Below are 144,179 nucleotides of genomic sequence, written 5' to 3'. Positions count from 1 at the left end.
GCACTCTGCCAGCCGTCATTCTATGTCATCACTTCCTGTGTACGCCCTGCTCTCATTAGAGCTCAGTCCTGCCATTGTCTTCTGCTGCTGATCCACCACTTGCCCATCAGCTGCACACAGCAAAATCAATACCCTTCCTGGAAAAGCTTGAAGGGTCCATTCTATATCTAACCCTTATTAGTGCAGCTACTGCCCATGACATTTACCATATAAGACCTGTGTCCATTTCAATGACCCTCAACCTTGTCCAAACCCCCTGAAAACAACCCACTTCTCACAGTATCGCTCCAAAACTGTCACTGTTGCTATGGCAATGCCTGTTTCAAGATAATTGTTGTGTTGTGGAAACCAAAAGCACCCAAATAGCCTACATGGGAAAAGATACAAGCACCTTTTGCAGCAGTAAATTATTGTGGGGGGATTCAGGAGCTTTGTAGGCAAGGCAAGGCGAGGATCTAACAAAAATTCTAGTTTGATCAAACTATTGCTTGGAGAAAAAAACTTAATAAAATTAAATAAATAAATGATTTAAATTACTGTATTTTATGACCTTCCCACGAGTGGTTTGAACCTCAGTTGGCATTGTTGAGAGCTTACTCTTTTGAAGACTGTTTTTTGAATTTTTTCTTGCATCTTCCAATTTCCAATGAAATACTTTTACATTTTTAAACTCAAATAAAAAGATCTCAAAACATAGATCAGCCCAAATACAAATGTGAAAAGAAAAATTGATCAAGGAAGCACAAAAAATACAAACAAGAGAGATGTGCCTTAATAGTTGCTCAGCTCAAATGGAGTTCTGTTCTTACAGTATATGATCACAATCACACTGTAGTTCCATACATTGGAAACAAAATCTTATTTTTAGAGCCAATAACTGGTGTTTGATTATCTGAAAGGTATAGAATATAACACCCTCATGGTTTTGACCTTTCCAGCCTTTGATTGCTGTGATTCCTTTGACTTTGAGTCTTTATGCTATATTCTGATAGCATATAGTCATCACTGTTCAATGAGCTCTGTGAGTAGATAGCCTAATGATTTCCAAAAACCAGAGTGACAAGAACATTGATAATTTGATACTTTGTTCTTGAATTAGGAGCTGACCTGTTTGGATGTCTGAGATTCTGCCTGCATGCTTTGTCTGATAGGGATCTTAAAAGGGCAAAACACTGCTGATTGGATCACCAGTCCCTACGGTGAGTTTTAATAGATGTTCTGCTATTTTTTTAACTCATGGTGATTATTTTCAAACCCAATGGTGAGCTATTTGGATGCCCCTGTATGGTTTTGAAAATGGTTGCAACAAACCCTTAAAGGGATAGTTCACCCAAAAATGAAAACTCACTTCCTATCAACTATCAATCGCCGTCATGTCGTTCCAAAACCATAAGACTTTTGTTCATCATTCATCATAATAAAGCATTCATATCCCTTTACAAGACTTGGTTTAAACCACTTTATTCATTTGGATTTCTTTAGTGATCTCTTTATGAACATTTTGAAGCATCAGAGTTTCCTTTCAAAGGTTTTTTTTAACCTATTCATTATAGGTTTGTTTTAAATAGGTTTGTCCCTTAATGATGTCTTTAAACATTTGTTATCAGTTTCATCAGTTTCAGATTATGTTTCAGTTAAAGAATTTCTGCAGCCTAGAATTTCTCTAACACTCAGGGCAAGGAGGATTGCAGTCATATTGGATTGAATACTATCTCAACATAACGTTGACTAAGTTGGACATATTCAGTCTGCAGTTTGAGAAATTTATCATGAGAAATTTGTGGTTGCTGTGTTACGTGCAATCCAGTCACACACAAATGCATTTCTATTAGACATTGTTAAACAATAATTATCATGTTTTATCATGTTGCACTAATCATAAGTGTACCATCAACAATTAAATGTAATGATTTGCATGAGTGATATTAAGCCATTTTGTGTAGTGTGTCTGCAAAAAAAAGAAAAGTTGTATTGCCTCGGATAATGTATTGATGGAGACTAAATTAGTTTCATTGTGTGACAACACATGCTGGCACATTTTCCCCATAAGATTCATAATCTCACTGTGTGCTCTCTCTGGACAGAGTTATTTTGGGCTCTGTGAAAGTGAAAACTGAAGTGGCAAAGAGAGATGTAAACGGCTAGCTGTTCACTGCTGTCAGTTTCGTGGCTTTCTCATCCTGTGCACTGTTTGTGAGTAATTCCCATTGAGCAGAATTCATAAAACAACAGTTTTATGTTGACTGTTTTTTTTTTTTTCAAGGTTCCCCTGTAGGTGATCGATCTGTTCAAGCACATTGCAGTTATTATGCCTAAATTGCATTTTATTTGAGTCGGCTCTGAACAAGTCCCCTCTTGGTAAACAAATAGTGGCTTTTCTTTCAAACAAAAACAAAACAAAAACATTTAGCTTAACAGGTATGGATGTTAAGATGTCTGTGGCTCAGTGAATTTACATCAAACCACATTTAAGCAACATAAAAGGTCTTTGTTCAATAAATGCAGACAGTTTTAAGATAAGTCCTTATGAGACATCTTTTCTGAACCTCTTAATTTTTTTTTTTAATAATAGTGTATAGTAGTGCACATAAGCTAGAACAAAATACCCATGTTTAAGCCCACTGTCAGACCAATGGACAGTTTTGTTTGTAACCTCTGACCTACATATTTGCCCTTCTTTGAAAACTTTAAAGTGTCCCTCAGAAAGCTGTCCTTTGAAGGCTGTTTAGAGGAAGAACATTGATTGACTGGGTTTCAGAGTCTGTGAAGTAGAGCGTGCAATGAGGCCTCAGATAATGTTTAGTTCATGTTTTAAAGGCAGTTTTGCAATCCTCGTACAGCTCTTGTTGAGGGGCTATCAGCTCACTGCAGGCGGATGGATGCAAGAATTCTCACATAATATATCGAAATCAATCAATGCGAACATAGATAGGACTATAAATGTTCCAAAAAAAACTGGGTAACCGTTATAAAAAGATAAATGTAATGTTGTACACAATTTTAGCTTTTTTTTTGCCTTTCTGTGCGAATGTTCGAATATTACATCGCAGCACTTCTGTCTCAATTAGGATTGGTGTTGTAGCATTTCTTATTTGTCAGTCTTAATAAAAGCATCTGTTAAGTTATTAAATGTAAATGTTATGCTACTTTTATAGCACTTCTAACATCTTGTTCTTCTTTTTCCAAGAATCTGTGTTCTTATCATTTTGAATCATTGATTCAAGTGTGGGTATTTCAGTATATGTTCACCTTAGCATAATTGCTCAATTTTTAATGTAATATCTTATATTTAACTATCACATTATTAACAAAGTTTTTGATCTCTTGAGCTGACTGGCTAATTCATATCAGCTGTTTTCTTGCTGTTTTGTGTTTCTTGTTTTGTATTTCTCAGGTACAGTTCCACCTCTAAAGAGCTGCACTTCAAAATGATTATAAACAAGACTATAATTTAATACAAAACTTTAATATCAGCCAGTTTTACGGATCCATTATCATGTGTCCTTATCATAAATTGAATGCAAATGTAGTACTTGACGGGCACCACATCACTAGTCATTCTAACCGGACAATACGTTTTGCTGTGCTCCTCTGCCCTTTTCTGTTCCCATGGTACCCATGTTCACAAGAAACCTAGCATATGTCAATCTACTTCTGTAGGCATGCCAGAAACGCTAATCGATTCTAACTTACACTAGAGATAGACATTCTCTCTGGAACTTGAAATATAAGAGGTTCGAATAGAGGACTAGGCACACCTCTAAGAGATGTATATACTTAGAAGAAAAATGAAAAGGGCCAACTATATATATCCTGTAGGCAATTTTCATCGGCTTTAAAGAGGCATCTGCTGTAATCAGTCATATAGGAATCTTCAGTCACGTAGGGCTCTTTTTTCTGTACAATATGTCTGATCTAGTGTGGCATGCACTCAGTATTTATTTATTTTATTTTATTTTATTTTTTTACCTGACAAAGTCTGCATTTGCACTATTATTTTCATGATTATTATTACAATATTGTATTAGTGTTGTTATTATTATTTTTCGGGACTTGTAATGGAAACACTTAATACAAATAATAATTTGCATTATGTTATTGTAATTTTTTTATGATTAATTTGGTTATTGTTGATGTATAAGTGTTCCGTTTCATGGTTTTGGAAATGGAGAATGCCTTTGTAAAGATTTTTTTATCATATGAATTGCTTAAAAAAATAATAAAAATAAAATAAAAATAAATAATGACTTGAAATGCAAGAAAACGCCCATTATTCTGTTCATTACAAATATCTACTTATTGTCAAATAGCTACAATTTATGAGCTGAATTGTGAAGAAAGCTGTAAACACACACACACACACACCCTCGAGCCTGTTTGCTTGGGAAAAATGAAATATGAGGCACCTCTGTGAGTCATGGTAGTTTGAAGCTGTGAGGTATTTACAGGGGGGTCCACTGCAGTGATACAGAAAGCTATGACCTTTCCTTTAAGAACAACCACTAAATCATTGTCTCTGTTGCAGAGTTTCTTAGCTGGCTAAGACAGAGTGGATGGCTATATCAAGGGATCTGCCTCGGTGCCTTTTGAAATCTTTTCCATTAATTGCAGGGGTGGTGGATGAAAGGCCAGTCACCTCTGTCTAAATAATCCTGGATAATGAAAATTCCCTGACAAAAGCTGTAGTAAGGGATGATGATCCAGTGCCCTAGAGTACAGGTAAAAATACATTCAAAGCACATACTTTTATATTTATATTTTATGTCATTTTTTCTCACCCAATGTTAAAATTATTTTTTCTATCCCTGATGACTTTAACTCACCGAATGACATGCATTTGAGCTAGGACTCTTGGTTTATCCAAACAGTGTAAGAGGTGCTTGAGAAACCCATTTGGAAAAAATACATTATTTTTGTGATTTTTTAGTTGATGATGCTAATGCTAAATTTACAAGCCTTAAAAAGAATGGCAACAGATGAACTGACAGCTTCAGTGTGTATATATATATATATAATAAAAAAAACATGTTAAATTTACTATAAAAAATGGCCCCTGTGGTTGAAATCCACTGTAAAAACAGAGTTGTTCATAAGTTAATCATCATAATTGGCGGCCTGTAAAATATGGCCAATGCTTCTGTATGATGCACAGGATTCAAAGACCATCAGGGTAACACACGGAACTAAAGTAATCCAATAAACATTAAATAACATCAAATGTAACACAAATCCCCTAATGGCAAATAACCCAAAAACACAAAAAGTAGGATAAACTAAATTATTTCATAAACTATAATATGTGATGTGCCATGCAGGGACACTGTTTTTACTGTTTTTCACTGTAAATTATATGGTAATAATCATTTTTATTCCCAAAAACATGTTTGACAGAATCTTACAGGAAAATTACATATAATTCATAGCATATTTTATGTGAATCAATAAACAGGTACTTTTAAAGTGTTCTTCTGTAAAAATGACAAACACGTTTTACTGTGTGGGTAGATAACATGTCAATAATTTTCCTGTAAATTATTTCAAAGGCCCGTGCGCACCAATAACAATAACTATAACTATAGTTATTGTTATTGGTGCGCACAGGCCTTTGAACCAGTAACTACATGAGTGGTCACACACAATAATGTTCAATTTCCTCCTTAAATAACAAACTAAGAAAATGCAGCATTAATTCTCTTCACACCAAGGACGATAACTATAACGATACCGACAGAGTCCACACCACAACTATAACTATAATGGCAGAAAGAAACAATATCGTTGGAATCACTTTCAGAGCGATTTTTTTCCCCTACCTGATAAAAGATAAAACCATTGACAGCCAATCAGAATCCATCCAGCTAAGCTCGAGCATTTAAAGCGGCAGGAGGTAAAACTGCAGCATGCGCTTATAATAAAATGAAATTTTCTCTGTAATCAGTGACCCTTAATAAATACATGCTGCTTTATCATTAGCTGCATTTGTTTGAAAGCAGGTGAAGTCAACTGGCGAGCACTTCTCCTCGTCTCACAGCGCTATGGGGAGGTCTCTGACACACACCTTCCCCAGTCATGCCCTGTTAGTTCTGCCGTGAGGCAAAATAGAGGGAGACACATTGCATCGTCCAGGGGCCCCGTATCCTCTCTGGCAGCAGCTTTTTTTTTTTTTTTTGGAACTGTCAGGTCGGTTGAGCTGGGCAGCAGCAGTACCTGTCTCCCCCCTCAGTTTCGTCCCTCTCCGCCCTCATTGAGGATTCTGGTGCTCACCTGACAGGGCCTCTGCAGGGGCCTCCTGCCATCTGGCCTCATCTGCATGCTGGTGGACAGACAGCCAATGAGACTCTCTGGAAGAGCTGGGCTTTAATGTTGGTGTCTCCAGCGACTGACTCCAGTTATATCTCAGACAGCGGGGCTATAAGAGCTAAAGCGCTAAATTGCTCTCTGGAGATCCTCGACAGTTTTAAAAGGGAAAACCACTAAGAAGCTCTGCAGAGACCTGCCATCTTGGTAAAAATTAATTCCTGTCTAATCAAGCCAGCCAATAAAGCATATAAGCAGCTTAGTCAAGCCCTTTTCATTTTTTAGCTCTTAATGTGGCGTATAGATATTATGTAAATAAATATTTCTAGTTTTTGTTCTGGGAACGGGGACAAGTATGTCACTGCGTTGTTCTTTTCAGCTGTTTCAAAAAGTTTCCAGAAGTTTGAAAAGTGCAAGATCTGTATACGCAGCAAGTTGTTCTTGTGTATGCTGTATTTTTAAAACATTTCGATGTTTTGTCAGTGTTCCGACAGCCGTCACCGTTTGGCAGAGACCCTAGTAATGAGTTGGTAGTGTTGTAAATGAATCCCGATACAAAATCCCATGACGTCTCTTAAAAGAAAAAAAAGATAGATGTGTTTTGTGTGTTTTTTTTTTTTTTAAGTTACAGTAAGTTTTCGTAATACAATGACCTCTTTTGTCTCAAAAGATCAGATCATTTTTATTCATCGATGCTATTTAATGTCATTTAATTAAATCTTCTGAAATCTGTTTTATTTTGTAAGATAATTCCACATAAGTAAGCAGTGTCTCTTGACTATGGAAACAACATGGGAAACAACACAGCTCTTCTATTTTTAGCAAGGCTGCATTAAAGTAACTGTAAAGAATTTACATTTAGAATGTTACAAAAGTTTTCAATTTTTTTAAATGCTGTTCTTTCAAACTTTCTATTAATCTAATAGAAGACTCCTATATATATATATATATATATCTATATATACTCCTCTTTAATATATCTCGGTTTCCACAAAGATATTAAGCAGTTTTAGAAACTGTTTTCAACATTGATAATAATAAGAAATGTTGAGCACCAAATCAGCATATTAGAAAAAATGTGGAAGACTGGAGTAATGATGCTGACAATTCAGCTTTGCCATCACAGGAATAAATTACATTTTCATATAAATTAAAATAGGAATGAGTTATTTTGTAAATTGTAGTAGTGTTGCCCAATAGTACTGTTTTTTACTGTATTAGGTGAGCATAGAATTAAAAAATAATCTTTAGTGTAATTAGCATCTGTTGTTAATTGACAAAAAGGTTGTTTTCAGTGTCGTTTTTACAGTGTTTTTACTCTCTCATGCACAGCAAAAGATTTTCTCCATCTTCCATTTTCCTCTCTGTTTTCTTCTTCTTCTTTTATGCCCTCAGTAGACATCGATTGATGCCATTATCGTCGCTCACTTGTGGAACGCGAAGACCGCAGAAGTCTCCGCTCCGCTGCTTGACTGAGCGTTAACCTGTGAGTTTGACCCAGTTTTCTGGCCTGTGCGCGTAAGGTTGGTGTGAGTTGTGTTCAGTCCTCATTAATCACTTCTGTTTCTCGCAGGGCTTTGTGTCATCATTACATACTCACCTGCTCCATCTACGAGTGCTCTGGCACATTTGAATATTCCATTACCTATATGCAAATGCTCTGACTCTGCCCTAGGTTATGATTTATATGGGCTTGCAACAGACCTTCATACACATATTTCTACTTGTGAACAAATCCTCCAGGCTGAGAGAGATCACCTGCCACATTAAGGTCTCCTGAAGTTATAGATTATTCATCTTACAGCTTGTGTTATGAGCATATTGTGTGGCAGCGCAGATCAAAAGCATGGATGTACTATAAGTGTGCACCTGATAAGCGCAGAAGCAAATTAATGTTCTCACTGACAACCAATTGCCCACAACCAACCTGACTGATTTTCTTTGAGTATGATAGTAAAATACTTTTACTTATAAATTCACTTTCAAAATTGATTAAGAGATCAAAAAGACTTATTCAATCTTCAAGGAGCATTTTTTTCCACATAAAACTTGAGGAGCATACAGCTCACAAGTCTGTTGTTGAAATTACAATGGTGATGCTGACTGTTCAAATCATTTTAAACCTTTGTGACCAGATTAGACCTTTAGAAAATTTTACATGACCCTATTATGCTATTTTAAAGGCCCCTAATATTGTTTTCGAGGTCTCCTACAAAAGGTTTACATGCATCCAAGGTCAAAAACATACATTGCAGCATCACCTCTTTTCTCACAGTGTCTAAAACGGTTCGATAAGGGATTCGGCCTCTTTAAAACCCTCCCTTCCATGAATCTACTTTGCTCTGATTGGTCAGATGCCAAAGTGTTTTGTGAGTGGTTTAGCACTTACAGTGCATGTTGGAAACCAAATGCTATTACCGTATCTGAATTTCAACTCCGGAGGTTTCCTCAGCACTTGTATACATAGTAGGGGTTGCACGACTACCGATTTCTGCTAGTCGATTTCTTATCAAAACAATACTCGAGTTACTCGACTACTCGTGGTTCATTATAGGCTACTGTAAATGAAAAGACATGAAACAGTTCTTATCAATAAATATTTAGTTTTTCCAGGCGCGCCGATCTCAACATTTCAACTTTTCAGAATGTCGCAAGGGCACTGCAGGTTATCACCTCCGGCCTTTCCGTAACAACATCGAAAGTTTGGCCGAACAGCTGATCATAGCTGTACAGGGCGGCTTTTTTATTTTCATAGGCGGGCATTATGTACATTTTTTCAAACCTGTTTGGGTTTGTGCAGACAGCAAGGGGCCATTTACACAACACTGTTTTCAACTAAAACAGAATTTTTTTATGAGTTTTGGCCGTTTATTTACAATGGTGTTTTGGGGACCTCAAAACACAAACTTTAAAAGCGAGTTTCAAAGTGCAAGTTTTTGAAAACGATAGCATCATTGTCTCTGTGTAAATTATAAAAAGAATGCAAATTTCTAAAAATGTTGATGCCATGCGCATGCGTATAACGTGATCAGTCTATAGGCAACTACTGGCATGACATGCATAATACAGCGTTTTTAATCGTTCCCATGGATTCGTATGAACAGGGATCTTTTGACAACATAGTCGCCTTAACGCAAAAAAAAAAATTTAAAGAAAAAAATCGGCTCAAAATCAGCTCTTTCTTTTTGGAGACAATGGGCCCTATATCACACACCCGGCACAATGCAGCGCCAGGCAAGACACGAGTGTTTTTTGCTAGTTTCAGCCCGAAGCAGTTATCATTTTCGCGCTCTGCGTCACATTGTTTAAATTGCAAATGCTGTTGCGCCCGTCTGTGCGCCCATGGGTATGCTGGTCTCAAAACGAGGCAAATTAAATATATATTTTTTGCAATATTTTTTTTGTTATTTAACGCAAAAAATGTACCGCGTTAGTAATGTGCGCCTATAGGCGGGTCCACAATGCGTGCGCACTCTGCCTATTAAACACAGAGGGACGCACATCAGCAAGCAAACATGCCAAATATAAAAAATAAAAGGATTATAATGGAAAAGGTTATTATTGTGTACATAAAGATATGGTGGAATCTGGCTTGTCCTGTATATGGTCTGCTCGCGCGCTTAAACCTCGTGCATGAGCAGAGCTTAAACCTCGTCCCTTTGCTCTCTGGAGATGTGTTCAGTCTTTCCACTATCAAATTCCGCCATGTAAATAGCGAATCCGCCATGGCACGAGCGCAACTGGCATTTAAAGGGAATGGGAGATGAGACTATGATTGGTTTATTGCATGTAAAGCCCAAAACACACCCATTACTCATTAAGAGAATAGGGACAACCCTTTTAGACCATGCGCCTGGCGACCATTTTTCCTGTCGTTAAACTAGCAGTGGATTCGGACACGTCCTAACTGCACTTGCGCCCTGCGCTTTAGACCAAGCGCTTAGATCGTTAAAATAGGGCCCAATAACTCTTTAAATCTTTGAAACTTAATGGGGGCACTTTAAATTGTGCATAACTTGGTTGGGATGACACATTTGCTATGTGACACCATTTAGGCCACAGTGTTTAATCCAATTAAGCGATTTGAAGTAAAGGAAGTTACTGAGAGCCGAACAGAACTCGCTTTTGAACACAGTGAATCACTTCTCTCATTATGTATTCTGGCCTTTTATCTCTTTAGCAGAGAAAGCAGAGAAATCAATATGGAATTAGAAGAGAGCAGAGTCCTGAATTATTGAGGATTTTAAGCTCTGGATGCTTTGAATAATATTGTTCATTATTGCAAATTAACAGTCACTTGTCTCTTCCTTTCACTCATGTTTTGCAGCCTTTTAATAATTTTAGTGAACAATTTCTCATAGAATTGCAATACTCTACTTTTACAGAGGTACACAGGGGACAGCAAAGCTTTACATGCACCCACATAAAAATACTCTCAGACATGACCTTGCTAATTAATACAGTTCTGCTCAACTTCAACAGGTTGTGTTCTCTCTGTGTTCATGATGTGAAGTCATTAATTGGCATCTTAACTTGTTCGGCTTCATACTATCAGAAACTAATATTTTGATGCACTCAACACACTGTGGTCTCTCTTCTTTACCTATCATTGTACTGAGGAATCTGTGGGCGAGATACTGCCTTGTCATATTTTCTTGTCTTATTAACGTGTCTACACCGGACCACAACAGCTTGGCTGTCGACTGGACGCGACAAAATTAATGTTGCAAATCCATTAGTCCTTTGTGTCAAAAGTTGTGTGAGCACCAACAGGGCATCAGTCTTCTGTCAGGGATTTGTTGTGTCGTGCCGCATCCAGTGTAGACAGCATCATTGATTTTATAATGGGTTGAGTTTGCTTTTGTCATGTCGCTCACATGGTGTAGACACGTTGTTTGTTGTGACGTTTGAAGTATTCATTGCCTGCTTTACGTTTACTTGGCACTGGCAGTCCTTTCACAAACTTGTCCATTCTTAGTGAAGAACCATGCCAAATTAATTTTACTCTCTTCAATACTCAATTCTGATTCTGCAATTGCACCATCTAGCGGTATTGCATGACAACAACCGTTACAACTGATAACAGACAACTCCAATAATAACTAACTGCAGAACGCAGAGGCATACATCACAGCAGTCTGAGAGCAGCAGCGCCAGGCCAGCAGTCTCAGACCGGTGTTGGGGTGGAGCTTGTAGCATAATTAAGGGTATAGGTTTAGTGGTTGGGTGGGGTTGGGTAGTCGTTAAGGTCAAGATTATAGTTATAGTGAAGTGTAGGGTTAGAGGTTGGGGTGGGATACGCGATCGTCAGCACCACCCTAACTTCCAGTCTGACACTGCTGGCTTGGCGCTGCTGTCCTCAGACTGCTGTGACATGCCCTGGAGAGTTTAGCTACAACCATGACCTGCCAGTAGCTTTCTAGTAATCCTGAAGACCTTCATTTGCTTGTTTGCTTGTTAAGACCTTCATTTGAGCTGATTAGGGTTGGAGCTAAACTCTGCAAGACAGTGACCCTCCAGGACCGTCCCTGCTGTACACTATCCCTTAGCCTTGGCAACTACTGAATGTAGGAACCAATGCTTCTACAATATGATTCATAGTAAATGCCTAATGTGAGAAATTAGACAGTGAGAGGTAGACAGAAGACCATGTGTTATTTCAAGGTCCATATGCTGTTATGGTTAAATGGTTTTTAACCATGCATTTACCGTGCAGGTGATGCCCTTGTTTGTCTTGTCATTGTAAACTGAAAACAGATCCTGCAAATTAAATCAGAACAATTAGAACAATAACATTTTATTTTGAGAATAAACGGCTACTAAAAATGAAAATAGAAAGATACTAATGACAAATGCAAATTACTGGTCTAATATATCTGATTAAAATTTTGCATACTGTTGTCTTAGAGATAATGACAGGCCATTAAATTGAGAGTAATACAAAAAATCTAAATAATTAATGTAAACAAAAGCGGCAAACAGAGAGATCTTGCTTGCAGTTGATGTTTTAGCTTAGAAATAAATTGTACAAAAAATCTAATCTGCAGTTTTTATTTGACCCCTTTGACTGTTAATTAGGTTTAATCTAATGCATACATTTGCAATTTTAAAACAGATTTCTGTTAACATCTGATTCGAAGGTTACAGACAAACAGGGGCTTATGAAACTTTGTTTCGGTGTAAATCATTGATAAATCCATTCATAAATAAATTGCATTAAATTTAAATAAGACACGAACCATTTACAAAAAATCATTGTGCTTGTGTTTGGTGAATAACACCCTTTGACTTTGATATTTATGCGACTGAATTCATCATTGACTTTTTTCAAACATAGATCTGTTTTCTGTCTGCTCAGACTGAACCAACAATTATGATGCCATTTTTCCTCAATGTTTTGTGTTTTTTAGATGTGATGTTCTTTAGTCCTTACAATTTATGTCTTCAGTTGGCTGTTTATGCTTTCATACTGAGTTTTCAGCAACACAAAAGGGCAAGAAACCAAGCATCAATTCTTGAGATGTCAGGCTAACCTAAAAGACTTTTGAAGAGAACACAATGTATGGTATTAAGTGTAGCATTTGATTTGTTTTGAGTCATCGCTTTTGGCAGTAAAAGTGCTTTAGAATGCACAGCTCAAAAGGCCAAATTTCCATTGCTAAAGTAAAGGTAGCAGGTCGGGTGATAAAAGAAGGTTCTGTTCTGTTTCATGTATATTTCATGAGATGTTATTGTCTTTTCTGTCCATAATCATTTATATATACATTAGTTCCAACTAAACCCAGATAATTTAATATGAAGGTAATGGTTAACAGTTTTTGTTTATATATTGGCCAAGATTTTAATGACGATAAATGCCATTTTGGTGCGAAAATGTTAATGGACGAAATTTCAGTGCATTTTTTGTTACCTCATATGCTTATGGTTATTTCACTCTCTGTTACTGTTGATAATATAAAATAGTGAATTTCTTTTTTTTCCCCTCAAGGAAATCCATTACGGCTGCAAATAAAGAGATGCTTTCAGCTATCAGTAAGGCATATAGTCTCAAAGAGACAGAAAGAGAGAGATGCTTTTAATGCATTCACTTTTGCAGGCGAGTACAAAAGAAGCTTCAATGGTTGACAACAAAGTAGAGAGATTAATGTCGACGATTTAGTGACCCACCAGAGCGGTGTGTCAGTCTGGTGGAATCCATCTGACCTTTTGCATTACCATGGGGATTCAGATAATGATTCTCAGCGGGGAGTCTGAAGTGTGCATTATGTGCGCCTCTCACTTTGTTAAAGAATATAATCAGTCCTTAGCACTAGGACACAAGATGAAAAACAGATGGATGAGGGAACGAACTGTGAAGGGCAGAGGTAAATGTCTTTGACACACATTAACTGACAGAAGGTGCTCTCATCCATGCACTCAGACATAACCACACGGTAGGGCTGGCCAGCGTGACCGTATATAACATGCGGTCAACGTGTCAAGAAATGTGTAAAGATTCTCTGCTGTAGTATGCCTTCAAAAGCAGCTCATAATCATATTTATAATATGTTAATGTTAGGGACTTTTTTTAAGGCTTGTTTTTAGCCTTCGGAGTAAATGTCAAGTATTTTTTGTAGTTTTGCTTGACTTATTGATTTGTTTTCATTTTGGTTTTGAACTTCTTGCAAAAACAGTAATATTATGAAAATCAAGCGTAGCGTCAGTTCTGGCAGGTCACTCTCAGCTGACCCACGTCTAGGAATACGACGCCTATCACAGCATCCATATATAAGCTCCTTCGGTATTATCCACAGCAATCGCGTTTCTCAAGAGCTAATAACCCCCATCTCATCAGTCAGGATTTGGCATTCTGATTCCCCTTTGAATCAGACTAAATTCTCGAATTATGTTGTACATTAAAATATTGAATTAATGATATCTGCAATACATTCATGTTGGTTCTGTTCTGTTTACCCTAAGGGGGGTTATTGCTGCTCTCAAACTGTATGCTAGTTGTCAATCGTATTTGACGTTAGTTGTCCTGACAAAAAAAAAATATATATATTTCTAATATTTAAAAATTGAATTTATTCCTATAATGGAAAGGCTTTTGGGTGTCACATGATCCTTCAGAAATCATTAGAATATGCTAATTTGGGGCTAAATTATCAATTATTATTGGTGCTGAATTATTAGGAATGGTGAGCATAATAGACGCAAAATCATAAAAAAACCCATCTATTTTTCTAAACTTTTGACTGATAGTGTATGAGATTTTAGTCATAACCACACATCAACTGCATCATGATATGCAGTTAAAAGTCTCTTACTGCTGTTTTAGGAAGGGCACTCCCACTAATTGTGAAGTATTAGTTTCATGGCTGGGTGCCTGTGCCCCTTGGTGAGGCTGATCACACCCACTCATAATGATGAGATGTTGAACACCCGGCAGTTGACCTGGAGCAATGCGTAATCTGGCGTGCTGTTGTTGTTCTCTTTGCTCTGAGCTTGAGGCAGTGGCACTGCGTCAGAAAACCAGCTTTCTCAGAATTTCAACACATCAACTTTCATTGACATTGCTTTTGGCAACATAAAACACCCAGAACAAAAGCAATTTTTCCATTTGCTACCTTGCCACTCTTATTAGAATCTCATTTGCATTTTTCTTTTCTTTTTTGTGGAGTTGCGCATGCACTTTACTTAGTCACCTCTGAAGTAGGCTATGCATGAGTGTAACATTCTGCAACAGATTTTGATGGACAAGTTTCCACAGTTCAGTTAGAAATGTCCACACACTATCCATTCTTAAGTATATCAATGACTCTGGTCTGTTCATTTAGCTGTAATTTCTAGACCTAATAATCTTAGACTACATAGCTTTATTTACACCTTTTGATTTTCAAAATAAACTTTTATTTGTCTGTTCAGTAGTCCCTATGTAAAAGACAAAATATTGTGCTTCATCTAAGTGATTAAACTTTGAAAAGGTTTGACAGAATGCAAATTCATCTCTGCACAAATAAAATGAGCAACACTTTATGTTTTACTACCAACTTGGAATTTATCATTAATTACTTAGTGTAAAGTTTTTCTCAATCTCGCGATTTTGGGGCACGTGAGTTAATGAACATGATGTATGATGGGATACACTTATCCTCAAATATGCTCAGATGTGGTATTAGATAGTGTGGAAAAAGCTCTTACCAATGTGGATATAGGGACAGGCCCCATATTATGGTCCTATAAAAGAGATATTCTAAATCAGAAAAATTTATAAAATTTGTTATTTGCTGATAATATTCCCATTATATCTTAATTGCTGACACTGGATCATTGAGTCAGTAGCTATGTTTGCATTCAAAGTTACAAATGTATGCACACAATTGGATACATTTGCACAATAGCATAAAACAGTTGAGAATAAAGCGCCGTTTCCATCCCATGCGTTCACTTCCATGGGAAATTGCCGCAAAGTATCTTTAATAAAATTGGAAGTTGCTGCAATCGGGGAAGGCACTGTGCCACTATTTCCCTACATCATAAATGACTTGCGCCTCAGAGCGCGCAGATGAAAAGCAATTAACGCTGTGCGATTGGTCCGTTGGTTAGTTTAGTTATCCAATCACATCCTTGTTAATGATTTTTAACATAATTTTGTTGTGCATCGAGAGTTTTATATTTGGTAAATGTGTTTTCAAAATTGATCTACCTCAATTTAGAGCTTGTTTTTTTTATGCATATTTTTTAATTTATGCGCATCTTGGTGTTTCCATAAAAAAAAAAAAAAAAAAATGTAATTTCCCCTAGTGAGTTGGACTTGACAACAAGAACAGTCTGATTCACGAATGAATCATTTGAGCTAGTTTTGTGTACCAAATAAACAGATTCATTGAAAAGATAAAACAAAAAATCTGGAGTCAAATAATTCAGACATGACATGTCATTAATGCACCAAGGAGAACTAGTGTTGTTTTCAAAGAAAAACATCTTAAATGTCATTGTGTTTCTCACTCAGCTATCTGTGGCTTCAGAACATATAGCACAAGAGTTGGGTGGACCACTTTGATGATACTTTCATGGTGCTTTTACTGTATGTCCTCTTGCAAGCCTGAAAGCTTCAGGCCCTGTTCATTGTGTTTGTAAAAAAAATTACAAAAGTATTTTTTTACAGTCAATGTGTTTTCTTTTGCATTCTAGTGGAAAAAAAGACATACAGGTTTAAAAGTGCTACACACTTGAAAATTGTGATTCATAACATCAAAAATATCTGACTCAAGTCAGATATTATTAAATATGACCAAACTAATCAACCTAACTTCATTAGATGACACCCAACAAAAGGCATTTGTATTTGCCACATCACGTGGAAAGAGCCCTCTGGGTAACAAGCATGTTTTCACTTCATACAGAGCATGGTAATTATTTGGGATTAATAGATGCCTTACTTTGATCACAGTTTTATATATAAAAAAAACTGGTTTGGAATTAAGTCATGACTGGTAAGGTAAGTATTATCTTGGTAAGGTAAGTATTATCTTGAAGTACGGTTTTATCATTTAATTATAGCCGCAATACAAGAATCAGTACGTTCTGGCTGCTTACATTGTTCAGCTAATGTTAGCTCATTTACCCCTATTAAAGACACCAACAGGCATAAACTGGTAATGCAGGTTGCATTAGTAGCTACCCTTTGACTGCAAATAATATTTTATTGAGACATGTCAAATTACATTTGCACTAATTACAACTGTTCATTAATATGTGCAGGGAAACAGAAAGGCCACAACCTGACAGACTGCCAAGGTTTCTTTTAGCGAATGTTCATCCGATCTATCTATCATCTCATAATGTAATGCCAGCCAATAGTGCACAGTATTGAGTAGAGAATCATGTAGTGATTTGCATTCAACCATTTAACTACACACCAACATTCATCCTCTTTTAAATTGCTTTTCCTCATTATCATAGGAAGGAGAGAGATAATGTAAACACCTTGGCTCCTTTAATTAAATGCCAGTTTAATTAAGATGCTGATTCGCAGATAATACTTTTTGAGTCCAAATCAGAGTACAGGGCAAAGCAAATGAACCATCAGGAGGTCTAGACCTCGACACACTTCAAGTTGGGAAACATGGGCAGCATAACAATGATGAAACCTGCTCAGTCTTATGTTTAACATGAGTAAAAGTAAGAATGCTTAGCGGTAGTAATTATACCAAAAGTCTAATAGAGAACCATCACCTGTACAAAGTTTTGTTATAGGGGTCTCTGAAATAATTAATTCTGATATTTTTGTATGAGTAATGGATAAATTGTTAATTTAACCACTGTCCTCGGCAACCAATATCTTGAGTCTAATCTTATTTGTGTTTGTGTGTGTCACAATACATTCAAAAACAGTAATATTGTGAAATATTATTACAATTTGATATAACTGTTTTCTATTTTAATTTGTTTTATGTAATGTAATTTATTCCTACATTTTCAGCAACCATTACTCCAGTCTTCAGTGTCACATTACAATCCCTCTTTTTGTATTAAGTCTAATGAATTGGAAATCATGTTCTGTTCCAGTGAAGTCCTGACAAAATATTGCCTGTATTAATTAATTGTGCTTGCATGGGTTGTTTATTATTTTTTAAAGGTGTGACCATGCCAAATGAATAGTCTCCAGAAAAATCAAACAGTAGCCCAGACGATAAGAGCCCTTCTGGAAGTTATAACTCAACTTTGACCCTTACCAAAGTTGATTTTGTATAGGACATAAAATGTCAAAGATAATGTCTTGGTTTAACCTCATTCCCCTACACATGTAGCCTGGCTAACGTCAGACCTCGTCTCATTGAGACGTGGTCTGGGAACCACATGTTCATTTTCTCGTATTTGAGGCGTGTTTTACGAATGCCCAGAGCCGTTTATTGGGCTCTACGAACGTCTATCAAATGCGCCTGTACGTAGCTCATAGCCAATCGTTTCAATTATACCAGATGACATGTACTGTAGAGCGACAGAAATTCGACGAGGAAGAAGACGATGGGTCATAGATTTATGTGTACACGATGGTGTTCAGCGACTATTGCTGTTTGTGCAAGACAAACATGAGGGTAGAAGGTAAATCTGCAGTGCACATGTTGATATAAACAAACTGCTTCGGTGTGTCGCATAGACGTCGTCATCGTCTTGCTGCTCCCTCCGCGTTCTGTGATTGGTTCCCTCGCTGAGGCGAAAATCTGATCCATGGTATCCAGGCTGCCTAGCAGCGTGAATAAAATCGCTCTGAGCAAGCGAGTGGGACAGGATCAGGAAAGGTCCACGAGCCTGGATTGAAACTCGGGTCACCCGAACGAAGCGCAACAGAGCAATATGTTGGCGCGCTGCCCACGAGGCTATCGGCGCTGACTTTTTTTCAGGATTCTTTGAGGAACAAAAAGTACATTTATTTGAAATAGAATTCATTTGTAAAGTATGTCTTTAAAGGGTTAGTCTTCATTTATTCACCCTCCTGTCGTTCCATACCCGTAAGACTTTCGTTCATCTTTGAAACGCAAATGAAGATATTTTAAATTAAATCTGAGAGATTTCTGTCCCTCCATTGACAGTCCATGCAACTACCGCTGTCGCTTTAAAAACCTTTTTTATGGTCATGTTTAGGTATAATTTAGTTTTATGCTCATATTCCCATGATATACTACTTCAACCACTTAAAAGGGGGGATTATTTTACTCGTTTTTGCACTGCACGGTGTCACTAATCACTGGTGTTTATAAAGCTGTTAGCAAGAGTTTCATTGCCTCTTTATGCGATATGTAGGGCCTTGGGTCCAACACTTTTTGCACAGTAGTTAAACAAAGAACATTTTCCCTCTCTCTACAATGATTGCTGGTAATCGTAGTAATTGTAGCTTCGATATGGAGTCAGATTATTAGTTAAAACTTAGTGAACTGCTTTTCATTCTTAAGTAATAGTTCGAAAGTGCAAGAAGTCATTAAAAGCCTGCCATTACAATTAGACAAGGTATGGTCTGATTCAAGAGAGCCATTACATTACTGGGCTTCCATGACAACTTATCTCCTTTTCTCTGTTATTGGCACACATATGGCATTCACCTTCTTTGATTAGGCCTGGTGGTAGGGTGCAGTGCTGCTGATTCAGAGAAAAATCCACTAAATGATAGATGATGGGTGCAATGGTGCCAGTGCCGGAAGTCAGCACGTACAGAGACATGATTGGCCGTGTCAGGGTTGGAACAGCTCCCTGCTGAGAGACGTGTTAACTGATGTGTCAGGTATTTGCGTCCTGTCTACGAGCTCGCATTAGTTCAGCCCCGTCACCCCCAAGAGCCATCCTAAGTCCAAAAAGACAACCCCCTCTGCAGTGCTTTTATGACATTAGCGATAGTGCCAGCATGCTGTTGGGTCTTTGTGGGCTGCTGCTAGCATTTTGTGAGGAGACTTTAATAAAAATAAAAATGAAAACTGTGACAGAATGCCGCCAGGAGCAAACAAATAATGAGAGAGAAAAAATTTTTTTTCTGGGGTGGTGGTGAAGTGTATGTTTACTGGAAGATTAGACTGTCCGCTGTGATCTTATATCTCCGTATCTCGCATCAGTGCTGGAATGCACTCTGAATTCAAGCAGTTGTAGCATGCTAAAAAAAACACTGAGCTTTAAATACTATTAGTATTATTATTCCCAGAACAGAAGTTACTTAAAGGGATAGTTCACCCTAAAATCAAAATTCTGTCATCAATTGTTCATTAAAAAGTCTAATCACCCAAAACTCTGATGTTTCAAAATGTTCATAAAGAGATCAAATCAAGTCTTCTAAAGAGATGTGATCACCTTATATGATTAGCTGATTTAATTAAGGCTAAATATTCACATAAACATTGATCGGCGAATATATAGCACTCAAATAAATGGAAGTTCAACCCTACTTGCTTAATGCTCAAGAACAAACACATGCGAGAATGAACGTCATTGGTTCCTGCGCATAAGCCACCCATTTACCAAAAATGTTGTTTGCTGATCAATGTTAATATATGATTAAAAGCATTTAATCTATTCATAAAGCAATCATGTCTCTTCAGAGGACTTGAAGAGCTTGGTTTTATTTTATGATCTCTTTATGAACATTTTGAACTGTCAGAGTTTTGGGTGAATCGACTTTCAATGGAAGGACAGAAATCCTTCAGACTTCATTAAAAAGATCTTCATTTGAGTTATAAAGATGAACGAAAGTCTTATAGGTTTGGAACGACATTAGGGTGAGTAATTGATGACAGAATAAAATAAAAATTGTGAACTAGCCCTTTCATTTTTGCATAAAATTTCATTGAGAGAATATGTTAAGATGTTTCTTGGTATTGCCCATTGAATTTATTGGAAATGCCTTTGTTCTTGCAGTCAATTTACTTCTCAAGTGCAGTTTTCCATTAATGGAGACATACTGTTAAATGAATCTGGAGGAAATTGCCCTAAACCTTATCGCAATGAGGAGAGAGAAGGAATTACTGAGTGAAGCAAGAATAAAATTGGTATCTTAAACCAAACTCTACCACAAACTCACATTTGTATTCACAGTTTCTTGTCAATGTTCATACTGCAGAAATACTTACTTCCCGGGATTTTATGACGACAACACTAAATGCTGCCATATGAGCAATTCTCCAGCTCTAGGCCCCCACTGGCTAGACTGTCTAGACTTAGGTCTGGGTATTAATATTAATTTTTCATTTAATTGCTATCTTCATTTGAACGATCCCCATACCGTTTCATAAAGTACAAGGCTGATCTTTTACGCTATGCTTTTTTAGTGGCTTTGTGAAAACCGATTTACTGCATGTCACTGCGTTCTGTTGAATTAACTAAAGCAAATGCATAGTTTAGGTTCATTTTTTTCATAATGTACCATGTTGAAAGGTTCCCTATATTTCCTGCCCTAATTCAGAGCCATGATGAAAGAAATCATTTTTGTGAACGCAAGTTTGCATTGAGTGTGATGTAATAAAACCCACTCAAAACTATTTTACACCAAAAGCCAATAAACATGGCACTGAAAGTCAGCTTAAAACTTCAATTCAAAAGGTCACAGGATTTGATTAAACACTCTACGTCTATGTTTGTTGACATTTAGGCAAGCCTCCTTTAGAAAAGCCTATAATCTGATGTGAGTTGATGCACTAGGTGACTGAAGATCTAACTAATTCATGCATTGCTTTTAGAAAGTTTTTTGAGGGTTGGAAGTTGAGCTGAAAACAGATATCTGTTAAATAAGTGCAAATAAGTGTAGTTGTTTATGGTGTTTTTTTCATCATATCACACAAGGTCAGTTTATCTGAGAGACTTGAACAGCAATGACATTAAAAGGAACTCCAATGGCAAAGTAATATGCAAATCAGGCCTCAAAGATCAGGGGAAATTACAGTAGCCAATGACACAAATAGAACATAAGCATACCAATGCCATAGTTTTGAACTGAAATCTATGCAAGTAGTGAACTAAGTAAATGTTTTTTTTTTATATATTCTTCAGGCAAAACCCCAAGGCAAGAATTATTTAAAGCAGAACTCATTAGAAAGCCAGCAAAGATGACAAGACAGCTGCAAGGACATCTACTAACACTGAATATTACTAACACTATTGCTGCTAACGCTGATTTTTCAACTACAGATGTCTTACTCCTCTCAGACAAACTCGAATCTGTTCACAGCACCTCCCTGTTCAGATAATGTGTCTGCAGTAAACAAGCTAACTTGAGGTTTGGAGAAGATAAGTCTTCCACCCTCAAGTAAAACGGCTCCCTTTACTTTGTAACCTCATCACAGCAGCGAGCGACAGAAAAAATTGCACACTGGGTGGGTAAGTGATCATCACGATTGCTCCTATAGAGTGTTTCACATGGCTGCCTACCATAGCTAATGCTTACTTGACCACCACAGGCGTAGCACAGTGCAATACCGCATTCATCATGTTGACATTTCATGCCAAGTTATGATATAAAATGCTAGACATGCTTAACCAACATTGTTAAATTAAACAAATGGATTAATGTTGGAGCAGTGGTTCATTGGGTAGTGCATGTGCTCCTGGGAACGCAGGTTTGAAAAGATTTGTAAAGGGTTATTTATTTGTTTGTTTGTTTGTTTGCTTGTTTATTATGTTGTTGCTGGTGTTTTTATTATTTAATTGAATAGTGTTATAACTCGTGGAGTTTTTTCTCCACTGTACTAAAGCATAAAAATACCATAATAAGTTTGCAGATATTTAGGAAGCATGGTAAGTTTACATACTTACAAAAATGTAATCATTCATTCTGAATTGCTTTTAAGGCAATGCTTTTGTGTTTCCTTGACTTGGATTCTGTCATTGGAATCAAATTAATTCAAACTAAAAAATACCAAATGCATGAATTTATATGAATGTTTGATTTAGTATTCTATATGACAAAAAAAAATAATGTGTCATGTATTTCTTTATACAGCTTTCCTTAACTCTTTTTTTATTAACTTTTAAATAATATATTGGATAGCCCTAAATCATTTTAAAATATGCAGTTTAGCAGTAAATGCGCACTATAAAATGGGACCAATTTTATAGTCAATTGCAGTAATAATGACAAATTATACCGCCTAATTTCTGTGAAAGAGAGAATATTTTGTCAGTTTTCATGAAAAATATTTTTTTTTTACACAAATATTCTATCAGGTTTTGAGCATTACCCAGTCTTTGTGTGTGTCATGTCTCACAAAGCTCTCAAAGCTGTTCATAGCTGATAGAGGGATTTTAATTGCTTTCCGTGTGTTTAATTAGGTCTGTTTGTTTGGATTCAGCTTTGAGAAGACGAAACAAAAGATAGTGGAATTCAGCAAAGAAATGCCATTTTTTCATGTTGGGTGGGGGGGAATGGGTGGTGGATTTGGAATAACATGAAGGAAATTTCTATTAGACTTTCTGTCTATCGCTATCAACCTTTCAAGGGCAAATTTCCCATCGTCAGAGAGCATGGGGGCCGCCAGAGCTGTGTTGTCTTGCTTCCTAACTCTGCATGCAAGAAAACAATAGAGTTCAAAGTCAGCTATCATCCTGGGTGAGTCCCATCCATCATGCAAGAGCACACGTGACGTCCACTTTTCTCCATTTCCTCTTGACTGAGCCCTGTCTGTCTACTGTTTATATTAGATCAAGATCATGCTAGAGATGTAGTTCTCAACTGGTTTTGCTTTAGGTCCTAGATTTTACATCAAGTGGCGATCCAACATAGTACCAACATTTATTTAGCATATAATAAGTCTTATTTAAATCAAACACTTAATTTTATTTCCATGAACACATAGGCCCAATAATATGCTAAATAACTCCGCCTCTATTAATGCATGAACAACAGCAGTAGTGTGATTTTTATCAGCCTAGCACATAGAACAAACTCTATTAGCCATATTATCAAGTGACACAATTTATTTGACGTCAACAATAAAAGTACCAAGAAGTTGATAAGCCTAAAAATTTTGACATTTTCACTATGGACATTTATATGGTTACTTGCATTTTATTGCTTGCATTTAGCATTGTTTTCCCAACCACTACCAGTTGAGAAACACGCACGCACGCACGCACGCACGCACACACACACACACAAAGGAGGTGGTTTAAAATATCATATAACAACATAATCTTGAAAGAGACCTGAAAAATCAGCTTAATAATTTCCCATTCTGTTGGATACGACAGAAGGACATAAATGTGAATAACAGGAAAATATACCCAGTTTCCCATGTCTGTTTGTCTCCTCACTCTCCCTTTAGCAGGCCACATACACAGCAGGCAGAGGCAACACTGTCTCTTCTTTTTAACTTCAAAACACCTTACTTCAAAAAGAGAAAGCGAAAAAAAAAGAAGGCATTTCAGGTTATTTCTTTAAAGAGGCTGATACGCATCTGAGTCTCAGTGAGTCTGTCATGTGAAAAATAGAGAGAAGCAGGGGAAGTTTTGCTTTGATATCTGTAATATTCTTTGAAATTTGAGGAAGATAGCAAAAGAGCTTGAGATGTTGATGTTATGTAAATAATGGCCAATCCTCAGAACAACTACTGAGTACATTGTGCTAAAAATGATTAAGGAATCAAAACAGCATGATTGTGACATGGCTTATAGCAGACATTAGTGTTGATTATACATTTTTGATACAATATTGAAGTCTGTTTTTGCTTCACCAAAGCTAAAAGTTCTTAACAAAAAAGCAACAGATCCTCCATGCTTCATTGAGCAACACAGCGTATATTGTTTCATTCCTGACAGAATCAATGTTTCTGATTCAATGATTCGCACACTTGATTCGTTCCTGAAAGAAATCAGTGTTTTTAAATGAATCAGTTGAATGTGCGAGGCAATGACTCATTTACTAATTTTATGCTGTTTTTGACTGAAACAGTTGAACAACTCATTCAGTCACTCATTTTGTTCCTGAATTAAGGAATCAGCATTTGTGGATGAATCGAGTGTTTCATTGAGTCACTTGTTTTATTCCTGGAAAAATCAATTCTTTTTAAATGAATCTGCCAAAACAAATGACTTCCTCATAAAGCCATTTATGTAACTTGCAGAAAGAGTAAAACTGTAGAAGTTCTCACCAAACACCGAATTATATAATATATTATATGATATACTGACATCCTGTGTAAATTTAGAATGAGAAAAAACGAACTCTACAAAATAGTGACGTGTGAGGAAAATTCAGAAAGCTGAATTCAGCACACCAAACAATTAGGCAGATAAAATTGCAAAGGGTTTATCCAAGAGAGTAGAAACTTAATGACAACCGAGATTTCTGGCAATTAAGACAATTAGTTCATTTGATTTACATTGCTGCAGAGTGTGGATTACTGCAGAGCACAGATGGGCATGCTGAATTGGCTTGGGCAACATGGAGTTGAGTCAAGGAACTCTGACAAACAAATATCTGGCACGAAATCGTCCCTGTTGGCAGGAGAGATAAAGTGAGACAAAATAATTTTGATAGTTAGCTTGTTGTTCTAAGTGAGAATGTTATGTGAGTTCACTTCAAAATGAAAAAAAGCAGCAGTCTATCCCATTAGAGACAAATGTGCAAGCAGCGAGATAAGAGTTTGGCTTATTTTGTTAGGCACTGTTGTCATTAAACCCTATTTACAGATGTTTCACCTTCATCGTTCTATAATCTCTAAAGCCTGAACTTCTCATTGCATACACATCTGCAGTTTCCCCCACATTGCATCCCTGTTTAATTAATGCTAGAGAATAAAACTCTAAGCACGCATACTTGGCACTTAGCACGCGTTTGAACTCGGGGTTGGGACTGATCCATATAATGACAAGCAAATGATGGTTCCAGGTCTCTCCACCACGATTCAATGCAAATGCATTCAGAGAGCATATCAACCTCAAAGGACAAGCGTAAACACTTTAAGAGCGTATCGATCTCCCTGTATCACTGGATTTAATAGGCTTTGTGTTTCTGACCAAATCCTGAAAATTTCTACCTTCATCTTCAAGCCCGCCGAGAACAGGGTTAGATAAACCCGAATCGATGTGACCTAGTACACTCAGATTTTTTTTTTAGACCTAAGGATGATGATTCTGCAGAGTCTGTGGTGTACTACAGCAGAAGTGATCAGCAGTAAAAACTATAACCTCTTTAAAGCAGTTAAGTGCCTATAAATGTACTGCGGTTGTTCACAAGCTAAAACATCCAATAATGCTGTGTTACAACTCCCCCCAATAAAATCCAGCAAGCGTTTTGTGACATTTTTAGAGAACACACACTGACAGACAACAACATCAGTGAGGTGTCTTGATTGCTTCATAACCGTGATTAGAAAACAAGATTTTCCTTGTAAAGTTAGTGAAAACACTATCTCTTACTCCCTAAAAAGTGTGTTTTCACTGCATGACTAATTTAAAGCCTCGCAGCTCCCCTCGACTGGGTGAAAATGAAGATCTGCATCACTTATAATAAACAACCTCACTTGTCAGAAAATGATGTGTAATTTTGCTTCTCTGTGTGTCACGATTTTCATGTTTTTAAAGTAATTAAAGTGCACATTGTAACATGATACTTCCTCTATCCAGCTGTACCTCTGTTCAAAGCGATGGCTGTGAAGAATCAATACGAGCTGCATATCTCAAATAAAATTGCCCTCTAGTGGGATACGCTCACCACTGTAGGTTTTACGTTCTTGGAGATTTATAATGTATTCATTAGCTTTCTAAATATGCTGGGAAATCCTGCCCAGACAGGCGTATATACAAACACTTACCCTTGGGAGCATGAGCTCATTGGGTTTGTTGTCATGGAATGTTGTGGACTACAGAGCATCAATGACAATCTCCAAGATGAACTACATAGAGTGCTAAAACCTCTTGGATTGTACTATTATAGCACATATTCACACTCCTTTCAATGGTTTCCCTCTGGGATCAATTCTTTCTGGTTCCTTTACTCTGTCAAGGTTGTGGGTGATGTGTTGAAAGAGCTTTTCAACCTCTGCGTCTTGTTAATTTTAGAAACAGTTTGTGTTTTCCTTTTGAGCTGCAGACATATCTGTACCTGAACTTTATAGCTGCACTGTGTCGTAGAACATTCTAGAGAATAAACTGAATCTTGTTCCATTTAACAACACATAAACTGTTAGCTGATCAGCAGTGTCATCCTTCAGAGAGTGTACGTGTTTTTAAGCTGTATTAGAGGACAAAGGGACTAAATTGAATTAATTTCACAATGACATTGTACTAGAGTGATTTGCCATAGAGAGATGTGCCTTTGGAGCTATGTAAACATTGTCATAATTATGTTTAATAATTATGTATAATTTTGTTTATAGTTAATCTGTGACCAAGTGAACAATTAGGAGACACAAACACACTTATGTATGTATATAAATTACTGAAACTGCACGATATTAATCCTTCTATTCAGCAAGGATGCATTAAATTGATCAAAGGTGACAGTCAGGACTGTTGTTTTGCAGATTATTTTTATTTTTATTTAAAAAAGGTCAGTTTCCATAATAATATTAATCAGTACAACAGTGTATTGAGCATGGATCATGTGACACTGAAGATGACTGCTGAAAATTAGCTTTGCCATTTTGAAATATATTTTAAAATGAAAGTTATTTTAAATTGTAATATTTCACAATATTATTATTTTTTACTGTATTTTTGATCAAATAAATGCCGCCTTGATAAAACAGACTTACCAACCCCAACCGCTTGAATGGTAGATTTCAATAGTTCCAGTCTTTAGTGTTTCTGTCGGTACGTGTATTTCAATCCAAAGACGAGATGTGTGATGCAGAATGAACGTTAGATACTTAAAAGAATTACAAAACACACTATACAGTAACATTGAATGACATTGCACCATGAACAGAAAGAACTGAGGGCTTATATACACAGACGGAATGATCAACGGAACAAGAAACAGGAGCGTAACTCAATTAGAAACCAAAAGCAACTACTGTATGTGAACAAGAACTGGGAAAATGAATCAAACTAAACTGAACATGATAATGAAACTATTAACAAAACAAGATATGATTGTGACAGTTCACACACTATCTAGTATATAAATACCGCTAGCTTTTTTTCATTAGTATAAATTTCTCTGTTTTCTGTATTGCAAGTTGGTCTTAAGGAACATTTGTAAAGCAGTTATGCACGAGTCTGGTTGTTTGTTTTGACAGCAGCATGGTTATCAAAAGCCAAAGGGTTTGTCCTTTGCCTTCCCCTCACTCTGTAATTTGTAGGCATTGCACAAATAGGCCAATTATCTTCATACCCATGATTTCAGCACAACCTTTGACCCCAACCTTCCCAACACCCATTCCCCGCTGTGGGTGACACGCACAAGGGTACGAGGTGGCAAGGGAGCAGTTCGACCTGCTAGCACTGCGGTTACAGTCATTAAAAATGTTGTCTTCATCAACATTAACATTTGGATCAACATTTGGAGTGCATTGGGTTATTGAAGGATAAGATCTGCAGAGCAGAGGATGGATGTGCTTTTCCAAATTAAACTTTAGTTCTTTCAAAAGTTTGAGTCCTTGGTTTACATAATTGGTAAGCAAATTGCAAATTCACGAGAATGGCAATGGAAAAGACAATATAGTGGTACAGATCATTAAATACTTAGATTAAAATCGCAAAACTGAAGAAAAAAACCCCCACATATCTGTGTAAAAACAAAAGAGGCTCTGATCAAAACATCCCTATAATAATAGCACATTGTTCTCAAAGTAGATAATGAAAATGTTCCAAAAATAACACAAACTTCGTTTCTATTTAAAACTCCATTGGGATTAATATGGATTGGGTTTAAATACTCATGGGACAAAGATACTTTGAACATGGTCTCGTGGGAGAATGAATACATGCCATTTTTACTTCCCTGACTGTTCGTAAGCAAGTAGAGGTTCAAACATATTATTTCCATCGCTTTCTGGCCGAATATAAACCAAATCAAGACAACATCAAACAAACAAACAGCAAAGTTTTGCTGAAAAACTCTTGGAATGGGAACGGGGTATTGGAAAGTGGCTTTGAAGCTGATAAAAGATTGTCATAAAAAGAATGTTTATTTTTATCAACTGATAATTTGTTCAAATTATTTCCAGCAAAGCATACTTGCATTCTTAAAATGACCAAAGTTGCCCTACGTTCAGGTTGTACCTGAATTTGAACTTTCACTGTTACATTCTTTAGGTGTAGTATTTAGTCTGGTGTTGGTAAATAAGCAACAATTTAGCAATACCTAAGGTTACCTAAAGTGCTTAGACTTGAAAAGAGATGCTCGGCTCACAGTTTTTGTTTTTTTTTTCATTTAAAAATCTGACAGCTTATCTGCACATCAGGCCTTATGGGATAGCAAACTGTCCAGTGGTTGCACACTTTAGAATCTCAACAGATGCTGTATGTCTTGTCAAGGTATTGTTCGTCTGTTTCATGAATACTGCATATTCTGACATCCCACTTGTTTGGCGTACTGTACTATAATCTTTTGAACAAAATCGACCTATGACCTCTGTATGTTTAACAGGGCAAGCTATTTTGGGTCGATGGCACTTTAAACTCATTAGTTCTATGGAGGCTGAATCATGCACACATGCAGTACATTCTTCATGTAGTCGACTGTGTCCTTGACGTGCCCAGACTTCTTCAGTTGAACTATTGTGTCTTAGGTTTGAGGGAGCATGATTAAAGTTCCTCATTTAAAGAGGTCTTTGATTCACGCTGATGACAATGTGATAGTCTGTGGGAATGAATAGTTCTGGCCAAGAATAAAACTGATCTGTTGATTAGATATTTTGGTGGACGCATTCCAAATGAGGCTGGTGGGGGGTTGGGGGTGGGGGACGGGACTTTGCCAGGGTGGCCAGCACATTTCGTGATTCACCTGTTGTGACACAAGGTTCTGAGGCTGAGACAGAGATCAAACCTCAACATATGCAAACAATTTTGAGTTTTAGTCTTTTCATATTATGTCTATGATTTCAGAGCATGACAATGTTATTATCCTGAAGATTATCAATCACTGAGAACGTACTATAATACATTATCACAATGAGGTCATTATGCAAATACATTGTCAATGTACTGTAATATTTTAAAATGAGCTATCAGGTGACAAAAACCCAATCTAAGGCTTATTCTTGCCAAAAACTGAACACTCTGACAGGGAACACAGTTTGAATTGTTCGTATATGTTAGCCTATTATCATCTAAAAACAGCAAGAGATAGGTGCTTTGCATTTAAACAAGACTGAGAAAAATTCACGCAATCATAACCAGCAGGGTGGACAACTGCAACTGACTCCTTACCGGCTTTCCCAAAAAGACAATTAGACATCTGCAGTTCACAACATGCTCTGGTGACATTTGAAATCAACCACAAGTAGTGCAGTTCATCAATAAAACGCGAGGCCATGCGGCCTTTGTTTGAGTGTCGTCACTTTTGATCGCTAATTATTCAAGTGTTACTTAGTCACTATACAGGAACTAGGCTACTAGTGATCTGGACCATTATTTTAAAGTGAAAAAGATGTTAGGACCATTATTTTAAAGTGAAAAACATATTTTTCACTTTACAATAATGGTCCAGATCACTAGTAGTTCTTGAAGATTGTCTTTTTTTACTCAGAACATGGTCATAAAATGCATCACTAATTACTCAGCTATCTAGTCACTCTTCAAGGACTACTAGTGATCTGGACCATTATTTTAAAGTGAAAAAGGTGTTTTAAAAATGTACATTATTTTATGTATTTAAAATAATGGTCCAGATCAGAGATCACTAGTAGTTCCTGCATAGTGACTAAGTAACACTTGAGTAATTAGTGATGCATTTTATGACTACTCAGAGTAAAAATGATGACTGATTACATCTCAGATACTAAAGAGACGCAATAATGTTCTTTATACCTAATTTGTCAGTTAGTTAATAGTTATTAATGAGGCCAATCTCATTAATTGATTATTGAATATTGCTGGAAACTATCTCCTAAATTTGATATTACTTACTGATTAGTTACGCTTGTTTTTATTAGTTAATAGTAGTAGCTGAAGTGTTAATGTAGTACTACTCATTGGTCCTGCATTACTTCCTGCATAGTACTTATTAATGACAGACCATTATTCTAAAGCCAGCTTGCCAGCGGCCATATCACCCTGTAGCCCAAGACCGGTTGCCCACTGAAGCTTGTACCTGGATGGGACACCTCCTGAAAAAACCAGGTCACTGCTGGAAGAGGTGTTAGTGAGGCCAGCAGGGGGTGCTCACCTTGTGGTCTGTGTGGGTCCTAACGCCCCAGTATAGTGACGGGGACACTATACTGTCAAAGAGCAGCGTCCTTCGGATGAGACGTAAAAACCGAGGTCCTGACTCTCTGTGGTCATTAAAAATCCCATGGCACTTCTTGTAAAGAGGGGTGTAACCCCGGTGTCCTGGCCACATTCCACCCATTGGCCCTTACCAATCATGGCCTCCTAATAATCCCCATCCATTGAATTGGCTCTATCACTCTCTCTCCTCTCTCCACCTATAGCTGGTGTGTGGTGAGCGCACTGCTGCTGTTGTGCTGTTGTACTGTGGCTGCCGTCGCATCATCCAAATGGATGCTGCACACATGGTGGTTGAGGAGAGACTCTGACAATGCTCTGACATGATTGTAAAGCGCTTTGGGTGTACAATAGTACATAAAGTGCTATATGAATGCCTCATTCTATTCTATTCTATTCTATTCTATTCTATTCTATTCTATTCTATTCTTTTCTTTTCTATTCTATTCTAAAGTGTTACCAAAAAATTTGTCAGACAAACATTTCAACACTTTCCAAACATTCATCCGTTTTGTTTGCGCACTTGAAAATGTTTCAAGTGCGCAACCAAAATGTCCGCTTCATTTTACTATAAATAATAATAAAGGTCTACAGTTTTACAATAAAATTTTAAATTATTATAATACAACTTTGTGATGGTATTCATACATTTTTGTCAGGAAATTTTGTGCATTCACTGAGAGAAAAAAAACTTTCTGTACTTCTCTACACTGAAGAGAGAAGTATGATTTTTCAAATTTTTTACCCAAAATAGAGTGTTGTCAGCATTATTGTGTACACAACACACGCATTATAATGTCTGTTTCATTTATAGGCTACTCGAAGCCAGAGGGCGCCCTCACGCAGAAAGTCCACAAGTGAGACGCAAAGAATTCATAAAACTTATGACGTTTCAGGAAATCCATATAAGAATAAAGTATATTTAATGCAACGCTAACATAGCCTTTATCACTGTATAGAATAACAAATACAAGTTATGCCTCATTCTGTGATATAAAGCCACGTCACAAAATAAACGTATTATTTTAAACACTCGACTGACGTTGGAGTGAAAATATGTCATTAAATGTTCTCTTTTGATTCTCATTACAAGTTTGGAAAGATGTTTGGTGCGTGTTGCTTTTTTTAAATGCACCACGATCTAAGTGACTCAAACTCTCCAGATAGCACACGTACATCACGGCGACGTCTATTTGATGTGCACGTTTACATCTGGAAGACGAATTTTTTAGAGTGTTTGCTCATCTGCAATATGTCTATAGGACGTTTCCTGTAAGATGTCAAATAGACGTTTGTCTTTAAGATGCAATGATTTAGAATGTATGTTAAACTGACATCTTAAAGATGTATATCAGATGTTAGTACACAGCAGATGCTTTCAAGATGAAGTGATCTTTAACAGACATCTTGCAGACGTATGTGCTATCTAAACAGCATTTACTGCGAACTGATCTATCTGTTATGATTACAGTTCCGCGCTTCATCATGAATCACCCAGCGCATTATTTCATTAAAACGTTGATTTTTTTTGATAATCGAACTATCGAACAATTTCTGTTAATCGTGCAGCCTTAACCTCACATGCTACTAATGTAGGCTAAATGTAGGCCTATTCATCGCACAGACCAATCTTTTTCGCAGCCTATCAGCGAAATGACCTGTGTCGCACAATACCTGCATATATTATTATATGCATATATTTATTTATGTATATATATATATATATAGCCTAATGCTAGTTTTTCCTGTATTATTTTAAATGATTTAAAACAATTTTTTAATATATTTTAGGTATACTCCTTATGTGTAAATCACTTTGAATAACGCTGTAAATGTGCTCGCTTTTGCGTCACCTTTGAGTAAGTAGGCTATGCTGTCATGTCACTGGGTGAAACGACCTAACAGCCTGTTGTTTTCAGTATTTCGCTCACTTTATAGTAAGCTCATCACATTGAGTGACTGCTCTAGGCTGCCTCGGGTCGCACCACGATCGAGCATCTCGGCGGCTGGGCTCACATCCTCAGTCGGCATGAGAGGAAGGACAGGGCGGCTGCGGAGAACCGACTGCGCCGCGACAATTACATTTCGTACCAGATTTCTACCGACGTAGTCAACAGCACCGTTTTTTTTGTTTCAGTTAACACGAGGCAGACAACGTCGATGGAAAGGAAGTCTACAAGACGTCAGACTAGTGAGCTGCCTACCTAGACAGATTTTTTTGGTCATCATACCGCTTTCGTGCGCGCTCCGGGCAGCATTCATTCACTGTCGCTGTCCACACACACATGTACAGTATGTGTGAACGTGCGGAGAAGTTGAAGATGCCACTCTGAATCATCTGTGCACTTGGATCGACGGTAAGAACTCGTATTTATTATGGGAGAATTCAAATATTGTTACCAACTTGATTTCGTTAAGGATCATATAGGGACTCGCACCTGTGCATGTAACCTCTTCATATCAAAACAATATATACCACATTCTCCGTCGTTTTCACCAGTCCATTGTTGTGTTTCATGCCCAAAGCCTCAAAGTTGTCAGACGTCTTTTCCTCCACATGCTGTTGACTTCTGGGGTATTTTAAGAGAAATAAAAGGTGACTCAACTGGCATAAAGTAAGGACAGATATAACCTACATGTGTCACATTGCTCTTAAGACATTGGAAGCTTGGCATGGCTATAATGGGTGACATTTATTCAGAGAATGGGAACTTAATGGAACGTCGTGGCTCTGTGTACTGTTTATTTGTATCTAATTGTACGTTTTAAATGCTGTAAAGTGTCTTTTCTCTTTGTGAAAACTGAATGTAGTGTCAGAGAAGTGCTTGCTTCAGTAATGGATGTTTTAGAATATTTCAGACAAACATCTGACTGGGAATGATGTGAATGTGGTTTAACAGGGGTTTAGCTTCCATGTGGTTAGTTTAATATTTTACTGAATAGATCAGAAGTTAAAATGACTGTAGTTTGGGTAGTTTGTTTGTCACACTGCAGGACCATTTAAAATGAACTCTAGTGAAAGCAAAATATTGATGTTGAATAAAAATAAATTCATAGAAATGTTTTACTTGAGCTACTACCCAATTACAGTCTTAAACTTTGTGTATAGTATGCCCGGCTTTCACGGTAGCCAGGTAATGCCCTAACCTCAGATCAGTGTCTGTAATACTTTGAGCCTTTTGGACCAGTAGTTCCTCCCTTAGTGGGGTAAATCATTCATTGCAACAGATACAATCATACTGTGAAGGCTTATATATTTGAGCAAATTCAAGAGTGTCAGGTATTCTTTTTATTAAAAGTTCAGTCTTTTTCAATAGTCTACATTCAATTATGCTTCAAGATGTAAAGTAAGCATTTTGCATTTTGACCTTTATATCTTATCGTAAAAGCGGAAATGATTATTAAGATATGATTTGTTAGTAAACATCAGCACTGATAAATTATATCATTAAAGGAAAGGATGGGATTCGCAAGACATGTCTTCTGTGGCAAACTCTCTATTCTGTCCTCAGTGCTTTTGACCTGTGGGCAGTATTACCAATTCAGACATAAAGAAGCACTCCGTGCACTTTAGATTGGGAACCAGTGCCCATGTTTAATGCATATCTACCCTAGACTGTTGAATGTGGAGAAGTGGCTCAGAGAGAACATTTCTAATGAGAATAGTATTTTAGATGCAGTAAAGCCCTTTTGTGAGAGGAAAAGTCTCAGAGAGACTGAGATTAAATAAAAGAAGGGTTTATAGGGAGTAAATCCCTCCCTATTTTTTTTATTTTAGACAGACATATACCTCACTTTTGTCAAAAAGGTCTATCAAAGCTTCAAAGCCTTTATTAATATTATACAGTGATGTTGTGTACCACATTTCATCTTTGTTTTATGTATTTTTATTAGATGATTTTGAATGTGTAACTATAAGTTATAATGTTCAATACGTGGCATAGAAGTGTGTGGCTGGAACTTGTAGGTTATTAATGCACTGTTACATCCAAAGCCTTTTGAGGAAAAATACTCCATGTATATTTCAGATGCACTTCTGTGTTAAACTCGGGGCCTGTGCTGTACTTTTTGGATTTACACCTTTAGCGAATCAGCACATACAACGATGCTCTAGCTCTCATATTATGACGGATTTTCTTTTGCTAAGAGGAAAAGTTGTTTTCAGGAAAGTCTAAAAAACATACGTATATGATTACCTTATAGCAAAGTTCAACATTAATTGTACCGGTGGGACTCCTGAGGGAGTTTAATAAACTACTTTTCACGCAGTAAGTGGGACCCGCACCAGCACTTGGCATTAGTGTTTCTCGAAAGGCTTAAGCTGCAGCATCCCGCTTATCAACTCATGAGTGTCTTTTCATGAGTGAGTGAGCCAAGTCAGATATAAGAAGCGTGGGTCGGCATTATTCAACAGACAATTACACGCATTAAGAAAGCTAGAATCCCAACATCCAGCCACGATCCTACTGAGGTAAATGGTAATTAGCTGTCCTATTTTAATCCACTATAGATGTGCTCTGACATGAGGATGCCAGGCTTTGACTGTGGCAGAGGATTAAGGTGCCCGTGAATAAGTGTAGCGGGTGGAAAAGGTGTGTCAACGTTATCTCGCCCTGCTCTCGAGAGTATCCACGCTTTTCATCGCTGTTCTAGCACTGACCTCTGATTGGCCACTTCAGTGCTAAGAACGCTCACCTCGAGCAGCTGTTGTCCTGCGACTAAAGGTGCCGTCACACTGGGCCTTTTTGAGAATGCAAATTTGGACTTGGATATCGCCAACATGAGATGATGTCACACTATAGGGCTTCTGTTTAAAAATAAAAAAAATATATCACAAATAATTTTATAATTATTCATGCTACTACTACTAATTATTATTCATAATTTGAATGAATTATAATTGTCAGCAACAGACTATGATGTCATGATCTAGGGCTTCTTTACATAAATAATAAATCAAATTATTATTGTTGTTCTAATATTATTACCAATTTATGACTACCACTGCTAACAATAATTCATATTATAAATGAATGATAATTAAAAATGGAAAAATATAGCATCTGCTCCACTTTCCTGCAATAATTATCAGCAGGAGGTCATGCTGTAGGACTTCTGTTTTAAATAAATAATAAATCACAAATTATTATATACCTATCTCTCATAATTGTTATTATTATTAATAATTCAATATATATATATTTTTCTATATTGTTTAATATAGTTATTATTTAAATGACTACTACTACTACTAACAGTAATTCATTATTAAAAATGGGAAAATACAGAATCTGTGGTACTTTGTCGCAACATTGCAAGCCATTTTTTTAAAGTTATTTTTGGCCTTTTATTTCTTTATTAGATAGTATAGTGTATATGAGACAGGAAGCAATAGGGAGGAGAGAAAGGAGAACATGACAGGCAAAGGAACTCAAGCCGGGACTCAAACTCGGGTCAGCGCTGCCCACAAGGCTATTGCTCCGACACAAGTTATGAAGAAAATATCTAAAAAAGATCTTTGCATTGACCCAGGAGGTCAGTTTGTGATGTTTGCATCCTGTCATGTTCAAATCTGTCATGTTTTTTTTTTCATATACCGGTATTAGAATTCACCAAACACAGACGAGTCTTCCTCGCATGAGCTTGCGATTCCGTTCTCCAGCATTTGTGTGTAAATGAGAGTGAATGTGTCCAGTTTACTTTTACAGATCACAAATGCTGGTTATTTCTCAAAAAGGCCTTTATTAAACCTTGAACTGTTTTTCTGTTTAAGAGTGTGATTTAACAAGGTTAAGGTGTTTATAGCTCCCTCCAGTCAACAGACACGAACACAAGGCGTTCTTCTTTACGGGCATTTATTAGTCAAAACATCCTCGATGCCATCAAACATGCCGTGAGAACTAAATAAAAACAAACTCACATAAGTTACAGAAATAAGAATATTCTCACAGAGAATAGCACATTAATAAATAAACACAACGTTAGATTGACTGTTAATAAACTGTCACACAGTTATGCTTTACATTGATAATCACACATGAAAAGAACTATGCATACCTCATTGGCCGCGTTAACTCCAGGGAGTGTAAAACAGGTAACAAAGGCAACTTCTCTTCCGTGTGTCTCTCAGTGAACTTACAAATGTAATGATATTACCAATATCAAACTTTACGAGCCGCAGTTAGCTCGGCAGGCTACATTCTCCGATGCTGGTGTAACATCAATAAACGTCTGAACCAACCAAACCTCAGAACAATAGTTCCGCTATATAAGCCTACATAAACAAGTCAGCGTGTACACATATTTCAAAGTAAAAGAAATGCAGATAAATATAAATATATTATGATGTATTTAAACGTGGTTACTTATTAAATTAAAACTATTCTTTTATGGAACTTAAATTATGCAACTGTCTCTGCTGGCAGCTACACTCCCACCAAATCACTGGTGATTTCTTATTAACTTAATAAACATAAGATTTCAACTTAAAATTATGAGACTTGTTTTAAGTGAGGTAGCAACAACCAAGACTGCATTAATCAGCTTCAAGCAGGGTTACCGTCTTGTGGATAGGCCGTTCTAGGCAAGTCTGCTTTGTGAGCCGCTTTCCTTGGTCATCTAGTGCTGATTCACTGATCAGCAATCGCAGCTTTCTCACATGTCCATCTTCACCAGGATACACTTCAGTGACTTTGGCGAGTTTCCACTCATTTCGTGGTGCATTGTCATCTTGCACAATCACTATATCGTTGACCTGTGCATTTCTGCGGGTTTTGTGCCATTTTTGTCTCTCTTGAAGATTTAACATGTACTCCTTTTTCCACCTAGACCAAAACTCATTGGCTAAGTGCTGAACTTTACGCCATCTTTTGCGAAGATAAAGGTCTTCTTTCACGAAGTCTCCAGGTGGTGGCAAGACTATGGAAGACTTCATCGTCAAAATGTGATTAGGCGTAAGAGGCTGTGGCCCAGCTGGATCACTCAGCAAATGTGCTGTTAAAGGTCGGCTGTTTATAATTGTCATTACTTCGTAAAGGTAAGTTCTCAAAGATGAACTGTCAAGTCTTTGGGATGCCTGATCTAGAATGGACGTCAACACACTTCGTATTGTCCTGATCTGCCTTTCCCAGGCTCCGCCCATGTGGCTCGCAGATGGAGGATTCATGACAAACTCACAGCCCAATTTCTTAAGGCATTCCTGATCCATCTCTTTAACCGCTTCCAGGAACTCACGTCTTGCGCCAACAAAGTTGGTGCCCTGGTCAGAACGAAGTTGTCGAACATTACCACGCAGAGCAATGAGAGCACGAAGAGCATTGATAAAAGCATCGGTCGTCATATCATCAAGCACTTCTAGGTGCACAGCACGAGAACACAGACAAGTGAATAGCAGGCCATAACGCTTCACTTCCCTCCTTCCATCTTTAACGTAGAATGGCCCGAAACAATCCATCCCACAATATGTAAAGGGGGGCGTTGTCTCCATACGTTCACGAGGTAAGTCTGCCATTCTTTGTTCCTCTGTACACCTTCTGAACTTTCGACACTTGACACACTTGTAGATGTAGGACGACACCGCATGACTGCATCCAATTATCCAGATCCCGTTAGCCCTTAGCTCATTCATTGTAATGCCACGTCCTTGGTGTTGCACTCGCTGATGGTAGTGTGCAACCAGTAACTTTGTTATGTGACTGGTCTTTGGTAAGACTGCCGGGTGCCTGATGTGAGGGTGCAGTGCAGCATGCTCTAATCGACCTCCCACCCTGAGGATGCCTTGTCCATCCACAAAAGGATTTAGCCTTTGCAGGTTGCCTTTGGTTATTTCCTCCTTGCACTGAAGACTTTGAATCTCCACAGAGAAGTTATTCCTCTGGACGATGCTTATGATGGTAAGTTCTGCATCTTCTCTCTCTTCCAAGCTGCTGGCTTCGTTGGTTCTTGATGTCAACCCTTTGAACTCTTTGACACATCGCTTAAGTCTAGCAATGGCTTTGACCAACCTCGTCCAGCTGGAGAACTTGAGAAAGCGTTTGAGCAGTGAATCTTCTGTTGTCGATGTCTTATGCACAAAGACCTTACGAACTTCTGGGTCTTCAACTGCAATGTCTCCCACCTTACTATCTCCACTGGGAAGCTCTTCACACCAAAGAAAATCTGGACCGTTAAACCAGTTAGAAACTATGAGCTCTTTTGCCTTAAGGCCTCTTGACGCATGGTCAGCTGGATTTTCTTCCGATGACACGTATCTCCATTGACTTGGTTTGGTACTGTCCTTGATGCGCTGAATGCGGTTTGCCACAAAAACATGGAATCGTCTTGCATCATTGTTGACGTATCCAAGGACGACCTTGGAGTCAGTCCAGAAGAATTCCTGGACCTCTGCTATATCCAACTCCTTTCTGAGCAGATCACTTGTACGCACAGCAACAACAGCTGCTGAAAGCTCAAGTCTTGGAACAGTTGTGACTTTCGTAGGAGCCACTCTGGCTTTGCCCATCACCAAAGCACAGTGAGTTTGTCCTGATGTCCCGATCACTCTCAGGTAGCTGCACTCTCCATATCCTGTGATGCTAGCATCAGAGAAGTGATGGAGCTCATATTTCCGGTCTTCTGGAAAACTTGCTGGAAGGTAACATCTGTCTATCTTGAGATCACCTAGATTCTGTAGGTCCAAGAGCCAGGATTCCCATTGTGGTCGAAGATCATCTGACAGTGGTTCATCCCATCCGACTTTGTCCCGGCACATTTGTTGAAGCATCTGCTTTCCGACTAGAACGAACGGTGCTACAAAGCCAAGAGGGTCATAGACAGAGGCAACGGTCGATAACACTCCTCTTCTAGAGAACGGTTGTTCACTCACCACTATTCTGAATCTGAACTGATCTGAGGTAATGCACCAGTTAACCCCTAGGGCTCTCTCCATTTGGTACTCTCCCAAGGCTAGGTCTTGATGTATGGCTGTTTGAGCACACTCTTCTTTGGGAATTGATTCTAGCACCTCCTGGCTGTTAGAAACAAATTTATGGATGCGTAGCTTGCCATTGCTACAAAGCTGTCTTGCTTCACTGACTAGCTGCTTCGCTGCTTCTTCTGTTGACACACTGGTCAGTCCATCATCCACATAAAAGTTTCGTTCAATGAAGCGGATGGATGCTTCACTGAAACGACCTTGCCCTTGTGCAGCAATGTGTTTGAGGCCGTAGTTTGCACAGCCAGGTGACGAGGCTGCACCAAACAAGTGCACTTTCATCCGAAAGACGGATGGTTCGAAGTGGTAGTCCCCATTCTCCCACCAGAGAAACCTTAGATAGTCTTGGTCTTCTGCTCTTACGTGAAATTGATGAAACATGCGCTCTATGTCGCACATTATTGCTACTGGACCCTTACGGAAACGACAGAGAACACCTACCAACGTATTGGTCAGCTCTGGCCCAGTAAGCAGATGATCGTTCAATGACACGCCTTGAAACTTTGCTGAGCAGTCAAACACAACGCGTATCTTGCCTGGTTTTTGTGGGTGATACACCCCGTGATGAGGGATGTACCAAGCAGGGCTCTTGTTGATTTCTTCTTCAGGAACTTTCTCAGCATCTCCACGCGTCATTGTTTCGTTCATGAAGATTAAGTAGTCCTTGTGGTACTGTTTGTCTTTCTCAAATCTCTTTCTCAAACACGTAAGGCGATGAACAGCACATTTCCTGTTGTCTGGCAGACTCGGCCTGTCTTCTTTAAATGGCAAAGGCATTTCACAGTGACCGTCAGACTTGATCTTGATTCCTTCCTCCATTATTGAAATGAAGCGAAGATCTTCTTGTGAGAAGTGAGCATCCTCCACGCTTCTTTCATTAAAGTCTGACTCCAATATCTTCATAACATTTTGCGGAGTGACTAACTCCTTGACTTGTGTTCGACATATGTATCGGACTTCATTTGTCAAATTGGCAGACGACTGAAGGCATGGCATTACTTGTCTGACAATAGTCCTGTGGCTGCTTCCAATTGCATCTCCGTAGTCGACACAGGAACTACCAGGGCCAACAATACTCCAGCCGAGGTCTGTTTTTTGAGCAAAAGGCTCCTCGTCTCTGCCTGACACAACTTCTCTGGGTAACAAGGCTTGAGAACAATTGTAACCTATGAGCAGACCAACGTCACAGTCAATTAAAGGAGCAATCTCTTCTGCAAGATGCTCTAGATGAGGCCATGCTCTTGCTGTCTTGGGTGTGGGAATGTGACTTACATTGACAGGAATGAAGTCTCTTGAATAGGTTACCGGAAGAGTGATTTTCTTCGCTGAATAAAACCCTCTGATCTGCAACCCAGTTACCTTCTGACTTGGAATGACTGTACTTCTCGATGACAATGTTGAAAGTTTTAGTTGCACTGGTTCCTTCTGTGTGTCCAGAGCATCTGCCTTTTCTTTTAGGATAAAGGTGGTGTCACTTTGGTTATCCAGTAAAGCATATACGAGAACTTCATGCTCTGGGCTACATGTTGTTGACAACCACACTGGAATAACGGTGGACGTGTATGTTCCATTCATGTTTTGCACCACACGGTTAGAGGTGGCTTCCTTATAAGCTTCCTTTGACTGCTTAGAATCTGTCCTTTCCTTTGACCTCTCCTTCTCTTTGGCTTGGTTCCAACTCTCCTTTCTCTCGTCATCTCTGTGATCCTTCTTTCCGTCATCCCTGACCCGGTCTTCATGCAGACAGGTTGGGTGCTTCCTTTTACATGTGTCGCAGACACTCCTCCATTCACAGTTCTTAGAACGGTGCCCTGACTTCAAGCATCCAAAACACAGTCCTTTAGTTTGCACAAACTTGACTTTTTCTGAAATTGACTTTTCTTTGAACTTTCGACATGTTTGAATGCCATGGTACAACTTCTCACAAAAGACACATGTTTTTGGGTCTGGGTTTTCTTCTGAGCTGCTTGCCAGCACCTTTGCACCAACATTTCGAGGCTTTGGTGTCTTAACCTTTTCACTATCACCAGACTTCAAAGCATGAAGAGATGTCACAGGGTTGCATGCTATCTTGGCTTCTCTTGCAACAAACTGAACAAATTCGCTAAAGCTTGGAAAATCATGTGTTGATTCTTCAACCGTCAGGACCTTTCTGTTCCATCTGGCTATTAGCCAATCAGGAAGCTTGTTGAGCATTCTTTGGTTTTCACCGCAGTCATTTAGGACAGCAAGACTCTTGATCTGCAACATTGCTGCTTCACAGCTTCGTAGAAAATCTGAGAATTCTCTTAGTTCAATGCTGTCTTTGGGTCCTATTTTTGGCCATGAAGTTATCTTATCCCTGAAGGCCTTGGCAATCACAAAGGGGCTTCCATACCTTTCTTCCATGATGTCCAATGCTGAATAGTAGGCTGCATCTGTGCCTAGCAGGAAGTAACCTTCAATAGCTTTCTTTGCAGGTCCTCCAACATACTTGCGGAGGTAGTAGACCTTCTCATTCACTGGAATATTCTTTCTACCGATCAATGTCTCAAAGGACGTTTTCCAGTCTTTGTACCTTAGTGGATCTCCATTGAAAACAGAAGGCTCTGGTATTGGGAGATGGCTTGCGCTGATCGACTCTGTTATTGCTTTGGCAAGTGCTGTGGTGCTATCTTCTTGATGAGCAATGGCAGCAGGTTGCGCACTTTCCACAGTCTGTCTCACCATAGCAGGTTGTACATGTGTGGCGTTTTGTGGTGTTGTCACATGATGCACAGAAAGACTTCTTTGGGTAGTTTTAGCTTCGGTTTTCACATGCGTACTGCTATGGAGCAACTCTGATATCTCTTCGTCCGAACCCACTTCCTGTTCGTAGACCTGTAGACGTGCTTTTGCAGCATTCATTTTTTTAACTGTCTCTAAGCGCTCTAACTGCCTGCGCTTCTCCTCTAATACATTTTTTCTTGCAGCATTTTCTTCTTCTTGTAGTGCAAGCCTCTTTCTGTTCTCAACTTCGAGGTTCCCAAGCTCTTGTTCCTTAAGTTCCATGTCCTCTAATACCTTTAATGTGGCTTGAGTGGCAGCTAGCTCTGCTGCAGCTTCCAGTTTCTTTGAAGAGGTCTGGCTTGATCGCTTTGAACTGGTCTGGCTTGATCGCTTTGAACTGGTGCTTGCAAACTTTGAACTTCGCGCACATATACTAGACCTTTTGGAGGTTGCACGTGTAAGCACTGAGCCAGTCTCAGTCCAGTATGCTCGTTCTTTGTGAGTGTCTGGTATCTTTTCTCTTAATTCAAGAGAATCCTCTGCATGTTCCAATAGCTTTCCTGAGACAGCATCACACGTGTCTACTCGGCGGCGCGTCTTGCCATCCGGAGTAGTGTGTTGGCGTAAATCTTGATAAGCTTGTTTTACACTTGTTGAAGCGTTACTGATCTTGGTTATGTAGGTTTGCAGGATTTCAGTGGAGGATGTTCCATCGATTGCTTTCCTAGTCTCTTTAGCAAGAACTTTCCATTTGTCATAAGAGGTAGTAAAGCGATGTTGAAGCTTTTTAGTTTGGCTGTCATACAGTTCTTGACCCTTTTCAGTAAGCTCTCGGGTTCTTTGGCTTCTTCTTAGACTTTCTTCTACAGCAGCTTGGGTCTCTACAGCTACCTCAGTCTCTTTTGATAGGTTTGCATCTATATCAAGGTCTTTAAACTGCTGCTGTAAACCTGTGGCTTCATTGTTAGCATCTAAGCCCTTTTCATTTGTCTCATACTCGTGCTCAGACATTTTTATCTTTTTTTTTAATTGGCACCTTAACACCTTTTGTTTAGTAGCTAAAACTTAGTAGCTAAATAAAGTAGCTAAATAAAGTAAGTGACAAACCTAGCTTAATGTTACAGTAAGCTTTTGTTTAGATTGTAATTATGTACCTTAACTTTACCTTTAGATTTAACCAAGTATGTTTTTACAGTGCTAGAAACACTTTCCACAATGCAAATTAACTTATTTTCACTTAAAACAGAATAAACACTTCTCTTAACACCAAAATAATAAAATAAAATAAATTAAATATTATGATGGGCCCTTTAAATAATTATTTACCTTTCAAATAGCTTAGCAGGCCCTTTAAATAATTATTTACCCTTCAAATAGCTTAGCAGTAAATAACTTGGTGAGTTGAGCAATCACTTCCACATGTAAACATGCACATCACAAATTAACATTTAACTTTTAGCACTTATAGAGCCCCTTTAGCAGTTGAAGGTTATTCCACTTCTTAATATTTAACTTGTTTTAAATATTCGACTTCTTGTAGGTTTAACCATGCAATGCTCCCGGGTTCTGATTGCCTCTTAATATGTTAACGTTGTATGCACAGTCTTATCTTTTGACGCTCACATTCAATGTAAACGTGGGTTCAGCTCCGTCGACGGACGGCAGGCGCGGATCATCATCTCCCCCACGTCTCCACCTCGTGTCGAGCAGGCTGAGTTCTCACTATAGCTCCCTCCAGTCAACAGACACGAACACAAGGCGTTCTTCTTTACGGGCATTTATTAGTCAAAACATCCTCGATGCCATCAAACATGCCGTGAGAACTAAATAAAAACAAACTCACATAAGTTACAGAAATAAGAATATTCTCACAGAGAATAGCACATTAATAAATAAACACAACGTTAGATTGACTGTTAATAAACTGTCACACAGTTATGCTTTACATTGATAATCACACATGAAAAGAACTATGCATACCTCATTGGCCGCGTTAACTCCAGGGAGTGTAAAACAGGTAACAAAGGCAACTTCTCTTCCGTGTGTCTCTCAGTGAACTTACAAATGTAATGATATTACCAATATCAAACTTTACGAGCCGCAGTTAGCTCGGCAGGCTACATTCTCCGATGCTGGTGTAACATCAATAAACGTCTGAACCAACCAAACCTCAGAACAATAGTTCCGCTATATAAGCCTACATAAACAAGTCAGCGTGTACACATATTTCAAAGTAAAAGAAATGCAGATAAATATAAATATATTATGATGTATTTAAACGTGGTTACTTATTAAATTAAAACTATTCTTTTATGGAACTTAAATTATGCAACTGTCTCTGCTGGCAGCTACAGTGTTGCTTGGGTGCACCATGTTCAGTTGAACTGAAAGACTACTGATGTGATGCATGTGCAGGCGCTAATTGTGTCTGTCTTCCACTCTGTGAAAGGTGAAATTACTCTCAGGACAGGTGAATTTAATTTCCCTCGCATGGGGAGGAAGAAGCAGGGTTTTGGCTCAGTGGTTTTGATGAATGCAGGCTGAGAGAGGGTGAGGAAGAGGCAGAGTCACTGTATAGTCATAAGAGGAGGAAAGTGGGAGGAATCTGGGCCATCTGTTAGACTTAGCAAGTGATATTTTGTGGGCAATGATGACGTCGTTGAACCACACAAAACAGGCTTTGTTGTGAAACTTGAAGCCAAAGCCTGATTTGTTAGTGATAGAGGTGCTTTGGCTTCACAATCTGTCTCTGCTTTTTAAGACAAAGTCATATTTAATCCAAGTAACCTGCTTTCTCTGTTTGATTTGCAAATTGAAATTCTGGCTAATAAGATTCATTAACTGGCAGTTACAGCTTAGCCTTGTTGTGGTTGTGGTTACACCATTAAACTTTATTAAACTGATTAATCATATTTGATCATAGTTATTCTGTCCAATCACAGTTATTTGAGTTAATCCCAATTTAAAATTTAAGTTCTTAAAGAAATGGGATATATTAGCGAGAAAATCACAATCGACCAGGGAGTTAAGAATAAAGAATATAAATAAATAAAAAACACTGTTATAAACTACTAAAATAAGTCTTTCTTAAGGAATTAAGAATTATGTGTTTAGTCAGACTGTATATTATTATATGATATGATATGATATATTATATTATATTAAATCATATTATATTATATGTTATTAATTTTCACAGCATTGAAGTTTCTCATATGGGCCTATTTTATTATTATTATATATTATATATATATATATATATATTATAGGCCTATATAATTCCAAGTAAAAACGTTATGTATTACACTATGTGACATGAATAAAACAATCACAATTATTTGTATGACAATTAATCGTTAGCACAAAATTCATGATCATGACAGGCCTACATATAATCAGTTTACTATGGTTTACATTTAATGAGATACAACTATGAATGAAGAACTGACTTCTGTGGTGATGATACCAATCTATCTAAACAGTGCACCTTTTCATCTGAATTAAAAATTAAAAATATGTCAGTTTTTCCAGTTTGTTTAGTATTTATTTACTGCCCCTGATTCATTTTAGATACAGCTCGTGAATATTTATTATTTACACATTTAACTGCATCAATATTTAAACAGACTTTGCAACAGTACTTTTGTTTGCAGATTTGAAGGCTGCTTATTGGATAACTAAATGTAAACATCATCTGCGACTATGTTACTATTCTTAGAGCGTATGACCTACAAACTAGGTCTTGTTGTAGGAACAAATGTTCCTGGCAAATTAGGCATAAGGTTAACTGCAAATTAGCTAGCTGCTACTGAGCCACTAATGTGAACTTTGTCGCAATATAAGCAAGACTTTGAACAGTTCAACTCTTCCCTGGTTAGTTGCTGTCCTTGAAAACAGGTAACTCTGGTTAGAGAGTTAACACCAGTGGATTTTAATGATAAGTTGGGTATTAAAAGAACATTTGTATCTTTGAGATAAGCACAGAAAATAAGTTTAACGCATGTTAGCTGAAAGGCAAGAGAGAGGATAGGTTAAATCATCCACAAATATCTGATTTCAGGCTATGACTTATGCAGCTCTGTAGTAGTTATGTTGTATTAACCAGTGCAGTTCGTGAGTTGGTTTGGTATAGCCGGAAAAAAAGCTGTGCTTTGTGATGTTTTACAATGTTATTGTTTCTTGAGCATGGGTAATAATTAAGACCTTGATTATTTTGTTAATCATGATTATCTTGTTTTCCGAGTTGAATGCCAACACGAGGGGCAATTATTAAGTGATGATAATGTTTATTTTATTAGTGTAAGGAAATTAATCGTTTTGCACATTAAGGGATCTTGATTAGATCAAATTAGATCTGAGTTAGATTAGAAGTAAGATACTATCGGCTGTCCTGAAGTTAGACAATGGAGAATTGAGGTGGGTGGTATCATTTTAACCTGGTTTCACTGACACAAATCACGGTGATAAATTATTATATTTTATGCAAGGCTCAGTGCTACAGAAATGTGTTTTATTAAAAGTACACTATGTGACTTTTGGCTCTCTAGCAGTTAATAAATCAAACTGCATGTGTCTTAAGAACATTGTAGCCGGAGCTTCTTCTCTCTGTTTATGTAATTATGTTATTATATGTACGAGTCATGCAGGTGCATGGGCTACTCCACAGCGGTTGTCATCCCGCCCGGTCCAAAATAGTCTGAATATAAACACTTATTATAGGCGTACCATAGTGATTGAGGGTAAGACAAAAACACTGTTTGGAAGATGGATTCATGATGTACTCGCTAATTATATCAATTTTGAACATAAAGTCACATAGTGTACCTTTAAACAATGGAACCAGTTTATTTTACAGTCCTGTTATCCATATATTGCAATAACTAGCAATAACTATTGGGTAATAACTAGGTACTAACTCTGAACCAACCCCTAAACCTAACCTTAACACATGTAGTTGCCTTATATTACCCAGTACTTTAAGTACACATACGTAAAATAATGTAAAATAAAGTAAAATAAAGTGCAACTGAGTTTGGTATTCAGTGGCTCTTTCATGTGGTTTGTAGTAAGTGCTGCGGAAGGAAAAGGGCAGTTGTTTTGGTCAAATGCTGTAGTGTCCTGCTTTAGGTGACTCATTGTATCTGACTCATGACTTATTTTCTGCTGCTCATTTGAGTGACAAGACATGATGTCCCTCTGTTATTGGCTTGTTCGCTACAGAAGCATTATGTCAAATCAACAATCTGGATGGCTGGGTTTATACCTATGCATGCAACTATTTGGTGGCATGGATATACTGTTTGCTGCCAATTTTGTTTTGCTAGCGTATGGGTCAGGGGAGGGGATAAATAAGCAATTTTGGCAACACTTTACAGTTACATTTGTTAACATTAGATAACTAAATTGATTAACTAACAATGTTTTCATCTCAAACATGTACAAAACTTACAATAATCCTCTGATTTTGTGTTACTCATTTACACTGCATGCTAATGTTTATGTAGTTCCAGTTTCAAAATGATTTTGCTTTCAATACAGCCTGCATCATGCGACAATCTTTTATTTGCATGATCAGGAAAAATGTATTCAGACTACAAAAGGTAGCCCATTACAGAGCACATTAATTCCATGCATTACTCTTTCCAGCCTTCAGGGGTTTTGGGTATTGGCACTTGCATGAAAGGAAAAGGTGAGCATGCCCAGAGAGCTCTCTCATTTCCAACCCTCCTGCATCCCAGCATGTGTGCCTGTGGGTAACAGTCAGCAGAAGAGACACAACATTTCCCCAAGACGTGCTTGCTTTTCCCCTAAAAACTCCTCATCTTGTCAGTACTAAATCAGTAGCCAAATTATTTAAGCTAATGTAATGAAAAACGCTAGTATCTCGTTTGTCGCACAGAGACATTTCATTACTATTTTATTGCTATTTCATTACCTTCACAAAAACAAGTTAATGCATGTGGATCTGGAGCAGAGAGATGTTCCGAGCGATGGGGACAGTGGAGATTGTAATGTTTGGTAATAGGCAGCCTGTCAGCTTGGAGCCGTCTTCTCAACTCAAAGGAAGCACGCGGAAGTTCTCCATGAAATATGCATCAATCGAAGTGAAAGAAAGAACAAGGGCAAAACTGTGTGTTTGTTGTGGGGGGTGGGGTATTGGAAACGGTGTTTTAATGAAGAGCCAACTCTCTTGCAACAGCTGTTTAGATTGAAGCACCTTAGACAAGGCTTCGGAAATACACGCATCCTCATGGACAGATGAGAGGCAGGATGTAAGTTACTTGAAATGGCGGAGATCCATGTGTCTCCTTCAAGACAGATTTGTACAGACAGAGTTTATACACACTAGTGACACTACCATTCAAAAGTGTAATAATAATAATAATAATTCATTACATCTATATAGCGCTTTTCTTGACACTCAAAGTGCTTTACATAGAAGGGGGAATCTCCTCACTCACCACCAATGTGCAGCATCCACCTGGATGATGCGACGGCAGCCATATTGCGCTAGAACGCCCACCACACACCAGCTTACTGGTGAAGAGGAGACAGAGTGATGAAGCCAATCAGTATATATATATGGGGATGATTAGGAGGACATGATGGACAGAAGCCATTGGGCAGTATGGGGTCAGTAAGATTTTTTTTATTTTTTTAAGAAATAAATTGAATCAAATGTATCAAAAATATTAAGCCTATTTTTGCACTTTATTTTGCAGTCCGGTTCCCCATGTACTTATTGTAGTAATTGCCATAACTAGGTAATAACTAGGTACTAACCCTAAATCTACCCAACCGTAACCTATGTAGCTACCTTATATTTTAGATATCTTAATATATACTGTAGCCTATATCAACTAAATTTTAAGATGCTACTTCTATATTAACCCAATGTTACTATTTTAACCATTTATTTTGTTTTTAGCACAGTGGCAATATGAAAAGACTGTTCTATAATTTTGGAAAAAAACATGTTTTTATATCATCACTTAATATTTTTCTCACATGGCTCTTTTTATACATTGATGTGTTTATATCATCACTTAATATTTTTCTCACATGGCTCTTTTTATACATTGATGTGTTTATATCATCACTTAATATTTTTCTCACATGGCTCTTTTTATACTTTGATGTGTTTATCTCTTACACATCATGCGTCTTGTGGTGCCATCTCAAAGAGGCACAACATCTCTTTCTCGGACCTTTACCATGTCTGTTTCCTGCTGGTGGAATGATCTGCCTAACTCAACCAGAGCTGCTGAGTCCGTAGCCATTTTTAAGAAATTGCTGAAGACGTATATTTTCCGGCAGCACTTGATCAAGTAATACTAACACTTTCTCCTCTATTCTATCTAAAAAAAATGTTTAAAAAAAAACTACGTTAGATTGAACTGCGAAGGGTCATAGCACTTACATACTGTTGTCCTACTGCTAGTTTATTTGCTTCTATTGTTCTCATTTGTAAGTCGCTTTGCATAAGAGCGTCTGCTAAATGAAAAAAATGTAAATGTGTTTATATCATCACTTAATATTTTTCTTACATGGCTCTTTTATACATTGATGTGTTTATATCATCACTTCATATTTTTCTCACATGGCTCTTTTATACATTGAAATATGAAGCTGCCTTCCTAAAATCAACCGCAATGCAACTTTTTTAGTATGTGTCCCACCAAAAGAGATTTATTGATTGATTGTAGTTTGCATACCTATCAGTCTTCCTCTTCTTTTAGTTATGATTTGCATGGAAACGAAACAGTCAGTGGATAAGTTAACTTTGCACAAACCGGTTATAGTTAAATGGTTTAAAGCTGTAATATTTCTTGTTCAAATTGGCCCTTCATCTCAAAAAGATTGCTGACCCCTATTCTAGACGCTCATTTGTCAGTGCTTAAATGAATCCTGTGAATTATTGATACCAATTAAGCACATAGTGTTCAGAGTCTCATCGGGGTTAATTCTAAAATCCGCAGGGGCCAGATGAGCACTGTTTCTTTAAGACCACATGAAGTGCTATAGGAGGAAAGCCAATGAAGAGCAGGGCTTACACACATGTCAGAGAGACAGAAAGAGTGCATATTAGAGAGAAAGACGGGGGAGAGAGACCGAGAGAAGAGTGTCTGCTCGCTTCAGCAGGCCATTGCCATTATGATGAATGTTTGCTGCACATTTTTGTGAGCCAATTATCTGCTCCTGTGTGAGTCATGGAGATCATTTAGGCAGGTGGGGAGCTACACACACACACACACACACACACACATACAGGAGAGGATATAAAAGCATTCATGTTCCTGTATTCTGACCATTTCACATATTACCCCCACTCGTTTACTCCATCACTCTGTTTGATACACAAACCACAGTTCTTGGAAACACTTCTCTCTCTCTTGTTCTCTGTGATGGAATAAATGTTATGTGTTTCCTGTGTGTTCACAGTTCAGGCTGTGATGCTGTTAAGCTCTGAATGGGAAATCGTCCCCTCTCACTTTCACCCCTTTCACAGCCTCTCGTCTGCGTTCTTTTTCTGTACCATTTTGCTTAAAGGAACAGTTCAAACAAATTTTTTTTTCAATTGTTATAAAATTGTTTAAATTTACTCTCCCTGGTGTCATTTCAGATTCCCCTCTCCCCTGTTGGACACAAAAGGAGAAATTTGAAGAATCAACATGTAGTTCTTTTCCATATTACAACATTGTGACCATGACGCTCCAATAAAGGTACCACAAAAATAGTCTATATGACTTTTGCACTATAATCTATAGAAGATTTTCAGTGATTAACAGAACATTTGGCCCCTTTTTCACAAAAGTAAATGCATGAGTATTCATGTACATTTTAACTACATTTAGATGCATGCGGTGTAACAGCCAGTTGTTGCAAAGTTTGAGCTTTACTCACTGTTAGGTAGCCTATACTCTTTAGCTTTAGGTTAGCTGTTTTTAGGCGTGTGGTGGTCCGATGTTGGATCAGGGTGTAGCTGATGGCTGTTATCGGAAATCTGGAGAGATTGATGACACCCGGGGCAAAGCGCTGTCTGCGGGGCAGGCCACCACCATAAATCAGTGAGAAGTGGGTTACGCCAGGTCAGCTTTTCTCCACCTGACACAATTTTCCACACATCTCTATTTTACACATAATCCGTTAACATACTGTATGAAGTGAACGCTTAAGAGTGGAGCTGTGCGATAAAGCTAAAACACACACTCTCAGAAAAAAAGGTACAAAGCTGTCACAGGGCAGTACCCTAAGGTGCACAAGCTAAAAGTTACTAATATGTGCACTTAAGGTACTATTATGTACCATTTATGGATAAATAAAGATACTTTTTTGCTTTTGTACCTACAGTATATGTGTATTTACACATACAGTCAGTATATGTGTATTTTATTTCACTGACTTTTGATAATGGTCAGTATATATATGTCATTATTTGTATATTTCCTCTGAGGTGGCATAGAAATATGATCCCTCCCTTAACATAATTTCAACCAATATGATTTAAAATGTTTATTGCAAAATGTAAAATTCTTTTAAAATAAATTGCTTTAAAAAATAACCAAGGCATGTTTTCGTAATGAGACTATTTTTCACTAAAGGAACACAGAGAAGAATATTTATATAACAATAAAGCAATTTATTTGTCTAAAATAGAATAAAAAAAATTAATATATTAAACTATTCGTTTAATAGGCCATTTGAATAATTCATGAATATATATTTGGTTTAAGCCAAACCGAAAATACAATAAAATGATCTCAATATTAGAAATGTTTAATATCACTTGTAAAACTATCATTGTGAAAATATTGTGAGTATTTTAAATATTGCCACCCTTATCATTTTTTAAATTTTCACTTTTGAAATGGGTTTTATACTTAATTATTTTGCCCATAGGTATTTAAGACTGAAATATTCTTGAACAACTCTATACATTAACTGCCGTTTTTCCACATACAAAGACACATTTTGCAGAAGGGAGTGCAAGGGAGTCTTGTTTTCTCTTAATTGGACAGCTGGCAGAATGTCTTTGTCTATGTGAGGAATAGTGCTGATCCCTAGGGTTTGTGAGGTCTAGTGCAGCCTATAGTTTGCTATCTCTAGTACTGCTAGTTAAGCAATACTAGACTTCACATTCATTATATATTAAGGCACAGGAAGCCTCTTTTGGTCTGTTTTGCTAACATGTTCTTAAGTAGTTGTCATTATGGTTGTCCTGGGAATCCTAAATTTGTTACAAAATCTCATCTCTTAAAATATGCAGTAGGCTACGATGTACTCTGCCACAGTGCCACTCTATGCTAATGTGGATTATAATTACAGTAACTTATTTGTTATTGAACTTTATAGAGTCTTTGTTCTAACTGTATCGTCAGCTTTCAGGGAAATGACAACTATAATTTCATGCACCATTGACCATCCATCACGCCTTTCTATACGCTCCTGTGCAAATGGCTTTTCTGAGTTGAGTGCTAACTAATGTGTATTTTTCAGGCGGTATACATCGGATGTAAAATGCAGCTGTTGTGTGGGTGGGTGCGGGGTATAGAGGTCTAAGACATCTCATAGACAGGTTGATATTTGTCTTTCTGTATAACGGAAAACAGCACAGTGAGTGAAAAGAGCAATGACCTTTCAGAGTGAAATGCTAATTTATCTGCGGTATAAAAAGCTTGTACGGTTGCTGAATGCTGAACATGTAAATGTTAGTGGTTCCCACTGACTGGGGCTGTTTACATGTGGATTAGGTACAGTTCAGTGGCCACTAAGCGCATATTTGCTTCAGCCTCTGGTGTTATTTTTCATTTATTGGTGGGTACAGAATATAAATTGCATATAAACTCCTTGGGTCAGGATATATACTTTCTGGAAATCTTTTTATCCACCAATTTTCCATATAACCTTTAAATGCACTTTCTATGGTGGTCTGTTTTTGCTTGCATCTTGCTTTATATCCGTTTCACGCTGTAATTCATTGTGTTTCTATCCATCCATCCATCCATCCGTCCGTCCGTCCGTCCGTCCGTCTGTCTGTAATGACAAATGCTGCTTTTCTAGATATAAGATAGTTATACATTAATGTTAGAACTGAATTTAAGAGGCTTTCACAACCCTTGAGGTTGAGTAGATGATGACAGCATTTTAATTTTTGTGAATTGTTTCTTTGCAACCATATTTTGGCTTCTATTTACTTTTAATGAAACAATGTGCGATAATAATTTATATTTGCTGCATGAATAGTCTAGATCGGCATGGTGCGCTGATTAAAATCAAAACGGAACATTAATATATTGAAACTCATCATTGCATGAATTTAATCATTGTATCATCAGCCATTCTACAGCTTTATTTTAATGCACGAATAAGGCTCAGTTTCTCTGAAACTTGTTTTTGTCAGGTGGTTCTTTTGGGGCAAGTCCATAGTATTACAGGTAGCAGTGTAACTCCCTGCTGGATAACCTCAGTCAATTGGTTCACCCTGACACAAGTTATCACAGTGGTATTGTATGTGTATGCGTGTGTAAATGCTTTGTAAGTGTATATTGAATTGCACTTGTGAGTGAAAAGTGGGAGGAAATGAAAAATTGTGTGTTTTAAGCTTTTACATTCACAGAACTTGCAGATCAATAGACCTGGCTTTTTTTTTATCAGGTTGTACAATGCATTTGCTGATGTGTAATATATCAGCTGAAACAACCAGCCAATTCCATTCTCAGCAAACACAGACTTTATGAGAGGAATGTTACAACGGTGAGATATTGATCCCTCTTTTTTTTTTGCCATTTGCAAAATAAACTTTTTATCTATAGATCTGTTTGGTGGCTGGTAAAAGTTCAAGATTCACACCTAGTGTCCACTCTGGGAATCTAGTGTTGTAAAAAATCTTTGCTTAAAAGATTTTTACAACATGATTTTTTCCTTCAGATATTTTTATTGTGTATTCTTAAAGGGATAGTCCACCCAAAAATGAAAATTCTGTCATTATTTACTCACCCTCGTGTCGTTCCAAACCTGTATGATTTTTTTCCGAGGTACACAAAAGCACATATTTTGAAGAATGTTGGGAACCAAAGAGTTTCAGTTCCCATTGACTTACATTATATGGACAAAAAATACAATGAATGTCGATGGTACAATGAAAAACGGTGTGGTTACCAACATTCTTCAAAATATCTGCTTTTGTGTTCCACGGAAAAAAGTCATAACAGTTTTGGAACAACATAAGGGTGAGGAAATGATGACAGAATTTTCATTTTAGGGTGGACTATTCCTTTAATTTGACCTGTTGGAGTGTTTTTGTGAGGTTGCAGTGTCACAAACCACACAATTCCTCTAAACTTTGGCTACAAACTTGTCTAGAGAAAGTGTAGCAGTTTCTCTACCTCTGTTCCATCTACTTTCGGGTGTACAAGGCTACAGAATTAATGGGCGGGGAATGGGAGGGCCTAGGTGGACCAGAGAGATTAGCTGTAAAATTGACACTGACAAATCTCATACATTATAGCTTCATGGGAGGCAGCCATCGCCACAGGAAGTGTTGGAGGAATAGAGGGGAAAAGCGAATCACAATATTAAAGGCCTAAAGTGTCCCATCCAGTTTTGTGGTGGAGTTTACCGAGCCTCAACACTCCAATTATACTGTACCACAATCTCATAAGGTCACTTTTTTCTCTTTTATCAGTTACTTTTAACTCACTTTTAACTTACTGATCCACATTCTTGGCATATAATGTTACAGGTAACATGCATACACATCTTTATGTAAACAAGGCAGAATAATTCATATGAGTCACGGCTGCTAAATCAAATGGGCAGAAGTGTTTTGTTTCTCCACGGATTTGGCTTCTGTTTTCCCCCTGTTTGTGCTTATTATTTTAAACCAGCCTTTTAGGGATTTCAAATCTTCTTATTGCGTTCTCTAAATTGGTCTTTGGTGTTTGATGTTTACAGAGTGTGATTTATAACCCAAATTATTTAATTATTGAAATTAATGGAGAAAATAGGCTGGATTACTAAACTGTAAAGCAATAGCCTTATGTGATTGCACTCATTTCAGCATTCGGGATTTTGTTTAAACTTGATTGCTTTCAAGCCCATGAAATTCATAAAAGCTACGTGCATTTGAATAATCAAGTGAAAGAAAAAACACATAGATTCACAGTGGAATCCTGGAATGGTTATGAAAGTGACCGTGACGTGACTTGTGAGAGGGTTATTCACCTGTAGCATATTATACAAGTCACCTTTTTTATAAACAAACATTTATATTGTTTTTTTTGTGTGTCCTGAGAGTGTAATAGGGATTGGTGATATTGCTAAGAAAATACATTTAAATATTTGTATTGATATTCAGTATAGAGTACAATACATTTTATATATACACACTTTTAATCTTAATGGTTAAAAGCCCCATCCCCCCCCCAGTACAGTAATGATATTTTTAATGTACATGTATCAATATAGTGTTATATACATTTTGTTTAATTATATATTTTTTTAATATGTTTTGAATAATTTAATTTCACAGACTATTTGAAATGATTCACAAAGATGAATCACTTTTTTCCACTGAAGTTTGACCCTATAAAACAATTTCATACTTGTGATGCAAAGAAGGGTCGTGAAACCTTGTCCTCTGACATGCTCTTTAGAATACTGGCTGAGGTAAACAAGATATTGACCATGTTTTTCTATCGCAAGAAAATCATTGCGAATATATCATGAATATTCAATATATCACCCAGCCTAGTCAGCCCTATATTGACCTGCATAGTATTATTTTGCTGTCTTATTCTGGTATTACAGTTAGAATCTGTCCGTAATGAATGGAGATATATTGCATTTATTTCATTTCTGAAGTCCTAGCTACAGGGTATTACCTCGCAGGCTTAAAAAAAATGCTTATAATCATCCGCTTATTGATCCGAAGCCTGTTGCTGAAGCTTTGATAGATACAGCATAGATATACTATATGAAACTTAATTGATGCGGCACATAATTATTGCCATTTCATGAGCAGGAGATGGATTAGATATAGAAGGATCTTGAATTTACCCAATGAAATAAACTCGGTTAATGGTTGCCGCTCTCATCTCCGTGTGTGTTTTTCGTGCCTAGGGCTCCTTATGCTCAGCTGATGAGAAAAAGATGTATGATTGTCCCATCTGATGAGAATTTTACATAATTGCAGTTCAAATGTGTTCCTGCCCAGCCCCCATATTCATCTACATTGCTAATTTGATTGAAAGCTTGTGTTTTCTTATGATGCACCCAATTACGGAGTGTGGGTTCACCATTACTCGTGAGCTTGTGTATCTTCCTGTTTTGTGTGGTCTAGTAAATGATGGTACATTCCTGTTCTGAAGTCTTTGTGAAAATGATGGATAACGCTCTTTTCCATGGACCATTAATAGGATAAAGCTCTTGATGGTTCATCAACAACATGTGCTGTTGAATATACTTGACAAATGTAATGCTCTTAAAATATAACTCATTATCACTCTTGGCATCTCCAGAGTTTCTCAGCGCCATTTCGCACCCTTCAGAGGTTCGTGAAGTCAGATCTTTGCCATGTTAACTATTTAGTGTCACATTGCACTTTGGTAGAGATGGGAATTTATTCAGAAGTACATGGCCTTTTTAATAGGGGAATTTATGCTGTTTTAGTGTATAGATTGTAGTGTATAGAAATTTCTTTAATATGTCAAATGTAAAATTAACATGGTTTATATTTTCTTAAAAAGAAAAACATCATTGCCACAAATTTGTTCAGAGTGGGTGCCAGTGTGCAGTTTGAAGGTAGTTGTAAACTGGCCCAAATCCAAATATCTTATCTTACGTAAGATTTTTTTTATTCCATTTTTGTCTTCTGTATTTATGTCTGTAGAGTTATACACCTACGCTCCACTATAATAATTTATATCATGATTTTACCCTCACATCAGATTCAACTACATCTGCAGGTATTATATATATCTGCGTATGACATCTGAAATACACTGCTGTTCAAAAGTTTGAGGTCAGTAAGATAAAAAAAAATATATCTTTTTTTTTACATTAGAAAATCTTACCGATCTTAAACTTTTGAATGGTTTAAATAAGATTTTAGGGATGACGTTCTACAAGACAATGAGTTCCTTTATTTCGAACCTATACGCTTAAACTGTCACAGTTGGTTGCAGCAGAATTGAGGTGCAGCCGTTTGTCCATATTTGACCCAAATTTGGGTTGAAACAACCCTGCATTTTTTAGAGTGTAGTGACAAACAGGGAGAGAACGGAGGAGAACTGAACCAATTAACAGACTGACAAGACACTAGAACAGAAATGAATGAGTCAAACACTGAACACGTGACAAACAGACTCAAATGGTGACATAAACAATGAATGACTGCAAATGCTGTAAGTAATTATAAAACTCCTCTATCTGAAGAAGCGGACAGAGCGAAGCTGTCATTAAGTATTGATGACACAGAGGATGTAAAATGAAAGATATATTGAAGTAATTGTTATAATAATAATAATAATTTGTTACATTTATATAGCGCTTTATCTGAGACCTCAAAGCGCTTTACATAGAAGGGGGAATCTCCTCAACCACCACCAATGTGCAGCATCCACTTGGATGATGCGACGGCAGCCATATTGCGCCAGAACGCCCACCACACACCAGCTTACTGGTGGAGAGGAGACAGTTATAAAGCCAATCAGTATATTATGTTTAGTTATGGGATTAGGGTCAACAAATCCCTGGAATTCCCACATGCTTTTGGCACTGCGGTGTGTGTGTGTGTGTGTGGTCCTGGCTAACCCTATGTTGTGGGGACCAAATCTCCCCACAAAGATAGTAATACCAGTCGTTTGACATTGTGGGGACATTGTGTTGGTCCCCATGAGGAAAACAGTTTATAAATCAATCATAAAGAATGATGCTTTTTGAAAATGTAAAAATGCTGAAAATGTTGTGTAATGGGTAGGGTTAGGGTTACGGCATAGGTATACCTTAGTTTAAAAAATGAACTATTTATGGAAAGTTCCAATAAAAAATGAAAACCAACGTGTGTGTGCGAGAGAGAGGGAGAGGGAGAGGGAGAGAGAGAGAGGGAGAGAGAGAGAGAGAGAGAGGGAGAGAGAGAGAGGGAGAGGGAGAGGGAGAGGGAGAGGGAGAGGGAGAGGGAGAGGGAGAGAGAGAGAGGGAGAGAGAGAGAGAGAGAGAGAGGGAGAGAGAGAGAGGGAGAGAGAGAGGGAGAGGGAGAGGGAGAGGGAGAGGGAGAGGGAGAGGGAGAGGGAGAGGGAGAGGGAGAGGGAGAGAGAGAGAGGGAGAGAGAGGGAGAGGGAGAGGGAGAGGGAGATTGGAGAGGGAGAAAGAGAGAGCAGGCAGTGGCTCTGTGAGAGGCCGGTGTGAATGTGAAGCCTGGCTGTATGAGGCTGAATGAGTTCTGATATGAGGAGACCGCAGCCTGGAATCTTGCTAATAGTCTGGCACCAGATGAAATAACCACTGAGAAAGCGAGTTCATTTGGAAGTTTCCTTTGCTGTAACATCAAGTGTAAAAACTGTACTGTTTATTACTTCCTCTTTTACAGTACAAGTGGGTCCAAAAATCTGTGGCCATAAGTGAAGTGCTTAAATTGATCAGTTTTCTAATTCAATGGGATTTTTAATAATATGATAAGCATAGTCATTTGAATGAACAGTTGAACTGAAAATGTCATGGATTTCAGAATGACAGGAGCACTTAAGCTGAGCTCCACAAGTTAAACCTAATGATCCATGTTATCCACCATTATTTGAGAGTGTTATGGTGCGTTCACACCGGACGCGAATAGCGCGTCAGGCGCGAGTGATTCCAATGTTAAGTCAATGCAAAGACGCGTTACGCGCGTAAAACGCGTGTAACGCGTCTTTGCATTGACTTAACATTGAAATCACTCGCGCCTGACGCGCTATTCGCGTCCGGTGTGAACGCACCATTACAAAGAACATCTTTTGCCTCAGTGGAATAAGGAAATTACATTTGGACTCCTTTTGTGACCCAGAGAGTCCAGAATCCTATTTTTTTTTTATTCACTTTATCTCAAACATGTCTTTGTTTAAAACATTTTCACATTCCTTTAAAATTTTCAGCGTATACAGGTTTAAATATGGATTTTAATCCCAGCATTTCAATATGATCTCCACTGCATGTGCGCGTGTTTTTTTTTTTTTTTAAGAGAGCAATTCATACTTTTATTCAGAAAGGGCACATTAAATAGTTCAAAAGTGACATTAAAGACATTTACGAACCTGAAGACAGGAGAATTTCAGCTTTGTCATCACAGGAATAAATGACATTTAAAAAAATATTAAAATAGACAGTTATTTTAAATTGTACAAAATATTAAAAATGTATTGCTTTTTAAGGGGTGGTAATGCCCTTTTCACAAGATGAAAAATAAGTCTTTGATGTCCCCAGAGTGTGTATGTGAAGTTTTAGCTCTAAATACACCGCAGATATTTTTATATAGCATGTTAATGTTGTCACTTTTTGAGGGTGAGCAAAAACTTTAAAAACGTTTTTCTGTCTGTCCCTTTAAATGCAAATGAGCTGCTGCTCCCGTCAGAGAGGGCGGAGCTACAACGCTCATGTTCTTTTACCTCACACGCACATGCACTGAAAATGTCAAAAACCTTTAGCCTTTTATGTTCAAACTGGAGTCAGACAACGATGGATAGACTCAAGAAGAAGTGACAACATGTAGAAGCAACAGGACATTTCTGAATGGTTAGTTGATACATTTATGTACCTTGTGTAGTTATCTTCTAGTCATTGATTAGCATATTCTGTTCATGATAATCTATAAATCACGTTTATGTAAATTATTGGGTTCTCTATGTCACTAACCCAGGAATGCCGTGTAGTCCCTACCACCTGTTTGTTGTAGTCTTTAAAAACTATTTCTTTAAAAAAGCAAATATCTCCCTTTGCTTTGAACTTTAAGCGTAAACTATAATCAACCACCCCTTTAATGTATTTTCGATCAAGTAAATGCAGCCTTGGTGTGCACAAGAGACTTATTTCAAAACATTAAAAAAATCAGTTTGAGGTCAAAAGATTTAAAAAAAAAAAATTATTATTTTTTTTTTTACATCTATTGTGCTTTTAGTCATTACAAGAATGTCCTCTGTGTCTGTCTGTTTGTCTCCAGCCTGTTATAAATTGTATTTGCACTTCTCAGATTGACATGCAGAGTATTAGGAGCTTTTAAATGAATGACTTTTAGAGAAAAATTAGGTGGGATTAATGTAGGGAAAAGTAGCGAGTCCCTAGAGGAATGGCTGTTAAATGATGGCCTCTTTTTAGACAAACGGCTGCTCAGTCATCCAGGACAGTGGGCCCTCAGGGGAATAAAGAAATGTGATGCATATTACAGCCGCATGGGAATGCCGCGTCCACACTGGCACTGCCTGGTTTAACACTTCGTCCAGCACAAGAGACCTCTGCTGATGGATATACCCTCAGCCCGGAGAATATGCACACGCTCTGAAGCACCAGGAGGGCTTCCGTGGCTCTCGGTCTCTGCGTGCACGAGACAGTCTGCTCAATCGCAGTGGCACCAGCAGTTCCTGGCTGGTGACATGAAAACATTGTTCCCAGGCAATGCCTGAGACAGAATACATTAACAGGGTCTGTTATTTCCACGGTAATATGGCAGATATCACAAACCTTCTGTAGCTTGCGCTGCATAAATTATTGTCGCGATACTTTGTGTTGTCAGTCAGTTTTCTTGACACAGCAACCTCTTTTTCTTTTGTCTTCCTGACAGTGTGGCGCTTCTCCGTGCAGTCGCTATAATTTATCAACCCACCAGGGCTTCCTGTAAATCATTTGTGGTTTTTATCAGCTCACTTTCTAAAGGGGTTTATTGAGTACTCAACTCAACAGTGTGATTGTTAATTACACACGGGGGTGCGTTGCAATTCACAAGAAGGTCAGGTGTTGTTGGGCAATGTAAATTATTTCTTAACATCAATAGCAATTAATTGGTATTGTTTTTTGTTATTTATTTTAATATGAAAATATGTAATACATTTTTTATCTTTGCACATTAAATCAGTAGTGTGATGGGAAGCTTTTTTGTGTGTGTCGGAAATGTTTATTGAATGCCAATTCAATACATTAAAGGAACACTATGTAACTTTTTTTGTTCAAAATTGAAATATTTGGTCTCATTCACTAAGCATGGGTATGCACGAATTTGTGTGTGAAATCTGAATACGGACGTCTTCACGAACAAATCATGATTCATCAATAACTTTTTCACAAATTTATTCAAAATTTTCGAAAAAATGTAGGAACAACTGAAACCACTTTTGGTGGCCTTATAAATGTTAAGATGAAATTTTAAATGGATATAGATCTTAAATATATTTTCACACACACACACACACACACACACACACACACACACACACACACACACACACACACACACACACACACACACGGGCTCTGATGATAGTATAAAGAAAAGGTTTGCGGAATGCCCTTATATGGACTTGGTTTGGGTGTGTTTTATGTAAATTACTTACCTTGGGCACGCGGTCGCTGGTTTAGAATACTCTGAACTCATCAACATGAGAACGAGGTTAAGAAGAAATTCATGCACGTGCATACGTGTTGTGAATTAGGCGGAAAGTTTTTGTGAGAAGTTTAAATGTGCGTATAAATACGAATATGCATGAGAGCCAATGAGTCAATACATCATCACCATATCTAAAACGTGTTTTTGTCTTACACTGATTTACAATGGTAAGCTTATTATGTTTTTATATTTTAAACCTTGTGGATGGTTTTTGCAGGAAATTGCATAAATACTGTACGTCACTCAACTTGAGATCCTCTCTATCTAAACTGGTTATACTGTATCTCTTAAGCCTAGTGAATGTTTTATGAGCTAATAACTTAAGGAAGTATTAAAATAAAAATAATTGAAATTCCAAATAATTCTTATAACTGTAATTCTTTTTAACTAAAACAAAAGTTTGTTGAGAAAAAAAAGAATGTTGACTCGACAAAGTCTTGAATGTTTGGAGAAGTTTATAGTCTTGAAGTTTGAAAGTTGTAGGCCTTATTGACAGAGGAAAATGATAAATGACCCCCTGGTTTTTCATTTCACATGCAAAGTGGGTGTTTACACTGAAGATTTAAAGGCACAATAGGGAAAAAAAAGTCAGAGAGGGGGTGGATATTAATCATATAAAACTTATAATAAATGATTAAAGTATGATTGTGGATGTTTTTTGGCACAGAATTACTTTTCTAACATTATAACTGGTCCTCAACAAAAAGGTGATAACTGAAACATTTTTCTTAAGAGAAAACTTGGCTAAACTTACATATTCTTGCTATCTGCAGCCACAGTAAACTTATGGCACAGGTTATTATCAGGGCATGACCCCACAGCAAAAGCTGTCTCACTTCTTTCTGTCTCACCTCCCCCTCCACCCCCTAGAAACCAGCGGTATCCAAACAGTGGGCAGTCAGTCAATCAGTGCTGTAAAACCTCATCCACAAACTGTTATTGGCACATAACTGAGTTTCCATACAGCTCTCCCACACAAAACCAGAGTCATTTTTCAGTTTAGTCATCACATTGCTCCCTCTCAGCACTTCACACATAAGTTATTTAAGATGTTTATGTGTATATGTTAACACTATATGATGTACTTTAGAAATTGCTCATTCTAAATTGCGTGCTTGCTTTTCCATCAGCCAGTTACTGTTATGGTAATGCCGTTTTCCTGCAGCGCCAGAGGGATTACATGGCATTTGTGGCTCAGGTTAGGATTGGGCAAAAAATGATATCAAATCGAGATCACGATAAAATTGGCATCGATAATGTTGATGAGCTTTGGATATTTTGACACGATATGGATTAATCTAAGAAACTATCACACAGCAGAAATAATCGTGACACCAGCCAGTCAGTGCATGTCGCTGTTGTGCAGCATCTTATCTGACAAAAAAAATGCAATGTTTTGTTGTAAATTAATTGTTATATTTTCACTTAATTACATTTTAAAAGCTTGATTAAATTTTTTAAGTTTATATAAATTTGTATTAAATAATAAAACACAGAATTAAAATGAAAAACATAATTTAGGAAAAAATAAAAGGTATAGTTTTGTGAAGTTTAATTGTGAACAAATAAGTTAACATGTTTACATTCATTCATTCTCAAGGTCTAAACAAAATTTGGAAATGAATATCGTGATAAATATAGATATTGTGTGATATAAAAAAAATATTGTTATCATTTTTTTGGCCATATCGCCCAGCCCAGATTTATTTGTTTATTTAGTTTGTTTACATTTTATTGTAAATATGATTATTCAGTCGTTTATTCAATTATTTATTAATAATAATAATGGTTATTTTAACTTATACATAAACACACACACACACACACACGTATATATATATTTGTCTTAGTCATTTGTTTGCTTACATTTAATATGTTCTATTGTAAATAATAATGATTATTATTTTTTTGTCATTCATTTAATTATTTATTATTAATAATAATATTATTTATTATTTATTTATTTGAAAATATAAATCAATCAATCAATCAATTTGTATTTGTTTAAATTGTTATTTTATTGTAAGTAATACAAATGATTAATCAATAAATGATTAATTTTAAAATATATATTTATTTTATTGTAAATTATAATATTATTAGTACAAATGTAAATTTTTATTCATTTATATTTATTTGGTAAGTAAAAATATGTGTTTGTTTGTTTCTAGCCTATATCATTTTGGAGCCAGTTTTATTCCACTTTTGTTTCCCAAGTTCTCATACAAAGCATCAAGGATCAGTATCTCTCCGACCCGGTCCCAGTGGGCCTGTTGGTGTCACTGCATGGCTCATTGGCCGCTCCATGCACAGACGCACACGTAACACAGCCTCCCCTGCACCCTCTTATATCTGACTGTGGTGTGATTGAAACAGAAGCGGGGCCGTGTCAAGGCCCCAGTCACCATGTAATTGAATTCTTCCATGTGTCTGGGAGCTGACCAAAGTGGTAGAAAGAAGGTAAATAGACAAAGCTTTGGTCTTCCGTACACACAACAAATCGAGACTTTCAGCTGTTTGCGGAAAGCTAAGCAAAGATTTGTGGGAAAGCACTTGTCTGGACTCTGGACAGACATTTTTTTGGTCGGTGCAGGTTGTGGAGATAACAACATTTTGTTTTTCCATTTTCAACATGTGTGCGTGTGTGTACACAAATGTGATTCCGAACTAAAGGGTTTTGCAATCACATAAGGAGGAGCGCAGGCAAACAGAAGTCAGGGCTCCCGTTGAGCAGAACTCTGACTGTCTGCTTGCATTCCGACTTCCTCCCACCCACCACGTCTCTACATGTTCAATTTGGCGACCGTTGCTTAGTGACAGTGTGCCGCTGGCCCCCTGCTACGTGGTTTTTGTGTCTTCGCCGAAGTGAGTCTACAGATCTCCAGACTCGAGATAGGGTGCTGAAAAAAGTAGCGTCTGTAATTTATCTAAGGTTATTTTGTGATTCAGATATACTGCTCTGGAAGCAGTCGAGCGTTAAATTGCTTTCCTCAGGGAGCAGGTCGCATTGAGGGGTCGACAAAGCCGAGAGATTTCTCTCTCTATCACTTCTCTTTTGCCCTTTCTCTAGTCCTCTTCCTCTTTGTCTCTCTGTCTTTCTGTCTCGCTCTCTCCTGCCATGTTTAGGAGTGAGGAGTGAGGAACTCATCGCAATGGCAGATATGCTGTAATTAGGAAAGATAATTGCAGGTGCTGTACAGCGGGTCGCAGGGGACACAGTGAGCTCTCAAGGGTCACAATAAAGGGGTGCGGGGGGGTCATTACGGGCCGGGGAGATGGGAACCACTCTCGCTTCACAAAATGAGACTCTTGGAGGAGTAATGGTGTGTGAGCCCAATGAGGGAAAATGACATAAATACATATAGCTACCTACATTCAAAAAACACGCTCACACACTAAGAGGTAATAGGAATGTAAAAGGGAAAGAGCAGAAGTGAGAGTGAATAAGTGAGAGAATTTCCACTGCCTGCAAGATCAGAGAATAGCCCGTCAGTAAAATATATAGTGTCAGTGCTAATTTGGTTGTATGAGCTGAATGAATCAAGAAAACCAACCTTTCGTTTCATAACGGTTACTTTGAAATTGCTTGTCAAAGTATTAAAGATTTAAATAATACTGGAATGTGACAGTCAAGCAACATTAGTTACCTACAAGCTAAAAAAAAGTTGCAATTATAGTCTATATAATGTATAATTCAATCTATCATATTTGTATGGATTGTTTTGATTGAAAGATGTATGAATTTTTGTATAAAAATCAAATATATACACTACCGTTCAAATGTTTTGGGTCAGTAAGATCTTTTAATGTTTTATACTCTCCAAGGCTGCATTTATTTGAACAGAAGTACAGCAAAAATGTGAAATAGTATTACAATTTAAAATAACAATTTTCTATTTTATTTTATTTGAAAATGTAATTTATTCCTGTGATGTTAAAACTGAATTTTCAGCATCATTACTCCAGTCTTCAGTGTCACATGATCCTTCAAAAATCATTCTAATATGCTGATTTGATGCTCAAGAAACATTTGTTATTATTATCAATGTATGATAATAATTTTATGGAAATAATGTTTTTTTGGAAACTGTAATAACTGATAATGTAATGTTAATGGCATCACTTTGTTTAGGTATTTTCTCCTCTGCACTGCTTTAAAAAAAAACATCCATTTATTTTTATGTTGATTGCTTTGGGAGCCCCATATTAATATGCAGGGATCAATACACATGTATCGGCTTAATTGAATAGGATAATTGAATACAAGATTAGAGAATATATACTATTATTACAGCAATGAACAACAACAGAAATGTCTCTGCATCAAATTCAAATCTCATTGTTCATTCGTAAACCTTCAACATTCGTGCAGATACTATTGAAACCACCAGCATTGACAAGGGAGAGAAAAGAAAGGGCTAGAGAAGACGAAATAGTTGGCTATCTTAAGCATGTAGAAGGCCCGACTGTAGTTGGTTCCTCTGGGATTTTTAGGCTAAGCTGCTCCCGCTTTCCTCTACATAGCCTGTAGTGTTTTCATAGTGCTGCAGTGTAGCATGTGTTCTTCCCCTAAGAGCTCTCGAAACTCTCCAAGAAAAACAGAGCTGAGTGCGAAGAACTGTAAATATCAAGCTTACCAGGGCGATCCTACTGATTCCCCATCAGAATCCGTGCGGCTGGAATAACAGCGAAATAGTGTCAGAAAAGAAAACGAGGTCTCTGGCGCTGTACTCAAGCTAGGTATCTGAAATGATCCAGTGAAATGAAAGGCAATAGAAAAAAAGACTTGCTTGGTGTAATTTAAGACGTAATTTAGGCTGTGAGGGTGATTGACTATATTTTCAGGCTGTGAGTGTAATGGAAAGTTTAATTGTCTTGGCATTAGGGTTAAAGCCAAGCCATTAGAGTGTATCATATGTCTCGTAAAGGAGCCAGTATTCATTCTGGAGTGACCTTCAGCTGGGCCGAACGATGGCAGGCAGATAAAAGATTGATTTACACTAGTGATGGGAACACAATCACGTATCTGTGTAAACACCAGAATTCAGTGCCACGACAGCGCAAAATGTAGTTAAACAGCAAATTCATCCAGGACTGAAGTGGTTAGGAGGATGAGATGCATAAAATTAGAAAGTACATTATAGGAAAAATGCTTTTAAATACATTTGTTCGTTTAGAAGTAGAGAAGTGAATCAATACACGAGACAAACCACACGGCTTAATCTTTATTTCCCAGTGGGAATGTTTGTCCAGAACATTTCTTTTTGTATTGGGTTACATTAGGGCTAAAGGTGAAATGTCCATGTATTGACTTTGTGGTAAATTAAGATGAATCCATAAGACAGAAAGTACCTTTTCTCTGGGTAAGAGAAACATTGCATTCCTTAATAGTTTCCCAATCCCATTGATATGCAAACAACACGGCTTTTTCAACTGCCCTGGCAAATAGTGAGAATTTTTCTTCTCCAAGGCTCAAATACCTAACCGTACGTGTCCATTAGTACAGAGATGAGCTGGCTTTTTCTATTCATTCAGTCTATAAAGGGAGCTAAGCGGTAGAGGATTGTGGGAGTAAAGCAGACAATGAAAGCATCAAAAAGTGCACAAAAAACTTTGTTTCAAAATTTGCCATTAGTGATTTTGTGATTTACACTGTTGTTAACAGTGATGGACGAAATATATATGCTACATACTATACTTTAAAGGCTGGGTTGATACGTTTTTTTTAAATGCTCACCAAGGCCGCATCTATTCATTCCGAGTGCGCATCAAATACATTTCTTTTGTGCTTTTTATTGGGTAGCCGTAATGACACTACATTCTATTTTGCCCGGTGCTCATCACAATAGATCAGGTTTTCACGCTGTGAATGGACACCTAATGGATTGTTGACTGGAATAAAGCCAGTCTGGGATCCCTGGGCTTTTCCCTTTCCCAGCATGACCAGTCTGAATCTGGTTAATTTGAGAAAACACAAGACATTTTTATGTATCTCCTCCATTTTAATGAGGGGCCCCTTAAGAAACAGATGGTGCATTAGTTGAGACAAACTCTCGCTGACATTGGTGGAATTCGAACAAACAATGCAACATGGCTGGAACAGTGCAGGGTTCTCTCTGTAGATTATATAGTCCACATTGTTTCATGAGCAACACTGGAATTTCCCCCCTTTTTATTAAATGGACATAGTATTTGGTGGCCCCCAAGGAGGAGTGGAATATGAATCCAAAGAAGAGAATTTACAGCTGGCTCTGACTGGTGGGTTTGTTGTGCCAGCAGTAAAGATGCTGACTTGTTTGCTTTGAGCCCCACTTTACGTAAACCCTCAAAGGTGCATCCAAAATGTGCACATGCATGGTTTCTTTCACACAAACTTTCTGCATTTGCAAAAGTGCACATTTTTATGTCAACAATATTTATATGCCTACTCACCATTTTGACATTGTCAGAATTAGATGAGTCTTATACGTTTTGTTTGAACTCCACTTTTGATTTGGCTTATAGTGACTTGTAAGTCATAAGCGATTTTTTTCATGAAAATATTCACTGACCCTTAGAATTCAACATGACATGTTTTGCTGCTGTGCCTTTAAGACTTCAGTGTAAACACACTCATTACATATAAAATAAGGTTGTTGTTTTTTTGGTGCTCAGGCTGACTATAGATATGCTGTTGAGTCCACCACACAACCCAAATGCCCTACAAACTGTTAACATAAACCTAAAATGATAAGGGACCTTGTTAAAAACAGAAAGCTGCTCGTTTCTAATGTTGGCATCCTTCAGGGTGACATGCAGAGCCGCTACGTACACACATCTAGGAACAGCGCTAGGTTAGTTTGGGAATAATTATATTTTTGATGTTTAGGAATAAAACTTAACTATTACTTAACTGTGACTGGGTGGACCAATTTTGTAAGCACCTCACAGACATTGCCGACATGTAGTACAAGTTGCGAAAGTTTGTAATGAGCCAATTTCACAGCTTAGTTTCAAAGATCTAAAAGAGACTATATTTATAGTACAGAGAACTCTTTTATTTCAATAGATCAAAGAAAATTCGATTTTTCTTCATGTTATGACCCTTTAAAGTTGCTCAATTTCTTACGGTAGTATGATATTCAAATTGTTAAAGCATCTTTTGTTATGCAATGCATAATACTGTTTCGGCTTAAACATGCATTGTTTCCTTCCCTTCGCACCTGAATGGAGGTTGACAGCTGTGTGCCTTTAGTCAGGCAAGACCGCAGCCCGAGTTGGTGCGTAATGACAGTAATTAGCAAGATGAGCAGTGACATGTTTAGCGGATGCTCTGCGGTAGGTGTGCGAACACTTGAATGTGAAGTACAGTGAGCTGCCCCCAACTGCAGACGGGGAGCTCAATCAGCCAAATCGCTCTTGGCCCTATTGTACTATTTCATCCATTTCCAATGAGTCAGCCACAATTACTAATGCCATCCTATATATAAATTCCCCACCTGCTTGCACAATGCACCCCGATTATGACCTCGTGATGTTAATCTAACCCCTTCAAGAGGACGTTTCCCACAAGAAATTGAATTACTATTTATGTTTTTAAAAAGCTACCAACTGTCACGATGGTGTAGCCGTTAAGGACGAGGACGATCGGAAATATTGATGTTGCTGAGTCTGGTTGTACATATGTGCTCACTTGATAAATGGGTCAAAGGAATTGTGCTGAACTGTGACAAACTGAACCGTAATTGTTATTCCGCGCAGCATCTGTTATGCGCTCTGCTGATCGTAGCAATATGTGATGGAGTAACTGGACGCTTTTGGTCGTAAAGCACCCCTCACAGGTGCACGTCCCGCATCAGGAGCCATGTGAAATAGATCAACCGCAGACCAACACAGCTTCAGCAACCTCCAGTTTCCTTAAAGCATCCACAGCCGGTTTAGTCAAGAACAACTTTCTCTGAGCAGCGGGAGTGAAAACTTGTTCTGAAGAGCATGGATCTGAATGTTTTATAGGAAGAGATGCTTGGGGCCTGAATACTAAATTTAAGTGCATTAGGTCACTGGAATAGCCACATAAAACAATGAACAAATAAATTTAAGGTTATGATGATGCTGCTTTTTCATGCTCTGCTGAGACCCTATTGATTTTCAAAGAGATTTTTTATGGGTCTCCAGCAGTCTTGCCGGCAGGCGGCAACACTAAAACCGGTGCATCTGAAAACACAGAAACATTATGCAGAAGACTGAATGTTCATCATTTTAAACGTAGCACTTAATTCTCAACTGGTAGGTCAGGGCTTTGTTCCGATAGGGTTGCAAATGGTAGGGAAATAAACAATGTTAAATGCTAATTATAACATGCATGGTTGCGAAGCATGGACACTTAGGAGTGCTGAAGAGAAACAACTACTTGTATTCGAGATGGCAGCACTTAGAAAACTACTTGGCGTCCGCTTCATAGACAAGATGAGAAACAATGACATCAGAAAGGCCCTCAATCAGATAGAAACCATTGTGCAAAAAGTACATGAAAGACAACTTGGTCATGTTTTCGTATGGATAAAAACAGGATTGCCAACATCGCATTGAACGGAAGAGTAGAAGGTACCATAAAAAGAGGACGTCCAAGAACAACGTGGATGTCATCAGTGTTGGCGAGATACGCTGTTGGACAACAAGTTCTAATGAGAATGCCACAAGATAGAGACAGATGGCCTTTAGTGTCGACTCGTGTGAGAGCCTACGTGTAATAAACTGCATGGAGATATGGCGAAGAAGAAGATGCAGCTAGCCATAAAATCTTGCATTGTTTGAATGGCAAAATACAGATATTTATGAAATTATTTAGCTTTATATGTAGTAGTAACTTAGTATCACTCTGTAAGTCAGGTTAATGAATGTTCAATGATATCCAGGTTTAAGAATGCATCACTTCTTTAATCTTTTCAGACCCCATCTGTTTCATATTGAAATAATCAACTTCTTGTGCCTTAATTAATGGTTTATATAGTATGTTACCATAAAATGCGTCATATTATTTTTTGCCATAATTTGGGGTAAAACTGCGCAAATTCTCCAGACCACCATAAACATGCAAATAAGGTGTGAAGGGAGAACAAAGAAACTTTTCTCCCGCTCAAAACTCGCACCTCTGATTGGCCACTTCACCAAAGATGGGCCTTAAGAGTTCCCTTCTAAGGAACATCTTTGCTCATTACATTGTGAGACAAACACTTTCTGAATTTCTGGCAATTTTTTTCAAGTTACCTTCATTCAAATTTCCCACGGACCGAACAGATCTCCGGAATAACTCAATAAAGCTTTCGCCTTCAGCTTTCAGGAATTGGTTAAAACCAGTTATAATTAATAATAGACATATATTTCCCTTTTGAGCTAATTTGCTACACATCCAAAGGTCCTTTCCAATACCCAAGGACCCATTGGCATGAAGTAGCTACATTTTAAACATGTCTATTCCTATCTGTATACACAGCCACACACTTTGTGTTTCAGATCCAAGCCTCACGCCAAGGTAAAGTTCCGTTCTGATATGAGAGGGACTCCGACGCTGGATGATTATTAAGGTACAGAGATAGGCTCATTCGGACTCTGCCTGAGTGCATGAGGGATGTGAGGACGAGTTGGCTAGTACTGGATTAAAGATTGTATCGCCATCAGAGGCAAAGCATAAGAAATGATTGGCCAGATAGCCACTGAAGCCTTTCCCGCCAGAGATAGGGAGTCCGCGACAATTTATAATAGAGTACAGGTACATGTGTGAGCACATGAACAAGGAGGGTAACTGATATGTCCCTGCAATCAGAAACGTCATTCGTGCCCCTACAGATTTTTGAGTCGAATAGATATTCGGAGCGCTTCTAGTGTGATGTTTTTTCAAGAAAACTAACATTTTCAGTGGCTTTCATGTCAGTTTGATTGATTGATTGACAGACAGGACTGTTTCTGGTACCTGGTATAAAAAAAACATGACACCATGCCTGCAGTTTCTTGTTTTTAATGTGTTTTCAGAGGGAAGGTTTTTCTTTAATGATAATCTTAATCTTTAAAAATATTTTTAACCTTAAATTATTCACGGTAATTCAAATGAGGCAGTTTATCACTATTTTACAGGCATTGGAAAGTGCTAATTGATTGTTCCTTTCAATGTTTGACACAGTGAGATGTCAAGGACTGGACATTATCATATGCACTCACTCTTAGAAAGATGAGATGTGAGAGGGGAAATAAGGGTTGAAACGGCATGTCTTCACGGAGAAGGCCTGCCAGAACCTTTTAGCCTGGCACTCGTCCCTCTCACACTACGCTGATATAGTTGTCGCCGGAGGATGTTAGTTGACACACGCGTGTGTGTGTGTGCGCGTGTGTGTATTCTCTCAGAGCAGTTTTGAGCGAGTGGCTGTACAAGTTGATCGGCTTCATTGAAGTGCTGTTCACAGTAGTTCCCATGCTGATCCATTGTTGTTGTCAATTAGGCATTGATCTGTCTTTTCACTCCTCAAAAATCAAAGCCATTTCAGGAAGAGGCTCATCTGCTCTAATAGTTAGCTTTATGATTAGCAATTTTATCACCCAGCAATTTTCTGTCTTGTTCTATGTGCTTGCCGAGTGGAAACTGGCCATTAAATAGAGCCCCAGTCAGGGTGGCTTAGATATATTAGGAATAACAGTGCAAATTAATCCACAAGTCATTGCAGTTATATAATCCACTCACTATGTTAATTACTTGCTGTTTTCCCTGGAAAGGAGGTTTATGGGAAGGGTCATTAAATGGCTCAGAGCGATTGACCAGTTTTAGGTTGGTGTGTTTGTGGGCCATCACTGACACTGTCGGTTTCAAGCAACTCAGTTCATAACCGATCAAAGCAATCTTCATAGATATATGTGAGTGTTTGTGTACCCATTTGATCTTCTTATTATGCGTAGTAGTTGTAGCACACAAGTGTTTAACCTTTTGATTCTTGTTTTAAACCTCAATACATTTGTTTAGGTTTAGGCTTAAGAAAAGAAAAATAAACAACAAAGATGCTTATTAGTGCATTTATGATTTCTATTTTTAGCACTGTTAGTGATAAAGTGTAAAATCCAAGATGACTGCCGTATGGGAGAGTGCAACATAATCAAAGAATAACAGATATCAACTTATATTTTTTTTATTATTCTTGTTATTTATATCATTGCAAAATGTAAACCATATTATAAAGTTAAGTCAAGTCAAGTCATCTTCATTTATATAGCGCTTTTAACAATGTAGATTGTTTCAAAGCTGCTTTACAGAGATAAACGTATATTTTAAGGTAACATATTGTTTTGGCTTCATAGCGGTTCTTGAATAAAGTTATTTTCCAGCTAAAGTTAGTTTTGATTAATTCACTTCCGTCGAAAGGATAATTTGTTATTAAATTAGGGGCCGCTAAGACGACACCGTTCTCTTTAAACAGACTTTAAACGCGAACCTGTGAGAACATATCACCACATAATCACACATTATCACGCTCAAGCATAGCGTTAGTTCTGCAGGTCACGTCAGTCAAGCTCGCATTAGCTGACTCTCAGCTGATCCACGTCTACTCATAGGAATACAACGCTTATCACAGCATCCATATAAAAGGTCAATCTGTATTATCAGCCGCTCATCACATTGCTCAGGATATAATCACCCTCCTCCATCCCCAGATCCTCCTCTCGTCCGGTCACGACTTGGCCTTCTGATTACCCTTCTAATCAGACTAATTTCTCAAATTATATTGTACTGTACATTAAATATTGAACATAAATGATATCACTCCCTGCTCTTATACTAGGCTGCAGTTCTTGCTCAGAACAGAACCATTCCCCCAATCCAGACTGTATGCTAATTGGCAATCATCATTGATGATAGTGGTCCTGACAGAAAGCTTTACATACAATATACTCACATAAAGCGAAATATACTATATGGTACAGTAACTATAACTATATGTCTAAGCTTCTAAATGCAACTATAAGGCATGAATATATTAAAGAGGCCATATGACCTTTTACAAAGTTTCGATTTTGTTTTTGGGGTTTATTAGAATAAGGCTTTCATTTTCAAAATACTACATTTTTCACATATTTTACATTGTTGCAGCACCTCTTTTTCCAGTCTGTCAGTATCACTCTGCAACAATCAACAATGCAGCTCACTGATGATGCGTCGTCGGAGAAACTAACCTAACTAACCACTGTTTTCTAGAAACCGTTGTAACTTGGTCGCACCTCTGTTGTTTAAACCACATTGGTTCAACAATATATATGATCTATTCTAAAGTTCACTTGTTATTCTAACAATAATGATTCTTAATGCACCCCTGTTTAATTCCAGTCTCTATGAAGCCCCTCCTTCCGAAAAGTGCTCTGATTGGTCAGCTGGGTAAGAATTATTTAAATGAGGAGAATTGTGACGTGCATTCCTGGAAGAAAACTCAAGACTACAATACAAATTGTACTCTATTTTTGATTGAATCTTATGCTAACCAAGGCTGCATTTATTTAGTTTCTTTCAAAAACCCTAAAACATCTTTAATTATTCCAAACTTTTGACCGGTAGTGTGTAGTTTTATAGCAAGCAATATAAAATTATCATTTTGTAATCTTTTCATTGAGCTTTTCTCTCCAAATATGTGTCTGTATGTGCTGCTATTGTATTTCAAGGCCAAGCGCTGTGTAATAATACAGTCTGAGGTCGCTCATAGTAACAGTTACAAGGGATTCCCTGAGCTTTCCTGGGGAGCAAAGACGTGATAGATGTGAATACCTCTGTCTGTTCCCTACACTAAAAACAGTTCTTTCAAAACAAGTAGTTGGGCTACAGATACACACTCACACACAGGCAGTCAAACAGCAAGTCTCTCACGATTGGGGCATTTCATACCAGTAATAGATGTTTGCTACACTCAGAGGGAATCGAGAAGGCAGACGACTCACATTTGTACATGCAGGCATGAGGCCCGGCAGTAAATGGAGCTCATAATGGCCAGAACATGTTTGGAAGGGCATCTAATGAGAAAGCCCATTAGGTATTAATAGTATTTTAAAGGCCCGGGGAGAGGGATCAGGAGGGATAGGAAAGCTTTGCCTATTGGATACCAGACAGAAACTGAGGCGCATTTTTGGGGTTTATTTAAAATTATGAAATGGTATGAAGTGTAATTACAGTAAAAGTAAATATTAGATGTAGCCTTTGTCCATTCCGGATTAAATGTTTTTTGATTTGACCAGATTTATCTTAATACCACAAAAAAAAAAAAAAACACTAAATGAAATTGCTCCTCCATTATCATTCTGAGATAAAACACCTTTTAAGGTTGATTCATCTAAATCCAGATTAATCAGACAGCAGAAGCTGTGTTTCTCTCAGATAGTCTTCACCGCCAGTGGTCCTCTTTAGTCTTCCACACTGCCTACGTCCTTTGAAGCTGCATTAGCTTTCACCCAAGACACTGAAGGGTTTTTCAGCAGCTGGAACGGTGGGTCGAGGTCATAGGTTCGGCTCGTTCTTTCTCTGTAGAAGGGGAAAGAGAGGTTTCTGGATGCATCCCCTCTCTTTTACTTCCCACCAGACTCAAAGGATGCTGGGAAATGATTAAAGACAAGATTCAGATGAAAGCGATCACTGAAGGTAATAGACTGTAAACTCTCTGCACCGTGGGATGTCCTTTAGAACCGTTTTTGGTTTTGCTTGCTTTTAATGGAATGTATTAAGGTTGAATGTGTATAGCAGGGTTGTAGCATATGGATGCAGAAATGCAATTTGAATTTGAATGCAAGGAAGTTAAATGAATTGAAATCCAAAGAAGTTTTATATATATAAAAGCAAAGTTTTTCTAGACAAACTTTAATGCTGGCTTGATAAAGTCCTTGTTTGAAAGTGCACAATAAACATTTCTTATTGCTATTAATAAAAAAAAACAGTGTTGCTGCTTAATATTTTTGTGTAAACAATTTTCAGGATTCTTTGATGAATAGAAAGTTCAAAAGAACAGCATTAATTTGAAATAGAAATATTTTGTAACATTATGTATTTACTGTCACTTTTGATCAGTTACATCCTTGCCGAATAAAAGTGTAAATTTCTTTAAAAAAAAAAAAAAAAAATCAATCTTACTGATCCCAAGCTTTTGTCTGTATATGGTAGTCCCTTATTTTGCCATTTATTTGAATACAAACATTATTCAGGATTGTAATTTATTTAACATTTAATTTTCAAACCCTCAGTTTGCTTTTCATATTTCTTTCACATTTACATTCTCTTGTGCCCCTATCTGTTCATCTGGGCATTCCTCATTTTTTCAGATGTGTGGCAAGGGTCTGAATTTATCATGGCGGCCAGCTTTGAAACTAACAAAATCACAAACAAATGAAAGGAGGGATCGATCGCAAGTGTCTCCCAGAATGATGAACTGGCACTTCTGTGAAAAATCAATGGCTTCTCTCTCCACAGGTCTGATGTTGTGCTTGTGACTGAGTGCGAGCTCTTGTTGGCCTCAATTCTCCCACCATCTTTTCTCAAATTATTAATTCAAACCATAATGTTTGTCTTTTTTTATTAAATTCCTCTTTCAGTCTTAAATACATGCCAATTTGATTTGTGCAGAAAGCCCCCAACACTAATAGCACATAGGATAAGCCATATAAGTGAGTGCAGCTGGATGTATTTACAGTCGTATTGACTTTCGTCTGCCTTTATCTGTCTTGCTTTGTGTGGCACTTGCTTATTGGCTGCATGTCTAAGAAACTCTATTGATCTGCTATATATGTTGCATCTCTGTGGGCAAGCCTTTATTAACAGAATCCATAAAACAGACGCATGGCATTCCCACAGTGTGCTCAGATCTCCAGAATCTTTTTTCATATCATTCATAATTCATGTGTAACCCTTTAACCTCAACCTCAGCGTAACATGAATACATTATTGACTTTGCTTCTTCATCACACTGTAGATTAACTAGTTTGCTATTCTGGGTTCAAATATAATTGCACATGAAATGAAAGACATGTTATTTTATGTTTTTTTTTTTTTTATTATTAGCTTGTCTGGTAAGCCATCTTGATAGTTAAAACATCTTGACAGCATGTGCATAAAGATATTTTTCTGAGACACAAAGAAATGGTCAATGTGGGTCAGGGCCGGAGTGGGGACACTTTTCAGCCCGGGAGATTCAGGCCCAAGACCGGCCCACTTTTTCCATGGTGGCATTTTTCCAAATTAGCATTTTTTCCAAATTGGATAAATGAAGTTACAGTTCAGCTCTTACTATTGTGTAGTTTGTATTAATACCATGGTTCAACAAATAATGTAAAGGTTAAATAATAATTCACAGAAGAAGTTAACAAAAAATATTCCACTATTCCAGAAGAATAGGTTGATAAATTAACAAAAGCAGAAAGAAAGAAAGAAAGAAAGAAAGCATTTAAAATGTATCCCACTCTTTAAAGAGGCATATTGAACTAATGTTTACAGTTCTGCTGCTCAGAAGCAACAACAAATTGCATAAAAAAACAAGGTCATTTTACTGCATACACAGATCAAGCATGAGTTTTGTTATCAATATTAAATTGCATAATATTTGCAAAGTCTATGAATCGCCATGACATGTATTGAGTGATACAAAAAGGCTAATATTAAAATATTTTAATTAACTTTTATATTTTGCTTGTGAATGGGTTGACAACGATACAACGGTATTAGCCGAATAATTACGTTGCAGCGTTGCTATTTGCTAGGCCTATCTCTCTTTACCTGCTTGCCACTTGTGTTTGTCCTCTTGAAAATAAATCTGTAAGTTTGGCACATTTGGCAGCATTCTCCTCCAATGCCTTTCTTTTTTTCAACCTGGCTTTTTCAGCCCCTCCTGGCCTCTTCCTCCCATCCATCATCCCTGACGCGTACCGTTACGGTAGGGCCGGCCCAGCTATCGGTACCTGAGAAAACGTTTTGGAAAAGACGCGCTATGGACCCAACCAACTATATGGGAGGGGAGAACTGCCTCACATGGAACAACCCAGAGGCTGCGCACTGCGGTGTCCGAATGCGGAACGCGTGTAGCCTAATATTGTAACTAACGTGACAAATGTAAAAAAAATGTTTAAAAAAAATTATCGACCGGCCCAAAAGTGAAGCGGCCCACCGGGGAATCCTCCCGATTCTCCCGATTACCCACCCCGGGCCTGATGTGGGTTGAAGCTGACAAATAAATGGTTCTGAGAAGATAGCGGATAACATTATGCACCTTTTTCTTTTGTATGGCACTTTAGTAAAGTTCAGCGTTCAGTAATAGCGTTTTTCTTTCCTTCCTTCTAAAGGAAATCAGCCTATAGTCCCAATTTGACAGCAGACCTATCTCCGATTTTTGTATTTGTGTGCGCACACACGAGAGAATTGAAAGGGAGAGAGAGTGAGAGTCTGTAATGACGGTGAGCCTGTCAGTTATGTGAGATAGAGGGAAATCTTTGACAGCTTGAGAAAGTTCCTTCAGTTTCATCAGTGGTGGGAAAGCATGCTGTCACGGGGAAATCTACAGGCTGAAACAGGTATCCATCACAGAGAGAAAATGCAGAGCGACACATGTGAAAATGCTATTTCCATCTAAAACAATAGCAGAGGACACCAGAAAGGAGATCTGTAATATTCCATCTTCCAAACATCCTTCCATTATGATGTTAGAGTTTGCAGGAAGCAAAATTGTAAAAAAGGAAACGCATATAATTATTAGAAATATCTGGATTAGTCTGAAGCAGTATTGAGGAGTACCAACGCATTAGCGCTACTAGCTTAAGTACATTTGCCAGTAGGGTGACAGCATCTCAGTTATTTTCTAAAAAGCTTTTCCAGTAACAAGCTACCTTATACTGTACATTAAGTAGCAGTGAAGAGCAACCAAATGCTAAATTGTTGTTTTTTGTTTTGTATCTGTTTTTACTCTGACTTACTGTCACATTGTAATGTTAACTATATAGCTGTTCAGTGTGTAGACCTGAAACACAGAAGGGAATTTGGTATGACTTTATAATAAGTATACAGTAATAAAGTACTTACAAGTTATTAACAAACTATTAGTTTATAGTTTGTTGTAGTTTCTACAGTACATTATTCATATATTAATAGGTTATATGTAGTGAGTTCTTCATTCATTGTCACTGTATTAACACAATTATTATTAATTAGCTTGTAGTAAGGAATTGTTAATTGGTTATTAGGAGTAAATAGTTCTTATTCTAGATTAGGTCACAGGAAATATCACTGCATTCATATTCATTGTTATATAAAATGTCTGCAAATATATTAAACACACACACACAAAACAAAATAAAATAAAAACAAAAATTATTTTCTTTTATATTACGCAGAGGAAATAAAATCTTGAAAGGTTTAGAATAATGTGAGGGTGAGTACTGTATATGACCGGATTTGGTTGATCTGTTCCATTAGGGAGCTTAATGTTGGTTGCTACTTTTGTTCGTTGCTTGTCGTGCTGCCAACTTCATTTCAGAGTAGCTAGACTGTTACACACTTTTAGCTTGGTTGTTGTTTGCCACTGGTTTGTAGAGGAAGACATCTCTCACATTGAATTACACTGGGCAAAATATCCACATGGATTTACAAATTCCCTGAAGCAAGGTCCAAAGCTAATTAAAGTCATACAGTGTGAAAACAAATCAGAGGGAGATGAGTGTGTAAACAGAGGTCAGTGCTTCTTTATCAAACAAAGACAGTTAATTGGGTCAGAACTGTTCTGCTAACAAGTCACAAAAGTTTTTCTTATCTGGAACTCAATGTGCGACTATACAGTGTAAGGAGAAGCATTTCTTTTATTACTGCAGAATGATCCAAAAATAGACTACACTGTACTTGAACCTTCGGTGAAAATATCCTGAAGCCAGTGCCTATCAAGAACACCTTCTCTTTTTAGGCATTTTAAGGCATCATGCAGTCGGTGGAACATAGACTGTTCCAAAAAGTAAGCAACTTAATGTTACTTCCTAAGGAAGATTGTCGTAGCCAATTTTATAACAACCATCCTTCATGGAGAAGATAATCAAATGCATTATAACATGTTCAGTGAAAAAAAAAGATCTCAAAAGAAATGAGTCAACAGAAAGGACATTACAAAAAAACATGCACTACCGTTCAAAAGTTTGGGGTCGGTAAGATATTTTAATGTTTTTCTCTTATGTCTCTCAGGATAATTCTAAAATGTTATTTATTCCTGTGATGGCAGAGCAGAATTTTCAGCATCATTACTCCAGTCTTCAGTGCATGATCCTTTATAAATTATTTGAATATGCTGATTTGCTCCTCAAAAAACATTTCTTATTATTATCAATATTGAAAATTGCATAATATTTTTGTGTAAACCATTATACTTGTATTCAGGATTCTTCGATGAATAGAAAGTTAAAAAGAACAGCATTTATTTGAAATAATATTATTTTACAATATTAAAAATGTCTTATTTTAAATGCATCCTTGCTGGATAAAAGTATTCATTTCTTTAAAGACTTTTTTACTGGCTTTTAAATGGTAGTGCATTTCATTCTGAAAAGTTTCAATAAAACATTGTTCAGTGCCAATGAAATTGCGTTGAATATTCCACGCAATATTTTCAAGTTGCTTAGAGAGTATTACACCACTAACTTGGCAACATGCTAACATCAAACATGATTAAAATCACAAAGTTGAGTCTCCTGTGCAGAACAATTCCCAATTGCTCTCTTATGAGGTCCCATGATGGTTGTATGATGACAGCTGCTCACTATGTTTTGAAACCGAGCTCTTGTCTTCAAATCACAATATTAATTTCAGTGGTTCAAATGAATGGCACTTATATCCACTAGCATTCAAATCAGATCATGTTTCATTTATTTCTATAGTATTTCTGTGTCTTTTAATAATCGCTTAAAAAGCAATAGACTAATTCAGAACCGAGTAAATGAGACATAATAATCAGCACCACGGACAGCTCCCTCCATCCTCACAGACTCTCTTATATGTATTGTCTTACATTATAGTAGATTTTACTTATATAATAAATACTTACATAAGCTCACACACAATATTAAAAATGCATTAAAATATAAATATCCATAGAATCCACCAATTCTCTTATGAAAAAACAGCGTTCAACATCTCTTTTCACATCGTTACCACATTCTCAAGTTAAGCTATTTATCATAGCTTGTGGGAGGTTTCTGTAAGTTTACCTGAGCTCTCATTGTTTAAAATCACCACTCAGTCCTCGCGCTCTTATTCACAGTTCGGCTCGTCTGCAGAGCCAACAGTAGCACTTAAACGAGGAACTCTGACCGTGCAGCTCAGGGTTATCTGTGCCTTTCAGCAAGCAGCTCCGCGGCCTTATTTCCCAGTGCTGGCACACATTTACTCTCGCCGTCACTATTGTATAGTCTTCCTCAATCTCTATTATAGGCTGACATGTTATTCTGCTAACATGTACGCATATTCCTTTTTCAGATCAAACCCTGAAGGTTGTGTTAGGCATGTTTTTGTTCTGATTGGCATGGAGGAATACAGGGTTGGATGTTCATATACATCATATAGAGATCTGTTTTATAGAAATGCATTTAGACATCAAAAGGCCATGAATGGATGAGATCAAGGATAACATGTTGCTGAAAAGACAGCATCCTAAATGACACTGAACCTCATAAGTGACTAATTAGGGACCGCATTAATATAATTTTGCATGAGAGACTTGACTAGTAGTTGATTTCATTGGAGTTTGACCATATATTTATTAGCAACATATATGTTGTTAAAAAAAATGTGTGACAGCTTCTCGAACAAGAAAAAAAAATTGAATTAGCTCCATAGGCACCTCGCCAGTTCTGAGTCTGGTATTTTTATTATTTTTTTGTATCCATTTGATGCACTGCCTTTTGCATAATATATAATAGTTTAGTACTAAGTATATTCAAATGAAATAGTAGGTTCTAAAACACAGCACTTTTGTCAAATTCAGGATTTGAAAAATGTCAGATGGATGCTCTGAGAAAGCCTAACAAATAGGGCTGGGAATCGATTAAAAAAATGAACTAATTAATTGCACAATTCGCTGAAATTATTTGCAATTAATTGCATTTCCCCCAAGCTTGTAATCATCCATATTTAAACGTAGAATCACCTAATTCAATTAAACAACGCAGAAGGAACAGAAAATAGCCCTATATTAAAATGATATTAAACATCAATATATTATTCTTCATTCAGTTCCTTGCAACATAATCAGATTTGAACAGATTGTTTATTTATTTTTTTCACCCGCTAAATTCCCTCCTACTCACTCGGATGTACGTCATTGCTTACGTTGCACGAGTGCCCACTTCTGACGAGATCTGTGGTGACGTCACAATCGTACTGCATGGTGGGACATATAGGTGCCTGAAGTGTACATATGAAGTAGACTCGCTCCCGAATTGAGGGAACGAGGGTCTGTCCATATAAACTTCCCTCGTCCACTTCACGAAGTGGAACGCACTTCAAAATGGCGGCAGGGATTCCCCCGAGGGGAAGTGCTTAGGGAAGTTTGCAAGTGCGTGTCTAAAAGTGGACTGGAATGCAGCACGCATCGCAGAACACGGAGGGACGGAGCAGCATATATCCGGCTTATATTTTCTGCCTTTTTTCTCTTTCGGCCAAAAACCGAAAATGCCATTTTCGGCGGCCAAAATTTCGATGCTTCTATGATATTTGAATTCAGCTTTGCTAAATGTACACAGCATCTTTGTTTAGTCAAACTCGCCATCAGGCAACTTTTTAAATGCAAACATTCCTCCTAAAACTCCACCCTTGTCAATTCTCCATCATGACAGGGTGACTTGGTTCGGCACACTCACAATAGCAGCCGCAACAGGAAGTCATTAAAACGAGGCAAAAAAATGCTGCATCAATTGCGTTATTTTTTTGAACACGTTAAACATCTAACATTACATTGAAGAACTTGGCAACTTTTTTAACTTAATAAAACTGTCTAGAAATCATTTGGATGGTTTCCCCGCTCCCCCCAGCGTTCCCAGGCGGAAAACCACAAACTGCTTTATGGTTGATAACAGAATACAAAATGTACATGTCAATGTTCTATGATAATGTGTATGATGTATTACCCAACTCGGTAGACATAACTCCACACGATAAAGTTGGCTTGCTCCGATCATAACAAATGCACATGAGCACTGGTTGAAAGGGGGAGGAGGGTGCCGCAAGTGAGATTTTTACGACAGTGTTGTGAAATATACGCCCCACAGCTGTAGGGAGAGCTCGTGGGGAAAACATGCGACAACAAAAGTGAAAATCAGTGAATAAATGACTAGAGTTGCCGAGTTACACGTTCTGCTTTAACGTGTTAACCCCCCCAGCTCTACTAAAAAATAACTAACAAGTGGCTATAACCCTTGACTCTGTCATGGATGACCTGACTTGATCCATGACTCTCATCCTGATTTCTGTGATTGTGTAACCTCATATATTTCCCCTATGAGACAGTGTTTTGATCTCTCCATATGATTGATAGAATCCACAATCCATTATAAAAATGTAATCCAACAATGCATTTGTCAATATAGATGCATAATCCACTGGAATCGTTGCATCGCATTCTAGTCCATGCATGCAAATGGTCAAGTTCCCGTCACTTGTGTAGTAATATATGTGCATAATGATGGCCGGTCCACTTTCATCTCAGCACATGAAGCCCAACAGTGGAGTCACAGCTGCTCAGCTTATTAGCTCATTGAATTAGACCAATCATGAGCCAAATGGAGGGAAGACCGGACAACCATCACACAACGCTTATAAATCAGTCTTACACTCTAATGGAACACGGCTGCTTCAGCTCTTATTATCCAGATGATCCGGCCACAGCAAAAAGTTTTCACAGAAATGTTTGGCTAGATCGGAAGGAAACTGGAGATGGTCTCCAAAGGCAGGAAGCTCATTTAGTTCCAATGGAGGAATGCAGTCCCTAGAAAAAGGGGCCAGCTTTCTTTAAGGTGTTTTATCGGAAATGCTAGCTTTACTTCTGGGGCGGTCGATGACCAACAGAGCAAGCGGTCATCGGAAAGTGTCGTAGTGTTTATCCCGACTCGCTACATTCCTGGTGCTGGCTAAAGCCCCCCTCCCCCCTCCCCCTTGTCTCACCACTGACTGAGAACACACCATTAACAGAGCCACAGCTTGACAAGAAAAATGAAGAGAGCTATTTTCTGTGGCCTCGAGTGCCAGGCTGAATAATGAGCAGACATTCTTTCTCTCTTCCCCCTCCATGGATTCACTCCTCCTTGTGAAGACCCAGTCAGAGAAGAGTGTTTCTGTCTCTTCCCTCCCTCCCCCACCACCGTCTCGCTCTCTCTTCCTGTGCCCTCCCTGATCTGTGGCTTCTTTTCCTAGGAAACCAGGGCAGGAACAGACTGTGTGTGCACATTCAAGATCTCTTAGTGGCGAATGAGATAAATGTCTAGTGTTGTCTGATTTATGGATTTGAAGATCAGGTATTTTGCATCCAGAAATGCACAAGCATTCATAATGAAATCAAAGTAGGTGTTTTATTAAATAAGAGTCTTGTTTAGTGCATTGTTTCGATCAGGTCAGGGATGTGTGGGCCTGCCCACAGGAAAGAAACATCACAAATGAGATATCTTAAATATCTATGTAATTATTTCTCATAGACAGCAATGACATTGAATTGAGAACAGCTGGAGTTGAGGTCAGGTTCACAGTAATCCTACTCTAGTGTGTCTCGGCATCTCAAATTCATCTCAAATTGTGTTCAAATTGCAGCACGCTGAATCAAATTATTTCAAAACTAAATTACGAGCACTATGCTATGCACATTTTATATGTTTAATTTAGAATTATAAGAATGCACAATATTGGCTATTGACTGTATTAGAGATTTTGTTATTTAATTTATTTTTAAAAAGTACGGTACTTGCTACTGCCAATACACACACAACACGCTGCTGTGAGCAAATAAGACATGCTGCTGTGTGCAATATAGTGTACATGAATTACCCGAAGCAGATCTATACAGGTGGAGCTGGGGAAGGTGGAGGGGTTTATGAAAGCACACTTCAACCGCTACAGCAAATGCTGACCAAGTATTTGAAGGTTGAGCAGCGAGCTCATTGGCTACTGATACAGCAGGAACCAATCAGCTCTGCCCTATAGAGAACGATGTGATTGCAAGCGCATTGAGTTAAGGACCTATCAGAATATATTTTTTTCATACGGTACCTTATATAATTTTGTAATCTCTAAATTAACTTGATTAAAATGAAATGATTTATTTTACATAATTTTTTTAGTATTGTATTTTTATTTATTTTTAATTAGTACAATTTTAATATCAGCCATATATCAGTTATTAGCCACAACATGACAATAGTTTGACTTTTTAGATCAGAATTGTCAGTGAATCCTTATTCTGTGTCCGTAATGCATGTCAACAATTGAATCATTCTCCTAAGGAATATGAGGAGAAACATCTGAGACAAAGTTGATCATTTAAATGAAATGAAAGATTTTCTTCAAGTGAATGAGCAATATTTTTTCCTTCCGGTTGTATTGACAGAGTTTAGTGAGTATATACACCACAAAGGTTACAACACACAAGTTCACGCATACAAACACGAAGAAGAGGGCATTCGTCAGATCCTATGTCCTCAAAGTGGCTGTGTTCTCTTCAGACACCTCTTCCCCAACCCTTGAGTGCTAATAAAATGACGAGAGGACCCGTCTGCTGTGCAGGCAGCGTGAATTCACAGACAGAGAGCCACCGATGAATCGCCATGGGTGTTTTTTCTTCACTGTGTTCATATTAGACCGCATGTACAGATGTCTGAGTGTGTTCAAATGTGAATTTGCTTTAGCGTCTGTGAATCATGAATGCAGCTGTTCATCTCTTTCTCCTGTGTAAACATGTTGTTTGTGTTAATATTTGTCTCCGAACGAGTTGGGATATGAGCGTGCTTGCACGAGGAAAAGGCAACTGCAGCAGTAATAGTTCAGCTGACTGTGAGCTTGGGCATTGGGTTTGTGATGTATGGTTATGGCCATTCATTGAGAGCCAATTAGGCCTCCTCTGTTTGTGAGAACTATGGAATCCCATAATGCACTACTCTCCAGAGCACCCACGGCGGCTGCCTCCTCCAAAGGAAAAATAACAGGAAATAGAATTCTCAACCAGAAGATTCATGTTTACTCACTCATCACACTCACACAAGCTGCAGAAAATGAGCAATGTTCTTCTCTTCTGTCTGTTTCACATAGATAACAAGCCATTTTCTATGGATCCATTGATCGTCGTCTTCTCAAACCACACGGCTCGCTCCTACAAGCACACCTGAGTCCTGCAAAGCAGGTAACTTGTTTCATTTAATTTTTTTGCCCTTGCTTTTTCATTCTTTTGGAGTCCAAAACCTGTTGAAACCCCTTTTAATTTGCACCACTACCTTCCTTTAATCTCCCATTGTGATTTACAAAAGCAGGGGTGAGAAGAGACCAGAGGATCTCCTGTAATGCAAAACCAAGCACAGGCTTTTATCCTTTCAAACACAGGCAACAATTGTAATACGGTCTGACCTATCTTCTAATGCTGATTAGTGTGGTATTTGAGCTGACATTAAACATGGTGCTGTAATTATGCTAAAAGGTAACAGAGAGGTAAATGCAGGGAAAAGGGTCTCTTTGTTCTGATAGACTTTATATACTCTACCTGTGGGTTAAGTGGTGGACTCTACATATAAGGTTTGAGGTAAAGTAAGAAATCTCTATCTAGCCATTCACTTTTCCATAAAAGCAGTTTTGTAAGATCTTGTCTAACAGCATTATTACAAAACTTTGCGAACAAATGCAGATTTCAAAACATCCACGCATGCATATAGAAGGCTGCAAATGAGAGAATGCTGTGGTGGGCACAGTGCTAATGAATGATAGGCACTTGAAACTGTGAAGAACGATGGTACAGATGTACAGCTGGCAGAGGCAAACACCGATGTGAGTGAACATTAAAGATTCATTCAAACAGCTGTTCCTTATCCAGGACAGCACGATCCACCACCGTGTGCTCTGATTCCGAAGCTAAGAGTATGGGAAGCAAGGGTGAAATTTTTTACTAAAGCTCAGGGTATTATACAAGCAGCGGATCTGTCTGTGCACTGTCTCCAGTGATTGAAGGGTTTACCTCATACCGAAAACATGAAATCCATGGACTATAAGTTGAAAAGCAGCATTTCGAGATTTTGCGCTTGAATTTGACACACAGTAAAAGTTCAGGATCAAAAAATAAAGTTGGAGTGTACTGAGAATGAACAGACAGACCATAATAATGTCTATTTGTATCTCTGTTTTTCAGGCATTTAACTGAACTTGCCTTTGGACGTTTGGTCCCACTTTATATTAGGTGTATTTACTGTGTACTAACATTTAAATCAATCATTTGATACAATGCACTTATGTACATATATGTTTTTTTACATTGTACATATATTATTATAATTACCTGCATGTAAATATTATGTAATATTTATGTACATCTATAATTACACTGTGCCTTCCCTTAACTTTTAACTCACACTTGAACCTAACTAAACCTGTCCCTGACCTTTCCCGTATCCCAACTCAATAGCACCATAAGTGTTTTGCTAAACAAACACAAGTGCATTGTACTTATTTTTTGATGTAAGTACATAAAGACATCTAATATAAAGTGTGATCGGACGTTTTACATGCTACACTGTAACCACAAGTTCATTGTCAGTGGGAGAAAGGCAGCAGAACAGAGGCGGCACTGAAAGCTTGCCAGACTAGCAAACATAGAGATATAAATATAGAAAACTTATATTCAGAGGTGGTTTTATTCATAACAAATAAAACGCCTTTTAGCTTTTATGTGTCCAAAGAAGATATTTTGAAGAATTTTTTGTCCATTCAGTGTTATTTTGAACCAATTAAATGGACAAAAACAGTTCCTCAAAATATCTTCTTTTGTGTTCCACCGAAGAAAGAAAGTCATACAGGTTTGTAATGATATGAAGGTGAGTAAATGATGACAGAACTTCCCTTTAATAGCATGAATTGGAATATGTAATCTGTTGTGAATTTGACGTAAAACATTCTAGCTGGAAATATTCACAAAAATATTTTGACAGAAAGGCTTCTATATGAGCTTTTTTCAACCATGCATTACTATTTTCATTTTCTTTAGAGTGGTGAATGTACAAACTAACTTTAAAGTCCGCGTGAACCGGAAGTTGCAAACGACTTTTCTCAAGTGTTGTGACGCATTTCCGAGTGAAACGGAATATTGAACAGAGGGCAGGGTTTTACTTTAGCACTCCTCCTGTCCATCTCTCGCCCATAGCAGAGTAACGGTTTGAGGGAGTGGTTAAGCGATTAACCAACCCAAGCCGTCAAGCCTATGTCATCATAAAAAGAACCATTCCAGACCCGGAAGTAACTTTTCAGACTTTGATTATAGATAACTTCGGCAAACAATTTTTTTCCGTGTATTAACTTGCACAGATTAATTGTTCACCACAAGACTAGTAATATCCGCTAACAAAGTAATAAATAGGGTCAATTTTGATTTCATGCTGACTTTAAAGCATTAGTTAACAGTCGACAATGAAGTTTGCTCTTCTCTATGATTTTGTTACATTTTTTATTTGATTAAAAATTAAACAGCATTTAGCTGTTATGTGGTTACTTCCTTTCAGAGTAGTCTGTCGCTCTCTATTCCCTTAGTTCAAGGCATTCGCTATGATGAACTAATGAGTAATTTCAGACAAATGTATTTGTTAATTTTATTAGCTATCCATCATATCCAACACAGAACACATTATTTACAGTAATTGTCTCATTCAGATCAGCATGTTTTCACTTGTTAGCAGTTAGCAAAATTAATTAGTATAAGGAAAATGCTTACACACAAGAGATCGCTAGCAGAGATTAGCATGTCGTGAATTGTGTATCTTCTCAAAATCATGTCATTTGAAAAACGTGTTTTTCTTTACACTTAGCACAGTGGACTGGTTTGCATCGAATGAAAGCTCCAAATTCTCAAACTAAATGCCATTCATACAGTGTAGTTAGTTATTCACAGAAAATCTTGCCTTCATGCCCTTTTAAACAATATGAGGGTGAGTAAATTATGACATTTACATTTTTTGGGTGATCTATTCCTTTACCGAGCTTGCAGAGTTCCCATTCACCCTCACACAATTACAAAATGACAAATTCATGCATTGAGCATCATCTAAAACAATATGCCCCGTTTTGCCGACATAAAACTCACTGATGGCTTCTCTCAGACTTTACCGGATATAATCATTTCCGGGATGAAATACTTTGTCCTCTGTCCCTAGACCTTGGTGAAAGGAAAAGGCTGTTATCTGTCAACAACACAAAACACGTACCTCTCCTTGCAGAGTCTCAGCCACGCAAAATAATCAGCCAAACAGGAGAGCTACTCCCGCTGGAAATCACGGTAATAAGCCCACCATCCCCTTTCGAAATAACAGCTGGTTATGTTTTTCTAATGGAGAAGCACCATCACAAGCCGTCGCTTCTCGTTCATCAGCAGCTGTTAGCTGTGACTGGAGGTGCGAAGAGAAATCGGCATAATAATATGTGTGTGCTGTGTGCAGAACCAGATCTTCCAGTGATGAGAGCTGTATAGAGTTAAGGTCACGACCCTGCAGAAATGGTGCTGTCTCGTCACCCTCACACCTGGATTTCGAGACGGGGGCAAGGGGTCCAGGTCGGCTTAATAGTGACAACTCTCATGCTGATGATTCTGGGGTGATACATGTGATACGCACCATCTGCCGAGGGGTCAGTCTGCCCTGACAGGGCCTGTTTGAAACATGAACGTGTGTCTGCATGTGTCAGACCGAGCACTTGCATCCCTCAGGCTAATTTGGAACTGATGGAAGAGAATCAGACATATTTTCTTCTGCCATTTCTGCTCTGTGCAGCTCGGGCAATAAAATATGTTGTTGTTTTTGTCTTCAGGAGAGACAATTTTCCTGCACTACATGAAAGAATTTTCATTTTGGGGTAAAATACCCGCATTTCCCTCATGTAGTACCAAACATGTATGAGTTTCTGTCCTTTTTGAAGAATGCCTGTGTTTTTGTCCTTTTGGACCCCATTGGCTTTAATTGTATATTGACAAAAACATTCTTCAAAATATCTTCTATTGTGTTCCTCAGAAGAAAGAAAGTCATAGAGGTTTGGAATGACATGAAGGTGAATAAATTATGAAAGAATGTTCCTTTTAAAACGTGAATGGCAGTATTTAATGCTACTTATTGTTTTCAAAATTATTGACAGAATTGCTTCTTTACAAGCTTTTCTCATCCTCGTTTATACTTTATAGCAGCTACATACCAATCTCACATTCTTTAGTGTTTAAAAAGAATAAGCCAACTTGAAAGTACTAGCAAACAGTCGACAATGAAGTTTGCTTTCCTCTTCGGGTCATTTGGTAAGCTGCAGGGTGTCTGTCTTCGCAATTAAAACCTGGACAAAAGTTAATAAGCAAATTTGTTTTATTGTATGGGGTTCGTGATGAAGTCAAGCCGGGGCATCTCCACTCTCATAAATGATTCAATTGTTTAGCACTTCGCAAGGTTTAATGGATTGAAACACGAGGATCCAAACGGTGATCTTTCAGGTCGCTTGCAACCGCGCAGGTCAGCGCTAAAACATCCTCCATCCCACTACAGGCCAGTTTTAGAGCAAACACTCCACATTTTAACAAGAGCTTTGTCTGACCTCGTCCCCCCGTTGTTTTTCAGCGAGTTTGATTCAGCTCTGCTGGTGTCATGGAGTTTTCCTCTAACAAACGAGACGCGGAGAAGGAGACAGCGGAGAAAATAAGAAACAAAGAAATCCCACGTGGCATCATTTCACTTTTCAAACCAATGCCCTCTGCTTGGAAAGAGTCACAGAAAGTGCGAGATTAATGCAGATCATCTGTCATCACCTGGCAGCTGATCAAACGATCTCATTGGCAGACAGCGTTCGAAAATCCACTGGAGCTTATTTTTTTCTCACTTGGAGCTGTAGAGGCAGTTTCTCAGACACTCGTGCTCTGGGTATTGGCTTTAGGCATGTAGGGAGAAAAGCGTGAAATGGCACTAGCATTCCTTGGAAAATTAAAAGCAAAAAGAGAGTGATGTTGAGACACACTTGTGTTTTGAGACATCTGGGAATACGGTTTGTGGCATGCCGAATGTAGATCCCAGAGCAGGGGATTTGGGCAGAATGTGAGTGGGGTACAAGGGGAGAAGAAGGGGAGAAAATTGTATTCTTCAGAAGAGCGAGAGAGACTCTTGTTCTTTGTTGCGAGAGCTGTACCCCAAGGCTTTTTGGTGTGCTGATGGGGAGGAAGCAGGTCCCTGTGTTGTTGTTGTGCTGCTGTGCTTTCACTCCTTTTTTTTGTCTCGTTATGCATTTATTTTCAATTCTCTTCTCTTTTTCTTCACCTTGTGATCAAAATTGCCTAAGCATTTTCCAGGTCACAATTAAAAGTGCATTTCACAGTTCAGTGAATCTTTTCAAAGCCAGGTATTTAACATAATTGCCAATTCAGAGATCAGCGCTGGCATTCATCAATGTTTGATTTTAAGATTTAATGCTATGGCACATTCTCAAATATAGCATTATGTGTACAATTGTTACAGTAAACTGTTGCTGTTTGTATAAGGCAAGAAATTCCCAGTGCACGTACATCATTTTTAATAGAAGAGATGAAATCCTATAGGAATAGATCCCCCAGAAATAATAATGCTGTCATTCCAAACCAGAATCGAACACAAAAACAGAAGAGGGAAAAAAAGAGAAATGAATAAAAACACCACAAAAGTGGTCCATACAACTCGATGACAGTTTTGTGTGAGGAAATGTATGAATTAAGTCATTATTAACTGAAAATCACCTTTGCTGTGATTCAGAATTCTAATTTGGCACAGGTTTAGAAAGGTGACATTTACTAATGAAAACCAAAACAATTAATTGACGTCCAACATGCTGGTAACTCTTTAAGGTTCATTAGTTAACATTAGTTAACTACATTAGTTAACATTAACTAATAATGAACTGCACTTATAAAGCATTTATTAATCTTTGTTAATGTTAATTTTAACATTTACTAATACTTTATTAAAATCGTGTTAACATGAGTTAATGCACTGTGAACTAACATGAACAAACAATGAACAGCTTTATTTCTATTAACTAACATTAACAAAGATTAATAAATACTGTAACAAATGTATATTGCTCATTGTTAGTTCATGTTAGTTAATACATTAACTAATGTTTAATAAATTAACCTTATTGTAAAGTTTTACCAACCTGCTCTTCCATTGATTTGAGACTTTTGGTTTGAGGTGATTTTACTAATGATTTAAATTTCAGTTTGTTCCTCACAAAACTATCAAAACTGACTTTTTTTGTATTCTACATAAAGAAATAATGGCAAAAATAAATAAATATTTTATAAATGAATAAGGAAATAAAAATATGTTTTAAATGACATGCAGTAAATAATGACAGAATTCATGGCATTTCTGGGGTGAACTGTTTATTTATTTCATTTTGAGAGGGTTAAAATATTTTCCCTTTCGTTTTTTCTTTTGCGCATATTTTCCTAAAGCATTTTTTTCTCAAATCGAGCCATCTCAGAGGAAACACTGTTTGAAGTCATTTGGCCTAACCTTACTCTGACATTCAAATCTGTATGCTGGAAAATGCAGACACCTGACCATTGAGAGTGCCTCGTATGATGCGACTGCTGCACTCTGTCTCACCTCTATCTGCAAAAGTAATTATGGTAAACCACTGAGCGACTGCACGCTGGATTGGAGTGAAGGCAGCCAATAAAGGTCATGAAAATAAACAAATCTCTCTCGCAATGGAGGAGAGGGTACAGTTTCCAGTGGAGTGCTGATGCTCAAGGCCAGGGATTCTCCTTCATCTTGCTGGTCCTCCAGCAGATGCTGTTCCTCTGCGCAAAACCCTAAAATTCCCCTGAGATGAGACATGACACGAAGAGAGAGACCGAGCTTCAGCGAGGATCACTGGGTGAGAGGAAGGTTGCAGAGACATTGTGGAAAGAGCATGGAAGCAAGTGGGAGGTGAGAAAGGGAGAGGGTGAAAGTGTGTGTGTGTGTGTGTGTGTGTGTGTGTGTGTGTGTGTGTGTGTGTGATTAAATAGTGATTTAATTTAGATGAGCTTTTATGGAGATTCCTACATTCATTGTATTACAGTACCTGATTAAAATAGGGTTTCTTAAAGGACAAGTTCGGTATTTTACACTTAAAGCCCTGTTTTCAGATAGTTTCTGATGAAATAGAACAGTTAAGATTGAAATTTGGACACCGCTGGCCTGAGAATTTTCGGTTTCTGTGGTAGCTGTGAAAACAGGGCTTTAAGTGTAAAATACCGAACTTGTCCTTTTTTACCTCTCGAGGATCCATGGACACCTAGTGTGGCGTAATTGCAAGGGATTTTAAATGTGTGCAAAATCTGATACCATAAATTCCATGAAAATATTAGGACAGTGGTTCTCTGGGCCCTCAGCAAACACCCAAAGGAACCAAAATATGACTTCAATTTATTTTAAAATAAATTATTGTACATATTAAAGGACAAGTTCGGTATTTTACACTTAAAGCCCTGTTTACAGATCGTATCTGATGAAATAGAACGGTTAAGATTAAACTTTGGACACATGCTCCTGTCCCGAGAATTTTAGGTTTATTTAGCTTTCCCCCCCCACCCCCACAATGGTTGTCTATGTGCACTGGCAGATTCCTTCCTAAAACACATTAAACTTTCGTTTACAAAGACGTGAAACTCACCGAGTGGTCAGGGGTGTTCACTGATATGATCCCAAAAAAAATCGCTGAAAAAGATGCTTTCCAACAGGTTTTATCGTAGTGTTTGTCCACCTCCATTGACTTGTATTGAATGTGCTGTGTGAGGTACGATATTCCTCCGCCGCTTCTTCTTCTGCTTCTTCTGTGTATTCAATGAAATGCCAGCGGTTTGCTTGCAATTGGCAAAGGTGCATTATCGCCACCAACTGGTGTCTATTATTCAAGCTCTCAACGGAAGAATCTGGGTGTGACGCGTTCGGCAAAATAGGTCCACAAAAGCTAAATAAACCTAAAATTCTCGGGACAGGAGCATGTGTCCAAATTTTAATCTTAACCGTTCTATTTCATCAGATACGGTCTGTAAACAGGGCTTTAAGTGTAAAATACCGAACTTGTCCTTTAACTTTAAATAATAAAAAAGTTGACCATGACATTTTTTCATCACATTTGCTATTTTAATTTGTCCCCTCAATTACTATTTTTTTCAATCCGGAAACTTCCGGATTCATGAAATTAATCACAGTTAAGTGATCCTAGTGGTCTGTGGTGTAATTGCAAGGTGTCATTATTATTTTTATTTTTTTTAAATAAAATAATAGATAAAAAACATGTGGCCAAATGTGTTGAGCAATTAATGGGATGTTTAACACATGTTGCATGTTTTCTTGTATAACTGGATTTGATTTGATTCAAATTGGTTTAATGACATCAATACGCATATTCTTTTTTGCAGTGGCTTGATGATGGTTTGACATGACGGGAGTACATAATAAAAAAGAGAGAATCATGATTAAAGAACTCTTATATAACCTGAATAGATTTGTCTGTAGTATGAAATGGCACAAATGGCTTTGAATAATAATGAACGTGGTACATTTATTTATTAGGCTGTCAAAAACATTTCTTCATTGTGTTTAGCATCATTTTAGAAGCATATTCTGGTCTTGCTAGGCACATAGTCACAGCGAATCTGTCTCTACTCTGACCTCTGGAATCTACTGGATGTTGACCTCCAGAGTGTGGGGATTGACCGGGCGGGCTGCCCAAAACCATCCGGCTGCTGGCTGGCCCTTACCCAAGGAGACTCGATCCAACGGATTATCCACCCAAGCTCCAGCGCCGGCCAGCCCTTCAGATGCACTGACAGGGAAGAAAAAAAAAAGAGTCGTTTCTTGCTTGTGGGCCAGTCTTAGGGGATTGATTGTTTAAATGAAGTGCTCCCGAGGGTGAGCCTTTGAAAAGTAGGGCTCATGGACTGATGGAAGACACAAATTTAGCCAGCTGCTTAAGAACTGTTATTAACAACTGAGGGTTCTGGAATACGTCAATCAAACTAAGTTTTACACCCACTAATAGAGGGTATGCATTGACGTCACTTTCCTGCCGGAACATACCCTCCTCAGCCAGACTGAGTCACAAAAGAGCCTGCTGCGTGACTGGATTTAATAGGGGAAACTGCGAAAACACAAGTAAAACAACCGATTTTATACAAATATAGGTCTAAATCCGGGTGATCATTTATATCAGTGTTATATAATATATATATTGTCATTTTGTCCAGCCCTAAAACAGTTTTTTTAGCCCTTGTATAATTTTGGTCAGTGTTAATTTAAAAACATCCAGTTATGCAGAATATTAGATGGTGAATATTTAATTGATGAGTTGTCAATACAATATATAACAATACAACATAAAGGGCATGATTTTACCCCAAAATTCAACAAATTGACACAAAATGATAACTGCAAATCCACCTTTCACTGCCTGGAGTCCAGTTGTTTCTGTGAATTGCAGTGATCCATTTGGTTCTCTTTTCCTTAGCTTCGGCAGTCTGCAATAATATACCTCAGATTTCTTGTCAAATCTATTTGCACTGTCAATCTCATAGCTCTTTCCCATTTTAGATGTGTTTTTTGTGGCATTCACTCTGAAAACCAATGCAGCCACTCAGTCTTTTTGCCACTCAGTGGGCGTAACCGCAGTCACTCCGGCTGACGGTGACATAAAGGCATAGTTCACGCAAAAATGGAAATTCTCGCCTTCATGTTGTTTCAAACCTGTATGTCTTTATTCTGTGGAACACAAAAGAAGATAGTTTGATATGTCAGTGTTGTTTTAGACCCCTCTGACCTTCATTGTGTGAACAAAAAGTTTAAATATCCATCAAAATATGTCTTTTATGTCCCCCAGAAGACATCAAATCAAACAGGTTTGGAACATAATGAGGTTGAGTAAATGATGACAGAATATACATTTTTTGGATAAACTATCTCTTTAAAGATACTCTCGATATTTTGGGGGGAATAAATAAATTCCAGTTCTAGATTTGCTGGTCAAGATGACTTTATTTAGATTGTAAAAAATGGATTTTAATGGATTTTGAACAAAATATTAATATTTAATTTAGATTAAATGTACTTTGGTTTGCAGTCAGGTAAAAAAGGGGCCCTCCAGAAAGTATTAGCTTGAGACTCATTAGGGATTATTAATGAGCTACCAAGACCACACTAAAACACTAAAGCCTATCAATCTATAAATTATATCAATTAAAGCATCAAAATTTGCATTTCAAAATCTGTTTTCAATAGCACATTTAGAAACTTCCTTAGATGTGCAAAGCAGCTGATGCTAATAGATTCTGAAGTATATCTAATTAAGATAATGAGAGCTTTGATGTCCCATGTCAGAAAGTACAACTCCGCAGATGAGCAACTATATACATAAAAAAATGGACGATCCATTTCCCCATGAATACAAGTCCTTGTGCAGCTCTTACCCCCTACCTTCAAGTGAGTTTCTTCAGGGAGAAAGGAGAAAGGTTTGTTTCAGAGAAAGAGGTCATGACTACAGCTCTTCTCCATATTCATTTGACCTCTCTTTCTTTATAGCCGACTGGGAGAGCCCTGCTACTGTACAATGAATATGCATCACACTGTTAGCCCGGATTTTATATCTAATTAACAATTTAATTACAGTACACTTAAATTATTTAATTTTGAATGCATTACTATAAAAATGTAAGTGAATTCTACTACTTTTGTAGACATATTTGAATGTGTGGAAAACTTTAAGTTTAATGGATTAAAATTGTAGAGTTTGTGTACTGACCACGCCCCTTACCCCCACTCGCCACAAGGACGCACACACAGTTGTTTCAAGTCAGGCAAGCAACGCCATTTTCTCTCGTGGTTGAAAAGTGAATGCAAATTCGTAGAGCTGTTGGTAAGTAGTTTAAAACAAATGTTTTAGTCAGGTTTATTGTTTCTATTTTTCACCGATTATTATTTGAGTCGTGAAAACGTTGTTTTAAGTAATTTTGGACTTCTTTTCACTAACGTTAGCCCCGCTTGAACTTGAAACACAGGCGAATTTAGCAGACATAGTTTCGTCTGTTCATTTGTTTTTTTCTCTCTCTCTCCATCAAAATGATGTTTGTGAGTAGTGTATAAACATTGTTTTAAACCGTTTGGGACAAAAATATGCCCCATAAAACCATTTTCACTCGAGTGCAGCGAACACGAAGCCCGCTCGATCTCCTGGCGAATTAATCTGACTTTTTTCGTCTATTTAACGTTATTGGTTTGAGTTTTTATTTTATTTTATTGAGGGGCTGTTTGTGAGCAATAACATGCTTTAAACAGGTCGTGACATTTTCACTTGTTAACTAGGTGGTTTTCTCACTCGTGCACGGCGGTCCCATTTTAACCCCTGCATGTTCGACACAGATACAACGAGATTTCCAGTGAGACACGACGACCGACCACAGTTTACTTAATCTGGTGAGTGAATTTAAGCTTAAGTTAGAAAAAAAACGTACATTTTGCTACGTTTTTAATTTTTTAAATTGAGTATTTGAATAAACATATGTATAAAAAGAAAATGGGTATTATGACCACTTAGGTCATAAACTTTGACTGAAATCATGTTGTGGTCATAGATGTGGTGACAGCCAATATTGTTTGCTATGTTTACCTTTATTTAGGTTTATTATGAGTTCAACAGAGTGGTGGGGAAAAATCTCAGAGAGAACTTCTTTGATGCACTTGATCATTACTCTCCAAATCTGATTTTGGCTGAGCTTTTACGCCAGACAAAGGTGGGTTTACTTGTCTACATCAGTCTACCCTCTCTTTATCCTATTGTAATTTCTCTAATTTCTTCTCCTCTTTCCTCTGGACTTCACTTTCTTTTTCTTTCCATTCTTAAATCTCAAATTTCTTTCTCATGTCCTCTCCACTATACTCTTCCACTTTTCTTGTTTTGTCTTTTTTCCTTTACTCCTCCATTCTCTGCTCTCTCCTTTCCTGTTTGTCATCTTGTCTTGCCCTGTTCTTTACTTACCAAAATCTGACAAATTTGGGTGAGCATCCCTAACAAACTTCAATATCTCCAATATCTTCCAGACCACCGAGCCAACAGATGTTCGGTCCATTTGCCTTCGTGGACTGCCGGTCATTTTGGGGAATGACCCTTCTGCATTCTTTAAGACCTGCTCTGTAAGTTTTTAATAGGTTTTAAATGTTACTGTTACCATTAGAGTCCTGTCTGCTACTAATGTTCAGAATAGTTTATCAGTATCTCCCAGACATTTATTTTCAGTATTTTTAATATTTCGGAATATCTGTAATCTTGGTTAATGAAATGAAAAACTGAAAATATTTGTCTTCAAATGTGAAATAGGCTCACAATAAAATATTTATTTCTGCAGTTTAAAGGATTAATTCACCCAGAAATAAAAATTCATTACTCATTCTTTGGTCATTAATTACTCATACCCTCATGTCCTACCAAACCTGTAAGACTTTCGTTCACCTTTCAAACACAAATGAAATCTGAGGGTTTCTGTATGTCCCTTCAGTGACAGTCTACGCAACTACCACTTCCAAGCCCTAGAACGGTTGTAAAGACATCAGTAAAATAATCCATGTGACTCCAGTGGTTTAACCATGCGTCATGGTGCTCTTGTGAATGTGCATTGGAAATATATATTTTGTAAATAACAACATTTTATTATTTTAGTGCACACCAAGCATTCACATTACTTCATACAATTTTGGTTAAACCACTGGAGTCATATGGATTACTTTAATGAGGTTTTACCTTTATGGATCTTGAAAGTGATAGTTTTGCAGAATGTCAATGGAGGAACAGAAAACTCTCAGATTTCAAAGATATTGAATATCTTTAAAAAATATATTTATTGTGTTCTGAAGATGAACGAAAGTCTTACAGGTTTGGAATGATGTGAGGGTGAGTAATTAATGGCTGAATTTAAATTTTTGGGTGAACGAAGCCTTTAAGTACAACTGAAAGTAATACCTTTCACTAATGTCTTTTGATTTTGAAGTACAGTGCTACCATAAATAGATTTATACATTACAAGTATTTGTAGCAAAAGTGCAGTGAATGTGGCTTGGCAGCTAACCATAAAAGCTTGTGCACAACTGGGGCTGAAAGTGTGTAAAATATCCAGTTAATGAAGAAAGTGATAACTTTTTTTTAATGCATTTCAGTGTAGTTTACATTGTATTACATTGTATTGGATATACATTTTAGTTGACAACACAGTATTATCTAACTGTCATTATAATGCCGTGTCAATCTGTTTCTTTGTTAGGATGTCAATGACCAGGACTCGTACCACCAAATTCCAGTGGGAATCCTATGCCTGGATTCAGAAAGTCCACAGCTAGGTTCTGAGTAGACAGTCTTATTACAAAAGTTAGAAACCTCTTAAACTTGAAGGCAAGAAATTATGTTTCTTCACTGTTGTATTTTGAAATGAAAATGTTTCAATTGAAATAAAAAGAGAGAGAAAATTATTTGCTTGCTTTTTTATTTTTATTTTACTGAAGTTATCAAGTACACATTACTTAATTTTTTTAGGGCAACCAGTTTGCTCACATTTTTTAAGTATACGGGCTAGTACATTGAACTTAAATATACTATGTGTACTAACTGCAAAGTAATTGATATTACAAAGGATTTTAAGTTAAATCAACTTGAATTTTTAAAGTTACCATTACTTAAATATTTTAGGGCAACCAGTTTGCTCACATTTTTTAAGTAGATTCAACTTGTCCGGGCTAACAGTGCAGCCCTCGCTCACATTCTGCACTGTCCTTCATGGATGATAAACAGACTGCAGAAATTCATTTACATTTGTATTGACAAGAGATTTCTCCAATTTAATCACCTTATTTTCTCATTTGTATCTTTCCTCAAAGTCAGCCTTCTCTCCACTGTTTTTTTTCTTTTTCCAGGCTGCCCCATTTCCATTTAAATTGAGTAGGACACACGTCTTAATGTAGCAGATTTTTTTTTTAATGGCCGTGATGGCTTGAACAAATCTCAGCATCATTGGGAAGCTCAGAGGAAATGCTTGCTCCACACTTTATCAATTTTGCTTTGTAATCCGGGTGGGTTAATGTGTTTTCAATGAGCTGAATTGGAATTTCTTGTCTATGGAATGACATATTTGTCTGAAAGTGTCTAGCACTCAAGTGTGGCTGTTTTGACTGTCATGTGCATCATTACCTTTAACGCTGAGGTTTGTAATTTCTGTATCTCTAGCATTGCCAAGTGATTGTTTTCAAACAGGTTTTCCCTGAATTTATCCTTATTACCATTGGTCAAGCCAAAAAGATAGCCCCGCCCCAAACTCACTGCATTGGTTGAGTCACTAGCTGCATACGAAGCTGAAAAATGCTGCCAAGGCATGCACGTCCAAATCCAATGTTAGCTTTTCTTCCTGTCTCCTGAGATGGCAGCATAGATGTGTCCTTCTCTGCCATTGATATCCCACAACCCTGTGGGTTCCATTCCGTGAATTGGTTGAGCTAAAAAATAAATATGGGATCTAAAAAAAGGTTTGTGGTTGGTGGTCAGACCTTTTTCCACTTTGAAGTCATTGCCTGATAGGGCAGCGAGGCAACAATACACACTTTAGCTTTAACTTTAAAACTACACAAACATTTATATACAAACTATTTATTAACATTTAGACAATTGCTGCAAAATTGCATGCAAGAGTTTTTCACAGTACTTACAGTAGAAAACCTGGAAAGCCTTAGACACCTTGATGTTTAATGTAACTTTCATGTTTGGTCATTAATATTTGAATACATTGGCTGACATATGCATGTTAGTTTTATCAGCCAAGCCATTAGTCACGTAACTAATTTATTTACAACTCAAATGTCTGGGGTGTCTAAGATTTTATAAAAAAATTTGAAAGAAGTCTCTTATTACAATTTTAAAAATGTCTATTTTTATATATTTAAAATGTTATTCATTACTGTGATGGCAAAGCTGAATTTGCAGCAGCCATTACTCCAGCCTTTAATGTCAAAGGATAATATGGAAATTACATGTTCAAGAAACATTTCTTATCAATGTTAAAAATGAGTTGTGCTGCTTTTGTTTGTGGACCTTTTTTCTTCAGAATTCTTTGCTGAATAGAAAGTTCAAAGGAACAGCTTTCATTTGAAATAGAAATCTTTTGTAACAATGCAAAATTATTTACTTGTGATCAAAATGAGTCCTTGCCCACACTTTTGAACTAAATATATATAGTGTATACTATGTATATACATACCGTTCAAAAGTGTGGGCAAGGACTCATTTTGATCAAACGTGTATATATATTTCATGACAACTCTCGAAGTGGATACATTTCAACAAGCACTTATTGGCATGGGGCAAGGAATATATATTGATTTTGGTATCTGCTTTTGCTGCTGCTGCTGCTGAGCAAATACAAGTATTTGTTCAGCTTAGTCAAAAATAACAAACAAAGGAAAGGCTGCTACAAGAAATGTTAGAACCCCCGTACAGATCTCTACAGGTAGCACTGGGTAGGAGGAGGGATAACAGAAGCTTTCACATCGCGCAGCGTGCCAATTATGGTGGTTATGTGGATTTGGAAGTACTTCTGATTGGCTGGTGCAGCAGCGTTGAAGGAACCAATCAGCATTCGGTTAGAGTTTCATTTACTTATATATACACAGTAGTCAACATTTGAAGTAGATCAAAACCTTTCATCAAAGTTATTGAACAATACGGTTCTTGTCTTAGGAAAACTTTGATTAACTTTTTGGATCCACTTCAAATGTTATATATATACATATATATATATATATATATATATATACATATATACAGTCAAACCAACATTTATTCAGACACCTTCAACATTTCTCACATTATCACAGTTTATTCGCTATAGTTAAGAAAATGGTAATAAAATATGACAAGAACTCAAATCAGTTGATATTTATCAAATCATTTTATTATTTCACTGGTTTTGGTCATCCTTCTGTTAGACGGTCTCACAAATGAATTGTTGAGCTGTCAGCTGTTAAATTTAAGTTCACAATTACATAATACCAATTTAGGTCAACCAGTTACTGTGCCAAGCAATGCTTAATTTTGTTCAGTATCTGGTGTAAAAAGGTCGCATTAGCAATTAAAGAAAAAACACTGAAGAAAAACATGGTCAGGTCAAAGTGTCTGAATAATTTTTGGTCCCAAATTTGTATCAATTTTACTGGTAGTCCACTGTATAAAGAATTTTTGGGTATAATATGTCACTGTTTACTTTATTTTGGTATCCTCTCTTACATAAGTGGACTATAGTGTCCTGCACCCTCTAGTAAAAAAAATATTTTAATCTGGTGTCAGAATTATTTTTGGTTTGACTGTATATATACAGACAGACAGACACCCTGTTTTAGATGTTCCAGTTGTAGATACGCAAATAGACAGCATTCACTAGAGTGGACCTCCGAGAACAGCCGAGACCATCCGCATGTGTTTTTAAGGGTGACAGAGCTTTTATCGTTCCTAAATGTGCCAAAATTAGTCGGAGGGGGGGGGGGAAAGAAGCTGCCTAGCTTTTGAAGAATTAATAAGGCTGTCTCATTTAAATGTGCACAGCGTCTGAGACAGCCTCTGAAAGTCCCAGTTTTACATTTTCTTGACAGTGTCTTTGATGAGCGCTGATAACGTACAGCAGCTCCCAGGGATCCCACATCTTATAATAAAGAGTTTGGCGGCAGAGACGAACTCCACTGATCCAAGCTATGCATTATTATGTGTCTTCCTAGCAGAAAAGCAGCTCCCATTTATGCCTCCCACTATTTTTACATTGTTATTATGGCTTAACACTATCCGATTGTTCATATGCCAGCCTATACGCACATACTGCTTTTGTTCTGCTGGAATGGTTTATGTGAGCGATAGTATTTAATGCCTGTTTGGTATCTGGCTTATTATACGTTTAAGATTCACCATATTAGCACCATCTCCTGTGCAAGGTTTTAGAGAAACATCCTAAGCGCCTTGCCTTAAAGGAGAACTCCGGTCAATTTTAACATTGAGCTCAATTTTTTGTAAATTTGGAGTGCTGTCAATACAGAGAACAACGACAAAAATCGGTGTTGCCTACACCGTGTTATCCTCTTTTTAAAATTTGCACCCTATTGACTTGAATGGGGCATGTTTTAAACCTGCTTTTATCCTCTTAACATCCTTGATATGTCATACAAGTGCCCAGCCATGTTGAGTGATTCCTTCAGAGTGAACACGAGTGAATCTGACTGCAGTAGATGTGAAAGACATGAATAAAAATGATGTTATATCAGCCAGCGTTAGTTCCTGTTTTCGGTCGAAGTCCAAAGTAGTCGATTGTCGAGTTGAAGCGCATAGGTTTAGTTACTTAGATCACGCGCGTGAACTCGACAATCGACTACTTTGGACTTCGACCGAAAACAGGAACTAAATACAGGTATGTGCGCTGGCTGATATAACATCATTTTTATTCATGTCTTTCACATCTCCTGCAGTCATATTCACTCGTGTTCACTCTGAAGGAATCACTCAACATGGCTGGGCACTTGTAATGAAACATTAAGGATGTTAAGAGGCTAAAAGCAGGTTTAAAACTTGCCCCATTCAAGTCAATAGGGTGCAAATTTTAAAAAGAGGATAACACGGTGTAGGCAACACCGATTTTTGTCGTTGTTCTCTGTATTGACAGCACTCCAAATTTACTAAAAATTGAGCTCAATGTTAAAATTGACCGGAGTTCTCCTTTAATGCGACTGTTTTTTTAACATGAACAATTGCCTCTTTTTAAGAGCAGCAGGTCAATAAAGATGGAGTTTTCTGCCTTTTGTGACGGGCTTATCCTACATTCTCTCCACTCAAACCGCAAACCAGCTCATGTATCAGATGGCTGCACACGGACTAGAGGCAGAGATACCATGTGACCCATTTTTAAAACACAGCCTTAGGCTACGCTATGTATAGATAACATGTATGTTTTCACCTTGGTTACTACAAGCTTGACTGTGAGGAGAGAGTGTGAAAAAGGAGTACAATCCCAAAGGCTGGTCAGTCACAACCAGGGGTCAGGAATTGTTTTGTTAGCGCCTCAAAACAATAGCGCCTGACTTGCCAATTGAAGGCCGTTAAAAAGTGAGCATGTATTTTGACTAGTTTTTCATGTATTTCATTGAAGTGTAGTAGATGTTTTACCTGTGACTGATTTTAAGGGCTCGCAAAGAAATAGTTCAACCAAGGCAAACAGTTGGCCATGCAAAAAATGTGAAGGCCAGTCAAAAAAAAAAAAAGGCACCTGCTTCTCCTGGTGTTACTACAGACTGATGTAAAAGGAACATTTCTGTGACATACTGGAATGTGAAACACTGGGCTCTCTGGGCTGCCACAATTTTATTGCAAAAATTGCTTTTTTTCTTTTCTTTTTTTTTAGCTTGAACTCCATGTACTTGTTTTGCTGATACACTTGGCTGCTTTATTAAACCTCTAGTATTCCTCACTTAGGGGTCACATTTGTGATCCTTGGCGATCCAAAAGGACCAAAAACATTTTCTTCTTTAATGAAATGAATGCACTATGTTTTAATTTAAATATTTATGCTTTAATAGGGCTGTGTATTCCCTAGTTGATTATAAGAGTATTTTCAGACATAATTACTTGTGTTTATTAGGTTTTGTATATATATATATTTAGACATTATCAAAGACTAATTCCTTGTGGCTGATTTGTCGATTGTATACCCCATAATTGCTGTGTATTTCCGTCTTTTTTCGTATATTTTCCAATCATTTTCTGTGGCAGTCATTACAGTAATCACCTCAAATATCACAAGTGGGACCATTTTTAAGACCGTTTAGCCTTTTCTAATCATGTTCACATTTTGTGTGTGCGCGCTCATATACAGTAGCAAGGTGCCACAAACGTTTCTGCACATATTTTTGACCTCTTTGGTCACAGCGTCTTTTAAGGAGGCTGCAGTGGAAGCAAAAGGGCAAGAAACCGCCCATTGCTCAGTCAGCAGAACGCAATCAAGTGTATAACAGCAAGCACCACGTTAAATGTGAGAGCTGCCCATAGTGATCTATGTTAAATTACCCTGGACATAAAGAAAAGCCTCCCTTTTTACAGAACCTCAACTATCATGCTGAATTATTAGGCAGTTTGGGTTACTGGGATAGGGTATTTGTCCTCAACACTGGCTGAGGTAAGTGGAGCTAAATGATAAACGTAACGATATCAGTGTTATACAGAGGTAAACATATTCAGAGGAATACATTTTAACCACTATTGGGGGTTGAAATGAATTTTATTTCAACGTTCGTCTTATGCTTCCCAGGCAAAGAGCTAAAAATAAATGTGAGACTTTGTGGAGAGGGGGAGTTGAAAATTATTTTTTTTCAAATGCAGCAATAGTGGGAAAGTGTGTGTGTGTGTGTGTCTCACATTTCTCTTTCAGACTGTGCTGTAGTCCATCCATTGGATCCAATGTTCTGCTACAGACAGCTAGCTATAGAGTCTGCAGTTTCTGTCTTGCTAAGGTTGTGTCTTTTATTTTGCAACCCCTCCATTTTTTTATCTACAGCATTCCGTTTTTTTTTTTTTTTTTTTTTCTTCGGTTGGTGTCGAGTTATATTACACTGATGTTGTTTTCCTGAAGTCCTTGACAAACATTGGTTTATTTCCCAACAGATGCTGTAGTTCATACCACTTCCTCTTGCCAAAGTATCATCATTGCTTCTACCCTCTCTCCCAGGGCTTTTGAATGATAAAAATTGGCATTTAAAGCAAAAAAAAATCTCTTGGACTGCAGATATTGTAACATACAGATGGCCATTACTCCAATTAGCATGCTAAATGTTTGCATGAACAGACAACTTCTCACCACACTTAGAGTGCCCAGTGTGGCATTTAATCTCCCCATGCAATCATCACAACTGCTCTTTGATGTTGCTGAAGGGATCAACAGTGTGACGCAAGGCTTCTTTTTGAACCAGCACTTCCCTGGAGTGCTAATGAAACAGCAGGTCTGCTCCACCCCGCCGAACCCTCTATGGGAGCTCTTTTTGTTCGGTTCTAGGGCTGTGGTAGAATCTAAACCGAAGTGACACTTATAGGCACGGCCAAATGGAGAGATGGAGGAACTGGCTCTCACAGGGTGAGGTAAACCTTTGAATAGGTAGATTGACAGGTAGTGAGCTCTGCAGAAATGGAAAGCGTGTGTACTTCTTTTGTGGCACCGAGGGTCAGGAGTAGAGCGTTGCAGCGTCGGCAGAATGGCCGTGGTTAGATGTGACACACTGTCAAGCGTTTCGTTGCACCTCTGTGGCGACAGCAAACACAGCTGGCACCTCGCTCAGGATGCTAATTCCTGGAAGCGCGGGGCCTTTGTTCCCAATGTTTGTTTTTATTTGGATGGCATGTTTGACTTGAACAGTAAATGGCAGGGTGGAAATGCTACCACTTTTACTATTGCTTTAACAAGCAGACATTGTAGAAAACACATTCTACATTCATTTCATACAGTGGATCATTCCTGTTACGCAGTACCTTTTGAGCTCTGAAACGTAAAAATAATTCACGAGTTAATGCTTGCAAATAATCAGATAGAGAAAGAGAGTAGCGTGTTTGGTGTGCTGTCTGAGGGGAGTCTGGAATTTGGCACGAACCCATAGTCCTGGGATAGGAACCTGCTGAGAGTGAGGAGTTGGTGTGGCGGAGGGATGCCGAACAACTTCGCTTTCAGTGTTTTTACTTTAATTTATTCTGACAAAACAGTATAGAATATTGTATCAGCCATTTATCGCTTTTTGGCCATAACACGGAAATAGTCTTCGGCTTATCAGTATGGAATATGAGAAAACTAATGATTTTCATCTTTAAGAATTGTGTATATAAATATATATATATCAAGAGAAGAGATATATGCTATATGATGAGGACATACAAAAAATACTTCACATCAGGAATCCAGTTTTTGCATGTAATAAACACATCATGCAGTTATTCATTTATCTAGAAAGCTTTATTTGTCCGGGACCCCAGCCAAAGCCATTAGGAATCATGAAAGCGTAGTTTTTTTTTTTTTGCATTTCCACTCATTTAACATTTGGTTATTGATGCCCACAGAGCGGTGTAATACAAACCCATCGCTTTATGCCACATAATCAGTTCTCCTCTGAGATTAATTACTGTGGATGTCCTGATTAATTAAGCATGGAAGAGAAGAATGGTTGTTTGGAAGCAACAATTCAAGGTCAATTATTTGAAATAATTGTGCTGAGGATGACCCAGTGATCGTTAAAGAAGATGCTGGTAAAAAAAATTGAGAGATATTGTTGGCACAACAATGCTTCTTGCAGGTTTTTGTTCCTGTAGCTCAATGGGGTAAAACATGGTGGTGGCAACGGCCCAGTCACAGGTTCGGTTGAGTTCCCAGCAATGTGCACACTGAAATAGGTTTGGAAATTTTAAGGCTAAACGCACAAAAATGCACATATGTGGCAAAGGACACTGAATTTTTATATAAAGTGAAATGATTATACTACTGAATAGTAAAGCTCAGATATATATATATATATATATTTTTTTACATTTTTCATCAGTCACTTTTTTTTAATATTTATGTCGAGGCACAATTTCAATGTTGTCGAAGTTAACTTGGGTGGAGAAACACTTAGTTTCCCCAAATTCCTTATGTTGAACTTCTTTGAATTGCAATTCAGTAAATTTCTCTTCCTGTTCCAATTCAACTTGCTGTCAAGCATAGTTACTTTAATTCAAATTCACACTCATGAACTGAAAGGGAGCCAGTTCAATTCTGAATTTTACCCAACCGTGGCTCATGCAATTTCCTCATCCTATTTTGATGTGTTACACCCTAATGGCAGACGCCGATGCATTCATAAAATCCGCCACAGGAAGACAATTCTGCCACAGTGAAGAATGAGTCATTTATATTTACAAAGCATAGCTAAATACCATCTCTGTTTGCAGCGAGCATGTGTACTCATGCGCTTCTGTGTGTTGTCCCTGTGTGACAGACACTTTATGAGAGGGCATGGACCTGTCAATGCTCAACACTGTTATCAGTCCAGCTGCCACCAAATAATATTTTCATTCAAATGACAAAATCCATTACCCGAACCTGGGGCTCTAGCGAGTGCATTTAATGGCACAATTAAACTCCAACAGCCTAGTATCTATTGAGCAATTAACCTTTGATAAACCAATTAATGTCTAGCATTTGATGACAGAAGTTGGGCCTGGAGGAGTCATATTTGAGTTTAATGGAACGACTCCCAGTCCTAGATTAGCTTAGCGCAGCTATAAAATTGTCAGAATTCCTTGTTTTCTGCCGTATTGATTCTTTTGTGCTGAGCCATCGCTCACTTTTGCAGATGAGAAAAGAGACATTACCGAAAAGCATGCGGGAGAACAGAGGAGCTGTCAGTTATTATAAAGCCGAGTTCGAAGAATTATTGATAGCAGTGTGAACATGTCTCCAGACACTGCTTGATTATTTCCTACATGATGTGCAAATGCTAGTTTCCTTTGATGTGTGATGATGCTTCATTGTCTCTGGCAACTTCCTCTAAAAGATGCTGCCTCTCAGGTCACTATGGAGACCGTCATCACACAAATATAGGCAGACTTGCTGAAATACTGGCTCTCCAGCTGCCATCCTTTAATGTGGTTGTTGTGGCTATAAAATAAGTATAAACACGTCAAGAGGATTTACCACCTGTCTGGAGGGCTGGTTAATGTGCGTTTCCTGAGATCCCAGGGGATCTCGACAGAGGAAACGGTTTGATATCTGTTCTTGCTATCATGCTACCCTTGAATGTTGTCACGTTGTCAACAGAGGCGCGCCGTGGGTCATCGTCGGCCTGTCATTTATCATCAGTAACGCGACTCAGACAAACCGGACAGTGCCTGATCCCATTCGCCATTAGCAAAAGCTCCACTCGTGAATTTATCTTCTCTTAGTCTCCAGCAATATCATTTTCCCCAGCTTGACAGCCCTCAAGCCTCCCGAATGCAATAATAAAGAATTGATTATATTCTTTATGGAGCGCAGAGGGCCCAAATGTGTTTTGTGTTCCTTCTCCTATCAGCTGTAATGAAAAAGGGAAAAAAAGGACGGAGGTGAGTTGATGAATGTGTGGAAGTGATTGCGAATAGTTTGCGAAAGGTTTACATTACCACCGAATACCATCAGTCTTCTTGCTGAAATATCCTCACTGACACACACCAAAACACTAGGTGGATTTTGTCACTCGTTCATCGATAAAAACGGAATAGAAAAACATTCGGCCGTACATGTTTTGCACTGTAGCATATAATGAATTGAAAGTCTGGCTGAAAATGTGTTATTGTGGAAGGCCTCTCACGTATTGATGTAGGTTTTAATTTCCTGCTCTCCCCACGTTTGCCATTAGCATCTGATACAAGCGTTTAATGAAAAACACCCCTCCCCCCCTCCCTCCTCCAGACTAAACTGTCACGGCGAAATAATGAAGCACACAAAGCACCAGGAAACTAATAAACCTCATATTTCTTTTGACATCAACATGAAATCATATGAAAATAATACTTGCGAGAACAGACTCTCGCCGTAATGCCTCTTCCATATTGTATTTCTGAGCGAGATGTGATGGCGAGGCAGTAAAGGACCTGTATTATCCTTGAAATGAGCTTAATTTTACCTGTGTGGGACATTTTATCAGACCTAATGAACAATGGCTGTCATGTGTGTCAGCTACCTCAGTGGTTTAAGATGACATATCATCACTTATATCATTAGGGATGAGATTTGAGGAGGTGGTGTGAATTATGATATTTTGCCAGTTCGTCATAATCATCACACGCTAGAACATTTGTCTTCAAAACCCATCCCATGGAAATCCATGAACCATTTTTATAATTTATGCCAGTTCATTTTTAATAATCCGTCAGGCCTTGAGAACAAATTGAGAAACCTGATTTGGATTTAGTGAGGTGCGATAAATTCAAACGGACTCGAGTGTGATATATGCTCTGAGATCTTGTTAATTTGACGGTAGTCCTTCATGCAGCGCAGACGTTGTGCAGAATCAATAATCGGTGTATGTCAAGTTGTTGAGTGATGTGCATTTGAAGTGAATTCGATTATGGAATGGTTTCAGAGAGACAACAATACAGTTGTAGGTTGTCTTAGCAACTAAAATTAACGAGCATTCAATGCGACATCGCGATCATATTCTGTCAAATGATTACCTCACATTTACATACAGTAATACCACTTACAGTGCCAAATGCAAATTCAGTGTGAGAAAGCTGTATGAAAACATGAGGGGAAATCAAATCAGCTACCGTAAAAAAAACAACAACACAAGTATAAGATGGATGTTGCTGTCAGCGATATCTGATATTTACACAATTAGATCATGTTTTTGTGACAAAATTTTGTGGCAAATTCCTGGTGCGCCAACATGCAATGGCTAAAAGCTCCCACTCAACATCTTTGCAATCTGGCAGGCTGTCCTGCTTAGGGAATGCTTTTCTGAGCTCTTTAAATCTACCATGTCCTGTTTGGCCAGAAACTCATTATGGGCCACCATCTGCAAGTGATGAACAAAATCCAGATTCTCATCTCCTGGCACTTTTCGTTGGTCCTCTGGGACAGGGAAAGAGTTTAGGCAGACCAAGCTGTGTGGATTTCAATGTGGATTCAGATCTTTTATACCAAAGATATGGCATGTTTGTGTTATGCATTCTGAAACTGGTAGCGGCTGACACCGTAAATTACAAATTCTGCTCATGTAAGGTTGTTTAAGGAGCTCTCGTGGAACAAGCTGGAAGTCGACACTTAGATGGGCCTGTTATGCATGCATCATCATCTGTTTCATACAGTAGAAAAGTCAAAACCGAAGATAATTTCCCAAACATGTATTTTCATTGGTCGCTTTTGGCAACTGTGTGATATAATTCTCTGCTTTTTTGTCCACTTGGTTGGTTGCGCTTAGCTGGTGGAACCCGTGGGATTGGACCGTAGAGAGGGACTGGAGGGGAGGACACCCCTCAGCAGATAAGCGGGATTTGTGTCTGGGAAACTGGAGATTGCAGGCCTGTCTCTCTGAGAATTACAACAGCCACTCAATGCAGACCTTACTCAAACCTTTGTATGGATCTGAGGGACTTGAGGCAGTGACGCATTCCAGTGCTGTTATCACAGACATTGGCTTGGGTCAACCACATTTTTCATGTTATTGCTTTTCTTCTAGAAAGGACACAAGAATCTGAATGAGAAATTCAGAACATAAAAGATAAAGTAGAAAGTGTAAATACTGGTCTTGTTGTGGAAAGTTACGCTACTGAACTGCATCTGACGGTACTGATGCATTGGCTACGTTCAGTGAAGACTTCATGCTTTGAAGACATATTTTTACATGTTTTAGGCTGATATGTTACTTGTTTTCTGTGTTAGCATCATTGTTGCATCACAGTAACTTTTAATTTACAATAAATGCATTTAATTCTGCCATAATTTACTCACCATCAAGTTGTTCCAAACCTGTATGAATTTCTTTCTTCTGCTGAAAACAAAATAATATATTTAGAAGAATATGGGTAACCAAACATTAGATGGGCCCCGTTGACTTCCATAGGGGAAAAAAATACTATGGAAGTCAATGGAGCCCATCAACTGGTTTGGTTATTTTTGGGTGAACTATCCGTATTGTTAATGTTTTCATTGTTTAAATTTTTTCCATCAGAATGAAATGTGGATATATACACATTTCACGATTTTTTGAAAAATCCTATATATAAATTTCTATCAGCATCAATTTAACGATTTAATTATCATCTTTTTTTTGCATGTTGCCCTTGTTGTTGAAAAAAAAAACTTGTTATCAAACACTTTCATCTGTGATTTTAGTAAAGATGAGATTGCAACTGTTCCATCTGCAAGGTCCAATTGTATGACAAGAACAGTATTAGTTAGATCGTCATCTGCTTGGAATAAATTGGACTTAAGAACAAGACAAATATCCAACATATGTAATTTTAAGAAGACTCTAAAACAGATTACAATTAATAGTATTACACCAGTTAATTAGTGACTGTTATAGGTACTGACTCTTTCAAATGCTGTATGTGTGTGAATGTGTAAGTGGATAAATGTATACATGTGGTTATGTTATATGTATGTTATATTTGTGTATTTTAACTGTACATACGTTTTAGCACCTTTATGGGCCCCAGGAAGACTAGCAACCACATTGTGGAAGCTAATGGGGATCCAAATAAATAAATAAATAAATAAACTGTTTGGAAGCACATATGAACTGGCCACTGAGCAATAGAGGGCCGGCAGTCTTTTGATATAATCTAACCAGCAGAATGGAGTTTTCTGAGGGCCTTTTTTACATTGAGCAGGGTTGTCTTGAGGCAGAGAGGATGTGACAGGGTGCATTAACTTGATCTGTCTCTGTTCTGAAGGATTAAATGGCTATCCTTATACATTAGCCTTGAGCTAAATGGCCATCAACCCGCTCACATATTGTTCAGTCCTCACTGTCAGTGTTACACACGCACATGGACTCCACGGCCGGTAACCGTTCATGGTTTGTTTCTCGGCAAATTAAAAAAGAAACAGCTTTCCGCACTGTAAATCGATCGTGCCGTGCGAGCGGTAAGACCCTCTCAGATGTTGAGGGGGGCGACCGCATCGATCCCTTTCCCTCCGCTCAGCGAAAACAGGGAGACACAAATCTAAATTGAAGTCCAGGGTGATTTACAAAAGGGGAAAAGAAAATGAATCACTGCAGATGTCAGGGCGAACACAGAGATATAATTCAATTACCTAAGTGTGGAATGACATTTGATTTAATCTGAACTATTAATGCCAGTGAGGTCAAGCCAAAAGAAAGGGCACTTGTCTAGTTAGTCGCAATTAGAGTGTAAATCTCAAATGTCTGTAAGGCGGGGGAAAATGTCATTTGCAGAATAACTGGCTAATAACGTGGTTCCCCTCACCTTTGAGTAACCAGGCGGCGCGGAGTGAATCTAAATCATGCAAGACTAACAGTAGAGTCATTCGAGAAATTTGTCCGCCTTTTGTCATGGTTGGATAAGAATTAGTGGGAGCACTCGATGAGTCGGTACAGAGCGCCGAGCACCCACTAATCCTTGTGAACAAACACTGGGAATTAGGAATCTTGGCAAGGGCTTAGGGAGATGCTATATGCACATTGTCATGTTGTTCCCTTTTCGCCTAATCATCCGTGTCACTTCAGGCGTCTTAAAGCGGCAGATCGCTTATAACATCTCAGGTTATATTAAGATTTTGTTGTGGATGATGCGCTGCAGCTAAATTACATCAGCATATCAACCTATAAAATCCCAGAGGGTGTTTGGATAAGCATGCATTATATATGCAGTTCGATTGGTTATTGATTTTGCAGCCGTATGCTCTGCAAAACAGGACCCGCATTAGACGGCTTTTATCTGCATGCATCAGACTCCATCAGGCACGCTTGTACAGCCACCTCAAAGGGGCCCCATGCCTGTTATTGTCTTCTATTTTAAGTGACTGCCCACTGGGTGGTGCAGAGAATGAAATGAGGAGAAGTTTGAAGTCGTCGGTCTCCTACAGCGCTGACAGCGCGGTTGTGACTGATATTGTGAATTTAGTTGTCTCTCCAGAAAAAACTCCCCTTGCACACACAGCATACCCCAAATGTCAGATCTGTCTCATGTTATGGCAGTTCTCTCCACCAGGGTGAAATACCCTGCAAATTGTGACAACTTCTTTCACGTTAGTTAGTTATAATTGGCTGTAAACTTACAGATCTGGACTGTTTTTTTGCATTTATTCATCTCATAAATTATGCATGATTAGATTCATGGCATCCCGAGTTAGTCATCTAGTCTTGTTATTGCCATCTTCTCTACTGATTGGTGTTGTAAATGACTTCAAGTAGTCGCAAAAGCAAAAGAACGCAAAAGCCGAATCCCGTACATGTTGGGCCAATTCCGGACACTCCCGGGCAGACTTGTCACGGAGATTCACGATAAAACAGCGTCTTTTAAGTTTCGAGTCAACTAGTATCCTAGCCTAGTTGTTTAACTCCGCTCTTACCGGTAGGCGTGGCCTCGTAGGGCAGCGAAGCAAGTGCATTCTGGGAGTTGTTGTAATAAATAATACATTTTCTGGCTTTTCTCAGAAGGCTCCAAATTCAAAAATAATTTCATATTTCTACTACATAAATGACCCATTTTAAATACACATCCATCTTTCCAGAGGTGAGGTATCCCTTTAAGGACTCAAATACAGACTGACAACTTTATTGTGCTGCTTTGTGAATGTTGCCCATGGTTCATTCCTTTTTAACCGAATATTGAAGTTTCGGTGTGGAATGTAATCACTACTACTGTATTTTATTGTATGTAATTTTCTTTGTAACGTATTTGAGACGGGTTTTATTTTTCATATCTCCTCAGCCTGATATCAAACTTGGATATTACTTCAAAGAATACATGACCACAATCCCTAATATATAGAAGATATAAATTCTCTCAAAAATGGTAGATTCCCTCAACGTGAATAATAATGGTTGCACTGCACTGCAAATCTCTAGTATCTTTTCTTTGATGTTCCTCTCTGTAAATCCCATCATTAGGCATTGATTCATGCCATGAATCATAGTGACAATACGCAGCCACATCCACCCTCTCTTAAGACTGGGAGGCGTTTTGACAGTGCATACAAAGGGAGAGATGGAGGTCATTCTCACTCATCCTGAACACAGCACAATACTCGCTGATGCGTTCACAATCTATTCCAGAAATAAAGCAACAAGACAAACTGAAAGCCACTGTTATGTGCCCCCTGTGAGGGCAAGTAGCAAAGCTGTCAGTCAGTGAGGCGGTTAGAGATTCAGCCTTATGGTTTTCACAGGGCTGAAAGGGGTCTTTATAGACAACACTGGGTAAGAAGAGCACCAGGAATTTGCTCTGTGAAAAGCGATAGTACAATGATGCCTGGCACTTATGAAATCAATGCACATGCAGTACACAATTTATGTAAATATTTAAATCAATTACAGTAATACAGACCCCATAGCTTTCACACATACTGATTTACCCATGGGCTTGCATAGTTTGTTTATTGTTTAATTGTTGTTGTTCAATGACAAAAGATATATTTAGACTCGTAATTCAAAGGTACAGATAGTACAAGGAATGTTTCACAATACATCTATGAGCTCTTATGTGTCTTATTATAAAGTATGATAGTCTCTAATCGTAAACATGAATAAACATGATCTTATTTGCGTTAATGAACTGTGAAGCATGAGTGTAGGCTACTAATGATTTGAAAAAAAATTAATAACAACACATTGTTTAAAATGACAATTCAAGTAGTCATTTAGCTGGATAATAGATTACAATCCTTCACTGCATTATTAATGCCATTTTATTTTTTATTCACCATTTATTATTTATGCAGAAACAGATTGGACTTGTTTAAAATGTTAGATTAAAGAAATAGTTTATCCTAAAATGATTATAAATAAATCATTATTTACTCTCAGAAGCAATCACATTTGATGAGATGCATTGAAAAGTGTCAAAGTTGATTTAAAAGCTAGAGAGGAGAGCAGAATAATGACTTCAACTTGACAGATTTGCCCACTATATGCATTTCCGTGAAGGTTCCACATAAAAATAACTGCAAATAGGTTTTGAAATGACATGATGTTTAAAAATAATGCCATCATTTTCCTTTTACTTGGGTGAACTATCCCGTTAACAGCACCAATCATAAGTCAATGCCTGCTATCAAAATCATTTTCATCTGTATAAATGGAGGTTAAAGACTCAATGCATTCATGTTCATCAGTTTAAGCACTAGTGTTAAGCACTACATTGTACGGATCATGAAGGAAATGGGCTGGACTGGGCTTCAGTAATGATTGGAGTTGTTTAGTCCATCTGTTCTGAATTCCTCTGGGTGGCTGTTGATTGTAGGGTGAACAAGAGTACTGAAGAAAATGTGATGAAATAAGGCCGTGAGTGACGGCTTGATAGACTGTAATCAGTCCCAGGTTGAGCCTTCCACCTCCTGTTGTCTTCGCCTCATGATCTCCTGTAGCTCTGTATCCCCACGACCCCTCTGAGAGAAAGATAGACTTTCAAGCTCCATTTTGCACTGCATTTGAACGTTTAATCGGCACAAATTCAGATTAACATAAGTGATATTGCTCTGTGACAGACCTCTAATTGAGCTTTCTGCACACTGAGCTGACTGAAGACACGGGAACCCTCGTCCCCGCACACGGCTTTCAGCTCATCCTTGCTGAGAGAAAATAGTTGAGCCCCGTTCAGATTACCCAGACATTCCACCACCCTGGAATATGGAGAGAATTGCATCATATTCATCATGTTTTTTAAAGGAGTCATGTCACAAGGAATCCAATTTTATTAGATCTTTTGAGAAAAATTGCTACATATACTGTGAAAATATACTGGGGCAAATTACTAAACAGTTGCACAACCTATTTGTTACAGTTTCCAAGCACTAAATGAGTTGAAATAGTGGTTTGAATATTGAAATTAAGTCACTGTGTTTCTTATCGGCACAAACACACCTCCTTTATATGTAAATTAGACTCATTAAAGACTGCACTTTATTCAGTGACAATAAGGTTTACATGTTATTATGTGTATTTACAGTATCTTCATCATAGCCCCCCTGAAGCAACCTGAGGGTAAGTACCTTGCTCAAGGTTACATGGTTCATCACTTGCGGGTTTGAACTTGCAACCTCAGTTAACAGCCCATATGTTTAACCACTAGGTTACAAAACCAATAAATCATCTGAAGTGTCACATGTCGCAGCTCACGTGTCACTCACGCTCTGGTGAATCCCTTTGCGTTGAGCCAAGCATTGACCTCAAAGGGCTGGGATTCATACGTGATGGGCACGGATGAACTTGAGCGCTCCACCCGAAAGTTTCGAGCTGGTGCCTGGGCCTTGTTGTCAGTTATCCTCTTCAGCAGTTCGTCATTTACCTCCTGCTGTTGGTTGCGGTCTAGAGAGATATAGGCAGAAGAAGCGAGAGATATAGAGAAACAAGCACTGGGACAGAGACACAGTGAATAAGATTGCCCAAGACAGGAGCAATGAGCTCTGGTGGGAATCTGCAATCTATGTACATAAGAGGACTCTCCCACCAAATTCATTTCCCACTTCTCTGCATTTGCTTTTTTTGGCAAACTCTCCCCACTTTCCATCTCACAGCGAATACAGCAAGCAGATAAGAGGTACGTACTATCTTTATCCCGGGAGGATTTATTCATCTCCAAAACCTCTGCGTGATTCACAGGGCCAGCAGAGGTACCTTTGTTAGGATTCATAGCCTGTAGAGATGGGGAAAACAGAGGGGCAGAAAAAGAAAGAGTCAATGCCTGCCATGTAAAGTAGGAGAATATACGTGTGCACTTTCCACGTACAAAAAAATGTATTTTTCTATTTTTCCACAAGTGATCGGTAAAAGGAAGTGCTTAACCTTCAGGAAATGGTCTCATATATTATATTAACCTATTTCTGTTTGTTTTCTATGATGTGTGCAATTTTTTCAACCCTGTTAACACATTTTATGACTTGTCTAAATACTGTATAAGCTTCAATGTAATATTCTCAACGTAAACATAAAAATTAAATACATTTGTTAAGTAAAAATGTTGTGAAAAAAATATAAATATAGCCAAGCCAAATTCACCTTACTGTATGTCAGTTCATCAAACTTATCTAATAGTTTTTACATTAACAAAATACATTTTCTTTTGTTGGCATTAGTTAACATGAACAATACTTCTACAGCATTAAATTATCTTAGTTAATGTTAATGTAAGCATTTAATAATACATTTTTTAAATCAAAATATCTATTTAACATTAGTTAATGCACTATGAACAAACAATGAACCCTAGTATTTTTATCTACTAACATTAAATAAAAATAATTAGTAAAACACATATTGCTCAATGATATGTTAGCTAATGTTTTAATGTTAACAAATGATACCTTATTGTAAAGCGTTACTGTTTTCACTACAAAAAAATGGCATTTGGGCCTCTAATGTATAAACAAAAAGTAATAAGACACTAAAGTGTAACATATTCATGAAATGTGCCTTGTAGAATTAAAATTATAAACCAGAATGATGGGTGAACTGTCATTTTGTCAGTGAAGTAGCTTAGGCTGCAAGCTAACCTGGCTGTTGAAGAGAGCAGCACGGTTGTACTGTGGCTCTCCTGGTTTGACCTCTTCTAGCACATTACACGGCACGTAGCCTGACTGACCGCTGCGGTTCCTCAGCAGCCACCACTGTTTATTGTTTTCCAAGGCCTAGAAGAACATGAGAGTCTAGTATTAGTAATTGCATGACTGTGCATGGATCAATATTTTTTTTTTTTCTGTGACAAATCTATTTTTGAGACTGTTCCTCGCTCATTCAACATGTTGTCTAATTTTAGCTAAAAGGTTTTGGTGAAGCGGTTGTGTCATACTGATGCATCCTACCATTGGGATCCTAGAATTAAATCCCAGTGATACCAGGCTCAGGCCGGGCATGTCTAGAAACACGATTATCCGTGTTTCCAGATGGATTAGCCAATCGTGGGTAATCCCTCTTGATCACTTCAGTAGTTCTCATGTAAATAGAGTTCCTCAGGGTTGGAGGCTGTTCTGAGGGAAACTGCAGACATCTAAAAGTGACAGGTTGAAAGGACACCTTCCTACATGCTGGATTGTTATGGGTATTGTGCATTTGCAATGGTTTACTTGTGTTCCAATAATGTGCAGTTGCATAAGGTCTTATTTTATGCATTCAGGCAAAACTAGATTTATGTGTCTTTGGGCTCTATTATATAACAGGCGCAATGCAGCGCCAGGCGCAACGCAATTGTTTTTTGCTAGTATCAACCCAACGCAGTTATCATTTTCACATCCTGCGCCACGTTGTTTAAATAGCAAATGCATTTGTGCGCCCATGTGCTGAAAAGTGTTCAGGCGCATTGTTGGTGCGTTGCTATTTTGAGGCAACTGAAATATACTGCGCCATTGACCAATTGAAACCTGGTCTATACATTTTTTTGTTACCTCTCCCATCCCACTCCCAGAAAAAAAAATCCCGTCCCAATCCCACAAAAAAACTGGGGTAAAATCCTGTCCTGTCCCAATCCCCGAAGAATGACTCCCATTCCCTCCCACTACCGGAATATGTCAGTTACGGTAAAAAAAATACAGTATATCACAGGATGCCCACCTTAGTTGAATAAAAATCCTAAATGTAATTTTTTTGTTATTTTATTGAATATAAATATTCATATAAATGTTCATATAAATGTATTTTTTCATATATATATATCATCCATGCAAATACACACACACACAGGTACGTACACGCACACATTACGCCGTCTTCCTCAACTCGTAATTTTTTTGGTTAGGCCTAATTTAGACCTGCCAGAAATGTCGGTGAGCACAACTGAGGTAACCTTTTTTAGACAGTATTTGTTGCAGCGTGGCTTTCATTTTCGGACTCTGTTTTGATTATTATTTTCGCGGCTACAGAGTGCACAGGGAAGCCGAAGCTTTTCCTATAATATTGGTGGTTGGCATTGGCATATCAACTTGGTGCATTACCGCCACCAACTGTTAAGGGCGGAGCAAGTCATTCAGCAAACAGGAGAGCATAACGATTAAGGGCAAATAGAATTGAGTTTAAAATTAAAATGTATCGTTTATTTATATGAACAGTTTATATTTGTGTATAAAGTTGGGTATCAGTGTTATTATGATTCCTGATCCAACATTTTTTCCTGTCCCAATCCCGTGATTAATAGTGATTTTGTTTCCCATTCTGTGGGATTCCAGAAAAAAATTTCACCCTCTAATGTACGCCTATAGGTGTGTCCACAACGCGCGGACACTCTGCTTATTACACACAGGGGGATGCGCAGCAGCACACAAACATGCCAAATATTAAAAATAAAAGGGATTACAATGTAAAAGATTCATATTGTGTTCATAAAGATATGGTGGAATCCAGCTTGTCCCGTAGATGGTCTGCTCGCGCGCTTTAACCTTGTGCACGAGCAGATCCGTTTGCTCTCTGGAGACGCGTTCAGTCTTTCCGCTTGCAAATTCCGCCATGTAAATAGCGAATCCGCCATGATGCGAGCGCAACTGGCTTTTAAAGGCCCAAAACACGGACCATTACTCATTAAGAGAATAGGGACAACCCTAGACCATGCACTTAGATTGTTAAAATACAGTAGGGCCCTATATGTTATATGAATGTTATGTTCAATCCAGTTTTCCTCAGGTTTCCCAGAAACAAACATCGGCCTACAGAGTCTTCTAGACGTTGAGCTCTGCATGATCTGTAGTCGTGTTTTCTCTCCTTCTATCCTCCCACACGCTGTACCTCAGACCTATTCTGCCCTGTTCCCCATCCTCCTCCACCTCCTCACAGAGGGTCATCCGTACCTCCAGCACCTCGCCCTGCTGCACGGAGAGCTCGTTGGCATTGCGCGCCACGAAGTGATAACGGATCCTGACATGTTGGAGATCGCTGTTAGACCTGCGCGGTAGAAATAGCAACAAAGCACAATACTTGGAAGTTCATTCATAGGTGAGGGTACAGCTGACTGCTGTTAGTTCACACTTGACAGTATTTTTAGAAGTTTTGCTTTTGTAGTTGTTGTAGATACTTAAAAGTCAACATGAAGCCCTGTTTGCTTACCCATTCTGCTTTTGTAATATGGAGTGTTCAAAGTGAAACTGGGTATTCAATGTGAAAAAAGTATCAATTTTATCCATCTGCAATTGATTTGATAAAAAGTAGTTATTTTATACCAGAATGGAGTCAGATTTGTGCTAGTTTGATAAAGCATAGATGTTTGACTGTTGGTTAACATTATCGGTTACACTTTCATTTGAAGGTCCCTTTTTTCCATTGAGTATAAGTAATATTGTCAACTACAGTCACTACTAATATTGCCTACATGTCAACTACTGTAACTCTTAATATTGGAATATTGGTGGAAGGGTTAGGGTTAGTAGAACAAGTTGGCATGTACTTGCGAAGTATAGTCAGTATAATGTCTAAAGAGGACTATCACAATAAAGTCTTAGCAGATATTAAGCAGACGGCATACTAATAATCTATTAATACTCTAATGAGAGTAAGTTGACATGTAGGTGCAATGTTACTTATAGTCAACCTAATGTCTAACGGGATCATCAAAATAAAGTGTTACTAATAGCCAGCCACAACCTGTCAGTGATAACATAGTAGTTTAAAGGGAAGAGTTATTTAATTTTAAACTTTTTTGGAAAACCGTGCAGCAATGAATTGTTCAAAATAAGGCAATGCAAAAAGAAAGTAAGTAAACAGGGTCGATTTGGGTTTCATGTTGACTTTCAAGAAAATCCAGCAGACCAAACAACTTTGTCTAGAGGCCAGTCCATGAACAAACAACTCATTATAACTAACAAGCCAGTTTAACAAGCTACTTTGAAAAATCCTTGTTTTTCCCTCCTTTAAATCCGTTAGAAATAAAGCAAACTTTTTGTTTTAATGACATGTTGACAAATTCTGCCACTTTTATTAAAGTTGCAAAATCTTCACAAAGCATCTATATAGACAGAACAAATGTTATCTCAACAGGGTGCATTTTACTATGAAAAGTATTGCTTCTTACCTTATAAATCTACTTTATGACAAACACAAACTTTAAAACACTCAAGAACTCTACACGATGAACACATACATGCAGAAACCGGTCTATTATAATGGACAACTTACGACTCAAGCATCCTTTTTCAGAAGAGCCTGCGGTTGCTTTGCTGCAAGCGTGCCGTGAGCCGCTGCACCCTCCGCCAAGGTGGAAAGTAACTTGACGTGCTGCAGCCTGCACATGTGGTGTAGCTCATGCATATTTCAGTGGGCCTGCACAGAGCATGGAGAACTTTAAACTGAACGTACTGGTCCCAATGCATCATTAATGTGCTGGCCTACCTCTCCCCTCCTCGTCCTGTGATAGAGCATTGAGGATAACCGCAGTGGCCCAGTGTCCAGCCTGTGCCAAGACCTTCTTTCTTGAAGCCCATAAATAAATAAACATGCTGAACGCTGGAAACTGGCACTCCACTACACAACAGGCAGATTTGTTTTCGCCTGCGATCGCAATTTGTTTTACACGCTCCAGATAACTGACCATATATTTTAACTGTCTCATAATTGTAGCCATTCAGCATGTCACTCTTAATAAATTGCCTCAGTAAAAATGTAATTATCAACTTTATATATTTATATAGTTCTAAAACAACAGTATAATAAATTATCTTTATACAAATTATTAAAGGTCGAAAAAACATAATCCATAGCAGTTTAGATGCATACTCTAAAGCCTGCATACTTAAAAATGGCCTTTAAAGTTTTGTCCATTCTAGTGAACACCATCAGAAGGTAAATGCGGCAAAGAAATATACATATAAATATTCAGGTTTAGGGTCACATGTTGTCAGTGTGACAGTATTTGTGAAGTAATGTTGATTACGACAAAATGTTTTAATAAACTATCATAGTTGAGCTGTAAAACTGTTTAAATTACTGTTTTTACACTTAAAATATGTTAACCCTACTGTTTTTCCATAATAAGTGCCTTACTGTAACACAGATTTTTGCTGCAAGGCAAGTTTATTTATATAGCACATTTCATACACTATGGTAATTCAAAGTGCTTTACACAAATTAATTAAAATAATCACAAAATAAAAGTAAGGAAAATTAAAACAGTTATAAAAGGAATTCAAAGAGTAAAAAGATGATACATAGATACACTTTCATCTGGCAAAACACCGCTGCTTCACAGCTGCTTGTTTTACTGTGAGATTTTCCCATGTTGATAGTACTGTGTCTGTGATGTTTTTTCGGCGCGCCTAAGTAATCTGTAAATCCACATTATGCCACCAATGCTGTCAATTGGGCTTAACTTGTACAGAATCTGTGATATTCCTTGATGTCCTACCTACAGTACCTTTTGAGATGGCATGTTGATTGACAGTCTACCAGAAAGGCACTATCAGTACATCAAGCATTTTCTGTAGCACAGAACAGTACACATCTTAGCCTGAAGAATCAGTAACCTTTTCTGAAATCCTTAGTTGTCGACCCAGTCTGTGACCTGTAATAGTATAATAACGTTGGAAGATGTTATCAGCCCAGAGCCGGTCGTGGGAGGACCTTGTTTTCACCTACAATTGGATAACACAAACACGATGACACCATGCTTCTAGAACACGGACTGGTGTTTCTATTGGTGATGTGTTTGGTTTATTCTGCAGGCTCAGTGTAATCCTTTGCCAAAAGCGTCTACTCCCACAAATCCATGTTCATCTTGCTGTACAGCATAGCCTGAATGCCAAACGTGAATCCATTTTCTCGTTTGAAACGCATTTATATCTTTATTTACATTTGTTTTTGTTTTTTTCTGAATGCATACCTCATCGGTTTGATAGTGTTAATCAAGTGTTGTTGCCAGCAATTTGTCTCATTTTGTGTGGATTTTAGCATGTGCAGTACTTTTGAGGGTTTATTTCAGATAAATAAGTGATTGGTTATATTCCAGTAAACAACATTCTATTTACTTTTGCTTTTATGCCATCAAACAAATGAACAATGGTGTTTACCACCTTTGCTAAACTGTCTTTCTTGTACAACATACGCAGTTATTAAAATGGCATCTAATTAGAGGCATTGAGCAGGCGTTTTACATAAGATTAATTGCATTTTTGAGAGCACTTTTTCTTCATTATTATTCTGCCGTGCAAATGGATTCACTGCAACTGTAATGCATATTCATTTTCAGGAAGCTTGGAAATTGTGGGAAATTAGCCAAAGGTGGATCTGGGCTGCTGTGAGGGTACAAGCAGAATGTGTAATACAGGAGCTCTGCTTCTGCTCCCTGAAGTCTGGGCCTCCTTAACTTCCATCCTGAACTATGGTGGGCTTTGCCTAAAGACAGAGCCAGTGCAGGTTGTTATTCTGGGATATTTAAAGGGGACATATCTTGAAAAAGAATATTTCCTTGCTCTTATGAAGAGTTAAGATATATAACAGCACGCGTTCACGGGTTCTCTATTTTTTCATCAATCAATTAGAGAACAACCTTCCAACGTTTCAAGACTCTTTAAGCATATTTTATACAATATTTAAAAAAAATATTCTGAAGCACAGTATAAAAAGACTTGTGAGACATTTGAAAAAGAACAATTAAAATTGGAGAACACTTTCAGATACCCCTGCTGAACAATAGAGCATAAACCAGCATGAATTCCATAGAATATTGTAGTCAATAGTGATAGCATGCAGTTTTTTTCAACAATTGCTGAAAGATAATTAAATCAACCAAATTCGAGAGCCAAGTGCCTAACTAAAAGTCACGTAATAAAACATTAAGTCACTATTATGGAAGGAGACTGGAAAGAGAGTGGACCGAGATCACAACAGAGAAATGTGAGAATCATCTAGATTACGTATGTAACCCCGGTTCCCTTACGAGGGAACTCCACGCTGCATTGACTGATGCTGTGGGGACACGTCCCGCAGTACCCGGTGTTACATTCGCCACCTCCAGTTTTTTTCTGTGAATGCCGAAAGTCCAGAGGGTGAGACAGGGGCATCGAGGATGGTCTTGTCACACTCTTAGACGAAAAATTGAGCAGGCTGCCTGTTTGGTGGCACGGAGGGCTAGATCTGTGGCCATACTCAGCTCTGCCACCGCTTCAGGGTTAATCCCTTGCCCTGATCCAGGGTTTTCAATAGGTCTGCTGGTAGGCTTGCAATACAGCCATCATATGTAAAGTACCACCAGCCTGTCCTGCCGCTGCATATGCTCTGCCAACCAGCGTAGATGTCATTTGACATGGCTTCAATGGAATAACGGCAGCCTTTAATGAAGAGGATGTCCCTGAGGAGAGATAGGTCGCTGAGATCCCTTCAACTCAAGGCATCTTCCCATTCCCCTGCCAGCAGGGCCTCTACGTTTGAATAACTCAAGGCTGTATTCGTCACCCAAGCAGAATATAGGTGTCTCCAAGAGGAGAAGTGAAGGCTCACTGGAGCTGGACACGTATGACCTCATAAGTATCACTCATCCAAACGGCCACCTGCTGTTTTTTTTCTTCTTTTCTCACACGGCACACACACAAGCGGCTTCCTGAAGACAAAGAAGCTAATGACGTGTTTACAGGCACCCTCTTTATACACTTGTGCGCACCTTGTGATGTCATCGCATTGCATTGGGCAATGGCTTAGTTTCACACGTGCCTCAGACACAGAGTTTTGCGGGACGCGTCCCCATAGCGTCATTCGACGCAGCGTGGAGTTCCCTCAAAAGGAAACCAGTGATGTCCTTTGGCCACAGAGGTGCTGAAGTCAGTCAAAGCACCTCTACACTTCCTGCTAATTTTTGACAGCTGTGACCAGTTCCACAGGAAGTAGGGATGCTGAGGCAAAAATAAAGGGGTGCGGTTAAAAATAAATAAATACAAAATGTCAACAAAAACGTAGCCTAAGCCACACTTTTATTTATTTATTTATTACTATGCATTATTGTTAAGAGTTTTTTACGTTAATCGCTTTAGAATGTCAACACGCAACACTCTAGTCACGTGACCCCTCCCCACAACCCCTCCCCAAATATTTACAGAGTGTAATGACGCATTTCCATGGTTATTAGCATTGCAAATTTACCCAAATGTTTATACGTTTTTACATTTTATATTTATAACACTGTGATTTGTGTTATTGGCATATGAACATGTACAATATAAAAGAACAGTGAAATGAGAGCTAGAGGGGAAGAATCATAAAGAAAGGAGTGAATGTGTTTTGTGTGCATAAGAGTGTCTAAATACAACAAGCGCTTATCTCCACCTTCCAATTCCTTTCTGTTATCATCAATAATGAAAGAACCTTTGCTTTTACAGCTATCTGATTCAATATTCTGTTGTGCTCACAATAGAACAGGCCATTGTTCTTCAATTCCACCATGTGGAAGAGCAGTTCTGAAAGGCTGGAAGACTATGCACCAAATTGATTCTTAGAGCAACCGGGGAACATGTGCTGCGTGTGCTAAACATCAGAAAGATGCCAAGTGTGAGCTCTTCCTCTGGTTTGAAACTCTGCTGAAAGTTTACCTTTGTTAAGTAAGAAAAAAAGTTTGCCATTTTATTTTACCTCAGGCTTGCTGGGAAACTTCAAAGCCGACAGAGAGACTGCAAGCCAAAAGAAGAGGCAGCAGCAGGTTTATTCTGAAATGTTTGTTTATTCTTTTCTCTCTCTCTTTTTTTTTCAAGAAACTTGCAATGTTACAATTCACCATTGTGTCGTTGACAATGCATCCATTCCAACCTCTTCGCAATATATGCATATCAAACATTGATTGATTGTTTTCAAACATTATATGAGAAAATTTAAAGGCAACGCTTCCAAAATATAAGTTGTAAGGTTAAAATTGTGTTTTTACCTTTCTGGTTAGATTAGTTCCCTGCAAATGCACAAGCTATCCTGGAGTTTTGTTACATTTAATATAGCCTTCCCCTGCAGAAATAAGTAAAAAAAATTAGCTGGCGCATTGTTTTGGACCATTTATGCTGCTGTCGAAAAGTTGTCTTGCACCAGACTAGCGATTAATGATGGTCTTGCCTTGTAATGTCCGTGACTTTTTGTGTAAGGTTGTGAAAGTGTGAATGGGGAATTTAACTGTAAATGGCTGAACTATTGTGTGGAGGTCAGAAAGTTATTCCGCACAGCTACAAGCATAAATGTCAGTGAACAGAGTTGTGCTCGTTAATTAAGGACTGATTACGTTACAAATGGCTTAGAGCCTCATTTGACTCCATATGAACATCTCCCTAAGCTGAAGGAGATCAAATTTATATTTCTACAGCAGTGGAAAAAATTATATTACAGTTTGTGCTATATAACCCCCCCCCCCCCCCCCCCAACCCCCCCCCCCCCCCCCCCCGCCACCACACACACACACACACACACACACACACATTTTTTCCTTAATAGTTTCACTAAATGGCACAAGTCAACAAGACAAGTCATTCGTATCATTTATAATTTCCCTATATTTTCATCACTCACACAATTAAAATGTAATTAAATGAAAACCATCAATAGTTCTTTTAAATAAGTTATTGAGAAAATTTTTATGTGAAAGGTAATGGATTAGTGTGAATAATTATGTTGCATAAAGCTAGGTCATAATTCAGGTATGTGGAGAATGAATAAATGAATTCCCACTGTGATGTGAATGTTTTTCTTACCAGTTCATTTGGTTCAGCGGCTGAAAAAGCTTCCTGAGCTGATAAGAACTTTACCTATTTATTTTTGTCCAGATTTATGCTAATTTCAATTTAATTAGTCACGTTATGCTAATGACTTCAGTCATCATAGATTTTACCTGCAAGCAACATAACACATAATGGTAGTTATGTAAAAACACAGCTCTTTTATACAGTTGAACTATCGAGCGCTCACACAGCAGCAGAATGTGATTGTGTGTCCTTTATTGATGTATGCTTACAATCACTCGCAGTTTGATTATTCATGAGAGTTCTGCATTATAAAACTCTTGCGATTCTGATTGGTCAAATGCAGGACCCAGCAGTCTGATATTTCCAAATACTCACCGCTGAATAAAACTGAAAGCACTTTCGTATTTCTGGTAGCATTCTGTACGTATGCAAATAACTGCATCTCAGTCATTGATTATATTGAAATCCCCTCAGAGAACATCAATATTAATATTACTGTAATATTGCCGTATTTTTCGTTTGCTAGGCTGATTATTTTGTATGTTGTATTGGACTATTTTTTTCACATATGTACAGGTACTGCAGCCATTGATCCATAAAATAAATCAAAATTTTTCTTGTTCACATATTTATTTATATAGTAACCCCGCTCTGCCTGGGGCCAATACTCACCTGCTTGTGTTTATCCTGTTGTAAACTTACCATTGTAACAGTACTCCTGATCCTCTCGTTTCTGTGTCTATGCTATTCCTGACAGTGTCAGGGTTTATTTTACAATAACTGTATGTTAACTGTACATTATTCATGTTACAGTTCCATTTAATGTTTACACATTTTCCAGGTTAATGGTCATAATGGTTACTCTGATGTTTATTACATCTATAAATGTCTTGAGAATGTTGCATGCTTACACATTGCGCATATTTGTTTTTGACTTTTTTAAGCTTGTAAATTAAAATTGTCCTTCCTTTTTGTAAATGAATCGTGCCAACGAGGAAACAGCATTGTTGAGCCCCTTTAGAGCATTTCATTTCATTTTGATGCACAGTATCTATTGTAATAAATAAACAATGAACTGCCCATCATTTCAGAGAGAGAGAGACAGAGAGCAAGAAACAGTTTTGGTTTCGAATGCATTGGATTTTCTTCTTCGCAAAAAAATGTGCTGAGAGGAGATAGTGCTTTCTCGTGTTATCTGCTACTGGACGCACACCCCACAGCCATTTTCCCATTTCTCACTTCTGACCCAGCGGTCACCTTGGCTTTTTACAGAGCTTTTAGGAAAGAGTGCTGTCCCACCATTCCTCTCTCATAAATGGAGAGGGAGGGGAGTTTTGCACAATGGTTTGGCTTTCAGTCATTCTCCCCTTGGAGCCAACGGATCAAGCAGCTTGTGATGTCAAGATGTAGCCTATCTGACTAGAAGAAAAAAAGCATGTAATCAACTTAGGTTTGAATGATAATTTACGTTAGTTTTGTGGTATGTAATATGGATACATTCATGTGAGAAATCAGCCGGAATGGATGAAAAAATTATAGAAATGGATAAATGTCACCACTTTTGTTCATATATGAATTGAAATGCACTTGAAATGATGATATGCAAAGTTCTGTCATGAAACTCTAGATGGCGAAAGCTGATAGTTCCGTAACTCAATCTGCTTGTAATCACATCATTCTCTATAGGGCACAGCTGATTGGTTCCTGCTATATCAGTAGCCAATGAGCTCGCGGCTCAACCTTGAAATACATGGTCAGGATTTGTTGTAGTGGTTGCAGTGTGCTTTCATAAACCCTCCACCTTCCCCAGCTCCACCTGTATAGATCAGCGTAGCAAATCTATTTTGCCAAGAACAAACTTATCAACATTGTCATATCCATTACCATGCCAAACACTTAGAGACTTAGTTGGTATGACAGAACTATAATTAAGTCCAAAAAGAAGGTGAGCTTTAATAATAATAGCCATGCAAACATACACTGGAATTGGAACATGAATTTCAGAGGTCCACATGGCACTAATCACACACATACGGTTTTTACTGGCCAGGGTCTTTTATGTTTAAGGGAAAGGAGAAACGGAGCAGTTTTGTTTGAGTGTGCTTGAGGAAAATGGAAGCGAAGCGAGGAAGACAAGGAAGAAAGTGGAAGCGGGTAAAAGAAAATGATAATATTGAACAAAAGAATAAGAAAGATTGTACTGTGTATTTGTGCTTTTTATAGAGGTAACAGGGAAGTTATATCGCTGAGGTCCATCTCCAGAGCTCCCCTTTGAGGTTTGGGTTGGTGCTATAATCTGGGTCAAAGTGCTAACTGCTAAGAGGCGCCTGTGAGAGGCTCGCTCGCACATGAATCATTTCTCATGCCTCTCTTCCTCATTACACTCTCTGCTGATAGAATTTCAAAGGCCTCTGTGTCTTCGACTGACCTTAAAGGTAAAATTCTGCCTTACGGCAATGACAGAGCCTTACTCAACAGGCTAACCTTGTAAGATGCACCACATAACTAAAGGCACAGAGAGGTAGAGATTCGAGTAAGCATTAGTCACTCGTTTTAAGCAAGAAGCCATACTGTGATTTTAAAAACGTGTGAATATCAGACAACGTAAGACCAGAATAGTTTGCACATATTGCGAGGTCAGTGGCTCAGTTCCAAAATTTACATTTAAAGGCATCGCTGATATGCTCACAACGCAGAAGCTGCTCCACAAGCATAATTACGCTGCCTCTTTAACCTTGTTTTTCAACACGGATGCAAGTTGTTTCCTGTGAATGTGGGAGACTTCTGATTCATTAGCCACCCATAGGTAAATGTGTTTATGAAACTACAACTAATGTATCTTCCGCAGATAAGACAATCCCAGAATGCATTGTGCCAAGCTTAGTGAAATAAAATCCATTCAAGATGATGGACAAGATGAGAGAATATATATTTTTATATCATACTTTTTTACTGACATTAAGTATATTTATAATAAAAGACATGCACATATATATTTAATAATAAAATTATCAATTAAAATGTATGAAATATGAATACAAAATGATGCACAATAATACAATCTTATTTGTGCTTGATGAATATTGTTTTGGAGTCATTAAAGGAATAGTTCACTTAAAAATGAAAATTCGGTCATCATTTAGCTACCCTCAAGTTGTTCCAAACCTGTATGAATTTCTTTATTCTAGCTGAACATAGAAGAAAATATTTTGAAGAATGTCGGTAACCAGACAGACAATAGACCCCATTGACTTCCATAGTAGGAAAATAAAAAGTCTATGGGGAGCATCAACTGTTTGGTGACCGACATTCTTCAAAATATCTTCTTTTGTGTTCAGCAGAAGAAAGAAATTCATACAGGTTTGGAACAACTTGAGGGTGAGTAAATTATGACAGCATTTTCATTTTTAAGTGAACTATTCCTTTAATAGAACTTTTAACGTGAACTAGAAAGTGATTGATTAATGGATTGATTGATTTACATTTACATAACATTTATTTCTTGAAGAATCTCTTTCTATTCTTTGAGAAGCAAAAAGCTTGTAATGCAACGGAAAGGGAAAAGGGAATCATACGATCTCTCCCTTTTGCTCAGTAATGCAATTCTATTCTATTCTAGCATATTTGGCTCCCTTATTGTTACAATCACGGAAACTGGCATGTGTAAGCCATTATAGAATATGCTTTGTATTCAGCATCAATCCAGCTCTTCACACAGCTTCCAACTTGAAGCTAAGCCACCTGTACAGCTGGTGCCTGCTGCAGCCTGATGGACTGCGCCCAAATCCAAGCGGGGTGCTGGATTTATTCATACATCAAAACATAGAGACATTCGGCAGATCCTCACAGTAAAGCACCACCATGGCTTCTGTGCAGGAGAGTGGCTAAAAATAGGCTGCCACCAAGACTTGGGACGAGGATATAAACAAATATCATCTTTTATCTCACAGGAACTTGATAAAATGAAACTTCATGCAACACTGAGAAATGTCACATGCTTTAGATGAAGGTTTGAGGCCCAGATGTGGGGAAAGAGATCCGTCTTTGTGTTGTCCGCACTGTTTACGAATTGTCCCTTACACATTGTTCTAGCAGAAACAGATATCCCACCTCAGCTTTCCCAGCCTTCTGTGAAGGAACAAAAGAAATATTTTAACTAAGCAGGGTTTAGTTACTTGATACTTCTTGTCTAGATTGTGCATGTGTGTGGCTCTCCGAGTGTGTTTTGTGTCTGACAGTGTCAGCAGTTGAACAATGTTTTTCATGTGTTTTAGTGAAGATTCTGCAGTTACAAGCTTGCAATCCCTCCAGTGAACTATCTTATTATGCCTTAAGAATGTGTTGAGCAAAAACCGATGTCAGGAGTTGCCATTTCAGCAGCATGTACAAACACTGGAATACGCACAGGCACAACCCTAAGAGATTTACCAGCAGTCAGACAACTGAGATACGAAGATGTGCTGTGTTAGACAGCGCTGTAATAGAAGGATGCTGACATACTGCTACAGATGGGGGATTTTTTTTGTATATCAGCTATTTTTTTTTTTGTTAATTAACAGAAATGTATTTTTTAACAAATTAGTTTTTATTTAACAGATGTTTAACCAAACTCTGAATATCTTTTTCTTTTCTTTTTCTTTTTTACAAAGTAAATTGATATTCAGATATTCAGAGTTTGGTTTAAACTACTTTGTAGAAAGTACAGTAGTTAGCTATATAGCTATATATACTTACAGCATGCTATTACTGTAAGTAGTCAAAATCAAACTCTGGATATAACCTAGTGAACATTGGTAAAATCAATTTGCTTTGTAATGAAAAAAAATCAGATATTCATAGTTTGCTGTACTTTGGTTTAATCTAGTAGCAGAACTGTACAATAGTCAGTACTTATTCTTTTTTTATTATTATTCTATAAAACTGTTGGCATTATTAAGCTTTTTTAACATTGTGATAATATGATTATGAACAATATATTTATACAAAATTAATTTTATATAGACCTGTTCTAAATGGCACACTAGAAGAAAACAAGCTATCACTGGTCACTTTATGTAGGTCAGATGGTCTGAATACACAATACAAACTTTATTAAACCACCTACTTTTGTCTTTTTACTTTGATTAACCATATGTGAGATTAATCTGACCTGCAACTGTTAAGATAGCATTCAAGATGTGTAACCATTGGTAATTTACCATGTTGTGAACGTGTATGTTGTGAATAGCAAGTCAACAACAAGTTTACAGAATAAACTTAGATCAGTTTTAGCATTTTAGTTTTAGCATTTTAGCAACGTTAGCACATTTTAATTTTCATTATCAAAATAGAATTTTGGGCTTGTACTACTATACTGTATGCTCTGGATTCATTTGTATATTTAGTTATCATTATTTTAATTCAGTAATTTGTGCTCATAAGGGGTTAACAGTGAACTGTAGAGAATCCTAATTATATCTTTAATTGCACTTCCATTTGTTTATTTAAAACTAATAAAATTATTAATACGTGCTTTCATAAGCAGTCAAATACATTAGTCATAAATCATAACCTTTTATTTTCTACCAGTACAAACATGATGAACCAGGCATAATTTGTTTTGTGGATTGCTAATTTTTTCAGTGATCTATATCCTTTACATAATTGTTTTATATATACTGTATATATATTATTACAATTTTTTGGTATTTTTTCCTTTTATTTTATGCCTAATGGCAAATTTCAATAAACAAGGCTGCAGTGCACAAATTGATTAACACAAAGAAATTCATTTAATTAACAAAAGCAGAGCTGAGGCCCACAGTGTTCATCTAGAGGCAGTGTTTCTTATCGTCTTCAGCCGGTACTCTTTTTCTGCTTTTCAGCCCTTTTGTTGAGGAGAAAAATCTATTTAAGTGGCTGAAGCTCTGACACAAAGCAAGAGCAGAAAGCTGTAGAATCTGCTGGCTTAATTGATTATTTGCGCAGAGCTGTATATCAGCGAGGTGCAGCATACCCTTGGGAAATAATGTAAAACAGATAACAAGATCAAATGTGGAAGAATTGCTTTCTACTGCCAGCTTTATTAATCTGTTTCTCTCTTAGTCAAAATGGCTTTTTTTCCTCTCCTCAATGCAGGTTTTCACATTAAGGCAAGGTACGCCTCTGCGTCCCAAGTAGCATATAAAAGCTACAGCTGACGGAGGTTTTATGAAGCGGTTTTGATTTCAAAGAATATGGGTGGCGCACAAATTCAACATTAGCTTAGCATTCGAGTTTCAAGCGTCTGTGTGGCTGGGAAATTGAAAGGGTTTAGCTTCGTTTTGGCTTGCTTTTTAAGAATTAGAATTGGAATTATTCAGCGACAAGATGCTTTAGAGACTTAATTTACTTTAAAGCGGAGCTGTAAGGAAATTTGCTGACTTACACGTGTTTGCATTTTGGCCTTAAAGAATCGGGCTTTTAGAAGATACACAAGACTTGCTTGCTTGCTTCAGTAAATCTTTGATTGCAGATTTACACCAATGAAACAGCCGCAATACCCTCATGCATGGCCTTGTAGATTCACTCTTTATAGTCGAATTGCTGTTGAATGCTGGGAGTGTTTGAATAAAATCCAAATCAAACCAAGTGTTCTCTAATTCCACATTCTCTCATAGTGCATTTACATAATAAAAATTGCATAGCAGTCTCCCAATCTACTAGACATCCTTCCTCAAACATCTCTCTAAGCCATTTCCAACTCTGTAAACTGATTTGTTTTTCTTATTCATGGGGTCTTGCGGCACATCAGACATGACTGTAATTGCCTTCTTCTCACCAGGGAGCTTCTTGTTTCTCATTCTGAAGTTTATTCTCTATTTCATGTCACTAAGGCAGAGAGAGAGATGGCACCCTGGGAGAAATGACACTCCTTCCGTCACCAAGAGGAGAGTGAAAAGATAAGAACGCTAGATAAATATCTGCAAATGCGCAGCTCAAAATGATGCTAGCACAATGTCCTCGCTTTGAAATGAATGGGTGTTTATAAGTATACTTCCCATGAGTGTGGCAGTCTGCATTAGTGTACGCAAAGTAATGCACAAACAAGCTGATGTTAGACAGAGGGACCATCTGGATTTTCTGTGTTTTTATGAAATCAACTCTTTGGATTACTTCTCTCGTTCTCTAATTGAGCCGTTTCGTTTAGCACGGCGGTAACGCTCTAAATGCCCAGTTTATATTGACTGCTAAAAAGGCTGCTCTCCCCGGGAGGTGATGATCTACAGAGCGACAGGAAGTGGGAATGAACCTCAGGTTATTTGCGTCAGCACTCCCTCAAATGAGACCTCTGCAAAAGCGAGATCCCTGGCAGCTGTACGTGTCTCTGCCGTCTGCCTGTAATTTCAGCTCTTCCAGAATCAGACCCTGTCAAGTGTAATTACACAATATATGAAGGTACCAGGCTGGTCGTTTTCCCTTTTTTTTTTACAAACTAAATCTGCGGCTTTAGTCTGGGAAGAAATGCAGTCATTATTAAATCTTTGTTTTTCCAACCATTTTTGAGGATGTTTAGGGTTTCAAAGCTCAGAATTGATTTTGTGTGTATGTCAACAAGCGCCGCGCTCTGAATTCATGAAAGGAGGAGGGATAATGTCAGCTCAGCTTAATACATTTCTAATGGATGTTTTATTTTCAGCCTGAGGGTGCGTCTGAAGTGTTTGGACACTTGGAGATTTAAGGGGGTGGAAGAATACCTGGCAAATGCAGGCAGTTTGCAGCAAGATATTTGAAACATTTATAATGCTATTTTAACTTTCTTTTTATATGAGCTCATGAATGTTACTTGTGAGGTATGCTACTGAAAATCAAATTAAACTATGTTTTCATTTACTCTCGTCAATACAAAATCTGCATGGCTTTCTTTGTTATGTGGAACACAAAAGAACATGTTTTAAAAAATGTCAGTTTTTTTGTCCCTACAATGAAAGTCAATGGGGTCGAAAGTTGTTTACTCCCCAACATTCTTCAAAATATCTTCTTTTGTGTTCTGTAGAAGAAATAAAGTCATAAAGGTAAATAAATTATGACCGTTTTAATTTTGGGGTCAACAATCCTTTTAATTCATCTTTAGGAGGGCATTACAGTAGTTGACTCAGTCTCACTGTGTTTCACATTAATACACATTTTAAATGTTAAATTCATAAATGTCTTATGTGATCATATCCAGTCAGTTTGCAAGTTTTAGAATTAGGTACCGTGTGATGTAATGCAAAACCATCAGTGGTCTCCTCACTTCACCGCCAGTGAAGGATGAAGCAGGTTTTGTAGGCTGAATCAATCCAGCATTGCTATTATCCTGCATTAACATTACATGAGTCCACCTGAATGTATCAAAATGCAAAATGGTTTGAACTGGAAAATCTAAAAGCCAGCCACTTGTGTAATTAAATGCCCAAGAAAATTGAATGTGCAGTATGGATATCGCATTGGCAATATGATTTTTCTGCTGTCTACATTCTGTTGTCTTATGATAATTAATTGGTTTAAAGAAAGGTTAAAGTTTTCTCTAAATGATATAGCCTACATATTATAGATGTAACTGAGCTTTTCTGCAATCGATGTTACTGTAGTTACGGTATTTGTACAAGCACCAAGAATGCAATGTGTCATTGTGAATGCAATACACTATCCAATGAAATAAAGTGTGTATTTAAAAAATACCTTTAATGCAATTAAATACTTAAACCTAGGGTCTGTAAAAAAGTATCTTATGCTCACCAAGGCTACATTTATTTGATCAAAAATGCTGTAAAGAGTCATATTTTGAAATATTACAATCTAAAATACCTTTTCTATATTCATTTAATGTAATTTCTTCCTGCAAAGATGAATTTTCAGCATTACTCCAGTCTTCAGTGTCACATGATCCTTCTAATGATTTATTTGGTGCTCAAGAAACATTTATTATTATGAAAACAGTTATGCTGCTTAATATTTCAGCATTCTTTAATGAATTGAAATTGCAAAAGAACAGCATTTATTTTAAACAGAGAGAACAATGCAAAAGTTTTTACCGTCACCAACCTTGCTGAATTAATTTATTTTAAGCGGTATAGTGTAAAACCCTATATGCGTGGTCTCACTGTTTTCACTACTTTTTAAGTACAAGCAAGAGCTCATAGAATATCGACCTGACAATCCCCATTTGAAACAGGTTGGCAGTGGGCAGAATCGATACACATCTGGTCAAGGGATCCGCTGTAAAGGTATTTTGTATTCCATTAGTGATCTAAGGTGCTTAACAGGAGCCATCAAAAAGGCTGTTACACGTAAGCTTTCCAAAACACTTGCGTCCTTCATTCTATTCTTAGATAACTGTGTAATTTGAGGTCAAAAATAAAAGAACGCCTGGGGCCTATTTCATGCACATAGCTGAACTCTTTCTATTTCAAAGACAGTCACTCCAGCTATGCATCATCAGATGAAGATAGCTGAAATTGAAATGCCCTTTCGCAGTATAGCTTTTAAGAACCATACTTTGTACTTGACGCACAGACCTCAAAATGGGCACAACAAAAGGACTTAAAGGCACAGAGTTCTGTACTTACTTTGCTAATGCCTGGTGAGTAGGGTCAGGATATTAACCTCAAAGCGTGTTCTTCAGCTGAAGTCTGCATTATACCTACATCGTTGTCGAGTTAATTACTGGGCTTAGAAGCACACAAAGCTTCCACTTCTTTTAAGTGTGACCTTATAGTGAATGTCCTGTCTTTTATACAAAAAGAAGTGCTTCTCTGATGGCTGCACAGCAAGAAATTGGTGGCAGTTTCTCCTGAATAATAAAGACATCATTTTAGTGAGCTCTTTCTGTGAATTTCTGTGCACTCTTAAAGGTTCTAGGGGTCCATCTATCTAAGGCTTTTCAAAACTTTCACAATTTATCAACCCAACACTTGGACTTTGCTGCCGATTAGTGATAATAGAATGAATTTCAGTTCATTTTAAATCTACAAAATCCTCCTTGCATGCATTGCAATTATACGTCCTGAATTCAATTCAAATTCAGGAGTTTAAAGTCCCCCTGCAGTCAATCATTTTATCCTTTAAAACTCATCTTTGATCAGCAAAATTACAAATGTAAATGTTTTTTTCTTGAAAAAAAAATTTCTTCATACCTTAAAATAGCCTGAATGTAACTCAACAACACACTTGCCTCATTTAGTATACAGGGTTCTATGAATATGCAAATTAGCTCCACCTCCACTCACTCACACCAGCTCAGAGATCCACTCGTTGATGATCACACGTTGACGTGATTGGTTACAAGGCAGTTTGTGACGTCAGAAACACCAGCGATTTCAAGACTGTCTTTGGTTTACTTCAGTTTTAAAGAGAAAATACTCAACAATGGTTTTGACTTATGAATTTTCAGATGGTTTGTCTTAAAGCATATTAAAAACACCACATAGACATACAGTATAAACAACATTAAACACTTGATTTTCACCGCAGGGTAACTTTTCGATTCAGTTTTGACGATCTGACTTCACTGCTTTTAACCCAGTGGTTTTATTTTGTTGGTACATGTTTTATTTAGGGTTTGTAAGATGACTATGACTATTAAGCTCCAAAAAGCGCAATAAATTAACAATACGTATTCCATGCTCCACATCTCGCCCTTTATCTATCAAATTTAGTGTATCAATTATGCAGTATTTTCTCTTTGTTTTCTATCAGATCACACCAGTAGTATTTCCATCATGAGACTGGTGTTAAAGTACCTGGACAAGATGAGGTGTTTCCGGAAACGTTCCACCATTCCTTTTCTGGTGGCTCTCATTACTTTCCTACTCTTCATAAACCTCTACATGGAGGATGGATACGTGCTGGTGAGTTTGTTTACCTGTTGAAATCCAGCAGGTAAATTACAGAGGTCAATTTATTTACAACATCAGTGGAGCAGATAACAAGACAATAGTGGGCTTCACAACAACTTGACTACTGTTGTTGCATGTGATTTAGCATTAATTATCTCCTTGCTGAAAAGTTATTTTGTTTATATGCTTTAATTACCAAATGTTGCGTGTAAGGCTGCCGGTGCTGTGTTATGCATGTATAATTATCAGAGCTCACGATGCAGCCTATTTAAAATTTCATGATGTAGAGGCAGTCCAAATGCAAGAGACACATTTATTATTCATGAGGCCAACTTCATGATCAAAACTTTGTGATCATAACATGTCGTGTGTGTTTGTCTGTTGAATTATTCAAAAGTTGTACCCATTTTGACTAAGTCACTTTTCTAAATAACCCCCATTTAATTGAAATACAAACACCATCACGACCAGCAAAGATTTAGTAAAGTGTGAACAATTCATGTTTGGTAAAAAAAGACATTGAAGCATAGCAACAATTCTATAATTTTAATACTAGATTATATAAATTTGAGCGAGTAAAATTGTGTGTGCAATTAATTTTTCAAAGGCTTTCATTTACAATTCAATTAAATTATACAAGAGTGTGCAAGCATATTACCAAATCAAAAAATAATGACCTGCAGCGCTAACATTTAAAGATGCAAAAGACATCTAATGGTGCGTTCAAGTCCTCCTGGGAAGTCGTGTTTACAGGGTCAGGTGCGTTCAAGTCACTTTCGTCGGAGCAAGATGGCAGTGTACCTTCTTTTAATTAACCGCACAAGGTTTTTAAACACTACTTCTAGAAAACGAAGAACAAAGAATGTGCATCAGATGTGTTTTGCTTTTTAACGTTTTTTTATTAATTTATGAAGCCTCTGTAAACTTTATCGTATTGTGTCGTATTACAATGCTATTATATTTTGTGCAGGGAATTAGCTTATTTTGTTTTAAATAAAAAAGCCTGACAATGTCTAGCCTTAAAGGCGCATAGCGAATGCTGTGGCACACTTTAGACTTATAGACTTGTCTGTCTTGGATGTGTTTCAGGAGGAAGATAAACGTCAGTTGCGAGAAACCTCAATGCATCCGCTGAACTCGGAGCGATATGTTCATACCTTTAAAGATATCACCAATTTTTCTGGAACAATCAATGTGACTTATCGGTACCTTGCTGGAACACCTTTACCTCGAAAGAGTAAGACTGCTTTCCTTTGTACTCTTAATATTAGCAGTATACACCGGTGTAAAAGGTTTTTAAACAGTAAAGTAAATAATGTAACTGCACAACTCTATCTCAAACTCTATTCAAGTTGTGCATTCAATATACATTGTTTATGGATATTATTTCACATTTTAACAGACTATACGATAGTATTCACATTATGAACAATGCCGTTCAAATCAGACATTTTGATTCACTTCATGATTTCTCATGTTATTTTGTAGAATATCTCACTATTGGATTGTCATCTGTGAAGAGAAAACGAGGAAACTACCTGTTGGAGACCATCAAGTCCATTTTTGACCAATCAAGCTACGAGGAGCTCAAGGAGATTGTTGTGGTTGTCCACTTGGCAGACTTCGACCTGGCATGGTGCGAGAGCCTAGTTCAGGAAATCTCAAGGAAATTCGGCCACCATATCATTGCAGGACGGCTGCTAGTTATCCATGCACCTGAGGAGTACTACCCGTCCCTGGATGGGTTGAAGAGAAATTATAATGATCCGGAGGATAGAGTGCGCTTCCGCTCCAAACAGAATGTAGATTACGCGTTTCTGCTCAACTTCTGCACCAACCTGTCAGACTTCTACATGATGTTGGAGGATGATGTGCGCTGCTCTCGAAACTTCCTCACTGCCTTGAAGAAAGTTGTGTCATCTAGGGAGGGATCGTATTGGGTGATGCTGGAGTTTTCCAAACTGGGATACATAGGGAAGCTGTACCACTCACGAGACCTTCCCAGACTTGCCCATTTCTTGCTCATGTTCTATCAGGAGATGCCTTGCGATTGGCTTCTTATCCATTTCCGAGGCCTACTGGCCCAGAAGGATGCGATTCGCTTCAAGCCTTCCCTTTTCCAACACATGGGCTACTATTCCTCTTATAAGGGTGCAGAAAACAAACTGAAGGATGATGACTTTGAGGAAGACTCCCTTGATATCCCAGACAATCCACCTGCCAGTTTGTACACAAACATAAATGTGTTTGAGAGCTATGATGCTGCCAAAGCTTACAGTAGCGTGGACGAGTACTTTTGGGGCAAGGCCCCGTCCACTGGGGACTTTTATGTTATAGTGTTCAACAAGGCAACTAAAATCAGCAAAATCAAGATCATCACAGGAACAGATGATCGCCAGAATGACATTTTGCATCATGGAGCTCTGGAAGTGGGCGAGAAATTAATAGGAACCAAAAAGGGAAGGCAGTGCTCCTCCTATATAACTTTAGGGGAGTTTAAAAATGGAAACATCGAGGTTTATGATGTGGACCACAAGATAGCGTTTGATATTGAGTGTGTTCGCATTGTGGTGACGGCAAGTCAGAAAGAATGGCTTATCATTAGAAGCATAAGCCTCTGGACTACACAAGGTGCCAGTCAATGAGAACTTTTTTGAACCGTAGCTCAAGGCACAAGTATCTGTTTGTTTATTTATTTATTTATTTATGCAATTATTTATTCACTCTCACATGATAAATATTTATTTATTCATAAAGGAAAATGTAAAGGCAGTATAAGATTTCACACATCAGAGGGAGGTGTAAGCTACTCCCTTTTACCGTTATTACTCCGAAATGTGTACTCCTCATCAAAAACTTTGCCTCAGTTGTTTTTGCCTTGTTTTCCAGTGAAGATTCCTAGACATCTTTAAAATCAGATTTATTTATTTGAGAAACAAAATGAATATATTTTTTAATTAAATCTTTTTCTTACTTGCATCATAAATCTCGTAAGGTCTGGTGATGTTTATACTTAAAATAAGAAGAAAAAGAATTGCCAGTGGACAAACTTATTTGAGATGTTCTTTAAAAACAACTCTAAGTACCTTGCATCAATGTTTCTTTACTAACTGTGTCATGTTTTTAAGAATGTTTATATATTTTAACTGGAAAACAAGACAAATACAGTTTAAGTAAGTGATTTTTTTTTTTTCAGCATAGCCATTTCCCAATTTTTTTTCAGACACATTATCCTAGTCGTTTAAAAAGTTGCTTGAAGCATTTCATTTCATTAATTTGTTTAATTATTTTCTTTGATACATCTAAAAATGTGCTTATCCTTCTCTCCTTTCCACCAACACAGGGTCAATATTGCCTTGAATATTCAACGTATTGTGGCATGAATCTACTCAGCAACATTTCATACTATCTCCCCGCTGAATGATAACAGAAATGTTATTCAATCAACCTTGGGCCAAAAAGATGGTGTAGTATTGGTTTGTTTGTGCATTTCCTCAAAGGCATGAACTGGAACAGTGTGGGTATTCGCCCATCTTCTGAACTGTTGTGATTGGACAGTACAGTGAAAAATGAAGTAAACCTCCTTCCCCTTTTCAGTATTTTTCTCCTATCTTTTGCTCAGCGCAATTTTACCAGGGTAAATTGGATTTTGTTTGGCTCATTCCCCCATAAAATTACACCAGCAACAACCACCCTAGTGAGGACCGTTCTCATAGCAAACCCCTGGCTGGAATTGTTAGACGCTCCATCTAAATGAACTTTTGAGAGTTTTGAGTATGAGAATTTGTTTACTCTTTGTTTTGAGAGACGTTAAAACGTTTCACAACCATCTAATTTACGCCGCTACACTGAACATGTCACATAAACAATGCAATAATAAGACAACTGTTTACATGACTCTGTAATGTTGTAGAATGTGTTCATCTCCTGTTTTTATTTGTTTATTTTAAGACATACCATCTCTTTCATGTTATTATCAGAATGCAGTTCATGTGTAGTAGTACATACGAACCTAAAATCATAAAAATACTCTGTACTTTGCATGATTTTTGCAGTCGTCTTTGCCAACACCCAAGATACAAAATGGACGTTAATTAAGAAGTGCTTCGCACCAACATATTATGTCAAAAATTGAATTTGCCATGATTATCAAGAAGCCATTACTAGCACTATTTCTCAGGCTAGAAATGTGTTCAATTGCTGTATACGTTTATTTTTTATCCCAGGTCAGAACTGCATTGTTTCCTTGTCAGTTTTTTATTCAGTTTATTGGAAGTGAATACCTCTTGCCCAACTGTATTTGTGAATGGTCTTTTGGATGCATTTCTGACTTCTATGGCTATTTAATGTCACAGTATGTTTTCAATAGTTTTGTAATGCTTTCTTGTGAGCAAAGCACAGGTCCTTTTTTTAAACAGCCAGCTACATTTTAGGGCTGGGTGTGTAATAAAATGTTACAAACGAAAATATTGGAAGGTTTTGTCTTCCTAATAAAACAATTAAATACATAATTGTTCATGCATGAGCTAAGAAAGAATGCCGTCGTGTTAGTACGCCTGTCGGTTTTAGGCTTTGACTTGTTTCCAAGTGTCTACTCTGAACTTGACTGGCATTGTACTGTACTTGATTTGTAATTTAACTGTACTAATACTACATTGCAACAATGGACATCTCACATATTGTGCTGCATAGGTGAAGAGAATGTGTTATGATGTAGAGTTATGTTGTATTTCTCCCACACTGTTTGTCACATGGTACTGTATCTATATTGTAAAATGACATATATTTTTTTACATTTATCATTAGAACTGTTTGCCTTGTATATTGTACCTAAATATACTTTGACTCAAGTGCTGAGTTGACGAAAATGAATGCCATTTCATCATTGGAAATCCAGAGATTGTAAAGTAAAACACATTTGGGGAAAAACATCTTTATATACTTTTTTAAATACTAATACACACACTGGCTGGACACACATTAGCCAGAATGGACTCTATATTCTCTGCCTTATATGTTCATAGGCCTGCATTTGTGTATATAGTACAGGATCAAACAATCCACACTAGATATTCTTCACTGGTTTTGGAAATAAACATTAGCTTGTGTGATAACGCATATAGAGTAATTTTAGAGTTTTGAAATGATCACATATGTCATTGGATTCTATCTAACCATGGCCCAAAGCAGTGGCT

The 144,179-nt window shown here is 37.8% G+C and overlaps 2 protein-coding genes across 3 annotated transcripts; one reads left to right on the top strand and one right to left on the bottom strand.

Moving 5' to 3' along the window:
• Nucleotides 1–33,097: 33,097 nt before the first annotated feature.
• mgat4c (mgat4 family member C) lies at nucleotides 33,098–143,908 on the top strand. 2 transcript variants are annotated; one of them, XM_079621078.1, is made up of 6 exons: nucleotides 33,098–33,506; nucleotides 51,492–51,591; nucleotides 86,797–86,887; nucleotides 138,845–138,996; nucleotides 140,074–140,221; nucleotides 140,473–143,908. In XM_079621078.1, exons 4-6 carry the CDS (start codon nucleotides 138,868–138,870, stop codon nucleotides 141,627–141,629), a joined length of 1,434 nt encoding a protein of 477 aa, XP_079477204.1. In that variant the 5' UTR covers nucleotides 33,098–33,506; nucleotides 51,492–51,591; nucleotides 86,797–86,887; nucleotides 138,845–138,867; the 3' UTR covers nucleotides 141,630–143,908. The 2 variants fall into 2 exon arrangements, with proteins under 2 accessions (XP_079477204.1, XP_079477205.1); XM_079621079.1 differs by lacking the exon at nucleotides 51,492–51,591 and having other exon boundaries at nucleotides 33,190–33,506; nucleotides 140,473–143,902.
• Nucleotides 115,884–122,755, bottom strand: eps8b (epidermal growth factor receptor pathway substrate 8b). The gene is made up of 7 exons (XM_079621020.1): nucleotides 122,622–122,755; nucleotides 121,301–121,394; nucleotides 119,021–119,155; nucleotides 118,077–118,164; nucleotides 117,659–117,836; nucleotides 117,019–117,151; nucleotides 115,884–116,917 (listed from the first exon to the last, which is right to left on the bottom strand). The coding sequence occupies exons 1-7, from the start codon at nucleotides 122,630–122,632 to the stop codon at nucleotides 116,840–116,842; spliced, it is 717 nt and encodes a 238-aa protein (XP_079477146.1). The 5' UTR covers nucleotides 122,633–122,755; the 3' UTR covers nucleotides 115,884–116,839.
• Nucleotides 143,909–144,179: the final 271 nt, after the last annotated feature.

Source organism: Phoxinus phoxinus (genome assembly GCF_949152265.1).
Source record: "Phoxinus phoxinus genome assembly, chromosome: 8".
NCBI classification, from domain to species: domain Eukaryota; kingdom Metazoa; phylum Chordata; class Actinopteri; order Cypriniformes; family Leuciscidae; genus Phoxinus; species Phoxinus phoxinus.
This window is presented reverse-complemented; position numbering and strand designations above follow the sequence as displayed.

What these genes read in the sequence shown, in the direction of transcription:
- eps8b (XM_079621020.1), bottom strand. An exon ending in CTGCTCTCTTCAACAGCCAG is followed by an intron (nt 118,165 to 119,020) that starts GTTAGCTTGCAG and finishes CCATCTCTACAG; the next exon opens with GCTATGAATCCTAACAAAGG. An exon ending in ATCCTCCCGGGATAAAGATA is followed by an intron (nt 117,837 to 118,076) that starts GTACGTACCTCT and finishes ATATCTCTCTAG; the next exon opens with ACCGCAACCAACAGCAGGAG.
- mgat4c (XM_079621078.1), top strand. Translation starts at nt 138,868, where the DNA reads ATGAGACTGGTGTTAAAGTACCTGGACAAGATGAGGTGTTTCCGGAAA. An exon ending in TGGAGGATGGATACGTGCTG is followed by an intron (nt 138,997 to 140,073) that starts GTGAGTTTGTTT and finishes GATGTGTTTCAG; the next exon opens with GAGGAAGATAAACGTCAGTT. An exon ending in AACACCTTTACCTCGAAAGA is followed by an intron (nt 140,222 to 140,472) that starts GTAAGACTGCTT and finishes GTTATTTTGTAG; the next exon opens with AATATCTCACTATTGGATTG.